The sequence below is a fragment of the Helianthus annuus genome, chromosome 5 (assembly GCF_002127325.2).
Source record: "Helianthus annuus cultivar XRQ/B chromosome 5, HanXRQr2.0-SUNRISE, whole genome shotgun sequence".
In the NCBI taxonomy this organism is placed as follows: domain Eukaryota; kingdom Viridiplantae; phylum Streptophyta; class Magnoliopsida; order Asterales; family Asteraceae; genus Helianthus; species Helianthus annuus.
In genome coordinates this window covers 112,043,788-112,186,804 of record NC_035437.2, presented here as the reverse complement: position 1 = coordinate 112,186,804, position 143,017 = coordinate 112,043,788, and the positions used below count along the sequence as shown (strand labels likewise).

General features: G+C 40.1%; 11 protein-coding genes and 1 long non-coding RNA gene across 19 annotated transcripts; 4 read left to right on the top strand and 8 right to left on the bottom strand.

The window, feature by feature from the left end:
- Nucleotides 1–21,543: 21,543 nt before the first annotated feature.
- Nucleotides 21,544–27,441, top strand: LOC110940988 (nudix hydrolase 26, chloroplastic). The gene is made up of 6 exons (XM_022182568.2): nt 21,544–21,780; nt 21,847–21,897; nt 25,355–25,447; nt 26,191–26,285; nt 26,397–26,511; nt 27,138–27,441. The coding sequence occupies exons 1-6, from the start codon at nt 21,589–21,591 to the stop codon at nt 27,201–27,203; spliced, it is 612 nt and encodes a 203-aa protein (XP_022038260.1). The 5' UTR covers nt 21,544–21,588; the 3' UTR covers nt 27,204–27,441.
- A 1,035-nt stretch (nt 27,442–28,476) lies between these two features.
- LOC110940989 (ferroptosis suppressor protein 1) lies at nt 28,477–31,177 on the top strand. The gene is made up of 4 exons (XM_022182569.2): nt 28,477–28,780; nt 29,769–30,028; nt 30,104–30,549; nt 30,620–31,177. The coding sequence occupies exons 1-4, from the start codon at nt 28,671–28,673 to the stop codon at nt 30,878–30,880; spliced, it is 1,077 nt and encodes a 358-aa protein (XP_022038261.1). The 5' UTR covers nt 28,477–28,670; the 3' UTR covers nt 30,881–31,177.
- An 890-nt stretch (nt 31,178–32,067) lies between these two features.
- Nucleotides 32,068–34,137, bottom strand: LOC110940990. Of its 2 annotated transcripts, XR_002593732.2 has the most exons (3): nt 33,969–34,134; nt 32,732–33,230; nt 32,068–32,273 (listed from the first exon to the last, which is right to left on the bottom strand). It is a non-coding gene; the product is annotated as an uncharacterized LOC110940990 (long non-coding RNA). The 2 variants fall into 2 exon arrangements; XR_004892756.1 differs by having other exon boundaries at nt 32,068–33,230; nt 33,969–34,137.
- Nucleotides 34,138–37,797: 3,660 nt separating this feature from the next.
- LOC110943425 lies at nt 37,798–40,893 on the bottom strand. The gene is made up of 2 exons (XM_022185174.2): nt 38,303–40,893; nt 37,798–38,011 (listed from the first exon to the last, which is right to left on the bottom strand). Exons 1-2 carry the CDS (start codon nt 40,891–40,893, stop codon nt 37,798–37,800), a joined length of 2,805 nt encoding a protein of 934 aa, XP_022040866.2.
- Nucleotides 40,894–41,193: 300 nt separating this feature from the next.
- LOC110943426 lies at nt 41,194–43,083 on the bottom strand. The gene has a single exon (XM_022185175.1). It carries the CDS (start codon nt 43,081–43,083, stop codon nt 41,194–41,196), a length of 1,890 nt encoding a protein of 629 aa, XP_022040867.1.
- A 3,682-nt stretch (nt 43,084–46,765) lies between these two features.
- Nucleotides 46,766–49,861, bottom strand: LOC110943427. The gene is made up of 2 exons (XM_022185176.2): nt 47,271–49,861; nt 46,766–46,979 (listed from the first exon to the last, which is right to left on the bottom strand). The coding sequence occupies exons 1-2, from the start codon at nt 49,859–49,861 to the stop codon at nt 46,766–46,768; spliced, it is 2,805 nt and encodes a 934-aa protein (XP_022040868.2).
- A 300-nt stretch (nt 49,862–50,161) lies between these two features.
- On the bottom strand, nt 50,162–52,051 carry LOC110943428. Its single transcript, XM_022185178.1, has one exon. It carries the CDS (start codon nt 52,049–52,051, stop codon nt 50,162–50,164), a length of 1,890 nt encoding a protein of 629 aa, XP_022040870.1.
- Nucleotides 52,052–53,974: 1,923 nt separating this feature from the next.
- Nucleotides 53,975–59,401, top strand: LOC110940991 (vacuolar protein sorting-associated protein 60.2). Of its 2 annotated transcripts, XM_022182570.2 has the most exons (8): nt 53,975–54,222; nt 56,138–56,289; nt 56,502–56,595; nt 56,883–56,954; nt 57,112–57,183; nt 57,272–57,383; nt 58,830–58,987; nt 59,209–59,401. In XM_022182570.2, the coding sequence occupies exons 1-8, from the start codon at nt 54,154–54,156 to the stop codon at nt 59,260–59,262; spliced, it is 783 nt and encodes a 260-aa protein (XP_022038262.1). In that variant the 5' UTR covers nt 53,975–54,153; the 3' UTR covers nt 59,263–59,401. The 2 variants fall into 2 exon arrangements, with proteins under 2 accessions (XP_022038262.1, XP_022038263.1); XM_022182571.2 differs by lacking the exon at nt 56,883–56,954 and having other exon boundaries at nt 53,993–54,222.
- Nucleotides 59,402–59,949: 548 nt separating this feature from the next.
- Nucleotides 59,950–61,781, bottom strand: LOC110939017 (bidirectional sugar transporter SWEET1). Its single transcript, XM_022180928.2, has 5 exons — nt 61,668–61,781; nt 61,556–61,592; nt 61,107–61,482; nt 60,378–60,497; nt 59,950–60,294 (listed from the first exon to the last, which is right to left on the bottom strand). Exons 1-5 carry the CDS (start codon nt 61,708–61,710, stop codon nt 60,100–60,102), a joined length of 771 nt encoding a protein of 256 aa, XP_022036620.1. The 5' UTR covers nt 61,711–61,781; the 3' UTR covers nt 59,950–60,099.
- Nucleotides 61,782–65,776: 3,995 nt separating this feature from the next.
- On the bottom strand, nt 65,777–71,339 carry LOC110940992 (histidine biosynthesis bifunctional protein hisIE, chloroplastic). Its single transcript, XM_022182572.2, has 6 exons — nt 71,183–71,339; nt 69,935–70,122; nt 68,786–69,031; nt 66,967–67,062; nt 66,700–66,851; nt 65,777–66,152 (listed from the first exon to the last, which is right to left on the bottom strand). The coding sequence occupies exons 2-6, from the start codon at nt 70,100–70,102 to the stop codon at nt 65,942–65,944; spliced, it is 873 nt and encodes a 290-aa protein (XP_022038264.1). The 5' UTR covers nt 70,103–70,122; nt 71,183–71,339; the 3' UTR covers nt 65,777–65,941.
- Nucleotides 71,340–78,499: 7,160 nt separating this feature from the next.
- LOC110939018 lies at nt 78,500–79,188 on the top strand. The gene is made up of 3 exons (XM_022180929.2): nt 78,500–78,611; nt 78,833–78,922; nt 79,035–79,188. The coding sequence occupies exons 1-3, from the start codon at nt 78,549–78,551 to the stop codon at nt 79,185–79,187; spliced, it is 306 nt and encodes a 101-aa protein (XP_022036621.1). The 5' UTR covers nt 78,500–78,548; the 3' UTR covers nt 79,188.
- A 4,728-nt stretch (nt 79,189–83,916) lies between these two features.
- LOC110940993 (calcium-dependent protein kinase 1) lies at nt 83,917–90,657 on the bottom strand. Of its 6 annotated transcripts, none has more exons than XM_022182577.2 (9): nt 90,566–90,657; nt 90,184–90,244; nt 89,244–90,105; nt 88,613–88,756; nt 87,294–87,446; nt 86,976–87,091; nt 86,321–86,488; nt 85,453–85,674; nt 83,925–84,238 (listed from the first exon to the last, which is right to left on the bottom strand). In XM_022182577.2, exons 3-9 carry the CDS (start codon nt 90,070–90,072, stop codon nt 84,107–84,109), a joined length of 1,764 nt encoding a protein of 587 aa, XP_022038269.1. In that variant the 5' UTR covers nt 90,073–90,105; nt 90,184–90,244; nt 90,566–90,657; the 3' UTR covers nt 83,925–84,106. The 6 variants fall into 6 exon arrangements, with proteins under 6 accessions (XP_022038266.1, XP_022038269.1, XP_022038275.1 ...); XM_022182583.2 differs by lacking the exon at nt 90,566–90,657 and adding an exon at nt 90,441–90,555; XM_022182580.2 differs by lacking the exon at nt 90,566–90,657 and adding an exon at nt 90,441–90,546 and having other exon boundaries at nt 90,184–90,260.
- Nucleotides 90,658–143,017: the final 52,360 nt, after the last annotated feature.

The window sequence follows — 143,017 nt, the reverse complement described above, 5'->3', positions numbered from 1 at the left end:
CAAGAAGAAAGAAGAAGCATAACAACAACAGCTCCAGCAACAAGAACTGTGCTGTGACAACGACTGCTGCCCCTCTGCAAGCCGTACCGGCTCAACAGCAATCTCACCACCGACAAGCTCCAGTGATCAATGCGATGCCAGCTAAGCGCGCTTACACAGGTCCCCACCCGCTCTGCCCGACATGCTCATACAATCATCCGGTGGGAATCGCCTGTCGTTTCTGCGCCCACTGCAACCTCTACGGGCATTTCACTGCGAACTGTCGCTATGGTCCCCGTCAAGCCCCAGTTCAAGCCGCCGCTCATCAAGCTCTACTTCCAGCCCCTCAAGGCCAACCTGCAGCTCAAGCACCCGCGGTCAATGCTCGAGTCTGCTTTGCATGTGGTGACCCTAACCACTTTGCAAACATGTGCCCGAACCGGGTTGTGAAACAAGAACCCCAGCAGCAACAGCAGCAGCCTCAGCAGCAACAACAGCAGCCTCAGCAGCAACAGCAAGCAGCCCGTGCTAGAACCTTTAACATCAACGCTCGTCAAGCCCAGGCTGACAACAACGTGGTTAGTGGTACGTTCCTTGTGAATGGTATTTATGCATCATGCTTGTTTGATACTGGAGCCGATAATTGCTTTGTGTCGTTTGAATTCGAGAAGCTCCTTAGTCGTAAGCGTTCTTATCTCCCCTCATCATTCGAAGTCGAAGTTGCTACTGGAAGAACCGTCGCCGTTAACTCTGTTCTTCGTGATTGTAACCTAGAGCTCAACAATCACATCTTCCTAATCGACCTTATCCCCATGCAACTCGGAAGTTTTGACATCATAGTAGGCATGGACTTTCTTCGCGAAAACCATGCCGAAGTTGTGTGCTTTGAAAAGATGATTCGATTCTCGCTCGCGAATGGTGATTTATTGTGTGTGTACGGTGAAACAGCTTCGAAGGGTCTTAAACTTATGTCATGCGTCCAAGCTAGCAAGTATCTCCGCAAGGAATACAGCGCTTTCTTGGCCAACATTGTAGTAGCGAAGAAGGAAAGGAAAAAGAAGGTTGAAGTCAAAGACGTTCCAGTGGTTCGTGAATTTCCTCAGGTGTTCCCTGATGATCTTACTGGACTACCGCCAAGTCGTGATATCAACTTTCGTATCGACCTTATTCCTGGAGCTAACCCTGTTGCTAAAGCCCCTTATCGACTCGCGCCATCCGAAATGAGGGAACTCTCGAACCAACTCCAGGAGTTACTTGAAAAAAGCTTCATTCGCCCGAGCACCTCTCCTTAGGGCGCGCTAGTCCTTTTCGTCAAAAAGAAGGATGGGTCGTTCAGGATGTGCATCAACTATCGGGAATTGAATAAGCTGCCATCAAGAACCGTTTCCCTTTGCCTCGAATCGATGACTTATTTGATCAGCTGCAAGGTGCCAAGTGTTTCTCGAAGATCGATCTACGTTCAGGCTATCATCAGTTGCGCATCCAAGAGGAAGATATACCTAAAACAGCCTTTCGCACTCGATACGGCCACTATGAGTTCGTTGTTATGCCTTTTGGTCTAACCAACGCACCTGCGGTTTTTATGGATCTGATGAATCGCGTGTGTAAACCTTATCTTGACCGTTTCGTCATCGTGTTCATCGACGATGTCTTGATTTATTCCAAATCGAAAGCCGAACACGCGCAACATCTACGTTTGGTTCTCGAATTACTCCAGGGGAACCAACTCTACGCCAAGTTCTCCAAGTGCGAATTCTGGTTGGAGGAGGTTCAATTTCTGGGTCACATCGTGAATAGTCAAGGTATTCATGTCGATCCCGCGAAGATTGAAGCAGTCAAAAGCTGGATTACGCCAAAGAACCCATCTGAAGTTCGTTCTTTTCTTGGATTAGCGGGTTATTATCGACGATTTATCGAAGGATTCTCTAAGATCGCTGTGCCGCTTACCGCTCTTACCCACAAGGACAGTTCTTTTGTTTGGGGAACTGAACAAGAGGCTGCTTTTCAAACCCTTAAGCGCAAGCTCTGCAGTGCTCCCGTTCTCACGTTGCCGGACGGAAACGACGATTTTATTGTCTACTGTGATGCTTCCAACCTTGGTCTTGGCTGTGTTCTCATGCAATGAGACAAGGTTATAGCTTACGCATCTCGCCAGCTCAAAATCCACGAGAAGAACTATACAACCCATGATTTCGAGCTAGGCGCAGTTGTTTTTGCATTGAAGATTTGGCGACACTACCTGTATGGGACCAAGTGTACGATCTTCACCGATCACAGGAGTTTACACCACATCTTCAATCAGAAAGAACTTAACATGCGTCAACGCCGATGGGTAGAACTTCTTAACGATTACGACTGTGAGATTCGTTATCACCCGGGCAAGGCAAACGTTGTAGAAGACGCACTCAGCAGACAAAGTTATTTGCTCGGTATTCGCAATACCCAAGCCCAGCACAATCTCGAAGCTCTCATCCGCGAAGCCCAACATGCCTGTTTTAACGAACGCACTTTGAAGAAGGAGAGAATCTATCACGATGGAGCTTAGCTTCTAAGCAAAGCAGATGGGATTTTCTATTATCTGGACCGAATTTGGATCCCTAAGCGGACCGATTTGCGAAAGATTATAATGAACGAAGCTCACAAATCCCGGTATTCCATTCATCCGGTGCCGATAAAATGTACCAGGATCTTCGTTACAAGTACTGGTTGCCGGGTATGAAACGGGATATCGCCCTCTATGTTGGAAGTTGCCTGACTTGTGCGAGAGTTAAGGCTGAACATCAACGACCTTCCGGCTTACTCGAACAACCTCCACTCCCCATATGGAAGTGGGAGAGTATAGCTATGGATTTCATAACCAAACTTCCGCCCGCGCCATCAGGTCACGACAGCATTTGGGTTATAGTTGATCGACTGACCAAATCAGCTCACTTTTTACCAATATGGGAAGACTACAAGGTAGAAAGACTAGCCCGAATCTACACCGACGAGATCATTTGTAATCATGGTACGCCTCGTGATATCATTTCTGACCGTGATGCTCGGTTTACTTCGCGACTGTGGGAAACGTTTCAAGCGGCTCTTGGTACGTCGCTTAACCTGAGTACTACATTCCGTCCTCAAACCGACGGACAGACTGAAAGAACAATCCGTACTTTTGAAGACATGCTCCACGCGTGCGTCATAGACTTCGGTGGGAGATGGAACAAATACCTACCGTTAGTCGAATTCTCGTACAACAACAGCTATCATGCCAGCATACAAATGGCGCCATTCGAGGCTTTATATGGAAGAAGATGTCGTTCGCCTATTGTATGGCACGAGAGCGGTCATTCGCAATTAACCGGTCCCGAGTTACTACAAGAAACGACTGACAAAATCCTCCAGATTCGAGACAACTTGTCGAAAGCCAGGGATAGACAGAAGAGTTACGCCGATAGAAGACGCAAGCCCCTTGAATTTGACGTTGGCGACTACGTACTCCTAAAGGTATCACCTTGGAAGGGTGTGGTCAGATTCGGCAAGAAAGGAAACTAGCGCCTCGATATGTTGGACCTTTTAAGATTCTGGAAAGGATCGGAAAAGTCGCCTACAAACTCGAACTACCGGAGGAACTCAGTAACGTCCACCCAACTTTCCATGTGTCGAACCTCCGAAAATGCCTTGCTGATCATGATCTGATTGTACCCCTCGACGATCTTCAGGTCAACGAAACGTTACACTTCGTGGAAAAGCCTGTCGAAATCATGGACCGCCAAACCAAGCAACTCAGACGCTCGCGCATCCCTATCGCGAAAGTCCGATGGGAAGGCAAACGAGGCGCGGAGTTCACTTGGGAACTCGAAAGCGACATGAAGGCCAAGTACCCGCAATTGTTCAAATAAAGATCTGAAGCGTCAAATTGGTAAATTCACGGTGCTGTGCAGCTTCGAGCCTAATTTCGGGACGAAATTCCCTAAACAAGGGGAGGCTGTAACACCCCGTGTTTTCGAATGTCAAAGTCAAAGTCAAAGTCCAAGTCAACTTTGGATTCTTTGACTATAATTAGTCGATTTTATGTTTTATTTGTATTATGTGGAGTAAGTGTTGTAATCAAGAAAGAATCAAAGTAATCAAATGTGTAATCGACGCGAACCGATTTACGACTGTGAATAGTAGGAAGTAACAATGCGATAAAGTTAATTAATCAGTAATCAAACCGATCTAACCATCATCGAACTCGAATCTCGAATTAAGCGAACTTCGGTTGTTGTTTATGTGTGTGTGTGCCTTATGTGTTACATGTGCGTGCTTACTTTATGTGTTGTGTGGTGACCAATCGAATCAATCGAAACTCGAATTGAAACTCGAAACTCAAATCGAATGCAATCGAAATCGAGTTATGACAAATGGTAACGTAGGGATAGGGTGAAACATTGGTGATTGTATGTTAGATATAGTAGTTGGGACTGAAAGTAATTTGAATAGGAAACTCTATCGTACTCGTGTCGTCTTCAATCGAAACCGAAATATCAAAAATCGTCGCACCGAACACTCGAACCAGGCTGTGCATCGATCAGGCGGTCAGCCGATCGAACAGCCCAGCCAATCGGACGGACTGTCCGATCGAGCAGGCTGTCCGATCGGGATGCCAGCCGATCGGCCAGCCCTTCCTTCTTTTGGAGCCTATAAATAGGGCTGTCATTGTCACTCTTTACCACTTTTGGAAAGCTCTGACCGACCAGCTCGTGCTCCTCTTCTTTTCTCAGATTTCTTCCGATTCCGGTAAGTTTTCATCCTAAATCTTGTACTTTCTTGATCAAAACATGCTCCTACACCTTTCTATCTTTCAATTTTGATTTCTAACCGTGAAATCACCAAGATCTAGGCATCCTTGGGTGATGTCATCATGGTGTTCTTCAAGAACACCATGTTTTGACTTCAATCCACCATGAATAGCTTGGATCTAACCGATTTCCACATAAACAAGCTAGATCTACCAAAGATCTAAACATATACATGTTGTGAAGGATTGAAAGAAGGATTTCCAACTTTCTTTCAACTCTTTTACACTCAATGCCTTCAAACCGGTAGAAACGGAGCTTGAGTCAACTCACCAAACATTCTAGTGGATGAGTGGTTCAAGATTCGGGTTCTATCTACGAGGTTCACGGACTTCGGGATAAACATCAGGCTACCATTCTGAACAGTTTACCGGCAGGACTTGGGTGGTTCCTGTCCGAGCAGGAGAAACAAGTAAGAATGAAAGTTCCATGGTTTAGCCCATTGTCAAACTACCTCAATATCACGTCAGATAAATTAGAACAGTCAAGTGTTAGACGGACAGGCCGACCAGGTTAGGATGCTGGCCGAATGGTTAGGCTGTTCGAATGAACAGCCCAACCGATCGGACTTGCCAGCCGATCGACCGGGCCAGCCGACCGACTAGCATATGGCCCTACAACTTTGACAATTTCATGAAGTGTAGTATTGAACGAAGATGATGTTCGATCGAACAGCTGTTTGCCAACATTACTCCTCGGATCATGAGATACTATGCTTCAACACTTAGTCGATTTTCAATTCGTTTGTCGTATAGGAATGCCACCCGATCGAGCATGCTATTCGATCGAGTAGGCTGTTCGATTGAGTGACATCCTGATGTGGACTACTACTGAAGTTCCTAACCGATCGGTATGGCCGACCGATCGAACGGACGATCGATCGACCTGAAAGGTAAGAACACTTCAGTGTTCTCAAATACTATAACGAAAACTTCAAAAGTTCAAATCCTCGAAGGAAGAAACAATCCACTCGAACGTTCCAGCCGATCGAGCCTACCGGCCGATCGAACAGACTGTCCGAACGGATTGACTAACCGAACAAGCAATCCCGTCCGATCGAACCTGCTGATCGATCGACCAGACTGTTCGACCCACTTACACTTGTTTTCCATTTTACGTGTATTCATCGTTGTTATGCTATGGAACTGTTCAGGCTAACCCTACTCTCAAGCGCTCCCTTCAATCCATCAATCAATCGCTGTGAGTATACTAGATCCCTTTTTGCTTTAGCACTTTTGGGTGTTACATACGTTACTTATCAAAATCACAAATCAAACACACTACTCAATTACTTGAACGCTAACCAATATGCATGTATTACGTGACTAAATGAATGCTTGTTGATTGTGTTTACACGTGGAATGCTGTATACCTGCCTTAACGACGTAGTACTATAGTTTGGACTCAGCACCCGTTCACACGGGGGTTGTTAAGCACAATTACTTGCATGGATTACGGTGGTAATCATGTATTGTGAACCGTCTTGGACGGTCAACCCGCAATCATTGGTATCGATAGGTCCATGTCGATAATTAACATGCTTCGTTTTCCTCTGTGTACGTGCTGGTTATGCGTAAACTATTCGAACTCTATGTGCTAATATCAAACTTGTATGCTCACCTTTACATTATATGTATTGACTTTATTTTAACGTATGTGACAGGTGTTTAAGATGTTTGTTTGCTAGGAAAGCGAGGCTAGAATAAAGCTCTAGAGGCCCCCAACAAATAGTTGTTTGTCAGGAGAAACCAACTAGAGCATAGTTGTCTGTAGATCTTGTCAGGCTGGGTCTTTAGGAGCATTCGAACAATATTTATTTGTTTAAATCTGAGTTGTCGGAACAGAATACTTGACTGGATGTTATCTGTAATAATTTGTTTGTTATTTGGGACGCGGTATGGGACGTGTTATTTTAAAATGAATAGTAATGATAATTGTTATGGAAACTTCTGGACAATCTGTTTCGCTCAGTGCCATGCCCCGATGATTCCGCCATCGGTTGGGGTGTGACAGATTGGTATCAGAGCCATGACTATAGGGAATTAGGCTAGACACGACCTAGTCCGGGTCGCTGTCTTAGAGACCTAGACTATAGTTAGGAACCAACAGACCAAGCTTATGTGCTATATTCTAATATTCCTCGCTATCACTGCACTCGAATTTTCGGATCTAGTCAAGCGATTTGGTCAAGATTAGGTGTGGAAGCCGCAACTCTCGACTAAATTGTTTAACCGATGAATTCCTCATTATTTCCAATAACAAACGAGGAGAATTATACCAAATCAGGAGTGAAATCCATATTTTGATGAATAAACTCCTCAAATTTTACTAAAACAAGGAAGAAATTGCTAAGCCAGGGGTGAAACCCGAATCTTGGCAACTTATTCCAACTTTTACTCATCTCACCAAAGCCTCGACGGACTCCAACGACCTGAACTCACAAGTATGACCTAGGGAGTACGTGCTGAATGCCCAATAATCGAGGCAGAAACGCGATCCCAAGAGTCAAAAAGTGACGACAAGTCTACTGCGAATAGTCGAATCGCTTTGGGTAGTCGATGTCTAGTAGCCGCAGATAATCTATTTCTCGATTTTACGTGTTTCGATTCTGAGCCCGCAACCGCAGACTCTGATGATTCGTTGATTTTATGTGTTTTATGTGTGATTACCTGTTTATGTGTTTTTATTTTGGATGTTCGCTTGATTTTTGCTACCACTTTGATCGACACACACGATTCGCATTGCTCTTCTATCTCAAAACGATAACAAGTCGTTACAGACCTAGGCGATACTATGCTAGGATATACGCTATACTATGTTGTACTCGACGTGCTATACGATTATGTGATACTATTCGACATACTATACGCGACCGCTACGTACGAACGACACGCGAACCTTGAATGATAGGATCTTGAGGCAGTCAGAATGCTATATGCACTTATAGGAGAACCTCGTGCTTACTGCTTTCGTGATTCTGTGCTCTATGTGCTTCTGTGGATCTATACTCTATGTGCTTCTGTGAATCTGTGCTCTATGTGCTTCTGTGCTTCTGTGATTATGTGAATCTGTGAATCCGTGTTTATATGCTTTTGTGATGCGTGTTCCGACGTGATTCTAAGCTTTAGTAAGTAGTAGACGAGTGAGGTGAGATTCGATTTGTTGCAGACCATGTCGTCATCTGGACACCGAACCCCACTTACTCGCCAAGAGAAGAGAGACAGGCGTCTCGCTACTATAATCGACAAGAGTGTGGCAAATTCTGTGAGCGATGTCTTTGAAAACGCCAGCAAGTCATCTGAGGAGTCGCGAATCGATGCTCCTACGGATACCAGCAAAACTGGGTTCAGCTTTAAACAGTTCAAGGCATGCGGACCAAAGGAATTCACCGGAGAAAATGGCCCAACAGCTATGTTTCAATGGTTCGATTTTATCGAAGTCACTCTGCGCCAAAGAGGCTGTCCAGAAAATCTCCGCACCCTCAATGCTACAGGCGTCTTCCAGTCCCGAGCTCTAGACTGGTGGACGGCCGAACGAAACAAACGCGGGAAAGATGCAGCTTATGAGCTGACATGGAAGGAGCTGAAAGCCATCATGATGGACGAATTCTGCTCTCCCCATGAACGCCAAAAGCTGGAGGACGAGTTTTGGAACATTAAGCAGAAGGATGGAGATAACGCTGCCTTGACTGCACGCTTTAAACAGCTCAGCATCATTTGTCCCGATCAAGTCAAGACGTCAGATATGGCCATCAAGAAGTATATTCGAGCTCTACCCGATTGTGTTGCCGATTTCGTTCATGCTGCCAAGCCAGCATCAATTTAAGAAACCTACCTGCTTGCCGCTAAGATCAATGACAAGCGGGTAAGGTCTGGTTTTCGGGATAAGCATACCAAGTCTCTGCACCAAGCCACCGCCACATCAACCGTCGACACCACCACTGCTCAGCCCTCCAAGTCGTCAAGAAGAAAGAAGAAGCACAACAACAACAGCTCCACCAACAAGAACTGTGCTGTGACAACGACTGCTGCCCCTCTGCAAGCCGTACCGGCTCAACAGCAATCTCACCACCGACAAGCTCCAGTGATCAATGCGACGCCAGCTAAGCGCGCTTACACAGGTCCCCACCCGCTCTGCCCGACATGCTCATACAATCATCCGGTGGGAATCGCCTGTCGTTTCTGTACCCACTGCAACCTCTACGGGCATTTCACTGCGAACTGTCGCTATGGTCCCCGTCAAGCCCCAGTTCAAGCCGCCGCTCATCAAGCTCTACTTCCAGCCCCTCAAGGCCAACCTGCAGCTCAAGCACCCGCGGTCAATGCTCGAGTCTGCTTTGCATGTGGTGACCCTAACCACTTTGCAAACATGTGCCCGAACCGGGTTGTGAAACAAGAACCCCAGTAGCAACAGCAGCAGCCTCAGCAGCAACAACAGCAGCCTCAGCAGCAACAGCAAGCAGCCCGTGCTAGAACCTTTAACATCAACGCCCGTCAAGCCCAGGCTGACAACAACGTGGTTAGTGGTACCTTCCTTGTGAATGGTATTTATGCATCATGCTTGTTTGATACTGGAGCCGATAATTGCTTTGTGTCGTTTGAATTCGAGAAGCTCCTTAGTCGTAAGCGTTCTTATCTCCCCTCATCATTCGAAGTCGAAGTTGCTACTGGAAGAACCGTCGTCGTTAACTCTGTTCTTCGTGGTTGTACCCTAGAGCTCAACAATCACATCTTCCTAATCGACCTTATCCCCATGCAACTCGGAAGTTTTGACATCATAGTAGGCATGGACTTTCTTCGCGAAAACCATGCCGAAGTTGTGTGCTTTGAAAAGATGATTCGATTCTCGCTCGCGAATGGTGATTTATTGTGTGTGTACGGTGAAACAGCTTCGAAGGGTCTTAAACTTATGTCATGCGTCCAAGCTAGCAAGTATCTCCGCAAGGAATACAGCGCTTTCTTGGCCAACATTGTAGTAGCGGAGAAGGAAAGGAAAAAGAAGGTTGAAGTCAAAGACGTTCCAGTGGTTCGTGAATTTCCTCAGGTGTTCCCTGATGATCTTACTGGACTACCGCCAAGTCATGATATCGACTTTCGTATCGACCTTATTCCTGGAGCTAACCCTGTTGCTAAAGCCCCTTATCGACTCGCGCCATCCGAAATGAGGGAACTCTCGAACCAACTCCAGGAGTTACTTGAAAAAGGCTTCATTCGCCCGAGCACCTCTCCTTGGGGCGCGCTAGTCCTTTTCGTCAAAAAGAAGGATGGGTCGTTCAGGATGTGCATCAACTATCGGGAATTGAATAAGCTGCCATCAAGAACCGTTACCCTTTGCCTCGAATCGATGACTTATTTGATCAGCTGCAAGGTGCCAAGTGTTTCTCGAAGATCGATCTACGTTCAGGCTATCATCAGTTGCGCATCCAAGAGGAAGATATACCTAAAACAGCCTTTCGCACTCGATACGGCCACTATGAGTTCGTTGTTATGCCTTTTGGTCTAACCAACGCACCTGCGGTTTTTATGGATCTGATGAATCGCGTGTGTAAACCTTATCTTGACCGTTTCGTCATCGTGTTCATCGACGATGTCTTGATTTATTCCAAATCGAAAGCCGAACACGCGCAACATCTACGTTTGGTTCTCGAATTACTCCAGGGGAACCAACTCTACGCCAAGTTCTCCAAGTGCGAATTCTGGTTGGAGGAGGTTCAATTTCTGGGTCACATCGTGAATAGTCAAGGTATTCGTGTCGATCCCGCGAAGATTGAAGCAGTTAAAAGCTGGATTACGCCAAAGAACCCATCTAAAGTTCGTTCTTTTCTTGGATTAGCGGGTTATTATCGACGATTTATCGAAGGATTCTCTAAGATCGCTGTGCCGCTTACCGCTTTTACCCACAAGGACAGTTCTTTTGTTTGGGGAACTGAACAAGAGGCTGCTTTTCAAACCCTTAAGCGCAAGCACTGCAATGCTCCCGTTCTCACGTTGCCGGACGGAAACGACGATTTTATTGTCTACTGTGATGCTTCCAAACTTGGTCTTGACTGTGTTCTCATGCAATGAGACAAGGTTATAGCTTACGCATCTCGCCAGCTCAAAATCCACGAGAAGAACTATACAACCCATGATTTCGAGCTAGGCGCAGTTGTTTTTGCATTGAAGATTTGGCGACACTACCTGTATGGTACCAAGTGTACGATCTTCACCGATCACAGGAGTTTGCACCACATCTTCAATCAGAAAGAACTTAACATGCGTCAACGCCGATGGGTAGAACTTCTTAACGATTACGACTGTGAGATTCGTTATCACCCGGGCAAGGCAAACGTTGTAGAAGACGCACTCAGCAGACGGAGTTATTTGCTCGGTATTCGCAATACCCAAGCCCAGCACAATCTCGAAGCTCTCATCCACGAAGCCCAACATGCCTGTTTTAACGAACGCACTTTGAAGAAGGAGAGAATCTATCACGATGGAGTTCAGCTTCTAAGCAAAGTAGATGGGATTTTCTATTATCTGGACCGAATTTGGATCCCTAAGCGGACTGATTTGCGAAAGATTATAATGAACGAAGCTTACAAATCTCGGTATTCCATTCATCCGGTGCCGATAAAATGTACCAGGATCTTCGTTACAAGTACTGGTGGCCGGGTATGAAACGGGATATCTCCCTCTATGTTGGAAGTTGCCTAACTTGTGCGAGAGTTAAGGCTGAATATCAACGACCTTCCGGCTTACTCGAACAACCTCCACTCCCCATATGGAAGTGGGAGAGTATAGCTATGGATTTCATAACCAAACTTCCGCCCGCGCCATCAGGTCACGACAACATTTGGGTTATAGTTGATCGACTGACCAAATCAGCTCACTTTTTACCAATACGGGAAGACTACAAGGTAGAAAGACTAGCCCGAATCTACACCGACGAGATCATTTGTAATCATGGTACGCCTCGTGATATCATTTCTGACCGTGATGCTCGGTTTACTTCGCGACTGTGGGAAACGTTTCAAGCGGCTCTTGGTACGTCGCTTAACCTGAGTACTACATTCCGTCCTCAAACCGACAGACAGACTGAAAGAACAATCCGTACTCTTGAAGACATGCTCCACGCGTGTGTCATAGACTTCGGTGGGAGATGGAACAAATACCTACCGTTAGTCGAATTCTCGTACAACAACAGCTATCATGCCAGCATACAAATGGCGCCATTCGAGGCTTTATGTGGAAGAAGATGTCGTTCGCCTATTGTATGGCACGAGAGCGGTCATTCGCAATTAACCGGTCCCGAGTTACTACAAGAAACGACTGACAAAATCCTCCAGATTCGAGACAACTTGTAGAAAGCCAGGGATAGACAGAAGAGTTACGCCGATAGAAGACGTAAGCCCCTTGAATTTGACGTTGGCGACTACGTACTCCTAAAGGTATCACCTTGGAAGGGTGTGGTCAGATTCGGCAAGAAAGGGAAACTAGCGCCTCGATATGTTGGACCTTTTAAGATTCTGGAAAGGATCGGAAAAGTCGCCTACAAACTCGAACTACCGGAGGAACTCAGTAACGTCCACCCAACTTTCCACGTGTCGAACCTCCGAAAATGCCTTGCTGATCATGATCTAATTGTACCCCTCGACGATCTTCAGGTCAACGAAACGTTACACTTCGTGGAAAAGCCTGTCGAAATCATGGACTGCCAAACCAAGCAACTCAGACGCTCGCGCATCCCTATCGCGAAAGTCCGATGGGAAGGCAAACGAGGCGCGGAGTTCACTTGGGAACTCGAAAGCGACATGAAGGCCAAGTACCCGCAATTGTTCAAATAAAGATCTGAAGCGTCAAATTGGTAAATTCACGGTGCTGTGCAGCTTCGAGCCTAATTTCGGGACGAAATTCCCTAAACAAGGGGAGGCTGTAACACCCCGTGTTTTCGAATGTCAAAGTCAAAGTCAAAGTCCAAGTCAACTTTGGATTCTTTGACTATAATTAGTCGATTTTATGTTTTATTTGTATTATGTGGAGTAAGTGTTGTAATCAAGAAAGAATCAAAGTAATCGAATGTTTAATCGACGCGAACCGATTTACGACTGTGAATAGTAGGAAGTAACAATGCGATAAAGTTAACTAATCAGTAATCAAACCGATCTAACCATCATCGAACTCGAATCTCGAATTAAGCGAACTTCGGTTGTTGTTTATGTGTGTGTGTGCCTTATGTGTTACCTGTGCGTGCTTACTTTATGTGTTGTGTGGTGACCAATCGAATCAATCGAAACTCGAATTGAAACTCGAAACTCAAATCGAATGCAATCGAAATCGAGTTATGACAAATGGTAACGTAGGGATAGGGTGAAACATAGGTGATTGTATGTTAGATATAGTAGTTGGGACTGAAAGTAATTTGAAGAGGAAACTCTATCGTACTCGTATCGTCTTCAATCGAAACCAAAATATCAAAAATCGTCGCACCGAACACTCGAACCAGGCTGTGCATCGATCAGGCTGTCAGCCGATCGAACAGCCCAGCCGATCGGACGGACTGTCCGATCGAGCAGGCTGTCCGATCGGGATGCCAGCCGATCGGCCAGCCCTTTCCTCTTTTGGAGCCTATAAATAGGGCTGTCATTGTCACTCTTTACCACTTTTGGAAAGCTCTGACCGACCAGCTCGTGCTGCTCTTCTTTTCTCAGATTTCTTCCGATTCCGGTAAGTTTTCATCCTAAATCTTGTACTTTCTTGATCAAAACATGCTCCTACACCTTTCTATCTTTCAATTTTGATTTCTAACCGTGAAATCACCAAGATCTAGGCATCCTTGGGTGATGTCATCATGGTGTTCTTCAAGAACACCATGTTTTGACTTCAATCCACCATGAATAGCTTGGATCTAACCGATTTCCACATAAACAAGCTAGATCTACCAAAGATCTAAACATATACATGTTGTGAAGGATTGAAAGAAGGATTTCCAACTTTCTTTCAACTCTTTTACACTCAATGCCTTCAAACCGGTAGAAACGGAGCTTGAGTCAACTCACCAAACATTCTAGTGGATGAGTGGTTCAAGATTCGGGTTCTATCTACGAGGTTCACCGACTCCGGGATAAACATCAGGCTACCGTTCTGAACAGTTTACCGGCCGGACTTGGGTGGTTCCTGTCCGAGCAGGAGAAACAAGTAAGAATGAAAGTTCCATGGTTTAGCCCATTGTCAAACTACCTCAATATCACGTCAGATAAATTAGAACAGTCAAGTGTTAGACGGACAGGCCGACCAGGTCAAGATGCTGGCCGAATGGTTAGGCTGTTCGAATGAACAGCCCAACCGATCGGACTTGCCAGCCGATCGACTGGGCCAGCCGACCGACTAGCATATGGCCCTACAACTTTGACAATTTCATGAAGTGTAGTATTGAACGAAGATGATGTTCGATCGAACAGCTGTTTGCCAACATTACTCCTCGGATCATGAGATACTATACTTCAACACTTAGTCGATTTTCAATTCGTTTGTCGTATAGGAATGCCACCCGATCGAGCATGCTATTCGATCGAGTAGGCTGTTCGATTGAGTGACATCCTGATGTGGACTACTACTGAAGTTCCTAACCGATCGGTATGGCCGACCGATCGAACGGACCGTTCGATCGATCGACCTGAAAGGTAAGAACACTTCAGTGTTCTCAAATACTATAACGAAAACTTCAAAAGTTCAAATCCTCGAAGGAAGAAACAATCCACTCGAACGGTCCAGCCGATCGAGCCTACCGGCTGATCGAACAGACTGTCCGAACGGATTGACTAACCGAACAAGCAATCCCGTCCGATCGAACCTGCTGATCGATCGACCAGACTGTTCGACCCACTTACACTTGTTTTCCATTTTACATGTATTCATCGTTATGCTATCGAACTGTTCAGGCTAACCCTACTCTCAAGCGCTCCCTTCAATCCATCAATCAATCGCTGTGAGTATACTCGATCCCTTTTTGCTTTAGCACTTCTGGGTGTTACATACGTTACTTATCAAAATCACAAATCAAACACACTACTCAATTACTTGAACGCTAACCAATATGCATGTATTACGTGACTAAATGAATGCTTGTTGATTGTGTTTACACGTGGAATGTTGTCTACCTGCCTTAACGACGTAGTACTATAGTTTGGACTCAGCACCCGTTCACACGGGGGTTGTTAAGCACAATTACTTGCATGGATTACGGTGGTAATCATGTATTGTGAACCATCTCGGACGGTCAACCCGCAGTCATTGGTATCGATAGGTCCATGTCGATAATTAACATGCTTCGTTTTCCTCTGTGTACGTGCTGGTTATGCGTAAACTATTCGAACTCTATGTGCTAATATCAAACTTGTGTGCTCACCTTTACATTATATGTATTGACTTTATTTTAACGTATGTGACAGGTGTTTAAGATGTTTGTTTGCTAGGAAAGCGAGGCTAGAATAAAGCTCTAGAGGCCCCCAACAAATAGTTGTTTGTTAGGAGAAACCAACTAGAGCATAGTTGTCTGTAGATCTTGTCAGGCTGGGTCTTTAGGAGCATTCGAACAATATTTATTTGTTTAAATCTGAGTTGTCAGAACAGAATACTTGACTGGATGTTATCTGTAATAATTTGTTTGTTATTTGGGACGCGGTATGGGACGTGTTATTTTAAACTGAATAGTAATGATAATTGTTATGGAAACTTCTGGACAATCTGCTTCGCTCAGAGCCATGCCCCGATGATTCCGCCATCGGTTGGGGTGTGACAGGTCCGATGAGGTCACTAAGTGCCAGTTTACGATCCAGCTCCTCCCATTATGGCATTTCCTGGGCTTGCCTGGAATTTTCCCCAATCTCTTTTCCTTTCCCCTTATCCTTCAGGTCCTCAGTCTTTATAACTTTCTGTACCGCTGGTTTCTTCCTACGCATACGCCTCCAGCCTACAAGTCTTCTTCTCTTTTTCGTCTTTGGTTTCTCCTGCGGTTGGGCCTGGAACACCATTGGCTCTTCAGTATCATCCTGGTAACCAGTGAAAGTGCCGGTAGTATCCATATCGGTGCTATGGATAGTAAAGTTTCGGAGTGCCTCTGACAGTTCGTTCATGCTGTTAGCACACATGAAGATACCCACAAATTTAAGTTAAAATTTTATTTATTATAAAGTAAATTTTTACAAAATCACCTAATGGCAATCAGAAAAAATAAGTATTTCTAAATACTTAATTGACTTAAATCAGTGGCTCTGATACCACCTTTTTCTGTCACGACCCTCGTCCCGGTGTTACCCGATTTAGGAGCCGCGGGACAGAAACCCATGGTATTTATTATTTGAGTTGACAGCGGAAGTTTTAACATGATCTTTTAAAACTAGAAAATGCTCAATTATTTTATTTCACAATTTGGGACAAACCCCCATGATTTACAGTAAAGGAAATTTCACAAGGAAATTCCTTATTTTACAAAACATGTTTATTTATTTTATTGAGCCACTACTTCAAGCTTGTTAGTGCTCCGTAGCACTTTCCTGGATTCACAGTAGGTCACTTGAAACATGTTTAAAAATATTTTATCAGCGGGGAAATACTGGCGAGTCACTCAGTTTATAAAACGACACCTTAGTTATGAATTACAGCATAAGAGCGATTACAATGGCTACTATCTTATTTTTATCTGGCGCCGTGTCACACCCTGGTGACGATGGTCATACCACTACTGGGTCCTTTCACCCAAGTAGTGATGATTATCACTGTTAGGTTTGAACCTAACCGTGAGAAATTAGTAATGTGCACAATACCCCACTTGCCAGTGATTCAAGATAACCATGACTTAATCCCTGTAATTATAACTTTTAAATAACTAGAGTATTGCAAAACATTGTTAATAAAAAGAGAATGACTTACATTGCAGGTTTAATTGGGCAGAGTTTAGCCTACTGATTTAGCCGTGTAACCTAGTTTAAATAACAATGCACACGAAACTAGGTCAGTAACTTAATACAACATTTATGATAAACTCACGAAATCAAAACCCTCACGACGAATGACAAAGTATAGCCCTAATTTGGGCAGCACTTAAACATCCATCGAATCGGTTTCAATCGATCGGACATTGTATCGTAGCAGTGATCGAGTTAATACCCTATATCGTGGCAGCGTCTCGACACCCTAATACTCGTTTTTAAGCAGAATATGAGTGATTTGAGTGAAAATTTCGAACACAAAAGTAAGTCCCATGCACATGCAATTTATAGCAAAATTTAAGGACTTACGCCGCCCGCGAGGGCCACCTAGTCTATAACTAGGGCTACCGTGCCAAAGGTAGGGTTGCCACGTGTGCGACACGTGGCCTGGAACGCTTATCCGGTCAACTTTACTTTGACGCGGCCCGCGTAAGCCTAAGCTTATGTTTTACGCGGCCCGTGTGAAACTAAAAATTCTTGTTTTCTTGGTTTTTCATGCACATTAGGGTTTCAGGGGTCCGGGTTTTCACTTACGAGTCGTTTTGGGACATTTTTGCAGGTCCTTACAGTATGAGGTATCAACTTCTTCTTTTGTATTTATGCTGGTTTTTTGCAATTAATATGTTCCTTTTGTACATTTAAGCTCTTTTAATCCTGAAAATCAAAGTATAGAAAGAAACACACTTTTTCCAACATTAGTACTAAAAACGGTTGATTTTATACCTTATCTGATATAATTTATATGTTGCATTTGGTACATATGTCCACCACCACCCACCACCCACCACCTTCCAGCACCACCACCGTTCGTACACCACCACCACCAGTGTATTTTAGAAGTCTATATACGTTAAAAAACAAACAACCTTCTTCTTACAGACTGCAGATGTTTAATCCATCTCTTTTTCTACAGATGTCTGCAGATGTGGTCTGCATACTGCAGACATTTTACCTCTTAAAAAAACAAACAACACCTTAGAGTCAAAGGACGTATCGTGCAAGAATTTGCAAACGTCAAGTATGCTTTTTGTACTTTTTAAAAGTAAAGGATATAATTAGCAGTCTATTGCCAACATTTTTGTAATTTATATATCCTATAACTTTCAACATGAATTGGCAATGTGTGGTTGTACTTTATGGTTAATTGGTAGTATGTGCTTTTTGTGGTTGTACATGTTGCATAGAAGGCATAAAGGTGCTTTTTGTGGTTTGTTTTGGCTACACGTGTCTCCTTTCATAACCTTAGGATTCAGATCAACTTTTTTTTTCACTCTACTTTTTCTTCTTTGCAATTACACTTGATTCTCTATTGGCAATTTGGATAGCGATGGGTGAGTGATTTATATTGTTCTTCAGTTTTCCTATTCTGTGATGGATGATTCTTTTGTCATTGATTCTGCGTTTGAATCTGTATCAGGTTTTCGCGATTGGGCTTGAAGTTGAACTCTCCTTAATTTGGTTTGTGGTTTTGATTTCTGGAGGTAATTTTTTAAGTTCTGTTTGTTTTTTGGCAGTTTATGTTAGGTTTTTTTGTGTTTGACTTTTTGATTTTGTTGCTCCGTGTGTCTTCTAAATCCTCTTTCCCGTCTCAATTAGTTAATTTGTTATGATAATAACATGCTCAGTAGTAGAAGGCAAGCTCCACCTTTTAGAGTAAGGTGATGGACAGACTGAGTTCTATCTTGAACGTAGGTTAAGGAGGTTTATGATTTGGTATAGGAAAGTCAAAGTGCATGTTTATTGGTATAGGTTTATTTTCACTTTAAAAACCCTATTAGTTGAGATTTCCTACTGTAATAGTAAAAAAAGAAGGTGTTTTGTATTTTTTTTTTTTACTAAGTAGCACATTGGGGTAAAAGGTTATACGCATTATATGCATATGCCCATAATGTTATTCCTGGTGCCTGTAGCTTATAGTAAACATGCAGCCTACATAACATAAAGAGGATGGCAATCAAGCGCGTACGAGATATCAGGCCTATGGAAAAGCCACAACTTATAGAAATCAGGGTTGTTAAGAAATGGATTGTGGTTGCTAAGCCAACAATAAAGAAGTAGGATGAGCTTTGCTATCAGTTTGTTGATCAACATGTAAGACATACAAAATAAATGTTATCTTTCTCTAAAGTTTACAAAAACAACAAACAAATTGATGCTTATTCTTATATTATTATACAGTGGGTTTTAATTAACCAAATATCCTTATTGGTAGCCTACCATTGAATCAACATGAAATTTAAAATGATTCTTACATGCTGTCTTTGTACTAACTAACCGTTAAACATGATTATCAATGCAGGGAGATGGTATTGAAGCCACTGATGATGCACTTGAAATTGAGTTCTTTGACTCAATAATTCGCCTCAACTCATGTTATAAGGTTAGTGGGTATGTCTGTACAAAGACAAGCGACAACATGGCTACTGTTAACCACACTGCCTCAATCGTAATTGGACGGAAAACGGAATTTGTGCCTGTTGAGAACCCCAACATACCGAGCATGTGTTTTGGTTTTATATCATATGACCTTCTGTTCAACAGGATCAAAAACAACAAAGTACTAATAGGTACATCTAAACACTAATATATAACTAACACCACACTAATCTATCAATAATCGTTTTTACTGCTTGAAAATTTTCCAGATTCTATTGGTCGTGTCGAGAAGGACTATCCATTTACTACTAGCAAGAACGTAATCCTAACAAAGGTGGTCCTGCGCGATGAGCGGGAGCTTAACAAACATTCCTAAACGATTTGACACCACTGTTGAATCATAATAACAACAACAACAACAAAAAATTCTTTACAATACAGGATGAACGTGGTAGAGATAACTCTTTGGCCAGAGAAAAGGCATCTGATCGGGACAGAGGTTGGACCGGGCAACATTGTGGCAATCACATCAACACAAGTTTCAAAATACTCAAGTAACTAAATTTATTATACATTGGCTAGCAAATATATAGGCTTTCATTACCTAATGTTTGCGTGACCAAAAACAGTGATACAACTTGAGTCCACCCACCTCATAGAAGTTGCCATAAACCCTCATACGCCACAAACTGCAAAATATGTTGCCAAGTAACAAACTAAACCCAAAAATAACCCCTGTTACAAATATATCTCTAAAAAACAAGAAGTAAGTGTTTTTTATCTTCCATTTGATGAATTTAGGCTAAAAGCACTGCCACTAATTCAGCCAGAAGACTTAGAAAATCCAATGCTTACGCTTCTGGAATTAACCTCGCCATAAAGAGCACAAGAGCAGGTTAGAGCATTAAATTACACAATAATTATTTATCTTACCAAGATAATTATGATGTTAGGTCATTCCAATAGCTAATTAACCACCACAATGTAGAATTCTACACGGTTCAGGTGCCATGCGTGGATTGAAAAGTTCATAAAAATCGTAGCTGGTTCTACGTTCACTGCTCAAAATGAAACAAGAAAGTCTACCTAGAGCAAGATGGTTCCTTAAATTACGTCTGTAAAGACCACGCTGATATTTCACCAAAATTCCTGTAAGCTTTTAATTGACTTAGTAATGATAAATTTATACATGCACTGAACCATTTCTAAAGACCTAAGCACGTCTAACAAATCAGGTTCTCCCTTAACGCAATTATCAACGACTCAACAAAACCAGTTGATGTCACATTCTTTGATGAAGGAATGGTCGTCCTGCTGAAAACAACTCGTGCTGAAATGATGAAGAACAATGGCTACACAAATCCTAAAATGCTTCCAAAGGAAATCCATGCCATGATTGGAAAACCAAAAATAAATGAACATATCCATTAGAGGGAAACAATATGTCGTCGCCAGTGTTTCGGATCCTCCTGTTGTGCATACATCAACTGACAACATTCAGCAGCAACACATGGGCGCTCCTCCACCAAAAACACCCAACCCAAGCTTAACCAACAAAAGCGCCCTCTAGACGAATCGCCAAGTAAACATAACAAACTCAACACCACTTGATGTCCATGGATTGCTTAAGAAGTCTGTTAATTTTGGGCTTTTTGTAGCTCAGTAATCTTGCTGAACATATAGACTTTTTGGGCTCTCTTTAGCCCATGGGTTGTATAAGAAGTTTATGCATTTTGTTAGCCCATAGATTGTATAGAAAGTTTGTTATTTTTGGGCTCTCTTTTACCCAGTGACTTTGCTGAACATACCAAGTGACTGCAGTAAAGAGTGAATCATTATCGTTGGTGTTAAATCTACCTTTATATACTATTTTTTTGGACAAATAAGCTTAAAGCAAGTGTATTTATCTTAAGTTAGTGCGTTGGATTTTTTATTGCAATCTTAAGCTAATTAATGCATCGCTAGATTAATACTCACATATCTTATTACACAAACCTTACTAACCGACCTCTTTACCATCCCAGATAACTACAACACTTCAAAGAAGAGACGCATGGGAGGCGGGGAATGATACGGATGTCGAACATCTTTTGTACAGTTGCCAAGTAGGAAAAAAACGCAACTGTAGGCTGTAGTTAAGCAAGCCATGTCCTCAAGGAATATGTCTTTTGTGCAACTTATGTAACTAACATGCTTAATGTTAGCAACCTAAGTTGCAACTATAACACATGTACAAACCTCGACACAATGTAGCTAATCTATCTAATCTAACGGATGTAACTCAATGACAACTGGCTTAATGTAAATATAAATCTAGCCCCCGCCGCCGCATTCCGACTGATTACTCCTCTAGTTTACTATATTAAATAAAATAAAAAAAAAATCCAATTTCATATATCAAAAGGAGGGCATTTTAGGAGCTTGTTGAAAAAGCAAGATTTGATGGCAATATGCCGATATTCCTTGTTCCTGAGTAACCCCCACATTCTCTTCCTCCCAAAACACCCCCATAAACCCATAAAATTTACCCAATTGCCACAGCGTCTAGTTGCAACCGGCGCGTCGGCGATGGAAGCTCCTCCGGCTGGGTACAGAAGAAACGTGGGCATCTGCCTCATGAATTCCTCCAAGAAGGTATTTTTCTCACTCTTCGTTCAAAATCTTGAATGCCCAAATTGATTGGAGTTTGAATTCTTGCAGATTTTTTCAGCGTCAAGGCTTGATATTCCAGACGCCTGGCAGATGCCTCAGGTGATTTCCATAAATTGGTATTCTGGGTCTTGTTGGTTTGGAATGATAGGAGGCACATTTTAATGATTTGTGATATGGGTCCAAGTTCATGGTAGTAGATTCAATTATTAGGATTTTGGATTGAAAGTTCTTACCTAGGGATGACAATGGGCTGGGTATTTTGGTAATTCCAGTCTCATACCCAATTATAAAATATTGCCCCTTCCTTACCTGTCGGGTGACCCACTACTCGTTGCCAGTGTTGTTGATAGTGCTTGCTATAGCCTTTAGCGTGGCGATGCGTCAATAGGACGCAATATGATTTTGGCGCCTCCATAACTTGAACGGGATTATAGGTTTTTTGTGTTTAATATAAATAGCGATAATATATGCCTATAAAATTTTAGGATTTTCGTTTTTGTTAAATATACATACGAAAAGAGAGTAATTTGATAAAAATACGGCGTTGATAGCCGAAAGACAAGGGGGTACATGCACTAATCGGCCTTTGTCTCAATTGCTGAGTGTTATGTGCCTTATGTCCAAGGCTTGATGCAAAACTACTATCGAGCTGGGGGTCTCACCGGAAGCAGCCTCTCTATTCCTATGGGGTAAAGGTAAGGTTGCACGGATACGGGTACGGGACTGGGGTACGAGGACGATATGGGTACGGGGAACGACAAAATTCAAAAATACAAGATACGGGTACGGCAAAAAAAATAATATTAAAAATAAAATTATATTAAACAAAGTCCAAAAATATATTAAACTCCAAAAACACTTCATAAACCATAGGTAATTAATTATCGTTAATCAAATCGTTTTCAAATTCCGGTTCATCTAGCGAAAGATCGGCAACCTCCAAAAACCCAACATCTTCCATTGAATCAAAAGCATCTCCACCCACATCCCACATCTTTACATCATCATTCAGTTTCCTTAACAAAAGTCGGAGATTATTATGGATGTAAACCAAGTCTTCAGCACGACTTGTAGTCAACTTGTTCCTCCTTAGAGAATGAATAAATTCCAATTACGCTCAGCACAGGAAAAAGAACTAGGTTGTCCAAGTAATTTAAAAGCCAAAGTCTGGAGAAAGGAGTTTGAGCACCAAGTTAACCCACCAATTCTTGGGTTCCATAGTAGCCATTTGTTCAATGCTTGTTAGATCCGCAAAAGGACCACTCTTCATTGAAAACATTGCATACTCATCAAGTACTCTCGTATGCTCATCACCATTAGGAAACAACCTTCGAAAACATTTCCGCCTTTCTTGTGAAACTTCTCCATCCCTATGTGGAGCAACTCTTCCAGAATCCTCACGAGACCATGCATCACTATAATATCTACAACATTCAAAAGTCAAAACATAAGTACATAATAGAAATCAAACATATACCTTGGATTTAAAGAGTGAGCTAAACAATGTAGGGGAGTGTTATTTTTCGTCCATCGAGCCTATAAAATATCACATACAACATCATAAAAGACACTTAATTCATGTGCTTGACGTTTTTATTTCTTGTAGATCTTGATCTTCACTTTCTCAATCATCGAATCCCACATCTCATACACCAAGTGTAAACATGGCTTGTCGGTGTCACAAACTCTAATCATCTCATATATAGGTCCAGTAAAACTAAAGAATATATGATACTTTTTCCCACCATTCATCATCCACAATCTTTTCTTGAACTTCATTTGCTTTCACAGTGTCATCTTCTCTATAAGAAGACCATTCCTCGCTTATGACCATAGCTTGAAGACCCCTTTTGATAAGTTTCAATCTCTTAAGCATCACAATGACGGAGGCAAATCGAGTATAGGCAACATAAAGCAGTCTAATAGGAGTAAACTTGGTGAAAATCGAGAGTCTCATGTTATGGCAAATCGAGTATCGGCAACCGAAAGCAGTCTAATAGGAGTAAACTTGGCGAAAATCGAGAGTCTCATGTTATGGTTTATGTTATACCTATGAAGCACGGGGATGCCATTTTACGTCGGGTACCCGTCCCGGGGACGGCTTTCGATTTTCACCAAGTTTACTCCTATTAGACTGCTTTTGGTTGCCGATACTCGATTTTCCTCCGTCATTGTGATGCTTAAGAGATTGAAACTTATCAAAGGGGTCTTCAAGCTATGGTCATAAGCGAGGAATGGTCTTCTTATAGAGAAGATGACACTGTGAAAGCAAATGAAGTTAAAGAAAAGATTGTGGATGATGAATGGTGGGAAATAGTATCATATATTCTTAGTTTTAGTGGACCTATATATAAGATGATTAGAGTTTGCGACACCGACAAGCCATGTTTACACTTGGTGTATGAGATGTGGGATTCAATGATTGAGAAAGTGAAGATCGAGATCTACAAGAAAGAAAAACGTCAAGCACATGAATTAAGTTTCTTTTATGATGTTGTACGTGATATTTTACAGGCTCGATGGACGAAGAATAACACTCCCCTACATTGTTTAGCTTACTCTTTAAATCCAAGGTATATGCTTTTAAACTATATGCTTGATTTCTATTATGTACTTATGTTTTGACTTTTGAATGTTGTAGATATTATAGTGATGCATGGTTACGTGAGGATTCTGAAAGAGTTGCCCCACAGAGGGATGGAGAAGTTTCACAAGAAAGACAGAAATGTTTTCGAAGGTTGTTTCCTAATGGTGATGAGCATACGAGAGTACTTGATGAGTATGCAATGAAGAGTGGTCCTTTTGCGGATTTAACAAACATTGAACAGATGGCTACTATGGAACCCAAGAATTGGTGGGTTAACCTTGGTGCTCAAACTCCTTTTCTCCAGACTTTGGCTTTTAAATTACTTGGACAACCTAGTTCTTCTTCCTGTGCTGAGCGTAATTGGAGTACTTATGCATTTATTCATTCGCTAAGGAGGAACAAGTCGTGCTGAAGACTTGGTTTACATCCATAATAAATAATCTCCGACTTTTGTCAATGAAACCGAATGATTATGTGGGATGTGGGTGGAGATGCTTTTGATTCAATGGAAGATGTTAGGTTTTTGGAGGTTGCCGATCTTTCGCTAGATGAACCGGAATTTGAAAACGATTTCATTAACGATAATGAATTACCTATGGTTATTGTAGTGTTTTTGGAGTTTAATATATTTTTGGACTTTGTTTAATATAATATTATTTTTTTTGCCGTACCCGTATCTTGTATTTTTGAATTTTGCCGTACCCCAGTCCCGTATCCATGCTACATAGCCTAATACCATACCCGTCTTAAACCCTTTAAAACTAATCTCATACCATGCCCCATACAGAAGACCCATCCCAATTCCCAAGTTTTTTCGGGTATCGGGTTTTTCTGTCAGATTTGGGTTCTTTTCCATCCCTATTTTCACCTAATTCTCCAAACCTGTCTTAAAAAACAGAAAATGACAATTATAATAACAATGTACGTATGATGAGATTGAAGGTATACTTTAAATAATATGTGAAACAGGGTGGTGTCGATGAAGGTGAAGATCCAAGAGCTGCAGCTATTCGGGAATTGAAAGAAGAAACAGGTGTTACATCAGCAGAAATTCTTATGGAGGTTAGTATCAACATTACCATTTAGATCATTTTGCTAGTGTCCTGAACGGAAATAATTCCCGAAAGAAAAAACAGTCAAAGGTCAGTCTCAGTTGACTCATGATTTTAGTACAATGTGTGATAATTTATCATATATCTAATCTAAAACGTATTTAGTAAAGATCAACGAAGGAATTATGTGGAATCATATTGACTTATCAATATCATGTTTTTGTTTGTAACCATGATACAAGATATGAAGGTAATTATACCTTAAAGTTTAGAGTAAATTACATTTTTGGCCCCTGTGGTTATATCACTTTTACTATATTAGCCCAAAATAAGAATTTTTAACATATCTGCCCCCATGGTTTCTATAACTAACCATTTTGGCCTCTAAGTCTAGAGATCATGGGGGCCAAAATGGTTAGTTATAGAGACCATGGGGGCTAAAATGGTTAGACTTAGGGGCCAAAATGGTTAGTTATAGAGACCATGGGGGCAGATATGTTAAAAAGTCTTATTTTGGACTAATATAGTAAAAGTGATATAACCACAGGGGCCAAAAACGTAATTTACTCTAAAGTTTAAAATACAAGACCACCTTATCGTGTGATGCGTACACGAGCATCTCAACCGCAAATCAACTAATTCATAAGTAAAGGAGTCAAACTTGGCACCTTTATTCTTTCGAACATTTTCCAATTGCGATTCTTACATTTGTCATTTTGACCAATTGCGATTCTTACATTTGTCATTTTGTAGGCCCCACACTGGTTGACCTATGATTTCCCGCCACATGTCAGGGAAAAGCTTAATCGTCAATGGGGTTCTGACTGGAAAGGTCAAGCACAAAAGTGGTGAGTCAATCATATTTGCACACTTCCTCTTTCGAGTAACCAAAAAAAACTTTTTTTTTTTCTTTTTTGGTTTTTTAGTTTCTTATATAAAATCTTGCCAACACACAACAGGTTCTTGTTTAAGTTCACCGGAAAAGATGAAGAAATTAATCTCTTGGGTGATGGCACCGAGAAACCCGAATTTGGAGAGTGGTCTTGGATGTCACCGGAACAAGTGGTTGATCGCGTGAGTGCACTTTTCTCTTCCTTTCATTTTCATTTTATAGAGGTGGCAAAATGGGCGGGTCAAAATGGGTCGGATCAGGCCAGCCGCCAACACTTTTGTCTTTAATTTTCATACTATCTTCTCTTTCCCTAAACCCTAAACCGTTTAGAGGTGGACAAATCGTATTTCTTTTAAAGCCGGTCCGGTTTTCAACCGAACCAGTTTTTTGGGCAAAGAAAAAACCCGGTTTTACATGGTGCGAACCCGAACTGGTATGGATCGGTTCAAACCGGGTTTAAAACCGGTTTGGGCCAAAACTAACCGTTTTTTACAACCGGTTACAAAGATCGTGAAAATGAACCGGTCTACAAACTGCCGGGTCGGGTTGAGCCCGAACCGGTTTATAAATTACCAATTCCGGTTTTTATCGGTTTCAAATCTAAAACCGTTTTTTTTTTCTATGTGGGATCATAAACAGGTTGACTCGTTTAATTAAACGGGCTGGCACGTTGAGTGGTTGACCTGTTTATTTAAACGGGTTAAACAAATCAACCCATTATAGAACTAGTTAGATACTATAACCAAAAACTTGATTAAGTTGTGTACTTTTACCATTTTACCTGACTGACTATTAGTTTTATGTGTAGGCTGTGGATTTCAAGAAACCTGTTTACAAAGAAGTTATGGATGTTTTCTCTCCTCGTCTTCAGTAAAAAACTTGTTGATCTTGCATGTCGGCTCGATAAGGCACCAAGCTTCCGCCTTTTTGTTAAAAGCAGCAGAAATAAATTCAGTTTGTGCATTTTGGATACTGGGATTGTTTTAACCAGTTCCATGTATGTTCCGATAACATATACAGCCACTGCTTTTATGAGGCAAATATTAAGGGGGGTGTTTGGTTCAGTGGACTCTTAATCTCTTATGAAGATATATTGTTTCTGTTTAGTTACATTTCAAGTCGTGTTTCAGTGTTTGGTTACGTATTCACAAATTTGAGAAATAACATACAACATGAAGTAGATAGTCACAATTATAATCGTATAAAACAGGAAACACAAAATGAAACAAGTACCATAAAGACATACAATAGGAATACGTGTTCACAATCTGATTGGTACATGACCTACGCGTTGAAAGGAAGATCAATACTCAGACCAGCTGGCATTTTGGTCTTTGAATGGATAGGAGGAAAACAAGCGTGGTGATTAACATGGGTTTCCCTCTTATGGGCATGGGGAGCAGTGTTTTCATGGTGGTTAGGCTACTCTAAAAGTTGTTTCATGCAAGGTAACCAAATACAAGGAAGTATGCCTTGACAATCAATATGTGTTTATACCATTTGCATTTGATACTTTTGGTTTCTTTGCGTCTGAGGCTGTGGAGCTACTTAGCTGAGTCCAACGGTTCATATGCATAGTAATGTTATGACTCAAAAATATATGAACATTGTTTTATAATTTTGTGTTCAAAAAGATCCCACGGTGCAACCTGTTATCTGTTTGCATTCTGTTTTGATGTATCAAATAAATTTAACATGTTAAACAAAATTATTATCAGTATTCATTTGTGCATGAATACGTTTCGTTTACGGTATGCACATATAATGTATATATGTGTGAGCTCTTGGGGGGGGGGGGGAGGAGCAAAAGTGAGAGTGCACTAATTTTAATGTTATTTTACTAATCTCGTGAAAATAACAATAAAAACAGGAGATAGTTAATCATGCATCATGTAGTGGCGTTGATAACCGAAAGACAATGGGGGTACATGCACCAATCGACCTTTGTCTCAATTGCTAAGTGTTTTGTGTCTTATGTCCAAGACTTGATACAAAATTACTTTCAAGTCGAGAATCTCACTTAAAACAACCTATCTATTCCTGCGGATTAGGTTAGAGATAAGACTGTCTAGATCTTATCTTACACTTTTTAGACTTTACTTTAACTTTTCTATTTATATGGCTGTCTACATTTTTTATTTTATTTTATAAAGTGAGAAAATAAAAATATATTATTTTATAAATGGCCAATGACGTTATGAGTAGATAGGCAGCGAATCTGTAAGTTCCTTGAATCCAGGGGGACTACTTTTTGGGCAAATCACTGATCTATCTATTTAGGGTTTACAATTGGCAGTTCATCATCTATCTATCTGACTGACGTGTGTAGAGAGAGAGAGTAATGGCGGAGAAGAAGAAGAGAGTGGTGGTGGTTGGTGGCGGCATAGCCGGTTCTCTTCTTTGCAAAACCTTTCATAAACATCACCACGTTGATTTTACCCTTATTGATTCGTATGTTTTTTTTTTCTTATTTCTTCATCTCTTATATGTTTTCTTCATCCATTGCAATCGTTTTTTTTTTTTTAATTTTCATTGTTATTAGTGAATATCAATTAAAAATATGCGTTATTGACCTACAAATTCAACGTGTTTGATCTCTCATACTTTATGCTTGTTCACGAGCCACCATCGGCTTGGCTTAGTTTCAAACCCGACGACTAATATATAGGGATGTTAAATGATCTGAAAATTCGAGCCAGAGCCAAACCCAGCCGAGTTAACGAGCTACCCACCCTTGACTCACGCTAGACTCGTTTACAAACCGAGCCATAGCTTGGCTCGGTTTGAAACCCAATGACATGTGTAGGTTGTTCACTAGCCAAGCCAGGTTTAGCTCAAATTGTAAACCTAGTTGGCTCGGCTTGGCTTTGAAACTAAGCTGAATATTCGACCTCAAGCCAAATCGAGACGAGCTGACGCACAACCCACTTTGTCTTGGGCTCGGCTCGTTTACAAACATAGCCATCTCGGCTTGGCGCGGTTTCAAATCTGCCGACTTATGTGTAGGGTTATTCACGAGCCGAGCCAAGGTGGACTCAGGCTTGGCTCGAATTGTAAACCGAGTTGGCTCGGGCTTGGCTCATTTACAAACCGAGCCATCTCGGCTTGGCTCGGTTTCAAAGCTAACGACTTATGTGTAGAGTTGTTCACGAGCCAAGCCAGGGCGGGCTCGGGATTTGCTAGAGTTGTAAATCGAGTTGAGTTGGCTCAGCTCAGATTTGAAACTGACCTAAATATTCGAGCTTGACCTAACGAGTGAGCCACGGGTTCGGCTCGTTTACAAACCAAGCTGTCTCAGCTTGGCTCGGTTTCAAAATGAGGCAATTTTGAGCGAGCTTGGAGCCACGAGCTAGTTATTTAACTTATTTGGACAGTCTACCTATGTGATATGCATAATATTTGAGATCAATGTTGATATATATTCAATTTGTTTGTTTAGGAAAGAGTATTTTGAGATCACATGGGCAAACTTGAGGTCAATGGTGGAACCATCATTTGCAAAAAGAACACTGATTAACCACCATGAATATCTTCCTGGTGCAAGTATCATTACATCCGACGCCATTGAGATTGACGAACAACATCAAGTTTCAACCACATCCGACCGCCAGATTGCTTTTGATTACCTTGTCATTGCCACTGGTCACATGGGTAACCATCATGTGACTATAAGTGACAGGCTCAGGCAGTTTGAAGCAGGTAAATATACCACATTACCATTAAAAAGTACTTTTCGAAGAGGTACACGTAAAATATATGTGTTTATTTTTGCAGATTATGAAAAGATTCAATCTTCTAATACGATATTGATAGTTGGAGGAGGGCCCACTGGTGTGGAACTCGCGGGTGAAATTGTAGTCGATTTTCCAGCTAAAAAGGTAAAACTGGTTCACCGTGGTTCAAGATTACTGGAGTTTATTAGTGAAACGGCTGGTAAAAAGGTTCTCGATTGGTTAACCGCTAGAAACGTTGAGGTCATTTTAGGTCAGTCCGTTGACTTAGACTCCAGCTCAGATGGTGTTTATTCGACGTCTAGTGGTGAAACTATTACGGCTGATTGTCACTTTAAGTGCACAAGTGAACCGATTGGTTCATCGTGGATCAAAGAGACTATTCTCAAGGATTGTTTGGATGATCATGGACGGTTAATGGTTGATGAACATTTACGGGTCAAGGGTTTTGCCAATATTTTTGCGATTGGAGATGTTACCGATGTTCCTGTAAGTTGGGTCAAAAGTTAATAATATTTATTAACATTTTTATGAAATGATACAATATTTAATTCTGTAGGAACTCAAACAAGGATACTTAGCACAAAAGCATGCTTTAGTGGTTGCCAACAATTTGAAACTACTGATAGAAGGAGGTGACGAGGGTAAAATGGTAAAATACTCTCCCGCCACGTCAGCAATGGCAATCGTGTCATTGGGGAGGCGAGAGGCTTTGGCATATATACGATGTGTGACAATGATCGGGCGGATTCCTGGTCTGATTAAATCTAAAGACTTATTTGTTGGGAAAACAAGAAAGCAATTAGGGCTAAAAGCCTAAGTATGTTCACAATTTACAAGCCATTTATACCAAACGGGTCGATTCGAGTTGAAAGGAAAACATAAACCGGTTAACCATAGTTATTTGTATTGTATTGTGGGGAAGAAGGTGTAGTGTCCGACACCCCATTCATTATTTGTACATGCGGGTCTGTATCGCATTGCATGCCGTATGAAAAACTATTTGTATTGAACTCGTCTTGTATAGATGAGTATTATTGAACTCGGGTTTTCGTACCCCATTGTTGTGTTGTTTCAAACTCTTGCAGTGTCACTACAAGACCTTTTCTGTTTTGCTTCTTCCATTTGTAATTGCATACTAGCCTCATACTGATGCTTTTGGTTCACAAATGACCATCTCAACCCAAATTTTACAGGTTTTGTGTGAATTTCTTAGACGACACGAATCTAATAAAGAATTCACTGGTTTAAGTTTTTTCCAAGACTCTAAATGGCTCTGGGTTAGTTTCGAGGTGAAGCTGAACACGTTTAGCTAAATGGGTCGTCTTCATGTTAGACCTGGTGGGTTTATACGTTGACCTGTCAAAATCACATGCTCATTTTTTTAAATGTGTTTTATGTCATAACTAAAAGACGTAGGGTATTTTACGCCAAAGTTTGAAAGATTAAAGAGAAATGAGTATGGAACATAACTACTTAATATAAGTTTGTATTTTTGGTTTCAAAATTGTAATCTTGAGTACTAATATGCAAAAAAAAAAAAAAAAAAAAAAAGATTGGGTTAAATTGGTTGTGTTCGTGTCAACCCTCTCTACTGGGTAACACTCGGAAAAGATTAAATATGTTCCAAATGGAATAGATATGATGCAAAAGTAACAAGATGACTAAACATGTTCCATATCCGGTAATCACCTCTGAAAAAGTATCACAATAAGCCGATCTTCTCATATCATATTAGGGACCACCAATAACAATATTACCAACTTGACAATGATAGGATAACAATACAAATAATACACATAACTATTTTTCAAGTCTACTTATTTTACTAAACTTTTGAAGATCTAATGATACAATTCCATGTTAAAACAATGGCCCAAACCAAACCGTTTTCGCTTGTCTTGCTACGCAGCCAACCTGAGAGGTTTGATTTCTCCAAAACCCTATTTACTGGTGATGAAACACCGATTAACACAAGTGTGACACCCTAGTTATTTTATATGTAAATACCAACAATTAGATGTGTAGTTAAGACTACACATGCTATATAAATACGGGTTTATTAAAAACTTTTACAAATCATCCGTTATTCTACAAAACGTGATCGAATTCGTTGATTAAAATCTACAACGTTGCAATGCGCGGAAGCGTGTATCTTTATCGTGTTCGGTTCTTCGCTGAGCTTGATCGTCCTCCGGCATCCCAGAAAGCACCTACATTTCATAAACATGAAATGCTTTAGTCATACGGTATTTAAAACGCATCTAAAGGAGTCCGGAAAACAAAACTGATCAAAAATACATTTTTGCACAAGGTCCACCGTAAATTACGGTGGACACCGTAATTTACGGTAGTCCTTGTTTTGATTTGTTTCCATCGTAAATCAGGAGTGTTTCACCGTAAACCATTTCAGGTCCACCGTAAATTACGGTGGCACCGTAATTTACGGTGGCACCTGCATCCCACCTTTCCATTTTATGTCTACAACTTTCATGCGCGTCTAAAGGTTACAAGATCGTAAGATAAGTTCCTAAACAACCTTTATAAGTTGTTTGCTCAATTTACCCTTCAAGGGCATTTTAGTCGACATTAGCCCCTCATTTACTACGAGGGGCTTTCACTACATATTTGACCAAGTTTGTATGTTAACTATAATCGTATGCATACGTACCTGGCTAGGGTCAACATATAGACCCAATTTATACCTCGCTTTTATCATCACACTTAGTGTGGGCGTAATTAACTGAATCGCTAATCGCTCCTGTTAACACAAGACTTGACAATCGCATTAGTCGATATTGTCAAATAGTGTTATCACCACCATTTGACCCGTTCGGCGTATATGCCCAACGTTGCCTATTAAATCAAAAACATGGTTTTTGACTTCTAATTCATACATCCATCCCGTCCCGGATTTCATTACCGAATCCCCTCTTTGCCATAAACCATGGTTTTTATCATCTTTATATGTTCCGACTCGTATCAATCACGTCGGAAATCCATATTTTCAATATTAGCATTATTGCATCTATAACGTATAGAATGAACAAGTAATCTACACAATTATGTAAGTTTCACTTACCTTGCATCCGAGCTACGCTTTTCTTCCATGCTTGACTTGTTTGACCCGCTTTCACTCCAAGCTTCCACCTAGCTTGTTACGCGTCAAACTATCATCATCGTTTTCAAGGTGGTTAGTTTAATCATACTCTAATACGATTATTCCACCTTATGCATTTCATATCAAAATTGCTATTTATCGTATTATAGGTCAGTTTGACCTTTTTAATAGTCAAATGCCCATTAGTATACTAGTTTGCATTTTTGAGTTATCAACTAGTTTTAGCACTCTTTAACTACTCGGTAGGCGTTATCTTTAGACCTCCGTTTTAACCAAAGTTCTAATCGCGTTTAACACATTTAGAACTCTCTTTAATCACTTTTTGCATAATAGTCGAAACATCACAACTAGGTGTTTTAACTACAAAATTCTAGTTTCGAGCCTTCTTTAAGGCATTTCAACGAACACCTTAAGGGCAGAATTTTACATGTTTATTTATCATGTCTCTAGCTTATCTCTTACCCCAAATTTCACATAAATCAACCATCTTACAAAGTGGTTAACTTCTATAATTTCTGAATTCACTTCAAAATCGTCAATTTACACTAGATCAACAATCTATTTCCTAGTGTTCATCATATTAACATAAAACCCACTTAGCTTATCAATGGATCATCATGAATCTCATAGTTTTTCCAACAATCTAACATGTTATTGACTAGGGTTTACTCCTAGACATCATATTACTTCAAGATTCACTCATGCATGACATAATCAAGCTCAATTTCAGTTTCTTACAAATAACCTAGAATTTTGAGATGGATCAAAACGTCACAATTTTACATACCTTGTGATCCTTTCAACTTGGTGTTCATGAATACGAGCTTGGATTTTGATTTGGGACTGATTTGGCCTCTCAATTTCTTGGATTTAGGCAAGTTAGGGTTTGAGTAAGGAACCCTCCCTTGGCTCCTGTGATTGTCACGACCAGAACACACACTTTAAGTGTGTGTTTTGGTGTTTTAACTCTTGTTTTATTAAAACAAGTTTCCCACTTGGCAACATTAGCCCCTCATGTTTTATTTTGATCAAATGAAGCTATAACTCACCATTAGTCAGTTAATTAAATGCTACTAACTAGGTTAATTATTCCTAGTTACTTTAACGTGTTCGGGAAGTTATAACCCGTTATATTTTAAGTCCCGTTAATTTAGGCTTTTTATACACTTTGTTTTCTCAAAGTATTTATTTCCCCTTTTTAATTAATATTAGGTTTATTTATTTAAGTCCTAATATTTACCGGGTACATTTTCACCACTAGCGGTATTTTACCCGTCGTTAATGTTAACGTGGTTTGATTACCAAACCCGTTTTTGGGGTGTTACAACAAGGTCTATCGATGGGGTTATTTCGTCAATGGGGTTCAACCTCTTTTCTTACTCGTAACAATGGCTCGGGACCTGCAAAACAGTAAACACCGTCACTCTCGTTAAGAGGGGGAGAAAGGGGATTTCCCTCTTAACCAGGCTCCGGCGTGAGAATAAGTACTGTTCTGAGAGAAATAAACAGTGTGTGTATAGAGTGAGTATGGAGAGTAAAGATCCTGAACCTGAATGATGAAGGGTCCTATTTATAGCCGGAGGGTAAAGGAGGGAGGAGCAGCTGTGCCGGCTGTGGGTGCGCGCCAGCTGCCCGACCAGGAGGAATATCCTCTTGGTCTGCTCTGTTGTGGCAGGGGTAGTGGTACACGTGGCGCGCTTGTATTTGCCCGTGCTGGAAACCTTGTACTGACGACGTCAGTTCTGCTCCCTGATTTGCTGCAGGCCTACGTGGCGTCCTGCGGTTGGTGACACGTTTTGTCCTTTTTGTCTGGTAGAGCATCTTTGGTGCCACATGCAAATCTTCCAGAAGTTTCTAGAAGCTTCTGGATTGTTTTGCTGACGTGGCTGCCAAGTGTGCTCAGAAAGTGGTGTGGTCCCTGCCATGTAGGCAGGGAATTGGGACCATACCTCTTCAAGTCCCCCCAGTCCAGTGTGCCTTCTAGTTGAGTTGATCGTCTAGGAGGGATTCTGGACTTATGAGAGAAGTGGTTTTTTGGCGCGTGGAGTTTGGTGATTTGGAAGAAAGATTTGAACCAAACGGATGTGCCGCGCATGGGTTTTGACCCTTTGTAAAAAATGAGGCAAACGGACACATGGCGCATGGGTTTTTGCCCTTTATAAAAATTGAGCCAAATGGACGCACCGCGCATGGGTTTTGACCCTTTGTAAAAAGTGAGCCAAATGGACGCATGGCGCATGGGTTTTGGCCCTTTGAAAAAAGTGAGCCAAATGGACGCATGGCGCATGGGTTTTGGCCCTTTATTAAAATGAGCCAAATGGACGCATGGCGCATGGGTTTTGGCCCTTTGTAAAAAGTGAGCCAAATGGACGCATGGCGCATGGGTTTTGGCCCTTTATAAAAATTGAGCCAAATGAACGCACCGCGCATGGGTTTTGACCCTTTATAAAAATGAGCCAAATGGACGCATGGCGCATGGGTTTCGGCCCTTTGTAAAAAATGAGCCAGATGGACGCATGGCGCATGGGTTTTGGCCCTTTATAAAAAATGAGCCAAATGAACGCATGGCGCATGGGTTTTGGCTCCTTTGTTGTTTCCTTCTGATGGAAGCTTGGTGGGCATGGGGAAGTGTTTGGTGTGACTATCTGACATCCCTGTCTTATCGGAGGTGAACAGTTGCTTTTGCAGTTACTTTCTGTCACGTCAGCCGGTTCTGTTGCCCATGTTTCCCAAAAAAAGAGCCGACGTCTTCTCTCTCTTCTGACGTGTCACTTCCTTATTGGTTCTTTTTTCTGTACTCTGACGGTCCACTACCCATCGCATTAAATGCGATGGGTATAAATAGGAGGCGGCTCCTCATTCTTCTTCACTTTTTCAAATTTCAAGTGTGGTTTCCTTCTATCTTCTCCCTTCATTCTTCGTTGTTTCGATAGTTTTCTTTGAGAGGATGTGAACAACTGTCATGAATTTTTTGCTATGTCTCTTCCCCCGGCTGAGAGGATGTTCCAGAAAAACCGTAATCGATTTGCCTTGTTGGACGACCATGTTCGTGCCGGGGTTAATTTCTTTGCCACTTCTCAGGAAATTCTTCGTGAATGGCGATCGATGGGGGAGGAGACACTCGAGTTTGAAGAGTCTAAGAAGTTGTTTGCTGAGGAGAGGGAGAGATTTAATGCGGAGAAGAAAGGTTTGCAGTGGAGGGTATCTGATGCTGAACAGAAGCTTGAAGAGCAAAAACATTTGAATGTTCAGAAACAGAAAGATTGGGAAGCCGCGTGTGAGCGCACGAATGTTGAGATGCAATCTCAGCGTGATGCGATCGTGCGGTTATCTGGCGAAAAAGCAGAACTTGCTGAAGAGGCTCAGCAGGCGCGTGTTGCGTCCGAGAAGAAAGAGAAAGAGTATGTTGATCGGATCGATAAGTTAGAGGTTCTTGTCCAGCAGAAAGTGGCTGAGTGTGAGGCTGCACAGCGCCTTCTTGCTGAAAAGACTGCTGAATGTCAGGCAGCAGAACTCCTTGCTGAGGAAACATCTGCTGACACCAGATGGTTGCTTTCTCGTGGTTTACCCTTGGTAATTTCTTTTGCTCTTTCGTGTTCTTTTATTTTTGTGATCTTTTATTTGGTTGCCTTGTTTTATGCAGCTTGCTGACCGTATTCTGAATTCAACTGAACTTGCCACGTACATGTTCGAATTGGGCCAAGCGGGTTATAATAGCGGTCGTAAGTTTGGATATGCTGAAGGCAAGGCTGCAGCTATCAACAAAGAGAAGGATTACCATTTTGAGTTGTATAAAGAGGATTGTGACGGTGCTTATGCTGCTAAGCGCAAGGTGTTTTCGACCCTTGACTTTGCCGTCGTCCGGGCGGCACAGAAGTTATCTCGGAAACCAGATGGGGTTGCTCTTCTGAAGAAAGCCCTTGGAGATGATGCCGATGCGGCAGGGGGTGCTGGCACCAGTCAAACTTGACGGATGGATTCCGGTCTGTGCGCCGTGTATGGCCTTGAATGGGTCTGTAATGTTGACTTTTTTTTAGACAATTTTATTTTTATTTACCTTTTGTGGGTATGTGCACTTGATCTTCTTTGTTTGATGCCTATTTTATCGCCTGTTTGTGTTTATGCGAATTTGGTTATCGTCATAATATGTGCATGTTTAATTACTTTGATCAGGTGTCACGAATGAATTATGGCGCTGACAGGTGATGTTGTGTTACTATAACGTTTTATTCTGTCGCTTGAATCCGCGCGTTTACATGTGACTTACGAAGTGATCGAGTTGCAGGTTATTGTGTGAGCTCAGCTGTGTTCAGCCTTGGGAGCATTACAATGTGTAGTTACCTCGCTATCGAATTTTTCGTGTTTATGTGGGCACGAAGTTTTATTTTGGCGTTTCGTAGGCTTTGGTTGTGTTTCTGACCCGGCTGTGCACTTGGTTGTGACGAGCCTTAGAGGTCTACAACGTTTCCTATGGTCGAGCCATTGATGTTTTCGTGTACGCCCAAAGTAATAAATGCAGTTGTGACAAAAAATTTGCATGAAATAAAGGTAGCCAAATACTTCTTGTATTATAGTAAATGTGTTGGCAGTACGCCCTTTACGATTACATAGTTGTTTTACATGTAGCACTTTCGGAGTTGCTGAGCGTTCCAGGTTCGTGGAACCTCTTTGTCGTTGATGGTGCGCAGTTTGTAAGCTCCCTTGCCGAGTACTGCATCGATTACGTATGGTCCTTCCCATTTGGGCGCCAGTTTTCCGGGCTTTTCTGCGTTGGAAGCTTCATTGTCCCTTAGGACATAGTCTCCCGGGTTAAAAGTGCAAACTCGGACTCTGGAGTTGTAGTATTTTTCCAGCTTTATTTTGTACTTGGCCTCGTTGATTGCGGCCATCTCTCTCCGTTCTTCTAGGAGGTCTAGGTCGATCCTCCTTTCTTTTTCATTGTTGATTAAGTTCATTGAGAGCATTCGTGGAGATGGTAGTCCGATTTCTGCTGGGATGACTGCCTCAGACCCATAGACTAGGCTGAACGGTGTCTCGCCGTTGCTTGTCTTTGGCATTGTCCTATGGGCCCACAATATGCTGGGCAGTTCGTCTACCCATCCTCTTCTTTTTTCGCCTAACCTTGCTTTGATACCATCAACGATACTTTTGTTGACTGCCTCTACTTGACCATTCCCTTGCGGGTGCGCGACCGAAGAGAAGGTATGCTCGATATGTAGTTCTTTGAACCATCGTTCGAGGTCGTCTGCGGCGAAGTTAGTTCCGTTATCGGTGATGATTCTGAGAGGTAGACCAAATCGACATATGATTTGTTCCCATATGAATCGCTTGACGACTGCCGACGTGGTTGATGCAAGCGCCTTCGCCTCTACCCATTTGGTGAAGTAGTCGACCGCAACTATTATGAACTTGACCGCCCCTGGTGCTTCCGGGAAAGGACCTACCATGTCTATGCCCCATTGTTGAAAAGGCCATGCGGTTGTGACTTGTACTAGTTCATTTTTGGGGCGCATGGTCTTGGGCGCATGTCTCTGACAGCCACTGCACTTCCTCAACTCTTTCACGGCATCTAGATGCATCCCGGGCCAGTAGTATCCGGCATTCATCACTTTTGCCACCACCATTCGAGGCCCGGCATGAATACCACAAATTCCCTCATGCACTTCCCGGATTAGGTAATTTGCGTCGTCGGCGTCAACACATCTCAGCAGCGGGCCGAGATACGACTTTCGGTACAGTATCCCATCTGCCATCTGATAGTGTTCTGATTTGTATTGGATCTTTCGCGCCTCGGCTTTGTTTTCGGGAAGTATCCCTGATTGCAAGTACATGATTATCGGTGTCATCCAGGACGTTGTTCCTGTCTGGATGACACTTATTTCTCTGAGTGGAACGGATGGGTTGCTCAAAACCTCTATGCGCACATCTTTTGCTAGGTGCTGGAAGCTTGTTGATGCGAGCTTACTCAAGGCGTCTGCCGGCTTGTTCTCGCTTCTGTTTATGTGGTGCACTTTGTAAGAGTAGAAGGTTTGTAGCAAGGTTTTTGCTTGGCTGAGGTAGAGTGCCATGACATCCCCTTTGGCTTCGTATTGGCCGTTTATTTGCCCTGCTACCAGCATGGAGTCCACATGCGCTTCGATGTGTCGGACCCCCATTTTGATTGCCAATCGTAAGCCAGCCAGGAAAGCTTCGTACTCTGCTTCGTTGTTTGTGCTTTTAAAATCCAGGCGTATGGCGTAAGTGAATTCGTGTTTATCGGGGCTTACCAGCCTTAGCCCTGCGCCTGCTCCGTCTTTGTTGGACGCTCCGTCGGTGTATAACAACCATGGCTCTTCTGTTTGCTTTTTCTCAGCTTTTTCCATGGCTTTGCACTCTCTTTCCTTGTCATCCGGAACTTCTGTCATAAAGTCTGCCAAGACTTGGCCTTTGATTGATGGTCGTGGTCTGAAAACCACATTGTAACCTCCCAGTTCTATTGCCCATTTGGCTAGCCTTCCTGATACTTCTGGCCTTGCAAGGATGTTGCCGATGTTGTAGTTTGTTAGCACGTGGATGACGTGATTGGCAAAGTATCTGCGCAGCCGCCTTGAAGCATGAATTAGTGCAAGGACTAACTTTTCCATGATTGCGTATCGGGTTTCTGGATCGGTCAAGGTTCGTGACACGTAGTAAACTGGTGTTTGGACACCTTGACGATCGACAAGCAGCACAGCTCCGACTGCCCTATCGGAAGCTGAAAGGTAAAGTACCAAAGGTTCCCCCTTGTTTGGTGCGGTTAGGGTTGGCAGTTTGATGAGGCAATCTTTCATCTCGCGGAACGCATTCTCTGCTTCCGGAGTCCAGTGGAACTGGCTTTTCTTCATACAATTGCACAAGGTTTTGATGATCGGAAAAGATTTTGCGGCATGATTAGCTAGGAAACGATTGAGCGCGGCTAGTCGTCCTGCTAATTTTTGCATGTCTTTGATGTTTGATGGTGAAGGCATCCTTTCTATGGCTTGCACTTTTTCCGGATTTACCTTAAAACCATCTTTTGTGACGATGAAGCCTAAGAACTTTCCTTCTTCCATTCCGAATGAGCACTTTGCTGGGTTCAGCTTGATACTTACGCTGCGTAGCGTGTTGAAGGTCTTTTGGATGTTGATCAGCATCGTGCCTTCTTCTTTGCTCATAATCACCAGGTCATCCATGTACACTTCTATGTACTTGCCAATGGCGTCACTGAATGTTTCGTTCATCAATCTTTGGTAGGTTGCGCCCGCATTCTTCAAGCCAAAAGGCATCTTGGTGTAGCAATACAACCCTGTCGGCGTGCGGAATGCCGTCTTATCTTCATCTTGGACGGCCATTTGAACTTGGTGATACCCCTTGTAGCAATCAAGAAAGCATTTCCACCTGAATGTTGCCAAAGAATCGATTTTCTCGTCTATGTCTGGTAAGGCGTAGCAGTCGCGTGGGCATGCCTTGTTTAAGTCTTTATAGTCGACGCACATTCTCCAGCTGTCGTTTGGTTTCTTTACCATCACTGGGCTTGCTACCCAAGTTTGGTATCTGACTTCTCTGATGATGCCTGCATTTAGTAGTTCTAGTACTTGCTCTTTCATGGCGTCATGCTTTATATCGCCCAGGTGGCGCTTGGCGTGCACTACTGGTTTTGCATCTTCTGAGACGTTCAGACGGTGCTCTGCAACGTGCCGTGGAACACCAACCATGTCAGCTGGTGTCCAGGCGAACACGTCCATATTCTCGTGTAACAACTTCTTGAGCGCTGCGCGTGTTAGGTCGGACATCGCTGGTCCCAGGGTAACTGTTTGTTCTGGGTGAGCGCTGTTCAACACCCATTTTTCTGCCTCTGCGCGTGGCGCTGGTTTACTTGCTTTTGTAGGCCTCATTTCATCTGTTGCTAAGACTTCCTTGTTTGCGTATATCAGTGCGATGCCTGTTTCCGTTAGGAATCCGATGGCCGAGTGTGGTGCAGAGCAAATCATGCTGAAGTCTCCCTGTGATTCTCTTCATAGGAGGATGTCGTGTCGTGAGTGTGCAGGCAGCACCATGAAGGTGACTTCTTCTGTTCTTGAATTTCGTCCGTCCGAGAGTAACACCGGGAATGATATCTGTCCCAGGGGAAAGACGGCCTCGTTGCAGAAACCAGTTAGTGGGTAGTCTACTGGCTCCAAGAGCGCCTTGTCTTCCTGGTCAAATTGATTGAAGCATTGTTCGTATATGATATCCGCGGTGCTCCCCGGATCGATGAAGATGTAGTCTGTCTGGTAATGACCAATCACTCCTGGGATGACTATTGGTCGTTTTTCCCTTGGGCCTCCTCTAACAACTGGGAAGATGACTTGCTTCTCGCGCCACGAATCATCTTGTGTACGCTTGTTGTAATTTTTCTTTGGTCTTCGTGGGCCTCCCTGCACCATGTGGGTCTCTAACTTCCTGAGTTTTTTGTTATCCGGCCCTTCGTCTCTTCTTTGGATTTGGCGGTAGTCGCGCTTTCCGCCTTTGACCAGGTGAGTGAGCTTTCCATCCCTTAGGGCTCTTTCAATTTCTTGCTTCAGGCTGAAACAGTCGTCGGTGAGGTGACCCGTATCCTTATGGAATTCACAGTAGAGATTGGGATCTTGGCCCCTTTTGTTGCGCATCTGTAGGGGTGGTTTAAATTGGTGATTTTCAGTGGCCAAGACCTCCGATGGGGTCTTGGTTAATGGCGTCCACTGTTTCTCTCTGTTTTCTTTCTTTACTTCTTTTCTGTGTGCTATCTGATTGATTGTGTGTCGCGCATCTTCTCTCGGTGGGCTTCTTTCTCTATGACTGGAAGACCTCCATGACTGGCCTCTGCTTTTTCTGCCATGTCGGTCATTAGAGTTATGTGCGCGTTGACGATGGTCATCACCGGTCAACTGTTTGTCTGTCTGTGCTATTGTCTTGGCGGCCTCAATGAAAGTTTCCCAATCTTTGGGTCCTCCGTCTCTACCTTTCACGCGCTTGATCAGATCGTCACACTTGACTGCCCTCATGAAGTGTGCGCGCATCATTTTTTCTCCCACATCTCCAATCTCCAAACATTCTTTGTTATATCTTGTGATAAAATCTTCCACGATTTCGTGGTCTCGACGCCATATGTTTAGACAATCTGCTGGGTCTCTGGCGTGCCTCCGCTGTTGAGAGAAGTGTGCCAGGAACTTCTCTCTGAAGTCAACCCATGATTTAATTTTTCCTGCTGGTAAGCTGTCGAACCAGACGCGCGCTGCGCCCACGAACGTTTGTGCGAACAGGTGGCACCAAGTTGGTAGGTTCCACCCACCTGTTGCTCCTGCGCCTTTGAAGACCTGAAGATGATCGTCTGGATCTGTTAGACCATTGTATTTGCCAACGTTGTGCGGCAGCTTGGTTTTGTCTATAGCAGCTGTGGCAATCTCCCTGATGAATTTCGAATCTTCAGCCATGTCGTCTGGACGATAGCTTAAGGTATAATCATGCTCTGCCTTTGGGTTGTACCCTGCGCGCTTTGCGGGCTTGTATGCTTCATGCTCTGGATGAAGTCTGCTAAACACTGTGGTTTCCCCTTTGTATGTTGGGTCGTCTTCCTCTTCATCCCATTCTGTGTTCATATTACGCGCGCCCAAACGAGCCTGGATCGGTTTTCTTTGCACGTTGGGATTTTGCACAAAGTTGCTTTCTGTTTCGCCGTAGGTATCGCGCGTGTCGTGCGCGCTTGGTCTTCTCACATTTTGAACTGGTCCTCTCTCCGGACGTAGGTTCCACGCGTTAGTCTGCTGAGTTGTATGTGTACTCAGAGACCTTGGTTGTGGAGTTACAAATGCTGACTGGTTAGCTTGTGCCTGGAGTAGAGCTTGCTGTGCGCTGAGTTGCGTATAAACGAGGTTTATGGACGCCATCTGTTCGGCATACCAGGAAGCGAGAGTTTTTCCTTCGGGTAGCCCTAAAAGTGCGGAGTAATTAAGTTGTGCTTGTTCCGATGGAGCTGAGGGGCCAGCTCCATGGCTTGGTGTCAGCATTGATGGTGGTGTCTGTTGCAACACCCCGGTCGGAGTTTGGAATGCGGATCCATTTGTGGTTTGAGTAATGATCCTTGCTGGTGGAGTTTGGAAAGTGGGTCCAGTTGTGGTTTGGCTAACAACCCTGGATACACTCCCAAAGATAGGAGGAAAATCGTTGTTCAGTTGTCCCTCTTGGATGGTTTCGTTCCTTTGACCCCTTTGGACGTGTGCTGTGTCCGAAACGAGTTCGAAGGAAGAAACTTCTCCGTCGACTGGGTGTGAGGGATTTTGTTCGGCCATTTTGACGAGTGTTTTTCAATAAAGAAAAGAGATGAGATTGGTTTTGCAAAAAGCGGATGGCGCCAATGATGAAACACCGATTAACACAAGGTCTATCGATGGGGTTATTTCGTCTATGGGGTTCAACCTCTTTTCTTACTCGTAACAATGGCTCGGGACCTGCAAAACAGTAAACACCGTCACTCTCGTTAAGAGGGGGAGAAAGGGGATTTCCCTCTTAACCAGGCTCCGGCGTGAGAATAAGTACTGTTCTGAGAGAAATAAACAGTGTGTGTATAGAGTGAGTATGGAGAGTAAAGATCCTGAACCTGAATGATGAAGGGTCCTATTTATAGCCGGAGGGTAAAGGAGGGAGGAGCAGCTGTGCCGGCTGTGGGTGCGCGCCAGCTGCCCGACCAGGAGGAATATCCTCTTGGTCTGCTCTGTTGTGGCAGGGGTAGTGGTACACGTGGCGCGCTTGTATTTGCCCGTGCTGGAAACCTTGTACTGACGACGTCAGTTCTGCTCCCTGATTTGCTGCAGGCCTACGTGGCGTCCTGCGGTTGGTGACACGTTTTGTCCTTTTTGTCTGGTAGAGCATCTTTGGTGCCACATGCAAATCTTCCAGAAGTTTCTAGAAGCTTCTGGATTGTTTTGCTGACGTGGCTGCCAAGTGTGCTCAGAAAGTGGTGTGGTCCCTGCCATGTAGGCAGGGAATTGGGACCATACCTCTTCAAGTCCCCCTAGTCCAGTGTGCCTTCTAGTTGAGTTGATCATCTAGGAGGGATTCTGGACTTATGAGAGAAGTGGTTTTTTGGCGCGTGGAGTTTGGTGATTTGGAAGAAAGATTTGAACCAAACGGATGTGCCGCGCATGGGTTTTGACCCTTTGTAAAAAATGAGGCAAACGGACACATGGCGCATGGGTTTTTTCCCTTTATAAAAATTGAGCCAAATGGACGCACCGCGCATGGGTTTTGACCCTTTGTAAAAAGTGAGCCAAATGGACGCATGGCGCATGGGTTTTGGCCCTTTGTAAAAAGTGAGCCAAATGGACACATGGCGCATGGGTTTTGGCCCTTTATAAAAATTGAGCCAAATGAACGCACCGCGCATGGGTTTTGACCCTTTATAAAAATGAGCCAAATGGACGCATGGCGCATGGGTTTTGGCCCTTTGTAAAAAATGAGCCAGATGGACGCATGGCGCATGGGTTTTGGCCCTTTATAAAAAATGAGCCACATGGACGCATGGCGCATGGGTTTTGGCTCCTTTGTTGTTTCCTTCTGATGGAAGCTTGGTGGGCATGGGGAAGTGTTTGGTGTGACTATCTGACATCCCTGTCTTATCCGAGGTGAACAGTTGCTTTTGCAGTTACTTTCTGTCACGTCAGCCGGTTCTGTTGCCCATGTTTCCCAAAAAAAGAGCCGACGTCTTCTCTCTCTTCTGACGTGTCACTTCCTTATTGGTTCTTTTTTCTGTACTCTGACGGTCCACTACCCATCGCATTAAATGCGATGGGTATAAATAGGAGCCGGCTCGTCATTCTTCTTCACTTTTTCAAATTTCAAGTGTGGTTTCCTTCTATCTTCTCCCTTCATTCTTCGTTGTTTCGATAGTTTTCTTTGAGAGGATGTGAACAACTGTCATGAATTTTTTGCTATGTCTCTTCCCCCGGCTGAGAGGATGTTCCAGAAAAACCTTAATCGATTTGCCTTGTTGGACGACCATGTTCGTGCCGGGGTTAATTTCTTTGCCACTTCTCAGGAAATTCTTCGTGAATGGCGATCGATGGGGGAGGAGACACTCGAGTTTGAAGAGTCTAAGAAGTTGTTTGCTGAGGAGAGGGAGAGATTTAATGCGGAGAAGAAAGGTTTGCAGTGGAGGGTATCTGATGCTGAACAGAAGCTTGAAGAGCAAAAACAGTTGAATGTTCAGAAACAGAAAGATTGGGAAGCCGCGTGTGAGCGCACGAATGTTGAGATGCAATCTCAGCGTGATGCGATCGTGCGGTTATCTGGCGAAAAAGCAGAACTTGCTGAAGAGGCTCAGCAGGCGCGTGTTGCGTCCGAGAAGAAAGAGAAAGAGTATGTTGATCGGATCGATAAGTTAGAGGTTCTTGTCCAGCAGAAAGTGGCTGAGTGTGAGGCTGCACAGCGCCTTCTTGCTGAAAAGACTGCTGAATGTCAGGCAGCAGAACTCCTTGCTGAGGAAACATCTGCTGACACCAGATGGTTGCTTTCTCGTGGTTTACCCTTGGTAATTTCTTTTGCTCTTTCGTGTTCTTTTATTTTTGTGATCTTTTATTTGGTTGCCTTGTTTTATGCAGCTTGCTGACCGTATTCTGAATTCAACTGAACTTGCCACGTACATGTTCGAATTGGGCCAAGCGGGTTATAATAGCGGTCGTAAGTTTGGATATGCTGAAGGCAAGGCTGCAGCTATCAACAAAGAGAAGGATTACCATTTTGAGTTGTATAAAGAGGATTGTGACGGTGCTTATGCTGCTAAGCGCAAGGTGTTTTCGACCCTTGACTTTGCCGTCGTCCGGGCGGCACAGAAGTTATCTCGGAAACCAGATGGGGTTGCTCTTCTGAAGAAAGCCCTTGGAGATGATGCCGATGCGGCAGGGGGTGCTGGCACCAGTCAAACTTGACGGATGGATTCCGGTCTGTGCGCCGTGTATGGCCTTGAATGGGTCTGTAATGTTGACTTTTTTTTAGACAATTTTATTTTTATTTACCTTTTGTGGGTATGTGCACTTGATCTTCTTTGTTTGATGCCTATTTTATCGCCTGTTTGTGTTTATGCGAATTTGGTTATCGTCATAATATGTGCATGTTTAATTACTTTGATCAGGTGTCACGAATGAATTATGGCGCTGACAGGTGATGTTGTGTTACTATAACGTTTTATTCTGTCGCTTGAATCCGCGCGTTTACATGTGACTTACGAAGTGATCGAGTTGCAGGTTATTGTGTGAGCTCAGCTGTGTTCAGCCTTGGGAGCATTACAATGTGTAGTTACCTCGCTATCGAATTTTTCGTGTTTATGTGGGCACGAAGTTTTATTTTGGCGTTTCGTAGGCTTTGGTTGTGTTTCTGACCCGGCTGTGCACTTGGTTGTGACGAGCCTTAGAGGTCTACAACGTTTCCTATGCTCGAGCCATTGATGTTTTCGTGTACGCCCAAAGTAATAAATGCAGTTGTGACAAAAAATTTGCATGAAATAAAGGTAGCCAAATACTTCTTGTATTATAGTAAATGTGTTGGCAGTACGCCCTTTACGATTACATAGTTGTTTTACATGTAGCACTTTCGGAGTTGCTGAGCGTTCCAGGTTCGTGGAACCTCTTTGTCGTTGATGGTGCGCAGTTTGTAAGCTCCCTTGCCGAGTACTGCATCGATTACGTATGGTCCTTCCCATTTGGGCGCCAGTTTTCCGGGCTTTTCTGCGTTGGAAGCTTCATTGTCCCTTAGGACATAGTCTCCCGGGTTAAAAGTGCAAACTCGGACTCTGGAGTTGTAGTATTTTTCCAGCTTTATTTTGTACTTGGCCTCGTTGATTGCGGCCATCTCTCTCCGTTCTTCTAGGAGGTCTAGGTCGATCCTCCTTTCTTTTTCATTGTTGATTAAGTTCATTGAGAGCATTCGTGGAGATGGTAGTCCGATTTCTGCTGGGATGACTGCCTCAGACCCATAGACTAGGCTGAACGGTGTCTCGCCGTTGCTTGTCTTTGGCATTGTCCTATGGGCCCACAATATGCTGGGCAGTTCGTCTACCCATCCTCTTCTTTTTTCGCCTAACCTTGCTTTGATACCATCAACGATACTTTTGTTGACTGCCTCTACTTGACCATTCCCTTGCGGGTGCGCGACCGAAGAGAAGGTATGCTCGATATGTAGTTCTTTGAACCATCGTTCGAGGTCGTCTGCGGCGAAGTTAGTTCCGTTATCGGTGATGATTCTGAGAGGTAGACCAAATCGACATATGATTTGTTCCCATATGAATCGCTTGACGACTGCCGACGTGGTTGATGCAAGCGCCTTCGCCTCTACCCATTTGGTGAAGTAGTCGACCACAACTATTATGAACTTGACCGCCCCTGGTGCTTCCGGGAAAGGACCTACCATGTCTATGCCCCATTGTTGAAAAGACCATGCGGTTGTGACTTGTACTAGTTCATTTTTGGGGCGCATGGTCTTGGGCGCATGTCTCTGACAGCCACTGCACTTCCTCAACTCTTTCACGGCATCTAGATGCATCCCGGGCCAGTAGTATCCGGCATTCATCACTTTTGCCACCACCATTCGAGGCCCGGCATGAATACCACAAATTCCCTCATGCACTTCCCGGATTAGGTAATTTGCGTCGTCGGCGTCAACACATCTCAGCAGCGGGCCGAGATACGACTTTCGGTACAGTATCCCATCTGCCATCTGATAGTGTTCTGATTTGTATTGGATCTTTCGCGCCTCGGCTTTGTTTTCGGGAAGTATCCCTGATTGCAAGTACATGATTATCGGTGTCATCCAGGACGTTGTTCCTGTCTGGATGACACTTACTTCTCTGAGTGGAACGGATGGGTTGCTCAAAACCTCTATGCGCACATCTTTTGCTAGGTGCTGGAAGCTTGTTGATGCGAGCTTACTCAAGGCGTCTGCCGGCTTGTTCTCGCTTCTGTTTATGTGGTGCACTTTGTAAGAGTAGAAGGTTTGTAGCAAGGTTTTTGCTTGGCTGAGGTAGAGTGCCATGACATCCCCTTTGGCTTCGTATTGGCCGTTTATTTGCCCTGCTACCAGCATGGAGTCCACATGCGCTTCGATGTGTCGAACCCCCATTTTGATTGCCAATCGTAAGCCAGCCAGGAAAGCTTCGTACTCTGCTTCGTTGTTTGTGCTTTTAAAATCCAGGCGTATGGCGTAAGTGAATTCGTGTTTATCGGGGCTTACCAGCCTTAGCCCTGCGCCTGCTCCGTCTTTGTTGGACGCTCCGTCGGTGTATAACAACCATGGCTCTTCTGTTTGCTTTTTCTCAGCTTTTTCCATGGCTTTGCACTCTCTTTCCTTGTCATCCGGAACTTCTGTCATAAAGTCTGCCAAGACTTGGCCTTTGATTGATGGTCGTGGTCTGAAAACCACATTGTGACCTCCCAGTTCTATTGCCCATTTGGCTAGCCTTCCTGATACTTCTGGCCTTGCAAGGATGTTGCCGATGTTGTAGTTTGTTAGCACGTGGATGACGTGATTGGCAAAGTATCTGCGCAGCCGCCTTGAAGCATGAATTAGTGCAAGGACTAACTTTTCCATGATTGCGTATCGGGTTTCTGGATCGGTCAAGGTTCGTGACACGTAGTAAACTGGTGTTTGGACACCTTGACGATCGACAAGCAGCACAGCTCCGACTGCCCTATCGGAAGCTGAAAGGTAAAGTACCAAAGGTTCCCCCTTGTTTGGTGCGGTTAGGGTTGGCAGTTTGATGAGGCAATCTTTCATCTCGCGGAACGCATTCTCTGCTTCCGGAGTCCAGTGGAACTGGCTTTTCTTCATACAATTGCACAAGGTTTTGATGATCGGAAAAGATTTTGCGGCATGATTAGCTAGGAAACGATTGAGCGCGGCTAGTCGTCCTGCTAATTTTTGCATGTCTTTGATGTTTGATGGTGAAGGCATCCTTTCTATGGCTTGCACTTTTTCCGGATTTACCTTAAAACCATCTTTTGTGACGATGAAGCCTAAGAACTTTCCTTCTTCCATTCCGAATGAGCACTTTGCTGGGTTCAGCTTGATACTTACGCTGCGTAGCGTGTTGAAGGTCTTTTGGATGTTGATCAGCATCGTGCCTTCTTCTTTGCTCATAATCACCAGGTCATCCATGTACACTTCTATGTACTTGCCAATGGCGTCACTGAATGTTTCGTTCATCAATCTTTGGTAGGTTGCGCCCGCATTCTTCAAGCCAAAAGGCATCTTGGTGTAGCAATACAACCCTGTCGGCGTGCGGAATGCCGTCTTATCTTCATCTTGGACGGCCATTTGAACTTGGTGATACCCCTTGTAGCAATCAAGAAAGCATTTCCACCTGAATGTTGCCAAAGAATCGATTTTCTCGTCTATGTCTGGTAAGGCGTAGCAGTCGCGTGGGCATGCCTTGTTTAAGTCTTTATAGTCGACGCACATTCTCCAGCTGTCGTTTGGTTTCTTTACCATCACTGGGCTTGCTACCCAAGTTTGGTATCTGACTTCTCTGATGATGCCTGCATTTAGTAGTTCTAGTACTTGCTCTTTCATGGCGTCATGCTTTATATCGCCCAGGTGGCGCTTGGCGTGCACTACTGGTTTTGCATCTTCTGAGACGTTCAGACGGTGCTCTGCAACGTGCCGTGGAACACCAACCATGTCAGCTGGTGTCCAGGCGAACACGTCCATATTCTCGTGTAACAACTTCTTGAGCGCTGCGCGTGTTAGGTCGGACATCGCTGGTCCCAGGGTAACTGTTTGTTCTGGGTGAGCGCTGTTCAACACCCATTTTTCTGCCTCTGCGCGTGGCGCTGGTTTACTTGCTTTTGTAGGCCTCATTTCATCTGTTGCTAAGACTTCCTTGCTTGCGTATATCAGTGCGATGCCTGTTTCCGTTGGGAATCCGATGGCCGAGTGTGGTGCAGAGCAAATCATGCTGAAGTCTCCCTGTGATTCTCTTCATAGGAGGATGTCGTGTCGTGAGTGTGCAGGCAGCACCATGAAGGTGACTTCTTCTGTTCTTGAATTTCGTCCGTCCGAGAGTAACACCGGGAATGATATCTGTCCCAAGGGAAAGACGGCCTCGTTGCAGAAACCAGTTAGTGGGTAGTCTACTGGCTCCAAGAGCGCCTTGTCCTCCTCGTCAAATTGATTGAAGCATTGTTCGTATATGATATCCGCGGTGCTCCCCGGATCGATGAAGATGTAGTCTGTCTGGTAATGACCAATCACTCCTGGGATGACTATTGGTCGTTTTTCCCTTGGGCCTCCTCTAACAACTGGGAAGATGACTTGCTTCTCGCGCCACGAATCATCTTGTGTACGCTTGTTGTAATTTTTCTTTGGTCTTCGTGGGCCTCCCTGCACCATGTGGGTCTCTAACTTCCTGAGTTTTTTGTTATCCGGCCCTTCGTCTCTTCTTTGGATTTGGCGGTAGTCGCGCTTTCCGCCTTTGACCAGGTGAGTGAGCTTTCCATCCCTTAGGGCTCTTTCAATTTCTTGCTTCAGGCTGAAACAGTCGTCGGTGAGGTGACCCGTATCCTTATGGAATTCACAGTAGAGATTGGGATCTTGGCCCCTTTTGTTGCGCATCTGTAGGGGTGGTTTAAATTGGTGATTTTCAGTGGCCAAGACCTCCGATGGGGTCTTGGTTAATGGCGTCCACTGTTTCTCTCTGTTTTCTTTCTTTACTTCTTTTCTGTGTGCTATCTGATTGATTGTGTGTCGCGCATCTTCTCTCGGTGGGCTTCTTTCTCTATGACTGGAAGACCTCCATGACTGGCCTCTGCTTTTTCTGCCATGTCGGTCATTAGAGTTATGTGCGCGTTGACGATGGTCATCACCGGTCAACTGTTTGTCTGTCTGTGCTATTGTCTTGGCGGCCTCAATGAAAGTTTCCCAATCTTTGGGTCCTCCGTCTCTACCTTTCACGCGCTTGATCAGATCGTCACACTTGACTGCCCTCATGAAGTGTGCGCGCATCATTTTTTCTCCCACATCTCCAATCTCCAAACATTCTTTGTTATATCTTGTGATAAAATCTTCCACGATTTCGTGGTCTCGACGCCATATGTTTAGACAATCTGCTGGGTCTCTGGCGTGCCTCCGCTGTTGAGAGAAGTGTGCCAGGAACTTCTCTCTGAAGTCAACCCATGATTTAATTTTTCCTGCTGGTAAGCTGTCGAACCAGACGCGCGCTGCGCCCACGAACGTTTGTGCGAACAGGTGGCACCAAGTTGGTAGGTTCCACCCACCTGTTGCTCCTGCGCCTTTGAAGACCTGAAGATGATCGTCTGGATCTGTTAGACCATTGTATTTGCCAACGTTGTGCGGCAGCTTGGTTTTGTCTATAGCAGCTGTGGCAATCTCCCTGATGAATTTCGAATCTTCAGCCATGTCGTCTGGACGATAGCTTAAGGTATAATCATGCTCTGCCTTTGGGTTGTACCCTGCGCGCTTTGCGGGCTTGTATGCTTCATGCTCTGGATGAAGTCTGCTAAACACTGTGGTTTCCCCTTTGTATGTTGGGTCGTCTTCCTCTTCATCCCATTCTGTGTTCATATTACGCGCGCCCAAACGAGCCTGGATCGGTTTTCTTTGCACGTTGGGATTTTGCACAAAGTTGCTTTCTGTTTCGCCGTAGGTATCGCGCGTGTCGTGCGCGCTTGGTCTTCTCACATTTTGAACTGGTCCTCTCTCCGGACGTAGGTTCCACGCGTTAGTCTGCTGAGTTGTATGTGTACTCAGAGACCTTGGTTGTGGAGTTACAAATGCTGACTGGTTAGCTTGTGCCTGGAGTAGAGCTTGCTGTGCGCTGAGTTGCGTATAAACGAGGTTTATGGACGCCATCTGTTCGGCATACCAGGAAGCGAGAGTTTTTCCTTCGGGTAGCCCTAAAAGTGCGGAGTAATTAAGTTGTGCTTGTTCCGATGGAGCTGAGGGGCCAGCTCCATGGCTTGGTGTCAGCATTGATGGTGGTGTCTGTTGCAACACCCCGGTCGGAGTTTGGAATGCGGATCCATTTGTGGTTTGAGTGATGATCCTTGCTGGTGGAGTTTGGAAAGTGGGTCCAGTTGTGGTTTGGCTAACAACCCTGGATACACTCCCAAAGATAGGAGGAAAATCGTTGTTCAGTTGTCCCTCTTGGATGGTTTCGTTCCTTTGACCCCTTTGGACGTGTGCTGTGTCCGAAACGAGTTCGAAGGAAGAAACTTCTCCGTCGACTGGGTGTGAGGGATTTTGTTCGGCCATTTTGACGAGTGTTTTTCAATAAAGAAAAGAGATGAGATTGGTTTTGCAAAAAGCGGATGGCGCCAATGATGAAACACCGATTAACACAAGGTCTATCGATGGGGTTATTTCGTCTATGGGGTTCAACCTCTTTTCTTACTCGTAACAATGGCTCGGGACCTGCAAAACAGTAAACACCGTCAGTCTCGTTAAGAGGGGGAGAAAGGGGATTTCCCTCTTAACCAGGCTCCGGCGTGAGAATAAGTACTGTTCTGAGAGAAATAAACAGTGTGTGTATAGAGTGAGTATGGAGAGTAAAGATCCTGAACCTGAATGATGAAGGGTCCTATTTATAGCCGGAGGGTAAAGGAGGGAGGAGCAGCTGTGCCGGCTGTGGGTGCGCGCCAGCTGTCCGACCAGGAGGAATATCCTCTTGGTCTGCTCTGTTGTGGCAGGGGTAGTGGTACACGTGGCGCGCTTGTATTTGCCCGTGCTGGAAACCTTGTACTGACGACGTCAGTTCTGCTCCCTGATTTGCTGCAGGCCTACGTGGCGTCCTGCGGTTGGTGACACGTTTTGTCCTTTTTGTCTGGTAGAGCATCTTTGGTGCCACCTGCAAATCTTCCAGAAGTTTCTAGAAGCTTCTGGATTGTTTTGCTGACGTGGCTGCCAAGTGTGCTCAGAAAGTGGTGTGGTCACTGCCATGTAGGCAGGGAATTGTGACCATACCTCTTCAACTGGTTTCACCCATAAAATATTAGAATTCGAATATGAAATATCATATAGATAGTAAGAGTGATCTATCTTGTTTTCGCGTATTGCAAAGAATAGAAATACAAAGTATATATACAATAAAGTTAACGAAACCCTAATGGAACGTTAGCAGTTACAGTTAAAGTTAAAGTTGGGTAGTACAACTAACATATTCTAAATAAGTAAAAATATATAATACTAATAACTAGCTTAATCAACATGGATATCATGTTTAGTATAAAAGTCGTCAAAGTCGGCCAAACAGAACCGTGAACATCCCGTCACCAGTCACTTAGGTATCATACAGTCAAAAGCTTATTCTCATGCCATAGCCCACACAATTGGGTTGGACAATTAATCCTAGTGCGCGAGGCTAACGATGTTCTCATATGTAGTTCAATTCGAGGAACCCAACCCATTCACAGTGGCGGATCCAAGAATCATTTGTTGGGGGTGCGGATGTGGCGTTCCATCATATTTTCAAGGGGTGCGGTCAGGTTTTTTGCCTAACATATACACTAACTTTTTTCAAAGGGTTCACCCGCCCACCCATGACTATAGGTAGGTCCGCCCCTGCCCAATCACCATCGTTATAGCAACACATATAAAAGTTGGAAGTCTATTAAAACAAATAAGTTTAAAACAGACTATAAGTAAGCAAGCCAAAAACAACAAGGGCTGAAAAACAAAAAAAATAAAATATAAAGGGTGCAGATTGCAATTAACCCAAATTTATCATAGCAACGTTCGAGAAAAAGTTTCAAATTAATTTCCATATAAAACCAATTCCAATTTCACAAACTCAACGGAAATTAGGGTTTCAAAATTCGAATCACTCCTGCAACAAACAGTAGATTTACACGAACCGGATCTAGCTTCATATCATCGTTCTCAGTCATTCTGCATTATCCGTGTGTGAATTTGGAAACAAAACCCTAAAAAACAGCTTGAAATTGGAAGTAAAAGAGATGAAGAAAGTGTTTGGTGTTAAGAAAGACAAAACACCTCCTCCTTCACTCAATGAAGCTTCCGATCGAGTATTGTTTCTCTTTCGTTGATTACTTTTTGTTCTGATTCGTTTAATTTGAATGTATATGTGTTTTACATGCTGTTTGTTGTGGTTAATTGTATGTGTTTATGCTGTGTTATGTATAATACATTCTTGTTTGCTTTTGGCTTTGATCGGTAGGGATGAGATCGGTACAGTACTGGTATCGAAATTATAGAAACCAAACACGAGTAAAAACACAACCTGAATACTTAGATCTGTTATGGAGGTACGGTAACCGGTGTCGATAGTGCGAGTTTACTGAAACCAAAAACCGTAAAAATAAATACTGGTGCTGGCATTGTGTTGTTCAGTAGGTATCGGTATGGTAGTGGTACTTGGTAAAATATGCTCATCCTACTGGTGGAAGATATCTAATGAGTATCTTTGTAGTATCACAATCCAATGTGATATGGAGGAAATTTGCTATTCATGTTTTGACCATAAGTTTTGGGACTGTATTGGTTGAATGTGTGATGAAAGACCAGTGGCGGAGCTTGACCAAAAGTTTCGAGGGGGCGTAAAGTGATGGGACCCAATTTTTTTTCCTATCGTTATGTTTCGGGTCGGGTCGGCTATCGATTCAGGCCAGGTCAAATAATAATAGTTCCATATAAAACTAAAAGAAATGCATTCATTCAAAGGACTCGTTCTTACACATAAAAACTTGCGATTAAGTTTGTTGTGTGGTGGGAAATCTAAGGTTAAACAAATAAGAGTTAAAATATATTTACAAAACTATCCATCACTTATATACAAAGTGGTAACAGACTTTACTTTAATTTATATATTGTATAAATATTTGGGATATACAAAGTGGTAACAAACTTTACTTTAATTTATAGATTGTATAAATATTTAGAAAAATAATTGGGGGAGGCGATACTATATAATTTTTAAAATTTCCGGACGAAAAATCGGAACCTATACACTTCTAACCGAAACATTGGGGTGGGCGGGTGCACCCCCGGCCACCAATTAACCTCCGCCCCTGTGAAAGACTAACGGACACACAAATGAAGGTGAATTAACATCAGTTATAGGATGGAAAGAGAGATTTAGTCGATTAAAATTACCTTCGGAGGTATGATTGATGGTTGAAATAACATGTGTTGTTGGGCAATTGGGTCTCAGTTCTCACTAGTTATTATGGTATATCTAAGGATGTTATGTATATATAGAGGCCGGTTATTGTACAAAATGCCTTAACGTACGAAGCGTACGAGATTCAGTATCAACATGCGAAAATTGGTTTATAACATGCGATTTTGGTATTCTTTAACATCATGCGAATTTGTTTTTTTTTAATAACATGCGAAATGTGTTTTTTTTATAAACATGCGATTTTCATTTTTTTTGAACATGCGATCTTCTGTTTTTACAGCATGCGACTTTTTGTTATAACGTGCGAATTTGACATTGCGTATGCTTCGTACGTTAAGGCATATTATACGATACACTTTCTCTCTCTCTCTCTCTCTCTCTCTCTCTCTATATATATATATATATATATATATATATATATATATATATATATATTGCCTGTGTTTGATTATCATGTGCATTTTTTTTGTAAGGGTTTTTCAGTTTAGACGTAGGATACCATTACCAAAAGCATTGAAGGCATGGGAAACAGTTTCAGTTTCAGTTTCATTTTTTTAAACTTCCTCATCTAGCAAAAGCAAGGTTATATTAGTGGATAACCCTTTCTTTAAAGATGATATATAGTTTGTAAATTCTGCTTCGATAAAATACGTACGCCAGAGTTGTTTTTGGCTTAATTACTCAACAGTCCTACCATTTTTTCAGCTAATTTAAGTTGGCTGTATATTTGTTCCTTATTTTTTAGTAATCTATAATCATCTTTTTTGCCCTAGCTGATTACTTTTTTATTGCTTATTTAGATCAATAAAAGAGGTGAGTCAGTAGAAGAGAAAATCAAACGACTTGATGGGGAACTTGCTAAATATAAAGAGCAGATCAAACGAACCCGCCCTGGTCCAGCTCAAGAAGCTGTGAAAGCTCGGGCAATGAGAATTCTCAAGCAGAAAAGAATGTAAGTTACTAAATGCGCGCATGTGTATGTATTATCATCATTGGTAATAAGTAATAACAAATAATGATGATGAATTTGTAACATGATAACATTGGACAATTGGCGTAAAAGAATACTTGCAGAATTAGAGAATGTTGATTTTTATTATGAATATAAAATGTTCATAGAACATATATGAATAATTTCTTACAACCTTTAATCACTCTTGTCAGGTATGAAGGACAACGAGACATGCTGTACAACCAAACTTTCAATCTAGATCAAGTTGCATTTGCTTCAGAGGGCATAAAAGATGCTCAACAAACAGTATGTTTCATTATTGTTAAGTGAATTGTTATTATCATCACTGGAATTTATCTTCTAATCCTCCTGTTCAGAACTAGGGGGTGTTTGGATGTGCGTACGATAAAAAAGTCGTAATAATCAGTTTTGATGTTTGATAAAGTGATTTTGGTACTTGTGAGTTCTAGCTCTTGTAATCGCATCGAGTCATATCTTAATGTTATAATTAATACATAGGATTAGCGTAATCAAGTTCGTTGTTCTAGGGTTCCGTTTTTCACCTTACTGGTTTTGTTGGTAGCGCCATGTAGGAAATAGTTCAAAGCATGCAGGGTGGAGCTTTTTTTGTCCTCTGGTTGGAAGTTGCTGCCTACCTCCGTGAGGTAGTGGACCCCACCATCTAATTCTAGGGTCCCGTTTTTCTTGAATATGCATGTGAACCATAGCTTTGCATGTTTTATCTTTTAAAAACATATGTCCTTTATTTTAGTTATATGCAAACTTCAAACTGTTGTCGCTGATCGGTTTTGTATCTTTCAGATGTCGGCTTTGAAAACAGCAAACAAAGAATTGAAAGGAATGATGAAGACTGTAAAGATTCAAGAAATCGATGTCCGTACATGTTGTTTCTTTTATTGTTTGTTTTTCTCTACTGTTTGATATTCGCTAAATCTGAACCGTTTGGTTTGTTCATGTGAAGAATTTGCAAGATGACATGATGGACTTGATGGAAGTTAGCAATGAAATACAAGAGTCTCTTGGTAGAAGCTACAATGTGCCTGACGACATTGATGAAGAAGATCTCATGGGTGGTACGTGTAAATAATTTGCCATCGTATTTTCAGTTTCACTTTTCACTACAGTATTATCAATTACATTTTCTTTTTATTTATCAAGTTTCAACCACACTGGATAGAAAGTATGCGTACTTTGATACTTGTATATTATACGCCTTTCTTCAAGGAAAAAATGAACAAAATTCGTCTACCAAATTCAAAGTTTGTCATATTTCAAGTAATTATTAAGATATAAATTCTTAGAAGTTACAAAAATATTATTATTGTCCCAAAGTTAGCTATGAATATTTTGCCTTGTTGTAATTATTTTTAAGTAGAGTTAAATGCCATTTTAGTCCCTGTGGTTTGGGCCATTTTGCCAGTTTAGTCCAAAGGTTTCATTTTTAACCAGTGGGTCCAAAAAGGTTTCCCAGTTGCCATTTTAGTCCACTGGGTTAACTTCATCCATTTTTTCTGTTAACGAGAAGGCCAATTCGGTCATTTTGTATGTAATTCTGTTAACTAAAAGGGCAATTCAGCCATATAAATGACTGAAATTGGCCTTCTCGTTAACAGAAAAAATGGATGAAGTTAACCCAGTGGACTAAAATGGCAACTGTGAAACCTTTTTGGACCCACATGTTAAAAATGAAACCTTTGGACTAAACTGGCAAAATGACCCAAACCACAGGGACTAAAATGGCATTTAACTCTTTTAAGTATTTATTTTTCTTCCTTCCTTATTTTCAAACTTTTTTTTCAAGTTCTGATACTCTAGTTGTTAAAATTAAAGTTAGTGTATTTTTTTTTGTTATTTTAGTTTTTAGATGAAGTTTTTGTGACGACTTGATTTAAAACAAATGAAATATGCATACTTTGTCTCTAATATAATGAAACTATGCCAACTGTTTGGAAATTTGGTTCTAAGTTTCAAATATAATGCTTTTACGCACTATTACATATAATAAAAGAAAACAAATCTGTATTTCTACCAATTTTGAAATAAAAAAGTGGAATTTTTAGAAGAGTGGAAATTATGAGAAAAAAATTAAGAATATAATGCTTTTACGCACTATTACATATAATAAAAGAAAACAAATCTGTATTTCTACCAATTTTGAAATAAAAAAGTGGAATTTTTAGAAGAGTGGAAATTATGAGAAAAAAATTAAGAATATTTGAGATTAATTAAAACAACGGCAAAATAGGTAGAACTAAATACCAATAATCATAAATTTTAACTATCATGTAGATATAAATAGAAAACTTATATACATCTCTTTGCATGAGTCTCTACTTTGTAGAACCCCTGTGTTATCAAAGGCTTGTATTTTTTCGGATATTTTTCGGATATTTTCGGATATTTTGGATTCGGATATCGGATATTTCGGATCAGATTTTCGGATACGGATAGTTTTGAACACCCCTACTTAGATGTTTGTTTTTTTGGATTACGAATAAAAAAATTGTAACAATATGCAGAACTTGATGCTCTTGAGGCAGATATGAGCCTAGAAACAGAAGGTGAAGGGGTACCTTCATATCTTCAGCCCGATAATGAGCCCGATTACAGTGATGAACTCAACCTGCCTTCTGCTCCCATTGGGCATTCAATACCAGCCCGAAAAGTTAACAATCAAGTGAGTCTTACAAACATTGGCATTATAGACCCGTTTATATACATAAACGGGTCAATTTGAGTTACATTGCATCTCCAATTGTCATATAGGCTTTTTAAATCGAATTTATAACCTCAATTTCTTTACAAAGTTCAAGAGAAGAAAAAAGAGTTTGTGGGTCGATGACCCGGCCCGTTTTAACTTGTTATCTAGCCTGGGCTGATACTGATGATCTTTTACAGGTTGAAGATGAATTCGGTTTACCCCAAGTTCCCCGTGCGTCCCTACGAGGTTAGGTGGAGGATTGTAAGTTTGTAACTGCCAGCTGGCGCAACGTGGTTTGTTAATTTCTTAAAAACATTGTAAAAACTAGTGTGCAGAACCTGCACATGCAAATTACTATCTGCATCTATTCAATTAACCGTTTATGAACCACCTTTAGCATTAAGAACTGTGGGTGGGGTTCTAGAGTTAACACTGGTGTATTTGTGAACTGAGCGAACAAATCCTGACCATTGATTTACATCATTAAATCGCAAAATACACTAGTTTATTTTCATCATCAAATCTTGATCAAATCCTAACCATTAATTTACACTTGTGTATTGATAATCAAGGACTAGGATTAGTTCACACAGTTCACTATCAAGGGGGTTGTTCACAAATGAATCTAACCCTAAGAACTGTTGACATAATTGTTCGATCAATGTTTTGAAAGTCATTTCCAGTCAAAAGACCGATAAATGAGTAGCATTAAGAGCTTGTATGTAGTGTTAATCTAATATAGTCAGAAAGATAAAGGGATACATTCCATCACATTTAGAGCAATAGACACAAGTGATTGCCCTTGGTGGTTTGTTCTATATATATAGTCGTTATATGCATGTTAAATTCATCTCAAGAGTTATGGATGGCGAATTGTGTGATACGCTTATACTCTCTTTGGTAAAACGACATTAAACCTTGTTTTCTTAACAACAAAACAACGGTTAAAAGGTTTAGCGGCTTTCATAAATTTCGCTAATATTACAAACGCCAACAAACTTCACCACCAAAGCGCATACTTAAACGTAACAAATACCAACCTAAACGTGATTCTTAACATACGATTTGATTTAAATACAAATAGCCCTCTACACTTTATCATTTTCTGCCGCCGTTAAGTTACCTTCTTCCGCTTGTTTGTTCTCATCAACCACTCCAGTCCCCTTGGCAGATCCGCCCTCCTCAGCCACTTGTTTCTCATCCTTGTTACCTGCGTTGTCTTTGTATATGGCGTATAGAATTAACTGTAGTGCACCCAATAAGCTTCCAAACCCATTGCATACCTTGAATTTGAATTCGAATCGGTTAACACAATAGAAGAGTTTGAGGGTGTATGTTGTAATGAAGTGAAAGATGAAGGACTTACATAGAGAAAAGGGTCATTTCCAAGGAGGCCAAATATAAACCAGGAAGTTCCACACAAGAAAACCATCAGTGACAGAAAAAATGGCATGAATTCCACACTCTTCGTCCTTATCACTGTCATCTACAAATTGCAAAGCCAATCAAAATCAAAATCAAAACCCCATAAAATAATAAAATATTGAAAATGAAATAATAATAATAAATTTCTTTTTTTTTTGGTATAATTTTGTACTTATGTAAACATAAAAATACTTGAAATTACTTCATTTATTTACTTTATTTCATGTTATTATAAATGCTATGGAATATATAAATTAGAACAGTTTTTAGTTTATTTTCATCTTTTTATTCGCGTATCTATTTTATTTTCTTAAAAAGTTGTCTCATGTCTGACTTGTAAATTTCAAGACATTTATGATGATATATATGCATAAAATAGATACTCTAATTATTATTTTTTTTTTGACAAATTTCATGAATAGAGAAATATAATTTGATGTAACATGCTTAGTAAAGTATACCTGTTTCAAAAAAAAAAAAAAAAGAAAAAAAAAACCCTTAATTTTTATGATTTTCTCATTCCAAAACATGAATTACATCCAAAATCTTATTATTCAATGCATTCACTTTATTTCAACTATCTATCTTATTTTTACTAAAACTCATACAAAAATGTTCTTTCTAATCTAAAACCATGAACCAAAAGAGGCACAAGATTATGCAAACTTACCACGATCGATAGCGGCGACGCATACATAATAACCGAAAACACAGCAGCCGCAAACCCACAGAAGCACCTTCGCATATCACCCGCAAGAACCAAGACCGAAACCAAAGCAACCGTAGCAAACGTCACTAAAACAAACACAACCAACCAACCAACAAACCGCTTCTCCTTCTTGGGAGCATACATAACAAACACCATGACATACAACCCCTCTATCAGCGCTCCAACCCCGTTTATAACCGTCACCAGTGCATTATTCTCAGACACAAACGGCAGGCCGTACCATCCCGACAATAGACAGTTGAGCAGTGTCATTGGGTATGGAACACCAGAGAATTGTTCTGTTGAACTGTTGTTGATGATCCTCTGGAATGTGATCCTGCAAACAAAAAACCATTTGTTAGTTTTGTTGGTTATAAGTTGAATTAATAATTGTTGGTTATTTATTCTACGTTGGTGCCAGGAAGAGGAAGAGTCCGGCTGCATTGCCTGTGCAAAAAAAAAAAAAAAAAAGATGAGATTATTGGTGAAGAAATGGGGTTGAAATGAAGATGAAGGCGGTACCGAAGATGCCAAAAAGGGTGTGAAGGATGGAGACTGATGCCATTGTTGATTTGGAATGAAGAAGAAGATGATGTATGTATGGATTGAAGTTGAGGGATTGTTGGTTTGTTTGAATGAAATATGCAAAAACAGATGGTAACTTCTTTTCAACTGCTGTAAAGAGGGAACTATAAATTTGGTGTGTTTTAAAAAAAATATAGACTTGACTAAGTACATGAGGTTTGTTTGTTATTTACGTTTGGTGCTTAAGTTTGAAATGTTGTTTGTTTGATCCCTATGGTTTATTCTTGGGGTATTAACTGATAAAACTGAATCGAAAAAACCCAACAAAATAAAAAATCAGTGGGTCAGTTAATTGTTTTTATGGAAACCGAAAGTAGCGGGTCGGTTATGGTTATCAATGTTTCGATAACCACCATAACCGAACCGACATGTGGTATAATCTTTGTTGGATTTAGGACTTTTCACAATTTTTTAATATTTTATGTTTTTGGTTGAACGTTTTTTGGATTTATGGGTTTTTTACATCGTTTATTGAATGTTTATTTGAATTTATGGAATATATCATATCACTTTTTTGGATATTAGGTAATTATCGGTATTAATATTATAAACTATATGCATCTTTTAATAGTGTGTAATATACTAATATATTGAAAAATGTAATAGCAATATATTTCATATTAAAATGAGCTATTTTTAGGTAGGCCTAAATTCATGGTTAACCACCCATAACAGACAATAATCATAGAAACCTATTAACCAAAACCCCCATAATCGATCGGTTATGATTATCCATTAACCGATATTGCGGTTGTGGTTATGGTTTTGAGCCAAAACCAACCCATGCAGAGGCGGAGGATAGTGGGTGCTCGGGGGTGCACCCGCCCACCCCAATATTTCGGTTAGAAGTGTACAAGTTGCGATTTTTCATCCGAAAATTTTAAAATTATATAGGATCGCCCCCCAGATTATTTTTCCTAAATTGTATATTCCAAATATTTATAAACTTTGTATATAAATGATGGATAGTTTGGTAAATATACACTTTGTTTTATTTGGAACTATTATTATTTGACCCGATTTGAATCGAATAGCCAACCCGACCCGAACCGAAACATAACGATAGGGAAAAAGTTTTTTGGGTCCCGTTACTTTACGCCACCTCGAAACTTTTGGTCAAGCTCCGCCACTGAACCCATGTACACTTTTATTCAATGGTGATATAAATGGTTTTTGAAGTGGATGGGTGTTAACCTTTTTTTACGACTAATTTCTTTTTTGAAATGTTTTCTCGCACTGAAATTGTATATATGATAGGTTGCAGATGTTCGAGCACCACGACTCGTATATTGATACTAGTCGTATAGAGTGTCAATGGTGTTAAGTATATTCTTTTTTTTTTTGAAGATTAACTTTCATTAAACCACCAAACAAAGACAAACTATCTTCAAAACGGAAATAGCAAGCCGAAAACCAAAAATTACAACCAAAATTACATCAAATCAAAATTACACCATCTCTCCCAATCAACCATACCTTCTTTAAATCTATGTTTGTACCATAAAAAAACCCAAAGTCTTGACATCCGCAATCATTTCCACCACGTTCAGCTCCTTACTCGAGAAAACCTTTTCATTCCTTGCCCTCCACAAGCGCCAACACGCAATAATTATAACCCCGTGGAGTACCAACTTCTTGTTCCCCGACACACCGCATGACACGTGCATATCCACCAAGCCCTTAACATGAAACGCGAAAACATCTGGAATCCGACACCATCTAGAAATCCCATTCAATGGTGTCAAGTATCTTTAATGCAAGGCCATACAACTCGTATAAGTGACAAGACAAAAATAACATTTTTTATAAAAAAACATAAGACTTTGTAATAAAACTAAATAAATTAGGGTGATTTTTTTAAAGATAAAAATTTTATCAATAAAATTAACCAACAGTATTAGGGATGAGCATTTGTTATTTGGTACCGGTACCGGTACCCACTTTTTAGCATTTTCGGTATCGGTACTTTTGGTACCGGTTCGGTAGCGTACCGGTAAAATGCCGAAATTTACATTCAAATACCGTACCGTACTGAATATTTCGGTACCGGTACCCAGTTTTGACGAATTTCCGTGCCGGTATTTTCGGTACCGGTACCACGCTCTTCCCTAACTAGCATGATGTTTTGTTTGTGAAATAGTATTTTTTTTTTATTTTATAAAAGTAAACCATTGTAACACTATAATAAAATTGGGTGTCAGAGGAAAATAAGTTGAAAGTTGGAAGTAACGTGGTACAATTTGTAAGTTAGAATTGTCATGGGTCAAATGATGAAAGTTTAACATTCCTAAATTTTAAATACTAGAAATTGTTGATGGAAAAGATTATATTATCTTATATGATATGATTATTGCAAAAATGAAAAGGTACAATATATAATTTAGGTGCAAGAAACCGGGTTTTAAAGCAATGGATACAATATTTTAAAAAGGTTAAAAAACATACTAGTCAAAATAATATTTTCAAGCTTGCCTTGCTTTTTAAACAATAATAACTCGGAGTTAGAATTAATGGAGGGATTAGAGAGTGGATCATTATAGTTATCAAGAATAAAAGAATCATCTATACTCATTTTTGTAGATGTATTTAGTTCACAGTGTTTAGGTTAAATATGATTTTCTCTAAAAATAGGAGTAAATTTCGTGTGCTCAAGTATGATCAGAAATGTCTTTTGATGTAAAAAAATTACCCATTTTCTAATAAAATGAAATTTTGAGTCATGTTTTAAATTGGAGAAAAATGTTCGAATAGTCCTTGTGATTTGTCCAGATTTCACCTATAGTCCTTACAATTTTAAAATTACAGCTATGGTCTTCAACATGCCCTTAGTCTTGAAATATAAACTGAAGTTGGGGACTATAACTGTAATTTTAGAAGTGTATGGACTATAGGTAAAATCTGGGCAAATCACAAAGACTTTCCGGGTACTTTTCTCTTTAAATTGAACATACTTCCAACGATACACAAACACTTTTCTCTTTAAATAGAACATACTTCCAATGATATACAGGCACTTTTCTCTTTAAATTGAACATAGTTCCAATGATACACGAATATAAATTAGATTGATGAAATAATTTCAGCATTTCATGTTTATTTTTGTAAATTTCTTAATCATCTTTTATAAAAGAGTTAATTGTTTTCGTCCCTCTGGTTTGTCAAAAATCACTATTTCAGTCCATTGTTTAAAATTTGCGATTTCAGTCCCTGTGGTTTTACTTTCGTAACCATTTCAATCCATTTATTCTGTAAGTACAAGGACTGAAATGGTTACGAGGTGGACTGAAATGTTTACGAAAGTGAAACCACAGGGACTGAAATCACAATTTTTAAACTAATGGACTGAAATAGTGATTTTTGACAAACCACATGGACGAAAACAGTAATTAACTCTTTATAAAAATATGTCATCTTTTTAAAATGAAATACAACAACCATACTCAGTATTTCCCACAAATAGCAAAGCTACTTATAGGGTCTGGGGAGGGTAGAATGTAGACAGACCTTGCCTCCATCCCTAGGATAGAGAGACTGCTTCCAGAGAGACCCCCGGCTCAATAATTACAGACTTGGTCCTAATGGTTCAATAATTACACACTTGATCCCGATGGTTGTAATTTTTGCACTCGTGTGGTCCGTAGCACTAACATCTGTTAAGTTTTCGCACACATTTAACTGAGAAAGTTAACACAGGTTACTGATAAGGATCACCCGAATGCAAATATTATAACCACCGGAATCAAGTCTAGTACCATATCTGCAATATTTGCAAACAACAGGGACCAACCAGACATTTAACTCTGAAATAAACAAGGTTTTGTCCCAATCAACAAAGGTAACAATTTATTTCATTTTGTTGACGTATGATTTTAAATCTGTCAAAAATAATTTGTTTGAAGCAAATAATCTTGTTTATTGTAAAGTGTAACGACTAATTAATTCTTGGATAATCATATTTCAGCACTTCAAATATCATATACAAGGTTATATTTTTCACATATTATATCATATCACAAAATGAAACAGAATGAAAATTATAGCAAAACTATTATCAAAATTCACCTGCTTTTAATTTTTCCAAAATAACTGTCACATAACTGAAGATTCATTGATACAAAATATCATTAAAACACAACTACAAAACAAAGATTGTTCAATGGAACACAAGTTTAATCAATCAACTTCCAAATACGCGATCAAAACAGCAATATTCACTTGATGCTTTTCGCCTTGCGGCTATTTTTTTCCTCAATACCTGATTGAGTAAATCTGCATCTAAGAACCTCGAGAACATCTTCAAACTTTAATCCTCTGCGGATCAATAAAACCATTTCATGATACAACACGTCTGCCATTTCCGATAAAGTTCTTGATTCGTCTTCACTCTCTTCAAGTGTTCTGCAAAACTCATCTGCTTCTTCACTGAAAGGGAAAAAAATGCATTACCTCACCCGGTTATAGATAATAACATAAGGGAAAATAACGAAAATGGACATTGACCAGTCAATATTACGAAAACAAACATGCTTCGCGTCTGTCAATCCCTGACTATTGCGTCTATGGTAGAGTTTGCGTCTGAGATTGTACCATGGGTTTCTGCGCCTATTTTTTTTTTTGTTTTCCACCATGATTTTTAAAGAACATAAATTTTTCATACGATAGTATTTTCTTATAAAAAATACACCAAATTAAAGATAATAAAATTCTCTTTAATTTGGTGTAACCTTTTAAAAAAAATATTAACATATAAAAAAGTTATGCTTGATTAAAATTCGTGGTGGAAAAGTAAAAAAAAAAAAACTAAGGATGATGACACATGTCAACTTCCTATTTGCTAGGATTCACGAGACCACCATAGACGCGAACCATGTTCATTTTCGTAATTTTGACTGGTCAATGTCCATTTTCTTGATTTTCCCATAACATAACCCAAATCAACGTATTAAAAAATCGCATGACATCAGCATACCGGATCTTTGAGCACAATAACTTGTCATCGAGCAATAAACGTTTTGTCCATGATGGTTTGCCTTGTTCGGGTGCTGACAATTCTTCATTTCTTTTGGCAAGTGTGGATTCCAGCGAGTACAATGTGGTCAACGCAAGATTATTTTCTTCAACCTTATAAAAAAAGAAAATATCAATTATCAAATGGATCCAAGATCAAACGTATACAAAATTACAAACAAAAAAAAAAAAGAAATGAAAAAAAGGCTAAAAAATAAGTAATGCGCACCTCTGGCTTATTTAGAGAATCAAATATAGAAGTGTAATAGCATGTCTCGGATCCAGTGTGACAAGTAGGACCATCAGGTTTTCCGAGGTATATAATCTGAAGAAATGTTATTTCAGTCATATTTTCCCAAAAAAAAAAAAAAAGAATAAAGTACACGGACGGCCCCTGTGGTTGATCAAAATTTTGGATTTAGACCCAAGCTTTCCAAAAGTACACGGATGGTCCCTATGGTTGATCAAAATTTTGGATTTAGACCCTAGCTTTCCAAAAGTACACGGATGGTCCCTGTGGTTTGCATTTTGTAACGCATTTAGTACCCAACGTTTGCCAAAAGTACATGGATGGTGCCTGTGGTTTGCACTTTGTAACGCATTTAGTCCCTAATTTGGAGCTGCTGAAACCTTTAGATTTGTTAGCTGTGGACTAAATGCGTTACAAACCGCATACCACAAGGACCATCCGTGTACTTTTGAAAAGCTAGGGACCAAATCCAAAATTTTGATCAACCATAGGGACCATCTGTGTACTAATGAGCACACGATGGCTGCTAAACAATGTCACAAAAGTATAACATTGTCTCGTGAATGTTTCAATATTTCGCTTGTCCTACTTGCCAATGTCTATAAAACACTTTAACTGAGACTAAAGAGAGAATATTGTAGATCAAAATCGATACAAGAAATGAAAATCTTAACCCGCTTACCTACAAATGGGTCGGTTTTGGGGGTTATGCACTTATGCTTCATCTCTAATGGGTGAAGGGTTGCGATAAAATATACAAATAAAAAAGAACTTGTCACATGGGCCAAATGTTATTCGAGCTATGCAGTTAATATTGGTGATATATCACCGATATATTGGTTATCGGTCCCCATGTAAAATATTAGTACCGATATTATCGGCGATATTGACCCATATTATATCACCGACTTTCCCGACATCCATACCTTTCTTCATGGTTTTAAAAACGCTTGAGGCGTCCGCCTCAAGGCGCGCCTCGAGGCGAAACGGCCAAAAAACGAGTTTGAGGCGCGCCTCATGGGGTTTTTATTGTGTTTGCGCCTCAGAGGGGATGAGGCGCTAAGAAAGGCTGCACCTCAGGGGATTTTGATAGTTGTTTTTGATGTTTTTGACTTTTTGTGTCAATTTCAAGCATTCCATGTCTTTTTTATGTGTGTTTTTGATGATTTTGATGAATCTGATGATGAAATTAGTTAGTATTATTATTTTTATAATATATATAATTTTATATTTATTTATTAATACCGCCTTGGCCTTACGCGTCGTTTCGCCTCGAGGCTTACGCCTCGTGAGGCGAAGGGAAAACGCCTCGAAACTCATTCCCATTCTCTTAAACCTTGCCTTTCTTCTGAGTTCTACCACTCGTCTTTCTTCTTATTGCTGCTATGAGTAAGTCTTAATTATTAATTGTTAGTGTTAAATATTAGTGTTTTGCAAGTTGCAAAAGGTTGATTTGTTAATGGTAGGAGAGTATACTGAATTGTTAGTGTTAAATTGCTATATATATAAATTCTACATATATTAAAATTATCGATATCCCACTGCGATAACCTATATCTCAAATATCGGTCCTTGACCGATATCCGATTTTTACTGCATTAATTGCATAGAAGGGTTGCGATAAAAAGTACAAATAAAAAAGAAACTGTCACACAGGGTGAATGTCATCCAAGATGTATTCAAATGCATACAAACTAATACTAATATTTTAAGAAAACTTCATTAAGAAAAGGACAAACGTAGCATTTTTCATGGGGTGGACTCGGTAATTTACTGGTTTAAGCGTGAAAGGACTTACAGAATCACGATCACAATCGAGGAAAATATCATGAACATTGATGAAGTTAAGAGAGGTTTCGCCTTTTGTCCACAACGTCGATCTTGATCTACTATAAAAAGTTGCTTTTTTGGAAGTGATTGTCGTTGCAAGGGCATCCCTGTTGGCAAATCCTTGCATAAGTATTGCTCCCGAGTCGACGTTTTGAGCTATAGCCACAGCCAAACCCTTTTCATCCCATTTCACACTCTCCAATACTGAGTTTATCTGATTTTTTTTTAAATTTCGATAAATACCAAGTAAATGCAAATGTCAAGATGTTATCGCTAGTTAGTCGTCATGCATCATATAAGAAGAAAAACAAAAGTTTAATACCTTCGGCTTGGTCCCGTTTGTTTTTAAGAGTTAATTGTCATTTTCGTCCCACTGGTTTGTCCAATTATGCCAGTCCAGACTAAATTTGTACCATTTCTGTCCCTGACATTCTTGAAACATGCCAGTTCCGTCCAAAAAAACTAACGTCTTTTAAAACGTGTTGCTTAATGAAGGGTAAAAACGTCATTTTCCTTTTTCTTAAAGGGGGTGGGATTTTAATAGGGTTTAAAAAAGGGAAAATAAAAGAAAAATGGAAAATGACATTTTTACCCTTCATTAAACAACAGGCTTTAACATACGTTAGTATTTTGGGATGAACTGGCATGTTTCAAGAATGTTAGGGACGCAAATGGTACAAATTTGAAATCTGGCCTGACATAATTGGACAAACCACAGGGACGAAAAAAAGGGAAAATAAAAGAAAAATGGAGTTTTTTACCCCTCACTAATTTTTATACCTTGCATTTTTATGTTATAGTTACAAAAGTAGTCTGCTTGAAAAGTTGTAGTTACCAAAATGGATAAAAATGTTAAAATTACGGAAACGAGTTAATTACATAGTTAGTCCTTGTGGTTTACACAAAGTAACAATCTAAGGTACTAATAGTTTAAAATCACATCCTGGCGTGAATCTAGTATTATTTACTTATAGTCACTTGAATCGTAATCAAATATGAGGTTGTAAATCTGCCGTCTGAATGCATGATTGTTCACAAAGTGGTTATGTTTTTATTTGAATTTTCGAAGAAATTAATGAAAACATGAACATGAAGTACAAGGTTTATAATATGTTACCTTAGATTCAAGATGAATATCGTGATCTGGTTTCTTAATGCAAGCTTTGATAGAAGAACATCTATTGTTGGATGTATTACTTCGAGTGGACCCACTGACGGGGTTGAAGATGCATTCCCATGAAGAAATTCGCAGAGATTGAAGTCCGTGAAAGTTTGCAAACGCCATATGGAATCAAGAAAATTATCCTATAAACGAAAAGGTTGATTTGAAGATACCATGAGTAAAATACTGCAAAATATAGTTTAACACTTTAACTATATCAATAGCGGTTGATTAGAACAATGAACATTAATCAAATGCAAGCGACTTACCCTGCATTTGATTCAAAGTGCAAAGTTTATAGAACCGAGACACAAAGAAATGATATCATCTAAATTAAAGTATTAAACTTTACATACTTCATCCTGAGAAAGTCAATGTTTTGACTTTTGAGAGCCTTCCAAATGCAAAAATGAAATGATTATTTGTAGCTAGAAAAAAGATTAATGCATGATTAAACTATAAATGAAGCCATGTTAACACAAACTCTTCTTTAAACAAAACCAACAATTTTTTTTCCATGTTCAACTTTTAAAAGAGAATTTTGGCCATCGTTGTAAAAATCCCGACTAGTCGCTGATTAATCACTAATCGGAGGTTCACTAATTAATGGACGATTAATCGCTAGGCAGTCAATGGCGGCCCTATTCTGGCCAAATTTCGACCAAACCTTATAAATTCTGCCAATAACTTAAAAAATGGGTCAATGAGGGATTAAAACATGTCTACTTTAAAAAGTTACACATAAAAATCCCAATCCGATTAATCACTAGTCGTCCGTACCCTACCGACCGACTAGCGTCTAACGATTCTTACAACAGTGATTTTGGCACAAGTGTAGTAACATGCAAATCTGGCAAACTAGCGAAGCGGGGTTCGACTGCCTTGCTTTGCTGTTTGCTCTCCTTTTTTTTTTATAGTTTCATAATAAATAAGCAAGAGCAAAAATCTACAAAATACCAAGAGTTTGTGAACAAACACGTATCAGGAAATAAATGAGTAGGTAAATGTAGCAATCTGAAAGCACAAGTATCTAAAAAATGTTTAAATCGCTTCTGATAACACATGCAAACTAGTTCAATCGATTTTCTTAATCTAAATTTGACCAGTCATAATAATAATTTAAGGAATTATCGCAAAATGGAGCCCTAATCTAAGAAATGATCGCAAACTAAATGTTTAAGAGTAAAGTTATGTTGATGATACCTTCACCGGAATCGAAGATTATGCCGTCGCCTTGGAGCTACTCTTCACTATTTTGGGGTTTCCGGCTCAATAACTTTTCAATATTATACACACATTTTAAATGGTTTAAAAATAGAGTAAATTACAATTTTGGCCCCTGTGTTATATCACTTTTACCCTATTAGTCTAAAATATAATTTTTTAACATTTGTACTCTCATGGTCTCTATAACTAACAATTTTGGCCACTGAGTCTAACTCAACCCATTACCCTGGTTAATTAATTGTCACATGCAACTCACATGATGGGTAAATTAGTAAATTCACCTCCCCACTTTACTGATTTTATTAACAAAACCCTAGCCTTTTCTGTGTTCCAGAGTTTACTAATGGAAGGAAAGGAAAAGAAACAAAAAGAAAGTAAAAATATTTTGTGTTCCAGAGTTTTATTTAAGGAAGTAAAAGAAAGGAAAATAAAACATGTCATGTTCCCAAGTTTCATTTAAGAAAGGAAATGAAAGGAAAACTAGGGTAAATTTTTTAGTTTTTCTTTCCTTCCGATTTGGGAGGAAATGGGGGAAAGACATCTTTTTTTCCTTACTCACTTTTACTTTCTTTTCTTTTCTCTCGTTAAAGTTAACTCGGGAACAGAGCGATCTTCTTCACCATTCCCTCTCAAACCACCCGATTTGGTTTGTTTCTTCCTTGTTGCCACGAAACAACCATCTACTGCCATGGGACCACCACCATCGCTGACCGCCTCCACCACAAACCACCTTGAAAACTAACATCGTCGGATTTGTGCTTAGAGCTCACACTTGTCACCGGAGAGGCTCACCGACTAACCATTTGTTCGACAAATCGATTTACCTCCGAAAAACCACCAGATCTAAGCCTGTACACCACTTCAAACACCGTATTCTCCGTCGACGGTACCTTTCATGTTGAAGCTTTTTAGAAAAGAAATGGGGTCGGTGATTGGGTTTTTGCCGGCGGTGCCTTTCATCGTGATCTTTGTCCGTCATCAAATGTGGAAAAAAAAAGGCAGTGCACTATGTAGGCTAGAAAAACAAAAGAAAATTTTGGTTTTACATGACTAGCAGGCAACTACAATGAAATCCTCTTTTATCTTTGCTCAATTTGAAGTACTGAACCACCGATGGGTTTGTCAGATGGCCTATTTGCCGCTCAAAAATATTTTTTTATTCACGCACCCACCACAGGGTTAGCACCATTGTTGTCCTGTTTGATTGTCAGTGTTATTCTTGTGGTTTGGTATCAGAATTCGAATCGCAGATTAAGGGTTTTGGTTGGAGAAGATGATTAATCTGAGAACAATTAAGGGGTTTTGTTGTGATAAGTGGGTATTAAATTGTCTTCAATAGGTAAGTGGGGATGTGAATTTACTAATATACCCAGTTGCATGTGACAATTAATTAACTAGGGTAATGGGTTGAGTTAGACTCAGGGGTCAAAATAGTTAGTTATAGAGACCATGTGGGCATAGATGTTAAAAAATTCTATTTTAGTCTAATAGGGTAAAAGTGATATAACCACAGGGGCCAAAATCGTAATTTACTCTGAAAAATATAATCTACTTTATATAATAAAGAGTAAATTAAAAAATCGTCCTTTATGTATGTCACTTATTGCAAACTGTAACCTTTATCTTCAATAATTACAGAAAACGTACTCGATGTTTGCAAACCCTTGCAAGTTATGTCATTTAGCCCTAACTCAGTTAATTTTTGTGGTTAAACGAGGTGAAGTTACCCCGCGTGTTGCGGCGGGATGCTGATTACAAAAGTTTTAGCGATTCACATTAAATCTCACAACACATCAAAAGAGAGAATGAATTATTCAAATCGAAAGATATTAGGATTTTAACCCAATGAATTATTCTAAGCAAAAGATATTAGGGCTTCTAACATGTAGATATTTTAGTATTCAACAAACAAATAAAGGGTTTTCCATCAATAAAAATGTTTAGTTTTGTAGGTTGCAAAAGAGAAAAGAAACAAAACAACATTATTTTCTTTATAAAATTTAAGTATGCAGATTAGTAGTTAAATTAGAAGCCCTATACAAAATCAAGAATACACAATTACCCGACTCCCTCTAGATGGTGGTGATGATGATTGGTAAAGGTGGGTGATGTTTTATTCAAGAAAAATGAGGAATCGATGATATTATTCAAGAAAATGGTGACGGTGATGATTACCAATATTTGATTTGTTGCTTGTTAGAAATAATTTTCATAGAGTAAAAAAATAAATATTTTAAGTATTTCCATAGATTAATCAATCAAGTTGAGTTCGACTGACTGACTGTAAAGGTAAATTCTCAATTGATTGTAAAAAGTAAATTCAACGTATGGATTTTTGGGTTTCAAATTCTACAAATGACTACTGATAAATAGAATACTAAAATTTTTTAACATATGGATTTTGGAGTTTCAAATTCTACAAATATGGCTACTGATAAACGGTGGAACGCACCAAATTTTAAGGACATTATAGTTTTTTTTTTTTTTTCATTTTTGATATGGCATATTTCATTGTGAACAGGTGTTTAAACTTTAAACGGTGTAATGTCTACTCCTTCATTTGGCGGTTACTAATTCAAGTCCCAATTGAATAATCAAACACAAGAACAAGAACAAATGGAATAACTCTTTAAGAACTTTTATTATAACCAAGAAAATATAACTCAAAAAACTTGATTACAATAACTCATAAAACCATAACTCGGTTTTATCTTCTCTTGACTCTTAATAATGTCTACCCTACCTTGGTTCAGAGCCGTCCCCGAAAACTCTTGAAAAAATTTAGGCCTCGGGCGACGAAAAGAATTGGGCCCAAAATTAAGGCTAAAGGTAAATGAGTTACAAAAATAAAAATCTTAGTGATGGAACAAAGACTCGAACTTGAGACCTTTACATTATTTTGAGATAGTTTTTGCCATTACACCACCAATACTTTTGTGGATAATAAACGAATAAATATACTAAATATATAATTTAATAAATATATAAAAGCTTATAAAGACTTTTCGGGCCCTTAGAAATTTTGGGCCTCGGGCGCCGGCACGGGTTTGCCGGGCCCAGAGCCGGCCCTGCCTTGGTTTATATAGGCTACCCCTAACTTGGTGACCAAAACATTACCATATAACCCTAACTTGGTGACCAAGACATTACCAAATATAATTATAATATAATTAGGAAACTTAACCAATTATGACCAACTTGTCAACATTGATCCCTCAAGTTCACCGACTTGTGACTTGAACTCCTTTGTCACCCTTTTTCCCATCACCGACTTGTGACGAGTCGGGAATTACTACCAACAATCACCCCCTTAATTTCCGACTAGAAATAAGTAGGCTCTAACATGTCTTCTTTGTCTTGATTCTCATAGAACACATCTTGATCTCTAGCTGTGTTTTTCGGCTCCTTCCTAGCTCGAACATTCTTGCGACCTTGTACTCGACTAGTCCTTTGAACATGACTCGTCCTTTGGCCATAAGAACTCGCACCACCATTGACTCGGCTGCGATCTTGAGCAAACACCCGCTTTCTTGGATCATTAAATGTACCTCCTTGGGTTTGAATCTCTTGCTTAACATTTTCTTTGAATTCTTGAAAATTTTTCTTTGGACTTTGAATTTTGGGTTTCTTCATTAAACTTGGATCTTTGAGAAGATTCTGACTCGTACTTGCCGTATCATCTTTCAGTTCACCTCTTTGTAGATCCCTACCCGCAAAATTCTTTATTCTAGTCATGTTATCTTGTGTACCGGAACTTGCTATCTTGAGGTTGATCTTGTACAAACGGTTTTTGGTCCTTGTCACCTTCATCATAAGGTTTCCTATATCATCATGAATGGTTAGCAAATCACGTTTCATGTGAACGTCGCATCCACCTTCCGTTGCTTGACCAAGACTAATGATATTGCTTTGCAAACTCGGTATGTAGTAAACATCGGTTAACAGACGCTTCTCCCCCGTTTTCCCTTCAAGTAATACCGATCCCTTTCCCCGTATATCAATACAAGATCCATCTCCAAACTTCACCTTTCACGTGACACGTTCATTAAGTTCAAAGAAATAAGCTCGATTACCCGTCATGTGATTCGATGCCCCGTTATCGAGATACCAAGTGTCTTTCTCCATTGGCTCGGTCTCGAAACGCTTTGGATTCACCCATTCTTCATTTAGAAAAACCGTCTCCTGATCACATCTCATCATGAATAATGATGGATCAAAATCATCGTTTTTAGCTAAGTTAGCTTCATCTTGTTTCTTCATACGATCCGGACATCCTGACGCGAAGTGACCCAATTTATCACAACGGTAACACTGAATCCGTGATCTATCTTTCCTTCCTTTTTGACGATCATTGGTTCTTCTTTGACCCATTTGCTTTGACCCATGATCTTGACCATCTCGGATTCGACTTCCATCTTGGTCCTCATCATCCCAGTCCTGACGTCTACCTCGGTAACTTGAACCGCCTCGCCCACGCCCTCGCGTATTTTCATAGGATTTGGATTTCGAGGATGACTCACCATTGGCAAACATTAGATTACCTTGATTTTCTGCTAAAGACTCGATACCCTTAATCTTGTCTTCGAACGTCTTCAGTCTACCAATCGCTTCCTGAAACGTCATAGTCTTCAAATCTGCGAATTGTTCAATTGAAACTACAATTGGAACATACTTTGCTGGAATAGAGCCTAATAACTTTCTGGTAAGCTTTCTGTTTTCATAGGTGGTTCCCAAACTTGCTGCCTTGGTAACCAACTGACTTATTATGCCCGCGAAAGAATCAACTGTCTCTGTTTCTTTCATCTTCAAGGATTCGAACTCATTTTCCAGTTGCTCAAGCTTTGCCTCTCGAACCCGTTCCACCCCAACATACCGTGTCTTCAACGCTTCCCAGATTTCCTTTGCAGTCTGAAACTGAGCTACTTGAAACACGAGCTCTTCGGGTATTGCTTGAAGTAGAAGTGCAACCGCCATGTCATCCTTTCTGGCTTCTACCTCTTCTTCACCTGGTTCTAAAGCTTTCTGTATTCCATAAACTTTGAATATCGCTTTGATACGAATCGCCCAGATGTTGTAATTTGTTTCAGTTAACATTGGACACTGTAAAGTTGTGGTGCTTTGATCCTTAACCACAACCGGTGGTGGTCTGTTCCCGTCCGTCATTGATTTCTGAACAACTTTTCAAAATCGAACGCGTTTGCTCGCAGAAACCCGGTCACGAATAACTCTCGAAAAACCCGGATAAAAAAAACCTGAATTGAACCCGCTTGTTCAACTCAAATAACGTTTAATGGTTAAACTCAAACTTAGTTTAAACCAAAAAAAATAAATAAATAATAAACCAACTTTTTATTAATTTTTTTCCTCTTCGAACGTTGTTTAAAAATCCTTTTAATGGCCTTATCTTGATTTTTTAAATTGCAAAAATAAATCGTTTTGTTGTTTGTGCAAAGCCCTTTTGTGATCTATTGTATTCTTTAGTCACAAAACAAAACCATAAAAAACGACAAAAGGAAAAATCCAATGCTTCTCGCTTCTACTGCAATAAAATATTATTAAAGAACCCCTTGTCCTTTGATCGTTCTCGCTTCTCGCCGTCTGTGAACTATTGATTGCCTTCGGTCGTTGGAAACGATGACTCCGCTCCGTCGATAGAATCTTGCAATCCAATCACGGACTGTTAACTTCTTAGCCGCCGATCAAGAACCTGAGTACCCGTTTGATATCGACGATTGAACTTGGCTCTGATACCAATTCAAGTCCCAATCGAATAATCAAACACAAGAACAAGAACAAATGGAATAACTCTCCAAGAACTTTTATTATAACCAAGAAAATATAACTCAAAAAACTTGATTACAATAACTCATAAAACCATAACTCGGTTTTATCTTCTCTTGACTCTTAATAATGTCTACCCTACCTTGGTTTATATAGGCTACCCCTAACTTGGTGACCAAGACATTACCATATAACACTAACTTGGTGACCAAGACATTACCAAATATAATTATAATATAATTAGGAAACTTAACCAATTATGACCAACTTGTCAACATTGATCCCTCAAGTTCACCGACTTGTGACTTGAACTCCTTTGTCACCCTTTTTCCCATCACCGACTTGTGACGAGTCGGGAATTACTGCCAACACTAATAACAAAACACATAAAGCAACTCAATATATTACGAACCAATGCATCATAGAAAACCTTTGATTTAAACAGGAAAATACATTAAGAATAATATATTAATAAGTGCGTTAAAATCCTCAAGACCAAATCAATTCTTGTTACTCATAATAAAATTCATAAAGCGACACAATATATTTTGAGCGTTTTTTTACATGTGGTTTGGTTATGTGATTGCTAAGATATGATGGTTAAACACAACCTTTCGTAGAACCGTGACTATTTCTTAAAAGGTTACGTTTGAAATCATATTGAAATGTACCGAAATGATGGTTCCGTGATGACTGGCCATGTCATTTCATTTCACAAACCACATACACGTGATATGAAGGGATTTCTATTATAAATCCAACAAAATTTTATTACTCAAGCACAATTTTGATTAGAATTGATCATCTTTTTCTCATTTAATCTATACTATATTATAATACATGAGGGAAGGATTCCCAAAAGTTAAGAACTTCTTCCCCCATTATTTATAAATAAACCCTTAGAATGTGGGTAAAGTGGTCTTTTAAACCATAATTATTTTTTAGTCCTTCAATCTATTACATTTAAATCCTTGACATTTAACATAATTATGGGTAATTAGTTACACTCCTCCCCCCCTCTTTAATTCTTTAATGTATTCCTGCGATATCTTACAACCCGTAATGTTTTAAAAAAATCCGAAGGTACCATGACGATCGGCACATTTTTTTAAACGTTTCGATAGTTGTCTTTTTTAGTTTCGCCGTGCGTTCATAAAGTACAAATAGCCGATGCGTAAATGTACAATTGATTAAAGCCAACATTTGTTTTTTACCCAAGCCAGCTTTGACCATTACCTAACTACCGTACATTAACATTTGTATTTTACCCAAGTTTTTTATTTTGAACGGCATTAATAAACTAAAATAATCCCTATATTTACTTGTACAGAGTCAGTTTGTTGTGGCATGTTTAATATAGTAAGTATAGATAAAACTCACAACAAACTTCCTATTAAACATGCCACAACAAACTAAACAGGATATGTGGTAAAACTTAAAACTCACAACAAACTTCCTAAATAAATGGATGACCAATCTAAAACTAAACTCTAATGGACTACTATAAATACATAGCAAACACTCACAATTCTACATTTCTATTGCTAAACAGATTTAAAATATGGAGCCAGTTCTGAATTCACTTGATGCGAAAAAACAAGCATGCGATATTGAAAAATCTAAGGTCGGTTCTATGATAAGTTTTGTTATATCGCAATAATGAATAATTGTTTTCTTTTATTTACTTTTATGTGAATACTAACTTATTTGATTTTTCAGATTCAACACACCAATTTAAACACCCCAGTTGTCGAACAAGCTTTTGTTAGTTTTTAAGTAATATTTTCGCTTATAATCTTTCATATTAACAAGTTCGTTATGTTATTATTTGGTGTTTTATTGTAGGATGATGGTGATAATAGTGTTGAAATTATTTCTTATGGTGCAATGTTCAGTCCATACAAGTCTAAGCTTCAACGTCAATTTAGTGAAGAGGTAATTTTAAAATTTATTTAATTTTTTTTATATTTTTTTATTCAATATTTGTTCTTTTTTTAAATTTATTTAATCATTTTTTAACTTTTTTATTAAATTTTTGTTTTTTAAGGATCGGAAGTATGAGAATCAAAAGAAAAGATCTAAGAGACTCTCTGAATGGAAATGGGTCGAGGTTATAAATTTAGATGATTCTGAGGACGATGAGAAAGAAGATGAATTAGATGATACTGCTGATTCGAGCACAAACAAGAAAAACGGATAAAAAAAAGTAGAGATTTTAGATGAAATATATCAAGTGTTTTTATGTTTTTTTCATTTTCAGTTGTTTTTGTTTGATATAGACTATCCCATGAATAATAAAGTTTATTTTGTATTTGAAGTTTATGTTTTGTGTTATTTTATTGCACTTATAATTTACATCTCGATTGAACTAATATACTTTAGTACTTAATCATGTTCGTATTATATAATTTACATGTTCGTACTTGATCATTTCCAAAGAGATAAATTCGATTACCAAGAATGGCCAAAACATGAAAACTACCTCTTGGTTTGGAGTAAATTCAAGATTGTATTTACAAAGCACACTAAACTTATTCAATTTAACAATCATGTTTCACGAGGATTTCGTATATATCCATTAGTGCCTTCTATAAAAAAAACTGTTGGACGACACGAGATATGAAAAAATAATTATATAATATTATAGATTTTTCGAATAATTTGTATTTCTTAAATAAAAAGATAAAGTTAATAAAGATATAAACTTTTACATCCTATTTTTTTATAAAAACTGTTTTATAAAAATATGATTTTTTAAATATTTATAAAAATGAAATTTAACATTAGTTAAAGGTCTTTAAAACGTACCTACAAGTCACCTACTATTTTTTACTTTTTACTTTTTCAAAAATGAAAATTTTAAAATTAAAGTTTATTGGATGAGTATGATGTGGATATTTAAAAAAGTTATGGACTTTAAACAATAAAATTATAAACTTTAACATTTCACCAACAAAATAAACTTACTTTATAACGATAGCAACTTATTTTTTATTTTTTGTCATTTGTTTAGTATTTTTTATTAACAAATGAATCTTTACATGTTTAAAACATTGTTTCTATACTTTATTTATTGTTAATTTTTATAACAAAACAAAACTTTGATATTTAGTAGATAGAAGATAAACTATGTTCCAAAATTTTAGGAATTATTTAATACTAATTTACGGATTAGTAGATAGATAGTAAACTATATCCCAAAATTTTAGGAATTATTTAATACTAACTTACGATATTTAGTAGATAAATAGTAAACTATGTCCCAAAATTTTAGGAATTATAAGTCAACTAATAAAAAAAATAATTATTGCAGTTATTCTTGGATATTAATCTAATAATTTGCATTTTTTAATTAAAAAGTAACAAAGTAATAAACTTTAAAGCTAAACTAAAAAACTGAACTTACTATGATATAAAGTTAATAAAAAATAATTATTTTATAAACATTTTTATAACAAGTAATATAAATAAAATACTCCAGAAATTTACAATCTTTACTAGATAAATTCTAAACTGGGTTCCAAACTTTTAGGAATTATAAGTTCAACTATATTGTTATAGATAATATTAGTCAGTTCTAAAATAATTATTTACCAACTTGACTAGATACATAGTAGTAGATTGTGTTGCATATTTTTAGGTATTATTAGTTAAAAGTAGACTCATATAGATAAGATTAGTTAGGAACTAAAAATTTGAACTTAGTATGATATAAAGTTAATAAAGATATAAACTCTTATCATCCTATTTTTTATAAAAACAATTTATGAAATCTTATAAAAATATAAATTTTTTATATTTGTAAAAACCCGAAATTTAACAATTTAAGTTAAAGCTCTAAAACGTACTTACAAGTCAAATACTATTTTTTATTTTTATAAAAAAAGAAAATTTTAAACTTAAAGCTTATTGGATGAGTACTGTGTGGATATTTATAAAAAGTTATGAACTTTAAAGAATAAAATTATACTTTATAATTTAACCAATAAAATAAACAAACTTTACAATTATAACAACTTATCTTTTATTTTTTGTCTTTTGATTATTAATTTTTATACAAAAAAAATATTTTTTGTCTTTTGGTTATTATATTTTATAAAAGAACAAAACTTTTACATATGTGTAAACTTATGACATATATCCACCACAATAATGTTATCATAAATATTATACGAATAAGAAAACTAGCAGAAACGAGTTTTGCAATGCAAAGTGTCGCACCCGCCGCATCGCGCGGGCACCCTACTAGTTATTATATAACACAAACAAAGACACACACCACCAAAAGTGTGTGTACATATAAAATATTGTTAAAAACCAGCGCAAATCCCATGTCGTAAATTGTTGATCATCATAATAATCATCGTCCACATATATAATCCCCCGACACTCGGCTCTCAGACGACATCCTCGAATACGATTGGGATTTGGCAAGGGTCGTAACCGTCGTGTGAGTGTTGGTTGATGATTTGCAATCGTGCAAGTCACATGAAGGGGCTCCGGACAATGTAATCACATTTTGGAGATGATGTGGATGTTGATGTGCAAGCATTTCAACTGTTTGAGTCGATATCTGATTGCACTTTTTGTTTGTTTGGAGAAAATAAGGGGTTCATGTGATTCTAGTGGAATACAAACAAAGTACAAATAAGTTAAAAAAAATTGAAGAAATCACAATTGCAGGAATATAAAATGTTGGGAGAACATACCCGAATTGAAACGTTAGAAGGAAAATCGTAAGTGATATGACGATCTGGTGCCGGTGGTAAATGTCCGCGAGAGAGAATCGGCGATAGCAAAATACGAAGACAACTGAAAAGGTTGACGGCTACATGCGGAAGTATATAGCGGGGGGGTGGGGGGGGGGGAGAGGGCGTTGATGGGTGTGCTGTGACGATTATGAATTGTCCAAGGGATTGAACAGTGGTTTTGGCTTTCCCAAACCGGAGACGAAGAGGCCACGGTTGTGAATCACTGGAGACGAAAAACCGTGGTTACAACTCGTCGGAGAGGAAGAGACGGTGGTAGGACTCGCTGGAGACGAAGAGGCTTGTTTTTCAAATTCATGCAGCCTTTGACCTTCTGAAATCGCAACCATTCTATTGAAGATCAAATTTGAGATAAAAAAAGGTTGTGCAGCGAAGACAATCTTTGTGATGTAATCAACAAACCTCTTCAAAAGGTGGTTGCTTAACTTTCTTTTTTAACAGAACGTCGGTTCGGTCATGAACCGTTATGTAATTTTCCAAGTATTTTGTTATGTATAATATATAGTAATATACGTACACACCTTTTCATAAGGTGCTTCACTTTCTTTTTTAACAGTACGATCGGTTAGTTGAGGGAGGTGTCCAATGTTGGTAATCATAATTATATAAAAGGGTGTATCTTAATGCATTAGTTTGAAGGGTTGTTACTTTTTGAAGAGTTGTGATCTAAATCATGGTACCCCAAGTTACTTTTTGTAAATGGTGTGTCTTAATGCATGAAAGGGTGCGTAAAAGAGTGTGTCTTAATACATTAGTTTGAAGGGTTGTGACTTATTGAAGAGTTGTGATTTAAATCATGGTACCCCAAGTTACTTTTTGTAGGGTTATATAATATGACCAAATAGATCCCATATGAGGGTATTTTTGTGGTTAAATCTGACCAAATGGACCCCACATGAGAGTAAAATGACCAAAATACCCCCATGTGGGGTCCATTTGGTCTGATTTAACCACAAAAAAATTAACCGAGTTAGGGCTAAAGGACATAACTTGCAAGGGTTTGCAAATATCAAGTACGTTTTCTGTAATTACTGAAGACAAAGAACACAGTTTGCAATAAGTGACATACATAAAGGATGATTTTTGTAATTTACTCTATAATAAATAAATTCTTATGTATAATATAACTAAATGTAGGGTCCTAATATGAGTACACAACACCATGGTGGGGAAAGACAAAAGAACTTGATACGGATAATATGACTTGTCACGTTAGTCAATTTTTTGTTGTTCTACTGTCATATGGCCCCTAGGATGTGGGCGAAACACTCTCGCACTGGTCGTATAGTCAACTTAACCCTCTCATAAAGCCCATACGACACATGACTTTTTTTATACGGTCGCTATAAGATCGTATCAGTGGTGTACAGATATCGGCTGCTTTAAACGTAACTTGTGTATCTTGCATGTGTAACTCGTTTTTTCATTTTTACTTTTTATTTTAAATATTTTATTTTACCATGAAGATGATCTTCCATTTGTGGTATACATATCAGAATTTACATCTAGTTTTGCTCAAAACACATTATGATTTATAGTGTTTCATATGTTTATGTTTTGTGTGTAACTTATTAGATTTTCAAAATGTTTACATTGAGATTTGTTTACATTCAAGTTCATCCTGTTTTTATAGGATTTCTGTGCGAGAAGGTAACTGCATTTTTTTAGAAACTAAACAAAACCGGTCAGGTTGGCTAGGTCTTGGAACAACCAAAATGGTTCGGTTTAGGTTGGGTATTTTTCTAAAGACGGGATCTTACCATTAGATCTTCGAAGGCATGGTTTAGAAAAGACGGGACATTTTACCTTGTATGTTTCAAAGGTGTTACGAAGAAAAGCGTGAAAAGAAAAACTATATATTTTAACTTTTTATTAAAACTAGTCTTAACCCCCCACGTTGCGGGGGCATAAAACCATGCTACCAGCGTTGCAGGGAGGCAGAGGTTTTTGTGCCAACGATCATCTCTTGTAGATATCAAGGGCTTTTACCCGTAACAAAGTGCTTGTATTTAACCTTAATTCGTCATACTTCAATTATTTTATTAAGCCTACCAAACATAAAACCTGTTTTCTAAACCAGGGATCCTGACATTCATTCCAGGATCCTCGACGGCTAACTTATTATTTTCTAAAGCACCCTACCTCACTTTCTCAATCTGATTGTTAAATTGATCTCATCAGATCAAAGCACTCTCTTTAACATTAACATGTAACATAATACATATAGAGTTTAATACAATTTGCAGAACAAGTTCAAACTCAAAACTTGAAACACAAATTCAATAAAAAGTATAGTTCTATTACATGAAAAGAAAAGAAAATATAAAAAAGATAAAAACTTGATATATGTTCAAAGTTTGAATGCTTCTCTGAACTTGATACTGAAACTATTGTCTAGGCTCTTTTTTGGTGCTTTTTTTGGTGCTGAACCAGTATTTCCTTGCATCATGGCCACAAACTCATTGTAATCTATGCGTCCATCCTGAAAATTATTAACAAAATAAAATAAACATGAATATGAACATGGTTACTATCAAGAAGATGATGACTATGAAGTCAACAGAGGCCTTAGCTGCTCGAGATAGGCTTCCTAAAAGCTCGAAACAGGACAAGCTTGAGCCCGAACTCGAACTTAAATAGTTAAATTGAAGCTTGTTTAATAAACGAGCCCAAGCTGCAAATATAGAGCTTGACTAGACTCACAAGCCTATTATTCATATAATAAATTAATAATAGTAAGTTTTTTACTTAATATATAAACATATATTATATAATAAAAATAACCAAGTAATATATATTATGTTATATATCATCATCATAATCAGTAAATCCCACCAATAGCAAAGCAAAGGTAGGGTCTGAGGAGGGTAAGATGTAGACAGCCTTACCTCTACCCCGTAGGAATAGAGAGGCTGCTTCCAGTGAGACCCCCGACTCAATAGTAGTTTTGCATAATGCCTTGGACATAAGACACATAACACTCAGCAATAGGGATAAAGACCGATTAGTGCATGTACCCTTTTGTCTTTCAGCTATCAACGCCACCACATGATGCATGATTAACTGTCCTCAGCTTTTAACGTTATTTTCACGAAATTAGTAAAATAATGTTAAAATTAGTGCACTTTCACTTTTGCCCCCCGATGGCCCACACATATATACATTATATGCGCATACCGCAGGCAGGGTGTCTTATGTTATATATATATAAAATTATATTATATTTACAATTATATACAAAAATAATTATGCATATAAATCAATTAACAAATAATAAACACCCAGGCAGAGCCGAGCTCAAGCTTGAAAATTTTCTTACGAGTTGAGCTCGAGCTTAGGCAGTTCAGCTCGGCTCGGCTCGTGTACTCCCCTAGTCGGGTCAAACACGTCTGTTGACTCACAAACTCTTCTTTATCAATCCTTTTAATTTATTTAAAGATGATTAAGGTGTTCAATATGATTATAAAAGCTATATTACTATGATAATGGTGTGAATAAAACAGCTTGAGATTACGGATGCATCGAAAAATATTTTTATGGCTTCGGACCATTACTTTTTGGATCCATTAAAGAAAACAAAACCCAAATCAAACCATTCGTAAGTATACAGGTCGGAATTACCACCGCTACTTACCTCCATGCAAAACCGTAAAATCTCCATAGCAAAAAATATGGAATTAATGTAGAATAACTTACATTATCTTGGTCAACGTCTTGAATTAATTCTTCAAAGCGAGCATCTACGCCAAATTCATCACATGCTTGTTGAAGTTCATCAGCAGTTATATAACCGCTTCCGTCTTTATCAAAGTACGAAAATGCAGCAAATAAATGATCTTGTTTTTCAATTTTATTCAGATGCAACGTTGCAGCGACAAATTCACCGTAATCAATTGTTCCACTGTTGTCAACATCTGCCTGAATTCAGATATTAAGCATTGGATTAGACAACATGATATAGATTAAATGTTTGACTTTAAAGTCAAACTAAACTACTTTCCAACTTTAAATTCGTACGATGTACTTAAAGTTTCTACACATGATTGGTAAAAAAAAAGTAGAGTGAATTTCAAGTTTTGTCCTTTATCTTTAGGCCACTTTGCAAGTTTTGTCCTTTATGTTTAAATTTGACGAGTTTTGTCCTTTATGTTTAAAAATCAAGCACGTTTTGTCCTTTATGCTTGATTTTTAAGGACAAAACGTGCTTGATTTTTTAAACATAAAGGACAAAACGTGTTTGATTTTTAAACATAAAGGGTAAAACATGCTTGATTTTTAAACATAAAGGACAAAACTCGTCAAATTTAAACATAAAGGACAAAACTTGCAAAGTGGCCTAAACATAAAGGACAAAACTTGAAATTCACTCAAAAAAGTAAAAAAAACTTACAAAATCGAGTCAGAAAAATACTTACGGTTGAATTAGAGAAATTAATTTAAATGTATTTTATGGTTCTTCTAAACAAAATACACACAATTTCAAAAAATATTATTCAGATTAGAAAACATTTCAAACTCGTTTGATTAACGAAACCCGAAACCAGGTGTTTGATTTAGTGCTTACTGCTTGCATGAGATCATAAATTTCTGATTCCTTAAGGTTAGCACCAACTCTTTTTAATCCGGTCTTAAGTTCTTCAAAAGTAATCTGACCACTGTTGTCTGTATCAATCATTTGAAACATCTGCTTTAGCCCAGCTATTTCTTCTTCAGATAAGCTCTCTGCTATAACCTGCATAAAACAAATTCCCATGTCATATATTATAGTTATATAGTTACGAAGCACGGCATGATAAAAAAGAAGAGTAAAGTACACGGTTGGTCCCTGTGGTTAACCAAAATTTTGGATTTAGTCCCGAGCTTTCCAAAAGTATACGGATGGTCCCAGTGGTTTGCACTTTGTAACGCATTTAGTCCCCAACTTCTGCCAAAAGTACGTGGATGGTCCCTGTGGTTTGCACTTCGTGACGCATTTAGTCCCTAACTTGGACCTCGTGAAACCTTTAGATTTGTTAGCTGGGGACTAAATGTGTTACTAAGTGCAAACCACCTGGACCATCCGTGTACTTTTGGAAAGCTAGGGACCATATCCAAAATTTTAGAAAACCACAAGGACTATTCATGTACTTTACTCAAAAATAATTAACACCCTTGATTATTTGCCAATTTTAAAAGGTAAACTTAGCCGGGTTGACCTCAAAGTCAAAGGTCAAACTTACTCTAAGAGCCATTTTCTTTAGCTTGTTCATGGCCGAAAATTGCTTCATTCGACTTAAAACCGCAGAATCAAGAGGCTTGTCGGGGGCCACGCCGTCAACTTGAACCCACGGATGGCCTATAGAAATGTTAATATCGCGTTAATATTATTTTTAATAATAAAGAGTTTTTTATAGTGAAAAAAATAGAAAGAATACACATATGTAAGCAATATAAAAATGATTAAAATCATATCACACTATAAAGAGCCATTGGTGGTTTTTCTTACACCAACGGTGTATGAAATTTATCTTTATTTTATATTATAAACTGAAACTCACATAAAACTTCATGAGCGGTTAATCTTTTCTTCGGGTCCCGCACAAGCATTCTTCTCACAAGATCTTTTGCTCCTTCGGAAATACTTGGCCATGGATCGGATGAGAAATCAAGATCACCTTGTAGGACTTGCTCAAATATTCCTTGCTCCGTTTCTATATATATACGTAACCAAATATTTAGTAATAACTCTTTAAGGAAATGAATATTGAGAATAGGTACCGTACAATTAATAACAACAATTATATCAACAAGTAGCCATAAAGATAGCCCGTTGGTCCATTACATATTACTTTCGCCCCAATTATCGTCCACAAAAAAAGAGTAAAGTACACAGATTGTCCCTGTGGTTTATCAAAATTTTGGATTTGGTCCCTAGCTTTCCAAAAGTACACGGATGGTCCCTATGGTTTGCACTTTGTAACGCATTTGGTCCCCAACCAAAAAATCTAACGGTTTTAGCATGTCCAAGTTAAGGACTAAATGAGTAACAAAGTGCAAGCCACAGGGACCATCCATGTACTTTTGGAAAAAGATTAAATACATTACAAAGTGCAAACCACAGGGACCATCTGTGTACTTTTGAAAAGCTAGGGACCAAATCTAAATTTTTGGTAAACCACACGGACTATCCGTGTACTCTACTCAATTCAAATTATGTGCATTTAATGCAATATTTCATTAGAAGAATGTGTATACTCTTGCAGTTAATACACATTCGACAAGGAAAACTTCTATTTACGATAAGGTAATTTGGGGTAAAATGAGAAAAGTGGTAAATTTCGACTACCCATTTTTAAAAGTGGATTTTTCTTTTTTGGGAAAACTATAATAGTAACGGGTGACGGGGACAATGATTTTGGGACGGAGTGAGTACAAAAGTTTCCCTTTTCGCTAAATATTCAAAGTTAAAATACCTATTTGTGCAATGTCACGATTAAAGTTTACCAACAATGTTCTCCTTAATGGTCATTATTGAAGGGTATTTTAGACATGTAATCAACATACCAACGTTGCAGTCTCTAGACTCTTAACTACAATCAAAAGTTATAATTTTGACCGGAACGAGGTACAGGTGACAATTTCAACCCATTTACTTATAAAAGGGTTGACTTGGCATGAGTTTTATCTCAAACGGGTCAAACGAGAAAAAAAAATTAACCTAAAAGAAGAGCGGGTCAAACGGGTAGAAAGTCACCTAAGACCTATTTTTACTGAATACAGCTTTAACCAAAGTAGATTAAATAAATTGTTGCAATTATTTATGAGCCAAGAGGTGAAAGGGTATATATGTAATTTCACAAAACTGAATACTACTGACCAGCCCAAAACGGAGGTACTCCACTTAATAGAATGTAAACAATAACCCCAGCACTCCAAACATCGGCTTCAGGACCGTAACGTTTTTTCAAGACTTCTGGTGCAACGTAATACGGGCTGCCAACCACATCAGTAAATATTTCACCTACAAAAACAAAATTGTTAATCGAAAGCTAAAAGTTACGCAGAAAATTTAGAACTAAACAATTAAGGGGCAATGTTAAATAAAATAACAATTAGATTTAAATTTAATCAATTATGGAACATCTGGCCATGTATATATCGAACATTTTAACAAAATAACAATTAAATTTAATCAATTATGAAGCATAATAAATTAAGGCGAAAAAAGGTACGGCTAGAAGCCAATAAAATATGCACTGAAAATTCTCAAATGCCAATATAATAAATTAATAATTAAGTGTTTAGATGTGCATTTAAACTAGTTAGCAATTTAAAGTTGCGATATTCAGTTCTAGGTGTTTGGGTCAACTAAGAGGTAGGATCCTTTTACTTAAAAAGGGTCGATTTGGGTTATGTTTTATCTAACTGGTTGAACGGTGTGAAAAAAACGAACTAAATAATCACATCACCGAATAATACATTCCAACAAAAATAACTCGAATATATACCTGGCTTAAAGAAAACCGATAATCCAAAATCAATAGTTTTCAAAAGCGCATCTTCTTTCTTATCCACAAGCAAGAAATTCTCAGGCTTTAAATCCCGATGCATAACTCCTAACGAATGACAAGTTTCCACAACACCAACAATCGTTCGTGTAAGCTCAGACGCCTTTTTTTCAGTATAATGTCCAACTTGAATAATCCTATCGAAAAGCTCTCCGCCTGCACATAATTCCATAACAACATGAACCGCAACCGCATCTTCGTAAGCCCCTTTTATTGATATAACATTCGGGTGCCCCACCAAATGATGCATTATTTGAATCTCCCGTCTCACGTCTTCTACATCTTCGTCTGTCAACAGTTTCCGTTTCGCAATCGATTTGCAAGCGTAATGTTGACCCGTTGACTTTTCTATACAAAGAAAAGTTGTACCGAATTGTCCTTGGCCTAACTTTTTCCCCAAAGTGAAAAACTCCTTCAAACTCCCGGTATTTCTTTGTAAAACGGATTCGACCCGAAGCCCAGCGCTTGATACCCGTTTCATATGCGGACCTTTTTTGTGTTTCGCAGGTTGTTCTTGTTTCTTTTCGGGTTTCACGGGCTGTTGTTCTTCTTGTTTCTTTTCATTCTTTTCGGGTTTAGGAATGGTTATTTGTTCGGGTGGTTTGTTTTGAACGGGTAACGGTGATTCGGGTTGTTTGCTATGAGTCGAAGATTGTTCTCCGTTAGGGGTAGGTGGCGTTTCATCGGTTGGTGTTCGCCACATTGCGGCAGAAACCGATTGAATGAATCCATTTTTCGTAATATTCGGTCCGACACAAGTATTCCCCATTGAGCTTTCAATTACTTCTCAATGAAACAAGATCTAAACATTACCAACAAGAATAAAGTCAAACCCACTTCAGTTGACTCCAAGATTGGCAAAACAAGATCATAAATTTACCTTTGAAGAAACCCTTTTCGGCTTTTAGCATAAAGATCCGATCTTTCACTTGAATTTTCTGCTGAATGAATCAAGATCTAAACTTTATTAACAACCAACAAGAATAAAGTCAAACCCACTTACAAAATAGTCAAAATTAGATCGTAATCTTAATCAAAAACAGCTGAACTACAATTTGCAAGATCAATTAGCAAATAATCACATGAAGAAGTAAAGAAGTAGAAGCATTTTATGAAGAAAAATGGAAGATAAAAGACCTAAAATTGTGAGATGAAAGAGTAATGAAAAGTCAAACAAGCGAATGCTAGAATCATGGGAAATGGTCAGAGCGTGTAAAAAGGGTTGAGAGATTTTGAGAAGAACAAGACAAATGAATACTAACCAGATAGACAGCCGGAAGAAGTGGGGCAAAGGTGCTCAATTTAGTTAAGGTTTCCAACCCTATGATGATGATAATTGATATTTGATTGATTTTGTTAAGAGTTAACATCGCTATTAGGATTAGTATAAGTATTTATCAAACATGTTTTTTTTTTTAATAATAAAATGAACATGACAAATTACATAAGGATAGCAGGTAGACGACCAACAAACTACGCCACCATCCCCTTCTAAATAGAAAACCCTAATCTGCTAAAAACAAAGTCTCGCCCCTGAGGGGTCGAAAAGTTGTTGTGAACCACACGCTGAACTCTAGCCAAGAACCGAACCGCCTCTGGCGCCAAGAAGCCGAACATGTCAAACACCAGGGAGATAAAGGCATGTTGATTATCCTCACAAGCTTTTGCGTGCTTTTCCATCTCTTTTAACATATGTTACAAGTTAAAAGAGAAATGAAAATTAAGTTTTAAAATAAGTATATAAATAATAATAATAATAATAATAATAATAATAATAATAATAATAATAATAATAATAATAATAATAATAATAATAATAATAATAATAACAACAACAACAACGACGACTTAGTATAAGTATTAATCAAACATATGTTAAAAGAGAAATGAAAATTAAGTTTTAAAATAAGTATAGTAATAGTAATAGTAATAGTAACAGTAATAGTAATAATAATAATAATAATAACGACAAAAGCAAAACACGTAGAGTTAATGGTAATAGATTAAGAGCTATTTTTATTGATTCTACAATATTCTTAGATGTAGTTGATCATGATGAAATTGATGATGTATATTTTTTTGATCAACATAATCCATGTTTGTTTAAAAAGTATTTGGAAGTGAGTAAAAGTGGTTGTTCCTTAGAAAATGATTACCTTGGAAGAGTGTTATTGTATGTTTATATGTAGTGGGAAAAGATCAAATATGAAGTTAATTTTCGTTAGGAAGGATAGAAAGCCATAGGATTATGACATGTGGCAAATTTTAAAATAAAGAGAAAGTGTATTTTAGTCAATCCAACTCCTTCTTCTTCCTTTTTTCAAAACCCAGTAAATTCAAAAACCCACCATTTTCAAAACCCACCATCTTCAACTATTTCTTCACTTTCTATCTCAATAATCACTACATTATAGTGCGATTTCCATCACCAATCAACGATTCAGAACCCGATCAACGTGTTCTTCAGTTTTTTTTTGAAGAAAACCCAGTTTAATTTCATAAAAAAAATCTCGTTTTTCCGGTGATTTTGGAGATAATCACTCGATTCGTTCGATTCGAGTGTTGATAAGTGTTTCTATCATTCAAATTTCGTCAATTGATGAACAAATCGGCTTCAATCCATGTAAGAAATTCTTTAATTTCATTTTCATGATCTGGGTTTTGATTTATTCATTGCGTTTTACGATCTTTGCGGGGGTCCGGGGGCGGCAGGCCCCGGTAGCGGGGTCCCAGGGGCGGCAGCCCCTGGCGGGGTCTAAGGGACAGAGCCCCTGGCTAAAAACGAAGACAGTAATTCGTAGACAATTCAGACAGTTCACAGTGACAGACAGTTTTATGTGTCTATTGCGTTTTAGAAATAAGAGAGTTTTATGTGGTTTCTGGCTATTGCGTTTTAGAAAAAAACACATTTTTAAGTGTTTTTAGTCATTGCGTTTTAGGTAAAACACATTTTTAGGTGTTTTCAGTCCATTGCGTTTTAGAATGAGTCATTTTTAAGTGTTTTCTGGCCATTGCGTTTTACATATAAGACATTTATTTGTGTTTTTGGTGCATTGCGTTTTAGGTAAAACTGTTGATGCACTTGTGTCTGTACTTTGTCTGTATTCGGTCTGTATGTAAACGATGTCCTTGGTAGCCTGTAAGTTGACCAAGTCAACCATCCTCCGGATTGACTTGGCCAACAGTTAGTATATGTTTGTTGTTTGTCTGACTCGAAGGATGAGTGATCGAAGGATGATGCAGATCCTTCGATCACCTCGAAAGATATGCTTCGATTGATGGACCTCGAAAGACAATCCTTCGAGGTCCTTGCTGATCCTTCGAAAGCATTATATCCGAAAGATGATCCTTCGGACCATCTATCGGATCCTTCGGACCAGACATCATGGGCTGGGTATAAATACCCATGCAGTGTGTTGTGTTTCACAGAGATGCACACAGACAAGAGACTTGAGAGCTGAGAGCATTCTGTCCGAAACACACACACACATAGTGAGAGTTTGCAAGTTAGATTTGTAAACATTGTGCTTGTAACTGGATCCTTCATATGTATTAATACAGTGGTGTTAATCGGTGAACTCTTGTGTGTTTGTTTCTCTACTTGCTTCATCCCGGTTTGCTTACTAGCTTGGATTCCGCACTCGCTAGTAGGTTTGTATAACAAGGTTTAGGTTCGTCATCCTCCGTGAAAGGGACCTACAAGTGGTATCAGAGCCTTGGCTCTTTACCTTGTTTAAAACCGGGTTTGTTCAAGTTCTTGGTGTGTTTGGACACTAGGTTTAGCACCCGTTTTGGTGGTTTTTCTTGCTTTTCTAAACTGAAAAACGGCTTCTAAACCTTCGGGAGTGTTCAAGGTTGGGTTGGGTAACTTAAAATTGGTTTTTAAGAAACTTTGTGTTTTCCGGCCAATTTTCCGGTCTTATCTCCGGTGACTGATTTAGGATAAGGGTTGCTTATTTGGGTAAACTTTTTGAAAGTCCAAAAAGTTGGTGAAAAGTTGTTGGCAGACCATATCCTTTCTGCCGAAAGTACTTCACCAACCCATCACCTTTTTCACCTACCTGTCAACCTTTGGTCGTTGTGTCAGAGCAATCGAAAGACATCCTTCGACATCGAAAGATAATCTTTCGAATCAAGGAGGCTCGACAGATACCCATCCTTCGAATATCCTTCGAAGCCTGTGTTCTATCTTTCGAGCCAAGGAATCGTGTCGTAGGATACATCTTTCGAGCTACTGTTTCTCTACGAAAGATAAGGATCCTTCGTATTGGTGAATCTTTCGAGATCTGTGTTCGAAATATAAGGAGAATCTTTCGAAATCATCTTTCGAAAGATAAGGATCTTTCGTGTGGTAAATCTTTCGAAGTCAATCCTTCGAAATCATTGTTCGAAACTCAACAGGGATCTTTCGAACCTTGTTGATCGTTCGAACAAGTGTTGATCCTTCGAACAAGTCTTGTATCTTTCGATTTGTGTCTGTGTACACTTAACAGTTTGTGCTTGTGTAGATTCTCAATTAATATTTGATCAAAATGAGCTGTACAAGTCCATGGGATTGGAGTTTAGACTCACGATCCAATCAAGAGTTAGTCACTGCTGCAGATTGGGCAAAGAGTATGATACCTTCTCCATCAATCAGTCCAAGTCAATGGGCTTTGGTATCCAATCAAAGTCAAAGCATTCAAAACCTTTTGATCAGTGAAAGCGAAACGGGCAGTAACAATCGTCCACCAAAGCTAAATCATATGAATGAGTTTCCATCATGGAAAAACCGGTTTCACACGTATGTCCAAGGGCAAAGCACCGATCTTTGGACGTGTTTCATCAATGCATTCAATGAAAATCTGGAGACTGCTGCGTCCACTTCTGAGGGTTATGCCAATATGCTTGAAAAAGACAAGAAGGCTTATGAATTGGAGAAAAAGGCCTTTGCCACACTTACTCAAGCACTCAACAAAGACATCTACCATCAGTTCTCATACTGCAAGTCTACAAAAGCATTGTGGGATTGTTTAGTTGCTAGAGGAGAAGGCAATGCAGCGGCTCGAAAGTCTCGACATGATTTGTTGAAGAAAGAGTTTGAATCTTTTCAGTTTTTGGAAAACGAGACTCTGAATGATATGACCACACGTTTCTATCATTTGATTAGTGAAATGTGTGCTTATGGAGTGGTCTCTACTCAACAAGACATGGTGAGTAGGTTTGCTGACGCCTTACCTCCAAAGTGGAGCTCTTTCATTGAGTTGTTGAAGCATACTGGAACTCTAGATCAAGTCAACATCTATGAGTTCATTCAGAAACTGGAACACAAAAATGATGAAGAAATCAGGAAAGCCAGGAGAGCTCCCGCCCCTCAAAATACAGAAATGTATCTTCCGGGTTTCGATGCTCTAGCAAGAGCAGCTGCAGCCCAGCAACCTAAACTGCAGACTGCATTTGTCTCCAACACAAGTTCCTTTCCTTTTCCTCAGTCAACAGCTGCTCCACCACAACCTCAATTTGATCCGAGGTCTTACATTCCTGTCCCAACACAGCCACAACCACAACCTCAACAACAACAACAACAGCAAGCTCATTATGCAAGCAATCCTAAACCTCAACCCCAAAATCCTAACACAATCCGAGTCGACAACTCAAATCTTTCACACCTTAGCATTGAAGTTGCTAAGGAGCATATGGAAATTATCAACACCATGGTCAGTGCTTACTGTGGTTTGGTAGCAGGTCAGCTTGGAAACATCAATATGACCAATGAAGACTACCAACAGATCGACAAGGAAGAAATGGAGTTGATGGATATTAAGTGGGCTTTTGCAAGTGCGGTTAGAAGGGCCAAAGACTTCATGGCTCGTACTGGTAGAACTTCGTTAGAAGGAAAGAAAGATACGAAGTATGGGTTTGATATCAATGTCGTTACATGCTTCAACTGTGGTAATAAAGGGCACTTCAAACGTGAGTGCACTCTACCAACAAAACACGGCAATCACAACCCTTTCAGAAACCAGACGAATGTGAATGCCCAACAAGAAAACCGTGAACGGAGGATGGTGGCAGTGAATGACAATCAGGGACAGCCTGGAACTACAAATCACAATCGGGCTTTGGCTGTTCAAGCTGATGAAGGATGTGACTGGTCAGTGCAGTTTGGTGAAGGTGATCAGGGAAGTGGAACAACTTTGTATGCTAAGGTCATCGAGCAGGTTCATAAAGAAGAATCTTCTGGGAGTGATGACAGTTCTGGTTATTCTGGAAGTTCGGATGAAGAAGGCTCTGTTTCTGGGGATAATCACTCAGAGCCTGATGTGAAGGAAGAAGGAGATGATGATATTCAGGATATACTGAATGAAGCTGATGAGCTTAAATGTCAGAAATCAATTCTGATTAGGAAGGCTGCTGCTACATCAAAGGAAATGGAAAAGCTATTCTCTGAAGATGGAGCTTTTTCTTTTCAAACTGCCTTTATGGCAAACGGTTCAGCCTCTTCTAGTCAGGTAAATTCTGAACCTCCTGCTCCTAGTATTTGTAAATCATGTGTTGAGATGAAGCTTGAATCAGAAAAGCTTCATAGTCATAACCAGAATTTGGTTATTGAACTGTCGAAATGCAAAGAGGCAAACATGGCTTTAACTCGGAATGAAAAAGAATTTAAATCTGTAATTGAAACATTAAAGAAAGATGTGTCCGAGGTTAACAAAGTAGTTTACCACAAGCAAGTGAGTATAAATGAATATATTAACATTGTGGAAGAAACTAAAAAGCAATTAGCCATTGCCCAATGCGAACATGATGCGATCAAACAGAAATTGGATAGTTATTCTAACTCCCAATTTGTGCTTGATCACATCATCGATGTTCAACAACTAAAGGGAAATCAGAAAGGCATAGGGTATAATAAATGTCCGCCCCCCTTGATGAACAACTATACCAAGATGCCTGATGAGGAGGAAATGCCTCGGTATGAACCCAGTGTGCCTCTTGATGTTGAGGAGTTTGCTACTGGCCTTGGGTTCAAACCGGACAATTCTTCAAACACAGCCTCTAAGGAACAAGAAACTTCACCATCCATGAAGCAAAGTCCTCCAATTATCGAGGACTATGAGACATCGGATGATGAATCAGAAGTGGCTGTAAGTGATCAGGATAAATCTCTTAGCAAGATGAAAGGAGTAGATATTCCACGAGAGAATCACATCCTTTGTGATCCTGATACTCCTGAGGTTCCATCTGTTAAGAAGTAAGTGATTGATCCTGTCAAAGTTGATAAGACAGGTGTGACTACTGTTAAAAGCAGTAATGTGTTGTATACTTTGGTTGGAGATAATAAAATCTACTCAGATCATGTTTTCCCAATTAAAAATGTAAATAAATCTTTGATTGACAAAGTCTTTGAAGACAACACAAACAAATTTTTGGGAAAAACACTTCCGGGAATTGTGGTAACACAATGTGATCCAATTCCTAAGGCTGAGATTAGAAAACAGTTTGGTAATCAAAAATCTCCAACCACTCAACAACCTACTGCTTCTAAGGGTAAACAACAACAGCGAGCTCCAAAGCCAAAGGCTAAGGTTGAATCAAAAGGAGCTCGTTACATGAAGAAAGGAAAAGATGTTAAATTTGTAGCATCAAAAGGTACAGATAAAATTGAGACTTTTGAAAACAAATCAAACACTGATTTTGTACAACAAGTCAAGATTTTGAAACGTAACAGTGATAACAATTACACCCAACACACAAACGGGTGTGATGAAAGAGCAAGTACCTCAGGTTCTACAGGTTCAACATCTGGTAGTCGATCAAGTTCTCCTAAGTCTGTTGAAAGGAGAACTTGTTTCAAATGTGGAGAAATTGGGCACATTATCAGAAACTGCCCAAATGCTCCGAAGAAGAAATTTGTTGAGAAAGCTCCACCTGAAACAGTTCACCCTCAACGTCGGTCAGTTTCACCTAAACATGATAAACGAGCTGTAAAAGAACAAGAAACTAAACAACGACGTAAGAACATGAAAACTGTTGAAAAAGCTTTAAAATCTGAAGTTAAAACAGTTCAAAAGGAACCAAGTGTTTCACAACTTGTAAAACCAGAATCTTCAAAAACTGGTAGGCAAAAACGAACTTGGTTACCTAAGGTGGGTGACAATTCAGGGGGAGCAGTTGTTCTTGAAAACCATCAAGAGATCGAGCTCACGTTTCGTGATGCTAAGGGACGACCCAAGACCACTAAGGCTTGGGTCCCCATTCTCAACTGATGTGTTTAATTGACATGTGCAGGATGTTCTAGGAGGAACTATTAATAGTCATTGGATTGTTGATAGTGGGGCATCCAGGCACATGACTGGCGACTTACGGCTCCTATACGACGTGAGAAATATTAGAGGAGGGTATGTTGCTTTTGCGGGTGACAAAGGCGGTTTTATCACTGGAGAGGGAAGTATCTCCAATGGCATCGTGTGCTTTGATAAGATCAATTATGTGAAGCAAATTGATCACAATCTTCTCAGTGTGTCGCAAATCTGCGATAAGAAATTCACCGTGCATTTCGATGATGCCGGCTGCTATGTGCTGAAACCTGGATTCAAAATTCCACAAGAATGGATTCTCTTATCGGCTCCGAGAGTTAATGATCTTTATATTCTCGACATGAGCCAAGCGATTACAACTTCTGCACAAGTCACTTGCTTTGTCTCAAAAGCCACGGAAAAGGAGTCTATATCTTGGCACAGAAGGATGGGACACATTCACTTGAGAAAAATGAACCATTTGGTGAAAAATAATCTTGTGAATGGTGTGCCTGTGAGAAGTTTTCATCTACAAGATATCTGTGTCTCGTGCCAAAAGGGGAAGCAAACAAAGAAGTCTCACCCTTTGAAGAAAATCAACACTGTCAGCATGCCTCTCGAACGTCTTCATATGGACCTTTTTGGACCTATGAAGCACAAGACAACGTTTGGTGATGCCTATTGTCTAGTAGTTACTGATGACTACTCTAGATTTTCTTGGGTATCCTTCATGGCACACAAGAGTCAAACTCCTGGAATCCTCAAGGATCTTCTTACAATGTTGGAGAATCTCTATTCGTTGAAAGTGAAGAGGATCCGAAGCGACAATGGTACCGAATTCAAGAATCAAGTTATGGATGAGTTTTGTACTTCTAAAGGCATTCTTCATGAGTACAGTTCTCGTTATACTCCACAACAAAATGGTGTCGCTGAGAGGAAGAATCGAACGATTATTGAAACTGCAAGAACAATGTTAGTAGAGTCGGAACTCCCTATTCAATTCTGGGGGGAGGCTGTATCGGCTGCATGCTACACGTTAAACAGAGTTCTTACAGTAAAGAGGCATGGCAAGACTTGCTTCGAACTCCTTCAGAAAAGGAAACCGGATCTTTCTTACCTTGAACCGTTTGGTGCTCCATGTACTATGATTGAACCGGATGGAAAGTTTGGTGCAAGAGCTATCGAGGGTTTCTTCCTTGGATATGCTACTCCGAATTTTCGTGTTTGGAATCTAGCTACCAAAAAGATTGAGCTTTGGAGCGAAGTTAGGGTTCAAAGGTACACGAGTCCTGTTAGGGCTCCGGGTGATCCGTGGATGTTCGATTATGATGGGCTATTTGACTCCTTCAATCTGCCAACCTTTGACGAAGAATCAGCAGCGGCTAGGATGTTGTTGGAAAGTGACAACGCTGCTGTCTCGCCATTGGTTAGACCTATTGTTGTTGACCCTCAAGCTTCTTCGTCAGTCAACAATATGGTTCAAAATGAGGTTTTTGAAGATGCTGCTGATTATAATGACTCTTCTGAAGATGATGAATATCATGATGCAGCCGAAGGATCTTCAGCTCCAGCTGCTCCTGTTCAAGGTGCCTCTGGTGATACACCTCATACGCAGAATGTAGACACTGCTGAAGGGAATGCATCCACCTCTACCCACATTCCTGGTGTGGAGTTGGTTGTTGATCTTAATCTTACCAATTTGGGTATCAATGCACGTGTGCCAGATAATCCTGAAATGAGGATTCACGATACCCATCCCCAGCAGAACATAATAGGAGATGTCCATCGCGGTGTGCAGACGCGTAATCAGCTGAGAAACAACCGGAATGCTGGTTTATATTCAGCTATAAGAGAATCTGGTCAACAAAATGACTGGTCCTTCGCGTGTTACGTGTCACAAGAAGAACCAAAGTCGTGGAAAGAAGCGTTGAAAGATAGTGCTTGGGTTGAAGCCATGCAGGAAGAATTGCAGCAATTTCACAAGCTTGGTGTTTGGAAGCTTGTTGAAAAGCCTGAGAACTACAAGAAGATTGGCACTCGATGGGTCTTCAAATGCAAGAAAGACGACCGTGGAGTGGTTATTCGAAACAAAGCTCGTTTAGTCGTTCAAAGGTTTTCGTCAGATAGAAGGGATCGACTACAACGAAGTCTATGCACCAGTTGCACGTCTGGAAGCTATTCGGATCTTTCTGGCTTATGCTTCATTCAAAGGATTCAAGGTTTACCAGATGGACGTCAAAAGTGCATTTCTACATGGTGTGGTTGAAGAAGAGGTATATGTCGAACAGCCTCCAGGTTTTGAAGATCTTGTCCATCCCGATCGGGTTTGGTTGCTAAACAAAGCTCTCTATGGTCTTCATCAAGCGCCACGAGCTTGGTATGCAACCTTATCTACATATCTGCTGGAGAACGGTTTTCGAAGAGGTCTTATCGATTGTACTCTCTTCATCAAAGAACAAGATGGAGATCTTCTTCTGGTACAGGTATATGTTGATGATATTATTTTTGGTTCTACTAATGATGTTTTGTGTAGGAATTTCGAGCGCATCATGCAGGATAAGTTCGAGATGAGTGCTATGGGGGAAATGAATTTCTTCTTGGGCCTACAAGTGCAACAAACGGAGTCTGGGATATTCATCCATCAGACTAAATATGTTGGTGACATCTTGAGCCGGTTCCAGATGTCCGATGCAACGCCCATTGGTACCCCACTGCCAACTAATCACGGAATTACTCCTGACTTGAAGGGTGAACCTGTTAGCCCTTCATACTATCGCGCGATGATCGGATCCCTTATGTACCTCACAGCATCAAGGCCAGATATAATGTACCCAACGTGCCTGCTTGCCAGATATCAAGTTAACCCGAAGGCCTCACATCTTGCAGCTGTCAAAAGGATTTTTCGTTATTTGAAGGCTTACCCCGACACCGGTCTGTGGTATCCTAGGGATAATAACTTCGAATTGGTGGCTTTCAGTGATTCTGATTTTGGCGGATGTAAAATCGACGGCAAATCCACAACGGCTGGATGTCAGTTTTTAGGAAATCGCCTAGTCACATGGCAGTGCAAGAAGCAGACATGCGTCGCTACATCAACATGCGAAGCTGAATACATTGCTGCCTCAAGTTGTTGCTCCCAAGTTCTTTGGATCCAACAACAATTGCGGGACTACGGTTTTGAATTCCTAACTACTCCTATTTACGTTGATAATTCTGCTGCTTTAGATATCACTAAAAATCCTGTGCAGCATTCAAAGACCAAACACATCGAAATCAAATATCACTTCATACGTGATTGCTTTGAGAAAAGGCTAATCGATGTTGTTAAGGTCCACACCGATGACCAACGTGCCGACTTATTTACCAAAGCTTTTGACAAATCTAGATTTGACTTCTTATTATTGGTAAACGGCATTAAGGTCAAGCAAGAGTAAAACCAACATCGGAAAATCATTTTTGTAAATATCTTTGTGTGTTTTAAATTTGTCTTAGTTTATTGATTTTAGGGGGAATAATTCCAAAAATCTGAAAATCCAAAAACATCGAAAAATTTCAAAAACACAAAAACAATAGAAAAACAAAAATGAGTTTCCTGGCGAGCAAAAGAGAAAATGATAGTACATCAGTGGTCTATCCAAACCTCTTTAAACCTTAAATGAAAAACGATAAGCAGCTCTATATAAGATGTATCGGTAGGCTCACAATCATTTTAAAGTGTGCAGGGTGATATAAACCTTAAATCGACTGAAGACCAGGTGGGAACCATTCATTGGCATATGGTCTTAGTACCGAAATTTCGTTTGAGAGATTGCCGAGGTTCTGAGATATTCGGTCTTTATGCTGCTTATCATCTGGGTATCATGGTTGTATCTTTTACCGAAAAATAACGGGGACGCAAGTCTAGATCTTCCATGATACTATACATACGTGTACATACTGCATTCGACCTCAATAAGTGATAAACAATCACATGTCCAAATCAAATAAGTGATAAAATATCACATTTTTCCGGGTGTCAAGTTCGTCTCTCTGCTGTACGGAAGTACTGACCTGTTCACGGACTTGCTCCTGTGCCCTCATGCATATGAAAATCAAGTTCCTCATCAATAAGTGATTATATCACATAGGACTTGTTTTCAAATCAAAATAAGTGAGTATCTCACAATTTATACGGTCAAACAGATGATAATCGGTATACTCACCGGTAAGATGAACTCTCGTGCATACCTTGATACGGGAATGTGTCGTGATGTGGATGAACACCGGTCGGTAAGTATAAATCATACCTCAACGTATCCTCTCGCCATGATTACATCTGATAAGTTGAGCTTAAGTGGACAACAATACCGATAATTGTTATAGGATGCTTATTCTAATGTTAACTAACTGAACAACAAGAGTGTTTTGGCATGACCGTACACTGATATGATTCTCTTACCCTCGAAACTCGCAAAAAGATTGTTTGTATATATTTATCTGTTTACTGCTTAACTTTTATTGTTTTCTTTTAAACAGTTTCGTCGTTTGGTGCATATCAGCACGACATTAGCGGTGATGTCGTTTGATAACACTCAAAGGATTTTAAATTGTTGTCTTTTAAGTTCAAAAATACCAAAAAGATTTTATTTCTACTTTATTTTCGATCGTACGATGTTGGAGCTCGAGTCTTCATTGCCTGAAACCTGAACGAAAACCGAATTGACTAAATCTTCATAAACGGTCGAAATTTGCATGTTTTGAAAGTTAAAGACTAAAATTGACAAATTTTATTAAACTTTCAAACTGTCGGACGGTGGTTGATTGTGACATGGTCATTCGTGTGTCATTTGTTTATGCTAACTATTCCAAGCAGTTGTACTCATTACGCGTTTAGATTTCTTGCATGTGCAGATTCTAAAGGCTAGGAGAACATGGTCGAAGACAAAGCTTTGGAATGAAGACACGACGAGAAGGCGCTCAAAAGATGAAGATGATCGAGTTGCCGCTGGCCATCATCAACACCACAAGGATCTCACTTCATAAAGATCAAGTCATTCACGAGCATAACTCAAGGGGGAGCTTATGTTAAGGGGGAGTTTGTCAACACACTTCCTACATGATACGGGTAGTTTGTTGATACACTCTCTGCTTTCAAGACGTGAAGACTTTAAAGATCCTCCGACATTGAAGACTTGAAAGGACATCAGAGTTTTGAGAACTCGAAGACCAAAGACCGTCGAAGTTCGAGACGAGTCTACAACTATAGAAGATAAAGACAAAGCTACAGCCAAGGGGGAGTTTGTTGATGCACTTGTGTCTGTACTTTGTCTGTATTCGGTCTGTATGTAAACGATGTCCTTGGTAGCCTGTAAGTTGACCAAGTCAACCATCCTCCGGATTGACTTGGCCAACAGTTAGTATATGTTTGTTGTTTGTCTGACTCGAAGGATGAGTGATCGAAGGATGATGCAGATCCTTCGATCACCTCGAAAGATATGCTTCGATTGATGGACCTCGAAAGACAATCCTTCGAGGTCCTTGCTGATCCTTCGAAAGCATTATATCCGAAAGATGATCCTTCGGACCATCTATCGGATCCTTCAGACCAGACATCATGGGCTGGGTATAAATACCCATGCAGTGTGTTGTGTTTCACAGAGATGCACACAGACAAGAGACTTGAGAGCTGAGAGCATTCTGTCCGAAACACACACACACATAGTGAGAGTTTGCAAGTTAGATTTGTAAACATTGTGCTTGTAACTGGATCCTTCATACGTATTAATACAGTGGTGTTAATCGGTGAACTCTTGTGTGTTTGTTTCTCTACTTGCTTCATCCCGGTTTGCTTACTAGCTTGGATTCCGCACTCGCTAGTAGGTTTGTATAACAAGGTTTAGGTTCGTCATCCTCCGTGAAAGGGACCTACAAAAACACTTTTTTATGTGTTTTCAGTCCATTGCGTTTTAGAAAACAGACATTTTAAGTGTATTCTGGCCATTGCGTTTTACAAATAAGTCATTTCTTTGTGTTTTTGGTGCATTGCGTTTTAGGTAAAACACCTTTTTATGTGTTTTCTGGCCATTGCGTTTTACAAATAAGTCATTTCTTTGTGTTTTGGTGCATTGCGTTTTAGAAAAATGTCATTTTTAGGTTTTTTTTTCATTGCGTTTTACGTGGTCTTTCTATTGCGTTTTACGCAACTGGGTTTAAATTTTTTTTTTAAATATAGAAATAGTATACTCGTTTTAAAGATAAAAAAACGCTCGTTTTTTTGGTGCAACGAGTGTTGGGTTTTATGTTTTTCTCCTAAATCTTCAAGTTTCCTTCATCAAAAATCGTTTACGAAGTGTTTTCATAAATCTGCAAATTTTACACAGTAGCTGTGTTCTTGAAGTTCTTGATATCTTCAAACTTCGAAGGACATCTTCATACTTCGAAGGACCAGTTATCTGTTCGAAGGGTCATCTCAACAACAATCGATAGATCATCTACAATTTCGAAAGGTCATCCTTCATTGTTCGAAAGATCAAAGTGATTTTGAAAGATCATGTTGAGATTTTCGAAGGATCATCTATTCTGTTTTGAAAGATCCCTCACCTCACGGCAACAACTTCGAAAGATGAAAAAGGTCAGGTTACTGCTTTGAAAGATCAACTGTTTCGAAGGGTCAACCCAATTTCTTCTCGAAGGGTCACCTTGATAAACTTCGAAAGATCAGATATTTTCTTTGATAGATCATCTTTCTCAAACATTTTCGAAGGATAAAGTTTTTCGAAGGATCTGAACTTTCTGTGGATCATCAAACGAAATCGAAAGATCAGAATCGAAAGATCATTCTTTGTTTTGTTTGTTTCGAAAGATCATCATGTTGTTATCGAAGAGAGAGAGAAAGAACGGCTGCTGCTACTGTTGTTGATTAAATAAAAAAAAAGGGTCAAACCTAAATGATAATGTTAGCGGCAGTTTTTGTCTTATTTCTGATCGATGAAGTTTTATGGGACTTGGGATTGATGGGATAATTAATGCTCACATGGGTTAACTCTTGGGCCCATTAAGTTATCGGCTGTTTATGTATCAAAGAAGAAGACGACAACGTTGAACAATGGATAAGAGAAAGTGAAATTGTCGGCTGAATCTTGGAGTTAGGGTTGTTGACTATTGGGCCTTTTGTATAAAGAATTCAATTGGGCCGCATGGAATTTGGGTGGTGGACAGTTTGTTTATATAATTGATTTGCATTTCAATGTTTAATGGTTTTAGGCAAACTGCTCATTGATTGGGCCTACATGAATTAAAAGGTAACAAGTTGGGCCCCATTGGATTGAATTTTTATTATGAGATCAGTTAGATTGTTACTGATTGCTCATTTAATTCACTTGGAGTGGGGTCGGGTATTTGCGGAGTTGATCTGAATCGCGCTTCTAATATCAAGGTCAAAATTCGTATGGGTTTTGGGAGCGCGCGGGATGATTCGGAACGATGAAAACAGAAGATGATGAAAACTTGATGTTTGAAAAATTGTGGGGTAGTCACGGTTACCGATGCAATGGCAAAAATGGTGACGCGACTATTATGGGCCAAAAACAACACGATATGTTCGCTTCCGCGCATCAGTATTTATGAGTATTACCGGTTATTCGGAAATGTTCGAAAGGATTTTGTTTATTGTCATATTCTCGCATTTGAAGACGAACGTATGAACCTGGAACGTCTATACCGGTCCTAACGAGTTCACAAAGTCTTTGGTCTTTGGGGGGATACAAGTCAGATCCTACGGGGTACCAGGGGACGTTCTTATTCAACTAGATTATGCAAAGAAGAAAGTCATGTTCGTGAATTTTCGGAACCGAGAACATTCAATGAAGATTGATGACAGTTCCGCTCAGTGGAGGGAATTGGTGAACATTTGACGACAGTTTCTTTGAAGTGGAAAGAATCTGTTAAGGTTTAGAGATCTTACCAAAGAAATGGGGGGATAAAAATTTTCATTTGTTGAATTTCTTCGGTAAATTTCTAAACGCAATCATAGGTATGCTTAAAGATCAAGACTTGATGCAGTTGTTATAGAATGGAACCCTTATCAAATGCCGGTTGGAGTATTGGAAGATCAGCGGAAGATCGGTCAATTGAGCCTTTTGAGGAAATTGCACAACACTCGACTTGGATACGCGTACTTTGAGGGGGAAGTTTTATACAATGAGCATCAAGATACTACTTACCTGGATCATCGGTCAAGGGGGAATTTGTTTACACAGAGAAGATGATTACTTGACTGAAGATCGATGATTGCAGTTGCATTTTCAGCATTCGACAGCAACGGACAAGGGGGAATTTGTTGATGCAGATTTTGTGTCCGATGCTTGTCGAATAGATTAGTTATTATTTTACGCTGAATTTGTAATAGTTAGTGAAACGGTCTATCGAACGTGTATAGACCCGCTCGTTTGAAGTGGTCAAACGAGAGGGTTATTCGGTTGACCGTGTGTGTTTGCTAGACAAATTATGGTTGTATATGTTGGTGTCGAAGGATAAGGCATCGAAGGATTGTGTATCCTTCGATGAGCTCGAAAGATATCCATCGAAGGTTGAAGATGGACCTCGAAGGATATGGCATCCTTCGAGGTATGTGTGTATCTTTCGAAAGCTGGATGGTCGACAGATGATCTATCGACCAGTCAGTTTAATCCTTCGACCGTGCAACCTGTGTTTGGTATAAATACCAACACCTTGTCATTTGCAACACAAGAGTGAGAGCACAAGTGTGTGCAAGAGAGTGAGTGGAGGTTTGAGACCTCACCGGGAGAAATCACCACTTGGTTTCTCCCCGGATGTATACTTCTTTGGTATTAGTTCGGTTATCATGTAATCGGGCCGACTTGTAATGTTTACTACCGGATTAATACAAAGTTTGTTTGTTTATCATCTCTCTATCTTCTTCCATCTATGAACATAATCATGAAAATCACGGAATCGATCCCGAAACCCGGACCTACAATTTTTATAAAAAAATAATGTCGTATGAAAGAGTTATTAACGTTTAAAAAATGGGGGGGGGGGGAAATTGGAGGAGAGAGAAACTATTGGCTTGGATTGACTAGAATGCCCTTGAACAAACCCACGCGCCTATTTTCTTCCTTTCAATTTCCCTGATTTAATCTTACTCCTTGATTAACTTAATGGATGGTCAAGATCACTTCCTATCCTTCCTAGCCAAATAAACTTCCTATTATATCTCCACCCTATATGTAGTTCATAAAAAACGCCGTACTACCCCATATGGTTAAAAGATAATAATCATAACCTAGTGGTTGTATAAAGATAAATATTCCTATCGAAATATAAAGTCTAGCCTAATCTGCATGTCTTCACTTACGGTAACTCAAGATTTGAAGTCTAGCCTGTTTGCGGGATTATATACTTGATTCAAAACTTCTTTTATAAAACATCTTGTGATTGTACATTTGTTCAATAAGAAAAACTTCCCAAATAAAAGTTTCTTCTTTTGAAAGTATAGTTTTAACTTGTCATGTTATTTCTTTGAAAGGTGTTACTATATGTTTATTTCTTACTTTGATCAAGTTTGTATTGAAAAGTATCGCTATATATTATTTCTCATTGTACAAAGGTTCGGTGGCAGAATGGTTTGAAGGCTATCATAAAAAAAATTATGTGGGGAAACCAACACATTAAAAAGTCATATCGGGTTGCTTGGGACCGGTGGCACTTCCCAAAGAAGCTGGAGGTAGGGTCGGCCCATTGGGCTTATGACCTTCGGTAAAGGACTAGGGCCTCTAAATTTTATATTCTGTTTCGTATAGTACATTGGTTTTGGGCCAATTATTAACAACTCCAGTTAAAAAAAACACGTGAAAGTGTGAATCTTTTCTGCGAATCGTGACCTCTAAACCTCTGTCACGGGATTCCAGAATCCATATATTAATTGATTGGCGTCTATTGAGTTATCTATCGATGAACATTAGGGTAATTAGCTAATCAGCGCTTCAATGTCTTAACCATCTATCTCAATTGCAGATTCCCACTTCTCAAAACAGGTAATGGCTATTGTTTTGCAACATCTACTAATCTTGCATTCTTGTGTTGTGTAAAAGTGTATATATATTGCTGCTTGCTCAACCTTAAAAAGTTCTTCAGTTTTTGCGATTTGAATCTTTAGTGTATGTGATTTTGATTTGCTATTGGGTATTGGCTATTCGAATGATAAATTTTGAGGGTTGTCAAGTTCAAGTATTCAAGAGTCAAAAAAAAAAAAAAAAAAAAAAAAAAGGATTGGACGATTGGTATTACATATTTGTTGGCTTGTAAGAAACTACTCAGGTTGGTAATCGAAATTGCGAAAAGGGTAGATTTGCTGATTTCAGTTGTTGTTTAGGGATGATTTCAGTTTTCTATTACATATTTGTAGGCTTGTAATGATTTTCTGTTTCTGATTTTTGGCTACCAAATTCATATGTACACATCGGAGTTGTTTAAGTGATTTCAAATTGCTATTAGCTGATTTCAATTGTTGTTTGGGGCTGATTATTCTAACTATTATATGTTTCTGAGTTTTGGCCACAAATTCATATGTACACTCCAAATTTTTTAAACAATTTACGAAAAACACTTTTGATAATATACGATAAAATTGCATATACACATACAATATAGTTTTTAAGTATGTTATAATTAAGATTTAAGTGCTCAAATGAATGTGAACCAGTGTTGTTTTTGGGGAACCGATGTCATACAATTCAATATTTAGAAAAATATACACAGGCAATATTAGTATATGATTCTTTTATGGAACTTGGCAAGCAAACATGACAAATGACACAAACCAATCTAGGAGTTATAAAACTACATGGCGTTATTGTAGGCGTTCACGACGTTCTGTGGTCTCCAAAAACCTTAGGGTCTCCACCTCGTAGTTCGCTTAGGGTCTTCAAAAACCTTGGAACGGCCCTGGCTGGAGGTATTGAAATTCGGAAGTTAAATGACATAAACAACGCCCTTCTTTTAAAGTGGACATGGAGGTTTAAAGTTGAGGAGGTGAGTTTACAGGGCCGTCTCCGAGAATGATAAAAAACTTTTGGGCCTCGTGCGAGACAAAATATTTGGGCCCCATTCTTATAATATACCCTCATCAATCATATAAAAGACCATAATACGGCGATAATTGTTGTAAACTAAAGTGTAGCAAAATGAACAAAATTACTTACTAAAGTGAACCGTGAGGATTTTTTTAGCATTTTTGAAAGTAAAGCTCTTGATCAAGTATTTATAATCCATGCCGATTATTCATTATATTTTAATGTATCATAATTATCCATGTTGATAGAGTGAATGCTAGCATTGATTAAAAACAATAAATCCTAGTTTTATGTTACAAATAAATTAATATACCTAACATTAGTTTCAATACTCTCCATACAAGCAAAAATAACTAACACTTAAATCCTTTATATGTTTAACTTGTAGGTTTTTTATTTCTTACTTAACCATCTATAATATAAACATAGAAGAACTCAATATAAACATAAACGAGAGTAAAAAAATTGAAAGAACTTAAAAATTTATTGAGACCTAAATTTAAATAAGAAAGACAAAAACTAAAAAATTGCAAAGTTGCAATTTTAGTGACTATATGGGCCTTGGCCTTCCCCTTATCTAATAATAATCAGCAGCAACTACTAAGGCCAAAGAATTAGGTAGAAAAATGATTAGCAAGGGATTCGAACCCAGCATGGCAAATTCAATAGGGAGTCGCTGCATCCACTAGACCACAATGTGACGTTGTGTATACTTTTCTACACTATTGTATATATACTTATATATTTTAAACAATTCTGGGCCTCTAGATGTTTTGGGCCCTGTGCGGTGGCACCTCCCGCACAGGCCCAAAGCCGGCCTTGTGAGTTTATGAAAAAGAGTCATTGAAGCAATACATTAGATGAAAAACAGTTGTTTATTGCTTCCATGCAATAAATATATCCCGTGCGTTTGGAATAAAATAAAAAATGTGGTTAACAAGATTGATTTTGCAAGTGTAAAAATGCAGAATATGTTGAAAGGGATTGTCATAAGTGGTGAAAAGATTTGGCTTTGGATTGATTGTGGGTGGGTAATCAACCTCCTCAAGAAGTGCTACCTGTCACACCCCAACCGATGGCGGAATCATCGAGGCGCGACACTAGGCGAATCAGATTGCTCAAGAGAATCCATAACAACTAAATTGCGATAGTATTTAATATGTTCATTATCCCATACTAATAAACAATACATTCACATAAGTTATCACAGATTTCTTGTCCTCTCGAACAATACAAATCCGACAACATAGAGTTTAGGTGAGTTTTTAGACTTCCTAGCTTGATTTGATGTAGACTGCGGCTAAACCTGCAACATACGTTAAAACAACGTTAATACAAAAGTATTGGCGAGTATACAAGTTTTGATAGATTAGCGTAAATAGTTAAAAGTGCTGCGAATTACCAAATACATAAACGAGATACCTCGACATACATGCATATAAGACAGATACTACCAGCTAAGTCACTCGATCTGCGATTGCGATTGCTATTCATCCTAACTAGACCCCATCGGGTGCTATAGTACTATACTAGTTAAGGCGGGACCTCGCGAGTATAAGTCCTAACACATATGTAACTAGCATCACGTGTAAATATGCATAACAGTTATTCGCAAGTGATAAACAGTTTGATTGATTAATTCGTTTGATAAATTTGATTGATAGGAACGTATGTTACACCCAAAATGCGATAAAAAGGGTTTGAATACACTCACAGTCGGTGTTCAGCAAGTCAACACAACTTGGATGGATTGAAGGGAGTGCGTCTGAGATTAGCCTGATTACAGATTGATAGCGTAAGCGTTGAATAGTGCGTTGAACAGTGTTGGTGAACCAAGTGTCGGATGGTAATCCGATCGGATGGCCAGTCGATCGGGTGGCAATCCGTTTGGATGGTCATCTGATCGAACGACTATTCGATTGGATTGTCACCTCGTTTGGTAAGGATGCTTTTGTGTATGATGGTTTGCCATTTGAAGTTTTTGTTGTAGCATTTTGAAAACAGAGAAGTATCTCTACCTTTCAGGTCGATCGATCGGACGGCGGTCCGATCAGGCGACAATCCGATTGGTAGGACACTTTAGTGAGAACAAGCTCACAGCAGTTTGTCACTCGATCGGATTGCAATTCGATCGGGTGACAATTCCGTACTGAACATGTTTAAGTCCCAAACGTCACACGATCGGTCGGTCACTCGATCGGATGGCAATCCAATCGGGTGGTAATCCTTTTCAACGTTCAGATCCTTTGAGTAGTTTGAGAAATAGTTTAAGTATGGAACCAAGTGCAGCCCGATCGGACAGCTGGTCGATTGGGTGGCAATCCGATCGGGTGGTAACCCTATCGGACGACAATCCGTTCCGACGGTCTGATCGTTGATATTCGCTAATTTACACATATTTTAGTCCTCCATTTTATCCCCATTTTATGCGTTTTCGGCCGTAAAATCGTCATTCGGATACTTAATTATGTATACTTTTGTTTACAGGCCTAAAACAGCATACCGGACAAGATGATAGTGAAAACGAGGACTTTCCGGACGAAACGACGAAGCTGCGAACATTCTGTTAGAAAACTGACCTGGGCAAGTGGAACGGTCGTGCGGTCTGAGGAACGACCGTGCATCTCCAACATATCAAGACCAGCCCGGCAATGAATGAGGGTGCAACACGGCGTGCAAGGCAATCCCGGTGACGCACGGACGTGCCATACATTGCACCCCGTGCGGATCCGATGTTCAGCCAAATCCCAGTGATGAACGACCAGTGCATCAGTCCGTGCAACAAGATCCCGGAAACGCACGGTCGTGCCATATGAAGAACGGTCGTGCGAGGCCGAAGACCAGTCAACTCTGCTGATGTCATGAACAGTAACTCCAATAATTCAAAAAGTGAACGGTCGTGCGATCGGTGCACGACCGTGCGACATCGAAAATATATAAAAAACGAACAGAAACATTTTGTTCGTAACTCTGGAATTTTGGAGAGCAATTCAGGCGATTTTCAGGCTCCGGAGGCATTAGCTTTCGCTCGGATTCAAGCCACATTGTCCCGTTTAGCTCGATTACTATCCGGATTCTCATTCTTATGCTTGTTTATGGTTTGGTTTCTTAAATCTTTCCATGTTTTTGTTAAGTTTCAAGCATTTAGATTGATTATTATGTATTAATGTAAGCCTTTGGGCAAAAACACAACAATCCCTTGCTTGATTATCGCCATCAGTATGTTAATCTTTGTTTGTAATGACATTTGGAAGTATTTTCTATGTTAATCTTTGATGATTAGTTTGCAACCTTGTTATTGATATTGATTTCTTTATTATAAGTTATTGTGTTGGATGATTGGTACTTGGTTAGTTGAGATAGTTGAAAAATGAAGCTTAATTAATCATGTATTAGTAAACTTTAAACTTGGTTAACTAGTTTAGCTTGGTTAAAATGTGGGCATCATGATACTAGAAATGGTTAGTGGTTTAATAAAATGTAATTATTTTTAATCAAGAAAGCTTGCCGTCACGTAAGGACCTTAACGGGTTAAATGGTGTCGTTATGAATTCTTAATATAAATTGTTAACTTAGTTAGTAGTTTCGGCCAAAATTGCTTACTTGGTGGATTTATATTCTAGATTTGTAAAATGAACTCGGTTGTGATTTAATCTAGTTTATGCTTGTCTTGGTGGTTGCATTGTGTTTATCGGTGTCGCTTTCCTTGTTTAAGTGAGGTTAGAAAACTCCTAACGGATGACTAACTTATTTTTAGGAGATTTTCATAGACATTTATCAATTGCACGTTAAAGAACAATTTTAGGTGGTTAAAGTGTGTCTATCGTTTTAGCTTTCCGAATGATTGTCATGTTAGGATTCCCGAAAGGGATACTAATTGTCTTAAAATGGAAAATTGACAGAATGCTTCTAGTGCCAAAACTGACTTAGTTGACATGCTTTGGTTGTGTATTAAGCAAGGTTATTTATCTATTTTAGTATTTGAAATCTACTATGTTTTATAACTATTTATTTATGCTTACCTTAGTTTATTAAAATCAAACAACTTATGTTTTTACCGGTAGTTTAGTGACAAAGGTCTAGTATTATTTCTCCACCCATTTCCTTGGATCGATACTTGGTTCTTACCGATACTTTACTACATATATGACGGGGTATACTTGCCTCTTTCGTGTGTGTTTTGATGTAAAAGTAATAATCACTTTTATAAATTTAAAACCAAATCGTGTGTAATTTCATTGTAAAAATATGTGTAGTCGCGCACACGTCAAGTTTTTGGCGCCGTTGCCCTAGGAAATGGCGAGCTTTAGGAACGACCCGAGTCATTGTGTTATCGGTGTATATACTTGTTAGTATTTGTGAATATTTTCTTGATTATTCATTTGTTTATTTATTTGTTAATATTTCATGCTTTTAATTCAATTTATTCGTTTTTGTGATTCTTTTGTACACTTGTGAATTTTTATTCCATTTAGTTGTTCTAATCCGGATTTATTTATTCATTTATTCTTTGAGTTTTCGATTCCGAAAAATCATTTTTATACTAGCCGATTCGATTATTTTCATTGCTTGAATTTTTATAAAATTTCGGGCCCATTTTCGGATTTTTACGGATTTTTATAAAATTTTCAGCTCATTTAAAATAATATTCTGTTTCTTTTCAGCAAAAAAAACAGCATTATTATATTAATAAAATATTCATTGTGTCAAATTTTCGTTTGCAGGTTGATGCCCTCAACTCCCGTGCCCGCTGTTGCTGAGTCGACTGACGAACCAGCACATAATCTTAGGAGAAGTAAGAGGCTGCGAGAAAGGTCACTTGTCATTGCACAACGCATTGCAAACGCAATTGACGAGCCGATGATAATTTCTGAAGACGAAAGCTCGGGGGACGAGGAAAGAGTCGTCATGGCGGATGATGAGCGACCTTTGAATGAAACAAACCAGTACCTTATCTAGGCAGGCTGAAGAAACATAAGAACGAAGAGCAATACGGTAAGTTCCTTGAGTTGTTTAAGCAACTACACATTAATATACCGTTTGTTGAAGCCTTGGCCCAGATGCCAAAGTATGCGAAATTCCTAAAGGATATCCTCTCGAATAAACAGAAGCTCGAGGATATATCATGTGTGGTGATGAATGAAACTTGTTCCGTCGTTCTGCAAAACCGCCTGCCCACAAAAATGGGAGATCCGGGTAGTTTTACGCTCCCGTGTTTGATAGGAAACATGTCTGTTAGCCATGCATTGGCTGACTTGGGAGCGAGTATCAACCTTATGCCATATAAGGTTTTTACTAAGCTGGATCTGGGTGAGCCGTCACCCACTAGAATGAGCATTCGGTTGGCAGACCGCTCAATAAAGTATCCGCGTGGATTTGTGGAAAACATGGTTGTAAAAATCGATAAATTTGTTTTCCCCGTGGAATTTGTTATCCTTGACATGGACGAAGATTCAAGAGTGCCTTTAATACTTGGACGCCCGTTCCTCAATACAGCGAGGACGATTGTTGATGTGGCAGCTGGCCAAATCACGCTCCGAGTAAATGACGAGCACGTGACATTTGATATTAAAAGATAAATGCAGCATCCGCAAAGTCAAGATGACATGCTTTACTATGTCGACATTGTCGACGCATGTGTGTGCTCTCATTTTCAAGGCACTATTGACGAGATTGATTCGGACACACGTCTGTCGTGTGGGGACCTGATTGGCATTACGCAGGAGGGCCACGATTTCGAGCAGCCAGTCTATCAGATTGGTGACGATGGTTCCCAGAGTCCGGAGAGGTTTCTAGAAATTGACTATGTAAAAGAAGAGGAAGCAAAACCTTCGGTTGAAGATCCGACGCCTTTGGAGTTGAAAGAACTCCCACCATATCTCGAGTATGCATTTCTGGACGAGGAGCGTCGCTTACAGGTCATAATTTCGGCATCATTGGAAAAGGATGAGAAAAATCAGCTTCTCGAGGTTCTGAGACTTCATAAGAGAGCCATTGCATGGAAAATCATGGATATCAAGGGCATCAATCCTTCTTTTTGGACTCACAAGATTCTGATGGAAGACGAGTACAAACCCTGTGCACAACATCAGAGGTGTTTAAATCCGAATATGCAAGACGTGGTGAAGAAGGAAGTGATTAAGTTGTTGGATGCCGGAATGATTTATCCCATTTCTGACTCTGTGTGGGTGAGTCCGGTGCAGGTTGTACCTAAGAAAGGTGGTATGACTGTAGTTTCAAATGATAGGAATGAGCTAATTCCTACCCGTACCGTCACTGGGTGGCAAGTTTGCATTGATTACCGCAAGCTCAATGATGCTACTAGCAAGGATCACTTCCCGCTTCCATTCATCGACCAGATGTTGGAACGTCTGTCGGGGAAGTTGTATTACTGTTTCTTGGACGGGTTCTCTGGATACTTCCAAGTTCCTATTGCTCCTGAGGATCAAGAGAAGACTACCTTTACCTGCCCCTTCGGCACATTCGCCTACCGGCGGATGCCTTTTGGGCTGTGTAATGCACCAGCGACCTTCCAGAGATGCATGGTTGCAATTTTTCATGATATGATCGAGGATTCTATGGAGGTTTTCATGGATGACTTTTCGGTGTTTGGGGACTCCTTCGATCATTGTTTGGAAAATTTGAAGAAAATGTTGAAAAGGTGCGAGGAGACGAATCTGGTCCTGAATTGGGAAAAGTGCCACTTCATGGTGAAAGAGGGCATAGTTTTGGGACATAAGATTTCTCATGCTGGTATGGAGGTCGATCCAGCTAAAGTTGACATTATTTCACAACTTCCGCCTCCCACCTCTGTGAGAGCGATACGGAGCTTTCTTGGTCATGCGGGGTTCTATAGGCGATTTATCAAGGATTTTTCAAAGATCGCTAGGCCCATGACCCGGTTGTTGGAGAAAGACGCTCCGTTCATATTTGGAGATGATTGCTTGAGAGCCTTTGACCTTCTCAAGCAAAAGTTGATTGAGGCCCCTATTTTAGTTGCACCAGACTGGAGTCTGTCGTTTGAAATTATGTGCGACGTGAGTGATTACGCTATAGGGGCCGTTCTTGGACAAAAGAGAGAAAAGCACTTTCACCCGATCTATTATGCGAGCAAGACTCTTCACGACGCTCAGGAGCCTTATACCACGACAGAAAAAGAGCTCTTGGCGGTCGTTTTCGCATTTGACAAATTTAGATCGTACTTGGTGCTTTCGAAAACCGTTGTGTATACTGATCACACAGCCATCCAATATCTCTTCAGCAAACAGGACGCTAAACCACGTCTGATCAGGTGGATCTTGTTGCTGCAGGAGTTTGATATTGAAATTCAAGATAAAAAGGGTGTGTTGAATGTAGCGGCTGACCATCTATCTCAGTTAGAGCATGAAGACATCGTGGACGCGCGTTGGGATTCCATAAATGACAACTTCCCACACGAGTCTTTGATGAGTGTTGAGATATGCGATGAGTTACCATGGTTCGCTGACTTTGCGAACTACCTTGCTTGCGAGATTCTGCTTAAAGGGTTGACTCACCAGCAAAAGAGGAAATTCTTTTCGGATGTCAAGCACTACATTTGGGATGACCCTTACTTGTTTCGGGTTGGTGCTGATCAGGTGATCAAGAGATGTGTTTCTGGGAAAGAGGCGACATATATTTTGCGCCATTGTCACGAGGGACCTATCGGAGGCCACCATGGAGCCAACTTTACCGCCAAGAAGGTGTTGGATTCCGGGTTTTATTGGCCGACTATATTTCATGATGCGCAGAGTTGGGTTAGAGCGTGCGATGCCTGCCAGAGGGCAGCAAACATATCCGCACGTGATGAAATGCCTCAGAACTGGTGTGACACTCTAGGTTTTCCTGAGTAACCCTTTTGTATTAACATCGTGTGTATATACGTTATTAAATGAAAGTGCGTGTTATCTTGATGTTCTGTGTGATCCTTTTGCTAAGTATGTATATGGAGTATATATATATAGATGTATAAATACTAGTGGGCCGAGACCATGACTCGAGACCACTCGGTCTCGAGTGAACCGTAGATAGTTGGGGCCGGTTGGGCCGCAAACTCCCTTAGCCCACTCGGAACCTTAGTAGGGTGCACCACCCAAACCGAGTATAAAATCCATGTCCAAGCCAACTTTCCCTCACTTCCATCATTCTCCCACACTCACTCCCACACACACACTCCTTCACTCTCTCTCACTTAAACCACAACAAGCAAGCTCATATCTCTCTCTCTCTCGGATTCAATCGGCGGCAACAAGGAGCCTCGGTCAAGCTCATCATCATCACTCGGACACTCCATTTCTCACTTTCTTCCTTGACTTGGTGCTTTCTCACAACCGGTTAGCATTTTTGATATTCACTAGGTGTTTATGTGTATAATAGTGCTATTTGCTTTGAATGATTGAAATGATGGATGAAATATGTGAGCTCTTGATATTTGAATAATGAATGATTGATAGTGTAGGGTGTTTATGATCATCCGATTTATGTTAATGTTATAGGTCAAATGTGTCATAGTGTTTAGAATAAATGTTACATGATTGTTGCTTGTGAAATGCATGTTTGGGTGTGTTGAAGGTTTATTGATTTGCTTCTAAGTCCACATGAATAAATCGGTGAATCATAGTGAATGTGTTAGTTGAATAATCAAGTTATGAAAACCCTAAAATGATGAACATATGATGAATATGTGTTGAATGTGTTTGAATGTTGTTACAAATATTTGAAAAACTTGTTGTTTGATCCATTTTGGTTAATTGTTAGACAAGGGAACATGTTTGTGAAACCTCATTGGATAGTACATAAAATCATGAAATCAGAATTCTGTTGGATAGTACAATTCGGGCAGATGTATCAGAATTCAGCAGGCAAACGAGTCGAGACCACTGGTTTCGACTCGAGACCATGAAGCTACAACTCGAGACCGCAACGGTTGCGACTCGAGACCTAGACCAAGCAACTCAAAACAGACTTCAGGGACTCGAGACCATCAAGGTCTCGACTCGAGACCACATCGTGACAACTCGAGACGGGACTCGAAACCTCTGAGGTTGCGAGTCATGCCTGCACCACTCGAGACCAGTCATTACAACTCGAGACCTCATGGTTGCGACTCGAGACCGCATGTTCTCGAGTCGAGACCACCTTGTCTCGACTGGGATGCTCACTTTAGTTATTGGGCCATAACGTGATTTGTTTGGGCTGCCTGTTTAACTGAACTATGTGTTAGTTGTTACTGTTGACTGATCCAATAGTAGAGCAGGCCCAATAACTCAACATGTAACTGTATGAATGCTATGTGTTAGATTATGTGCAAATACGTGACATTCTCTGTACCCAAACCTGACCTATACTGGTAACCATGTTAGGACGTGGTGACCAGCGTGCTTGACAAGTAACCTAATCTGCCGAGCAACCCAAGGTGAGTTCACACACTAAAAGCATGCGTCCCAAAGAGGGACACGGACAAACTGCCAACTTTGGGGAAAATACTTTTGAACTATTATTTCCGGGGGAAATCCGAATGGGTATTTACTATCTCCGGGGGCGATACGTTTGGATATTATTTATAAATCACAACTAGCCAAGCTAAACGAAACTCTATCACCTTAAGTCCCTGCTTACAGTACCGATTAATCGCCGGGGGCGAACGGGTTATTAGTTGATAGCGCTATTAGGTTTGACAACCTCACACCGTGACCGGGGGAGATCGGGCGTGAACTAGTAGACCTTGCATATTGGTCAATGACGATAGACATTGACTCGGGGCACAACAACATTCCGTCAATAGTTTCGGTATCTACAGTTTAGTGAGCTTACAGATGGGGTAGCTCCCCACAACGTGATTATAAATGCTTTATCTAAACAACTTACGTTTTCAAAAACTAAAACTTGACACCTTGTGGACTCGCCAACATTATGTTGATACCCTACTGCATGCTTTGCAGGTACCCAGTGATTCAGGAGCTTGCAGCTTGCGGATGTGTAGTGGTCGTCTAACCCGTGTGTTGGGTTCTAAACAAACTTGAACTAAGAATCTTGTTCTAAACTATTTTGTCTATGCTTCCGCTACTTATCTGAACTATTACTTAAACTTAAATACTTTTGAACTTTGACTATGATATTTGCCAACCTTGTGGTTGGTGAGTATTACTTATGTTATTAATTAAATTGCTCAGTATAATTGGTGGCTGGATCCTGGCCAGTCACGCCTCCAAGCGGTGGTACTCCGCATGTGGATTTTGGGGGTGTGACAGGTTGGTATCAGAGCCATTGGTTATAGTGAACTTGGTTTTAAAAAGGGGAAATCTTTTGAGAAAAACCAGACTATAACCCGTGACTCGTGACGACACTACACTCCAAGTGCAAGACTCAACACATTAGACCTCATAGCTCGGACTAGTGTTTACTTGCTTGCTTGCTTTATGTTTTCCGTTTTGCTATACGTACTAGTATGCCTAGTTAGATAGATACACCTCCCTCTTCTATCTCATTCTCGCTACATTACGACATCACACTCATACTATTTTTCTGATTATGAAGACAATGAGTGGAGACGGAAGAGGAAACATTAACATGACTCAGGCTCAATTCACTAACCTGCTTAACACGGTGGCTGCAGCTTTCGCAGCTCACCCTGGAGGTAAACTCGTTATCCTAGGATGTTTAGATCCTACCGCCGCATCGTCTTTTTACCCCTAAACCTATTCGCTTCGCTTCTCACAACAGGTCAGCATGCACTTGCGCAACCACATGTGTGTACTTTCAAAACCTTCATGGATTGCAAACCTCTCCCTTTCAATGGCACAGAGGGTGCCATAGGTCTTCTACACTAGATTGAGAAAGTTGAAGCCATCTTTGCTGTATGCGAGTGTCCCCCTGCGAATTGGGTGAAGTTTGCTACTGGTACGCTTGAAGGAAACGCGCTTTCCTGGTGGAAGGCGCAAATTCAGATGTTTGGTTTGGAAACTGCTAATGCTACTGCGTGGGAAGATTTCAAGGACATGATTAAGGAAGAGTATTGTCACAGGGATGACATCCACAAGCTCGAAAACGAGTACTATGAGCTCAAGATGGTTGGATCAGAGATCGAGGCATACACCAAACAGTCCAACGACTATGCTGCTCTTTGCCTAAACATGTCTCGACCCATGTACCGAAGAATCGAATTGTACATCAAGGGTTTGGCTCCAGAAATCCGAAGCCATGTAACTGCAGCCAACCTCAATACCATTCAGCCGATCATTCGTCTTGCTCACAAACTCACTGATCAGGCCGTGGAACAGGGCAAGCTACCCAAAAGGATCAGTGCTACTGCTGGAACTTCTAGTGACAACAAGCGTAAGTGGGAAGGAAATCAAAGCAAGGATGCTAATCCCACTCAGGCCCCAACCCAGCAAAGGAAAACTGACAACAACAAGGGCCCTCAACAACAGGGTGGCTATCGCGGGAACCACCCCAAGTGCAACAAGTGCAATCGACACCACAGTGGGCCTTGTGGGAAAAGTCAGTGTCAGCGATGTAACAAGATGGGGCATGAGGCCAAGGACTGTAGGAGTCCACGTCCCGCCGGGCAGAACCAGCAGCAGCAACAGCAACATCATGGGAATGTCAAGGGTTGTTTCCAGCGTGGAGCTGAGGGGCAATTTAAGAAGAATTGCCCTGAGCTGAACCAGAACCGCAACAACAATCAGGGAGCTGGAAACAACGATCAAAACAACAATGCTGGGAATGGTGCAAGGGGAAGGGCTTTTGTGATTGGAGCTGGAGAAGCAAGGAATGACCCCAACGTCATGGCGGGTAAGTTCCTACTCGATGATCGTTATGTGTCTGTATTATTTGATTCTGGAGCTGATGCTAGTTATGTGTCCCTACGTATTAGTAAGAAGCTTAAGCACCCGCCTTCGTTACTAAGTTCTAAACATATCGTCGAGTTAGCTAATGGTAGAAACATCGAGGCCTCACATGTTATCAACGACTGCAAACTAGAACTGTCTGGTCAGACCTATAGCATCGATCTTTTCCCTATTGCTCTTGGAAGCTTCGACGTCGTTATCGGTATGGATTGGTTATCCAAACACCGCGCGGAAATCCTCTGTCAAGAGAAAATGGTTCGCATTCCCTGCCGTTCTGGCAAACCCCTCATCGTACAAGGTGACAAAGGCGGAGAAGTCACAGGCATCATCTCGTTCTTGAAGGCCCAGAAATGTTTACGAAAGGGGCACACCGCTATCTTAGCACTTGTCACCAACACACAGGAAAAGGAAAAGAGGATTAAAGATTTTCCAGTGGTACGCGACTACCCCGAGGTGTTCCCTGAATAACTACCTGGACTCCCTCCCCACCGTCAGGTCGAATTCCAAATCGAGCTAGCTCCCGGAGCAGCGCCTATAGCTCGTGCGCCGTATCGACTAGCCCCCGCAGAACTTATGGAACTCTCTACGCAACTACAGGAACTATTGGATAAAGGATTTATCCGCCCTAGTTCATCACCCTGGGGAGCACCAGTACTCTTTGTTAAGAAGAAGGATGGCACCTACCGAATGTGCATCGACTATCGTGAGCTGAACAAGGTTACCATCAAGAATCGCTACCCTCTCCCGCGTATCGACGATCTGTTCGATCAGTTGCAAGGATCGAGCTACTACTCTAAGATCGACCTACGGTCGGGCTACCATCAGCTAAGGGTCCGTAATGAAGACATCTCCAAAACTGCATTCAGAACTCGTTATGGTCATTACGAATTCCTTGTCATGCCCTTTGGAATGACTAACGCGCCTGCGGTTTTCATGGACCTCATGAACCGAGTGTGCAAGCCTTACTTCGACAAATTCGTGATTGTGTTTATCGACGACATCCTGATCTACTCGAAAAGCCAAGAAGAGCATGAACAACACCTATGCCTTATCCTCGAACTTCTTCGCAATGAGCAGCTGTACGCCAAGTTCTCAAAATGCGACTTCTGGCTTCGAGAAGTCCATTTCCTTGGGCACGTGGTCAATAAGGACGGATTCACGTCGACCCAGCTAAGATCGACTCTATAAAGAATTGGCCTACCCCTAAGACTCCGACCGAAGTTCGTCAATTCTTGGGATTGGCAGGATACTATCGTAGATTTATCAAGGGATTCTCGAAGATTGCTCAGCCTCTCACGACTCTCACTCAGAAGGGTATTGCTTACAAATGGAATGAAGCTCAGGAGTCCGCATTTCAGAAGCTAAAGGATAACCTATGTAGTGCTCCTATTCTCTCGTTACCTGAAGGTACCGACGACTTTGTGGTTTACTGCGATGCGTCTATTCACGGGCTCGGTTGCGTGTTAATGCAACGCGAGAAAGTTATTGCCTACGCCTCTCGACAACTTAAGACTCACGAAAGGAACTACACTACGCACGACTTGGAACTGGGAGCAGTGGTTTTTGCTCTTAAAATATGGAGACATTACCTGTACGGTACCAGATGCACTATTTACACCGATCACAGGAGTCTCAAGCATATCTTCAAGCAAAAGGAATTAAACATGCGACAACGTCGATGGGTCGAACTCTTGAATGATTATGAATGCGCAATCAAGTACCATCTGGGCAAGGACAATGTCGTGGCAGACGCCCTCAGCCGAAAAGACACTACGCCCAAGCGCGTGCGAGCGCTACAACTTACCATCCAGTCTAACCTCCCAACTCAGATTCGAAATGCTCAAGTTGAAGCTCTGAAACCGGAGAACATCAGGGCTGAGTCCTTGCGAGGATCGAGGCAGCGATTAGAACAAAAAGAAGATGGCGCATACTATGTGACAGGGCGCATTTGGGTTCCACTCTATGGAGACCTACGTGAACTGGTGATGGACGAAGCCCATAAGTCCCGTTACTCAGTGCATCCTGGTTCGGATAAGATGTACCACGACTTAAGGACTACATATTGGTGGCCTGGCATGAAAGCCCACATAGCAACATATGTCAGCAAATGTTTGACCTGCGCAAGAGTCAAGACTGAGTATCAGAAACCAGCGGTCCAACTCCAACAACCAGAAATCCCGAAATGGAAATGGGAGCAAATTTCCATGGATTTCGTCACCGGCCTACCTAGATCCCAACGCGGGAATGACACTATTTGGGTGATAGTAGATCGATTGACCAAGTCTGCACACTTTTTGGCCATTAAGGAAACAGACAAGTTTTCTACCTTGGCAGAGGTTTACTTAAAGGAAGTGGTTTCGAGGCACGGGGTGCCAACTTCCATTATTTCCGACCGAGACGCTCATTTTACTTCGGAGTTGTGGCAAGCTATGCACAAATCCTTTGGCTCACGTTTGGACATGAGCACCGCTTATCACCCACAAACGGATGGGCAGTCTGAACGCACCATCCAAACCCTGGAAGACATGCTTAGGGCATGTGTGATCGATTTTGGCAAGAATTGGGAGAAGCATCTACCGCTAGTGGAATTCTCCTACAATAACAGCTACCACACCAGCATTCAGGCAGCACCCTTCGAGGCATTGTACGGTCGTAAATGCCGATCACCTCTTTGCTGGGCGGAAGTTGGTGACAACGAGGTCACAGGCCCAGAACTGGTGGTAGACACAACGGAGAAGATTGCCCAGATCAGACAACGCATGGCGGCAGCTCGTGACCGTCATAAAAGCTACGCTGATAAGCGTAGGAAACCGCTAGAATTCCAGGTCGGGGACCGGGTTCTACTTAAAGTCTCACCCTGGAAGGGTGTGGTTCATTTTGGTAAACGGGGCAAGCTGAATCCGCGATATGTTGGACCATTCGAAATTACCGAGAAAATCGGTAAGGTTGCTTATAGATTGAATCTGCCTGAAGAGCTGAGTGCGGTGCACAATGTTTTTCACGTGTCTAATCTGAAGAAGTGTCTGTCAGATGAAACACTCATAATCCCCTTCAAGGAACTCACTATTGATGAACAGCTACACTTTACTGAGGAACCGATTGAGATCACGGATCGAGAAATCAAAACCCTCAAACGTAGCCAGATACCTCTCGTGCGAGTTCGTTGGAACTCGCGACGTGGCAAGTATCCCCAGTTGTTCCCAAACGAAACCCCCAGCACTGAAGCTACGACCGAATTTCGGGACGAAATTCCAAACTAACGGGGGGATGATGTGACACCCCGTTGAAACACTCTCACACGTACTAGCTTGACAGTGGCTGCCTTAACTTTGGGGACAAAAGTTCTTAAAACTTGGGGATAATGTGACACTCTAGGTTTTCCCGAGTAACCCTTTTGTATTAACATCGTGTGTATATACGTTATTAAATGAAAGTGCGTGTTATCTTGATGTTCTGTGTGATCCTTTTGCTAAGTATGTATATGGAGTATATATATATAAATTTATAAATACTAGTGGGCCGAGACCATGACTCGAGACCACTCGGTCTCGAGTGAACCGTAGATAGTTGGGGCCGGTTGGGCCGCAAACTCCCTTAGCCCACTCGGAACCTTAGTAGGGTGCACCACCCAAACCGAGTATAAAATCCATGTCCAAGCCAACTTTCCCTCACTTCCATCATTCTCCCACACTCACTCCCACACACATACTCCTTCACTCTCTCTCACTTAAACCACAACAAGCTATCTCTCTCTCTCTCGGATTCAATTGGCGGCAACAAGGAGCCCCGGTCAAGCTCATCATCATCACTCGGACACTTCATTTCTCACTTTCTTCCTTGACTTGGTGCTTTCTCACAACCGGTTAGCATTTTTGATATTCACTAGGTGTTTATGTGTATAATAGTGCTATTTGCTTTGAATGATTGAAATGATGGATGAAATATGTGAGCTCTTGATATTTGAATAATGAATGATTGATAGTGTAGGGTGTTTATGATCATCCGATTTATGTTAATGTTATAGGTCAAATGTGTCATAGTGTTTAGAATAAATGTTACATGATTGTTACTTGTGAAATGCATGTTTGGGTGTGTTGAAGGTTTATTGATTTGCTTCTAAGTCCACATGAATAAATCGGTGAATCATAGTGAATGTGTTAGTTGAATAATCAAGTTATGAAAACCCTAAAATGATGAACATATGATGAATATGTGTTGAATATGTTTGAATGTTGTTACAAATATTTGAAAAACTTGTTGTTTGATCCATTTTGGTTAATTGTTAGACAAGGGAACATGTTTGTGAAACCTCATTGGATAGTACATAAAATCATGAAATCAGAATTCTGTTAGATAGTACAATTCGGGCAGACGTATCAGAATTCAGCAGGCAAACGAGTCGAGACCACTGGTTTCGACTCGAGACCATGAAGCTACAACTCGAGACCGCAACGGTTGCGACTCGAGACCTAGACCAAGCAACTCAAAACAGACTTCAGGGACTCGAGACCATCAAGGTCTCGACTCGAGACCACACCGTGACAACTCGAGACGGGACTCGAAACCTCTGAGGTTGCGAGTCATGCCTGCACCACTCGAGACCAGTCATTACAACTCGAGACCTCATGGTTGCGACTCGAGACCGCATGTTCTCGAGTCGAGACCACCTTGTCTCGACTGGGCTGCTCACTTTAGTTATTGGGCCATAACGTGGTTTGTTTGGGCTGCCTGTTTAACTGAACTATGTGTTAGTTGTTACTGTTGACTGATCCAAAGAGCAGGCCCAATAACTCAACATGTAACTGTATGAATGCTATGTGTTAGATTATGTGCAAATACGTGACATTCTCTGTACCCAAACCTGACCTATACTGGTAACCATGTTAGGACGTGGTGACCAGCGTGCTTGACAAGTAACCTAATCTGCCGAGCAACCCAAGGTGAGTTCACACACTAAAAGCATGCGTCCCAAAGAGGGACACGGACAAACTGCCAACTTTGGGGAAAATACTTTTGAACTATTATTTCCGGGGGAAATCCGAATGGGTATTTACTATCTCCGGGGGAGATACGTTTGGATATTATTTATAAATCACAACTAGCCAAGCTAAACGAAACTCTATCACCTTAAGTCCCTGCTTACAGTACCGATTAATCGCCGGGGGCGAACGGGTTATTAGTTGATAGCGCTATTAGGTTTGACAACCTCACACCGTGACCGGGGGAGATCGGGTGTGAACTAGTAGACCTTGCATCTTGGTCAATGACGATAGACATTGACTCGGGGCACAACAACATTCCGTCAACAGTTTCGGTATCTACAGTTTAGTGAGCTTACAGATGGGGTAGCTCCCCACAACGTGATTATAAATGCTTTATCTAAACAACTTACGTTTTCAAAAACTAAAACTTGACACCTTGTGGACTCGCCAACATTATGTTGATACCCTACTGCATGCTTTGCAGGTACCCAGTGATTCAGGAGCTTGCAACTTGCGGATGTGTAGTGGTCGTCTAACCCGTGTGTTGGGTTCTAAACAAACTTGAACTAAGAATCTTGTTCTAAACTATTTTGTCTATGCTTCCGCTACTTATCTGAACTATTACTTAAACTTAAATACTTTTGAACTTTGACTATGATATTTGCCAACCTTGTGGTTGGTGAGTATTACTTATGTTATTAATTAAATTGCTCAGTATAATTGGTGGCTGGATCCTGGTCAGTCACGCCTCCAAGCGGTGGTACTCCGCATGTGGATTTTGGGGGTGTGACAACTGGATTCAAGTTTGTGAAGTCTTTGATATCTGGGGGATAGACTTCATGGGACCATTTCCCCCCTCACGAGGTAATAAGTACATCCTGGTCGTAGTTGACTATGTATCCAAGTGGGCGGAGGCACAGGCCTTGCCCACCAATGATGTCAGGGTGGTCGTGAGATTCTTAAAAAGCTTATTTGCCTGGTTCGGCGCTCCGAAAGCGCTTATTAGTGACAGAGGGACGCATTTTTGCAATACTCAGCTCGAGAGAGCTTTGTCCCGTTACGGTGTGCATCACCGTTTATCCACGCCCTATCATCCACAGACAAGCGGGCAGGTGGAAGTCACAAACCGGGGGCTGAAGAGAATCCTTGAGCGGTCAGTAGGTTCAAACCGCAAGGATTGGTCAGATAAGCTTGATGAAGCGTTGTGGGCTTTCTATACGGCTTACAAGACACCTATTGGGACTACTCCCTTTAGGCTTGTTTACGGAAAGGCGTGTCATTTACCGGTGGAGCTGGAGCATAAAGCGATGTGGGCTCTTAAAACCGCAAATCTGGACCTAAAAACCGGAGGTGAAGCCGGGTTTCTCCAGATTCATGAATTGGATGAGCTACAACAACACGCTTATGAAAGCTCCGTGTTGTACAAAGAGCGCACGAAGAGATTGCACGATAAACGCTTGAAGGACCACAAAGAATTCCAAGTAGGCGATCTTGTTCTTCTTTACAACTCACGGTTGCGTTTATTTCTCGGGAAGCTTCATTCACGTTGGACATGACCATACACAGTTAAAGAGGTATTTCCGTATGGGACTGTTGCAATAGAGAACGCGGACGACGTTATTTTCAAGGTAAATGGGCATCGCTTGAAGTTGTACGTTGCCGGGCTGATAGAGTCGGCGGTGGAGGTCATCGAGCTCCAAACCCCGCACAAATCATAAGTGTGGGGAGGAGAGAGTCTACGCTACTGACTCGCGGATCAAAAATGTAGCAAGAGCGTCGAAAGCGCTTTAGAGGTAGTATCGTCTTTTTATGTGCTTTTCTAGTTTTAGCGTAATTTAGGAGTGTTTGGTAGTTTCCCTTAGTTTGTACAGTTTTTATACGTGCCGAGTGAAGGGTCTACGTGGGAATATTGTTAAAACATGTCGCGGATGGTAAAAATGGTGAAAAATGGCGAAAACAGCATTCTGCAGTAAACAGACACATCTGCAGCTGTTGCACGGACGTGCCATGCATCGCACGACCGTGCGTTTGCGGGCTGGCCGGAACGATGAGTCGCACCCCCGGTGCATCTCCGACAACAGCACGCAGGGTTTGAAAATTGTCGCTATCGCACGCCCGTGCGAGCTGCCGCACAACCGTGTGACACATCAAGGGCAGTTTGGTCATTTGGCGATATAAATACCCCTATCTGCAGCCATTCCCCTCATTCGCGAACCCTAATTGCTGCCGACCGTTCCAGAGCGATTTCGCCTCAAATCGCACGGTTTCTTCGCACGATTTCACACATCTCTTCGCACGGTACGTTCCTTCTGGTAGATTTTCCATTTCTTCGCTTTCTAGGTTAGATTCATCCGATTCTTCAAGGATTCTCTAGGGTTCTCTTCATATACAAATCGAAACCGTAGCCCTTGTAAGAATCTTGTATATCGTGAACATCCGGTGGATTTTCTGACCCCTGTCTGTGTAAAAATTTGTTGATTTTCGGAGAAATCTGACTGTTCAAAGATCAGGGGTCGGGTTCTGCAAAAACGCTGTCGCACAGTTGTTCCTTGGATGGAACGGTCGTGCCATTTCGGCTGTTCATGATATTTGTTGTTGGTCTCGGTAATGCACGGTTGTGCCGTTGGTCGCACGCCGTGCAGATCCGACATATTTGGGCCATTTCTGCTTGTTCTCGGCGACGCACGACCGTGCGTCTCGTCGCACGTCCGTGCCACAGGCCCAGATCAGAAAGACAGAATCTTCATAATTAGGTGTTCTGCTGTTTTTGAGTGAAATTTTTCCTGTTCCCTCTATTCTAATGATATTCCTCATGCAGATGAATCATCCCTTCTTGCTGTTTGACCCCAATGATAAGCGAGAGGCTCTTTGTATCCCAAGACGTGACGCCTTATGGAGAAGGCGAGGGCAATTTGGCGTCCCCCGGAGGTTGGATTGGGACGTTATGAGGGATCTAAATCAGTTTGAAAGACTTGAAAACATGATCAGTATCCCACTTGCGTGCTTAGTAACTATCAACCGACCCATATATCTTGAGCTTACAATAGAGTTTTTCTCCACATATGCCTACGAAAAACCAATTGCTCATTGAAGGCCAAAATTCCGCTACAAGGAGCGAATAACTTTTAGGTTGGGTGGACGTTGGCACACTGGGTCAGTAGGTCAATTGGGTAGGAGGCTTGGTATCTACACAACTGAAGACATGGATTCCAAGTTCTTCACGGAGCAGTTTACCTTTCCGTCTGATGAAGCACGAGCTGCATTCTGGCTGAAAATGCTATTGGTGACCCTTACGACCCGAGAATGTCTAAGGCTTCACGGTTGAAAGACCCTTTGGTTCGAGTGATGCATCATATATTCAGCCACACCATCTGCGGCCGCATGGATAGTTTAGGGAACTGTCCAACACCGGATTTGATATTTCTTTATGCGCTGGTTGATGGAGTACACATCAACCTAGCCACAAGAATGGCTGAATATTTTGTGAAAAGCTCAGGGAGAACGCCCAACAGTCAGATTCATGGCGGTCAATATGTGACCGAAATTGCTTACAACCTAGGGTTGATGACTGATGAGGTGCTTGAGAGTCTCACTCATGTGACCGATGGTGTTTATGTTGATATTCGGTCATTGAAGGCATTGATTGTTGAGTTGGATCGGGGGGATAGATTGAGGGGTCTAAACAACGAGGTCTGGGACCCGTTACCTCCACCTGAGGAGGAAGATGAGGACGTAGAAATGGGGGGCAGCATGCAGTTCAGCAGCACGAGCAGCACCAACCACACACACCACCACATTCACCACAGCACCATGATTACCACCAGCATCAGGAGTGGCCAGAGTTTTACCAGCAGTTCCAACAGATGCGAGTTACACAGGAGCAACATGGGACTTATATCGACCAGATTAGGACTAGTCAGGACCAGATCAGGGCTAGTCAGGATCAGCTCAGGGCCACTCAGGATCAGCTCAGGGCCACTCAGGATCAGCTTAGGCATAACCAGGACAGTTTGTACCAGGGGGTGAGTGCTGGATTTTCATACTTATTCGGGGAGATGCATCATGCATATCCCGACTACTTTCAGCACCCCCACAGTTCCCACCGTGGAACCCACCTGGTTATGGTGATGCGGGCCCGTCCTTCACAAGAGATGATGATGGTGATGACGAGTAGGAGATGGTGGTGTTGTTCGTTGATGGTTTTTATTATTTCAGTACTTTATATTTCGGGTGTTCATTTTGTTGGTGTACGGAATGTCTGTTGACTTCATGTGCATTAAGTCTTAGGTCATGATTAGGTCAAAATAGCTTGAAATTCAAAATTAGTGTTTAATGTATAGGTTTCGCTTATATGAACATCTAGATTAGATGGTTTCGCTTATAGGGTAGTTAGGGTTTCGCTCATAGGGTTTCCCAGGGGGTTTCGCTCATGTGGCATGGCATTGGAGCGAAACCACAGGAAATATATATAGTCTTCATGAGCAAAACCAGGTCATTCATTCGTGTACGTTGGAGCGAAACCTAGTCATTGCTTTGTAACGAAACTCTGTCAAAATCATTCCAGAAAGCATAAAAAGAGAAGGAATTGAAAGGAATAACTGTGTTACTTCATCTACATTGATTCCGCCTTTGTATTTGGAGATGAACTGCCTTATACTGACTGTTTAGGGTCGCAAACCGGTCCAACAAGTGGTATCAGAGCTCAGGACGAGGAGTTCATACTACTACAGCTTGATTCTACCGAATTCTCTTACTTCTACTCACTTTCTTTCATACTTTTTCGATTTGAACTGGTTCCTACAGTTGAAATGGCCTGATTTTCGAATATAACGTGTGAAACATAGTAATAACAAATCCTAGAAAGAATCAGATTAAAATACGGCTTAAAAATGGTAAAAACAGGTTAAAAACTAGGTTTCGCTTATTCGGACATCGAAGGTTTCGCTCGAAATACCTAGTTTCGCTCGAAATACCTAGTTTCGCTCGAAGGTTTCGCTCGAAATTACCCTGGTTTCGCTCATACGGACATTGGTATTTCGCTCGTACGAACATTGATATTTCGCTCATACGTACATTACCTATTTCGCTTATCTGTCAACTAGGGTTTCGCTCAAAGGAACATCACTGATATTTCGCTTATTTGTCAAGTGTGATTTCGCTTATTTAACACTTAGCTATTTCGCTTATCAGTCACTCAGACTGATTCCGCTCATTTGTCACAGTTTTCAAAAATTTCGAAAATTTTTCTAATTTGCTGATTTTGCAGGAATACTCAAGATGGATGACAAATTCTTGAACCCGTTTAGCGACATGTACGCATTCTCGGGAAATTCTGGAAATAATGATACTTCGTCAAGCAATACGAATGAGAATCCGCCGAATGCGAAGAAAAAGTTAACGGAAGCTTGGGAATCTGAAAGTGCCTTCGGAACCTTCAATAAACCTCCAAAGCTAATGGCTATCGAGGAATACAGTCGGTGGTCAAGAAAGTTTGAAGATTGGTTGATGGCATTTGCATTTCCTAGCTGGAAGAGTCTGGAAAACGGTTATGAACATGGAAACAAAAATGGTGAAACTCTAACATCAGTTGAGGAGATCGAATCATTTGTGGCTGAGCAAAAATGTGTAGCATTATTATTTCAGTCCGTCCGGGAAGACATAATCTCATTGATCGATTATTCAAATGCAAAAGATCTCTGGAAGAAACTAGAAACAAAATATTTAGGAAGTTCAGAAATTGTGAAAAACAAAAGAAAACTTCTTAGAAAAGAGTTTGATCTTTTTGGATGTTTAAAGAACGAGTCAGTTTGTGAAATGATAGAAAGGTTTGGTCATCTGAAGCTGGAATTAGCAAGACATGATATCAGATATCCTGAGGATGAGCTTATCGACAAATTGTTCGATTCGTTACCAGACGAGATGGATTGGAGATATTATGCACTGATGCTAAAGAATACTATCAAGGCACCAGAAAAGTTGACATTAGATTTGTTGATTGAGAAACTCGAGAGTCACGAGTTGGAACTGAAGAAGAAATTCAAAGTTAATCACTCATCTTATCAACAGAATTTGGATTTATATTATCCGAAGAGCATGATGCCAAAAGCAACTTCTCCCAAGACGGCGTTTTCTGCTGAGAATGTGTCCACAGCAAGCAAAGAAAGTCAAAGTGGTCAAAGCAGTGGAAATCACAGTGGATCTTCATCATCTGCAAGTCATTCTGATGCAAAGTTTCAATGCAACATCGCAATAGACTTAAAGAATGCTCAGAATTTTGATGAGGAGTCGGCTAAACAGCAGATGATCTTTCTAGCATCTGTGTTGGAGTCGTATGAAGGGTTAGTAGCAGGGAAGATAGGCAACACCAATCTGACGAAAGAAGATTATGATCAGATAGATCCTGAAGAAATGGAGCTGATCGATATTCGTTGGTGTATGGCCAGTGCTGTTCGTCGAGCATAGCGTTTCATGGAAATTACCGGCAGGAAAACAATTGGTGGTCCATCTACCAAGCTGGGATTTGATAAGTCCAAGGTGACGTGCTTTAAGTGTAAGCAGAAGGGTCACTTCAAGCGAGAATGCAGAAACACATATGCTGATGAATCGGAGAACCCATTCAGAGAAGATTACTACAAGAAGGCAATTTATCACCAGAATAAATCTGAGCCGCCTAGATTGACGCAGGTTGAAGACAACAAAGAAAAATCTAGAGCTCTTACAATAATTTATGATGATGAGGGATATGATTGGAGTAAAGAGGTTCTACCGGAGGAAGATGCGGTTGGTTATGCGTTCATGGCGAAAAATGAACCTATTCCTTGGAAAGATAACCGAACTGAAGAGCAGAAGTATAGATACAGAAAAATGTTGGATGAAAACAGAATAATTAGAATTTTTGGTATCTATCTGGAAGCGAAGAGAGCGAGAAGATGGGATCCGGACAGGGAATGTTATCTTAACCCATATGGAAATATTGCAGTTGATGACAAAACTCTTGATCTGGAAGCAATAATCAAGGAGTTCAAAGATGAGGATGAGTATTGGCAGAATAAATGGTGGGGAACTGGAGACGGGAAAGAGAAAGAAGAGAAAGAGAAGAAGGAGAAGAAGAGAAAGAGAAAAAGGAGAAAGAAGAGATAGAGGAGTCAAAGAAAACTGATACTGGGGTTATTGACACAACGCAGGAGTTGACTGCTGAAAACCTCAGAAAAATGGCTGACAAAGTGCTGGCTGCTAAGGCACTTGAGGTAGACTCTAATTCCGTGTCTGAGTCAAAAAGCCTGGTCAGTTCAAACTTGTCAACAAATGTGTCAGGTAAGAAGATTGATGGAAATGCTGATTGCAAAAATTGCATCAAAGAATGCAAATTTTGTAACACAGTCCGTATCTCAACGGTAAGAAAGTTGAAAATCTGACAGTAAAAGTCAGAAGTGTTGAGAATCAAATTCTTGATCGTGACAAAAGAGTTAAAGCTTCAACTGAACGGATAAAAGAATTAACTAACCAAATTGAAAATGATAAAATTGATCATGAAAGAGTTAAACAAGAAAATGAAAAGTTAATTCTTGAAAGCCGTCAGATCTCTGAGAAGTTTGAAAAACTCAAAAGCACAATGAAAGATAATGATGATCGAAATGGTAAAACTTACAAAGAAAATGTTCAATTAAAAGAAGTGCTTAGAGTAAAAGAAGAATCAATCAACCAACAACTGGATGAAATCGCTAAATTGAAACTTAAAGTTCAAGAGGTTGTAATCGAAAACGAGCGAATCCAGTTGAAGCTTAATAGTTACAGCTCCGCAAGCTTTGTTTTGCAACACATTGTTCCCAAACCCATCGGGAAAAACAAAGCTGGCGAAGATGTTTATTCTGATGGAACCGGGGTGGGTTTTCATAGAGTTCCACCGCCGATTTTGGATAATTACACGAAAAAGCAATATGGGTTGGTTGAAATCGAAGAAGAAAGTGAGATGAATCTTCCTGATTCAATTGATGTCACGTTCACATCTTCCAATGACGATAGTGTCCAGAATGATATTGTAAAAGGAGTTGTTGAAAATGTGCTAAAAACGGATAGTGACACTACTGAGGAAGATGGGTGTTTCTTAGATAAATACATTCCGAAACAAAAGTCCAAGAACAACTCAAATGATGAACCTACTTTTGTCATGTACAAGATGTCGGGATCTGATAAGTTGTTTTCGGATTCTGAGTTTCCAATTGAGAATGTAAACATGAACAAATTGTCAAATGTTTTCAAGTTGGTTGAGGTTGAGTTGTCAGAAGTGAACAATCTGAGTCAAACAAAGGGACAAATGAAAGATAAAGCTTGCTACAAGAAATCTGTAGTTCCACCGCGTTTTTACAATAACAACAGAAACAATAGGTCGGGTGGTTATCAGGGGGTAAACCTTAGCAGAAAAGGAATGTTCCAAACAAGAGGTTTGTTGAGAAGAAAAAGTTTGTGAACAGTTCGAGTTCACTTGCTGATGAAGAGAAAGAATTTTTTTTTCAAAATCGAATAAAGAGTTCTTTGAGAAGAGAGCTTCACAGGCTCAGTCTGAAGGCACGAGTCGGGCAACTGATACTCGAACATGCTTCAGATGTAATCAAGTTGGTCACATTGCACGAAAGTGTACCAACGTGAAGCCTAAGACTGAAACTGTGAAGACTCAACAGAAGAAAGTTGATGTAAAGGGTAAAGCACCAATCGTTGTTGAGAAAAAGAGTGTGAAAAATGACAACACCAAAGTGAAAAATGAACCCGTAAAGAAGTCGGTAACTAAAAATGACAAATTTTACAAAAGGGTTGCATTATCTCAACAAGTTTGGAAACCTAAATCTGAGAAAAAGGTTTCATCTTCTGAGGAGTCAATTCAAATTGATTATGATGCGAATTTTCCACCTCTGAAGGCTGAAAACTTTAAAATTCAAGTTGCGAGAGTTAAAACTGTCAAGGTTAAACCCAAGGCTGATGAGGCCTGGGTGGACTCAATGTTTGACTAAGTAGTTTGAATTGCCGGAGCTTCCTTGATCGCGAAGCATGAATCGGCATCCTTATTGAAGTTTTAAATCATGATTGTTATATGTGCAGGATCTTCCGAGATTAGTTTCACGATGGATTATGGACAGTGGAGCGTCTCGACATATGACAGGGAAGACTGCATTATTGTATGATGTGAAGAATATCAATGGAGGGTATGTTGGTTTTGCGGGTAATCAAGGAGGAAGGATTATTGGTGAAGGAACGTTATCCAGCGGAATTGTGACGTTTGAGAGAGTTAACTACATTGCTGAGCTGGAGAACAATCTGCTGAGTATCTCGCAGATCTGTGACAGGATGTATACCACTCACTTCACTGATAAAGAATGTTTGATTTTGAAACCAGGATTTGTTATCCCTGAGGAATGGATTATCATGAGGGCACCTAGAGTTAATGATCTGTACGTGTTGGATATGAGCGTAGCTACTACAACCACGGGTCAGGGTCATTGTTTCGTGTCCAGAGCAACTGAAAAAGAATCGAGATTGTGGCACCGGAAGATGGGGCATATACATCTTAGAAAAATAAATCATTCGGTGCATAATGATTTGGTTACAGGAGTTCATGTCAAAGGTTTTCATCTGGAAGGGGAGTGCATTAGCTGTGTCAAAGGCAAGCAGAAGAAAAAGTCACACCCTGCAAAGCAAGTCAATTCAGTCTCAAGACCTCTGGAGAGACTTCACATGGATTTGTTTGGTCCTGTGAATGTCAAGAGTATTACGGGAGATAAATATGTCTTGTGGTTACTGATGATTATTCCAGATTTTCGTGGGTTTCTTTCTTGAAGACTAAAGACGAAACGGTTGACAGTTTGATGGCGTTGTTCAAGAAGATTGAGAATTTGTACCAATGGCGTATCAAAAGAATTCGAAGTGATAATGGTACTGAATTCAAGAACAGCAAGATGGAAGAATTTTGTGATGAAAGAGGTATATTGCATGAGTTTAGTGCTCCGTACACTCCGCAGCAAAATGGAGTCGCAGAACGCAAAAATCGGACGCTAATCGAGACGGCTAGAACGATGCCCGCAGATTCAAAGTTACCAATTAATTTCTGGGCTGAAGCTGTTTCTGCCGCATGCTATACGCTCAACAGGGTTCTTACTGTCAAAAAGTTCAACAAAACATGCTTTGAGCTGATCAATAATCGCAAACCGAATTTGAAGTATCTAGAACCGTTCGGGTCACCCTGTATAGTTATAGAGCCTTATGGAAAGTTTGGTCCGAAGTGCGTTGAGGGAATATTTGTTGGGTATTCAAGTCCTACACGACGTGTCTTCGTTCCAAGTGAGAAGCGGATTATTGAAGCTGCAAATGTTGAATGTCAAGGTTATACTATGCCGCCACAAAGTCCAGGAGATTCATGGCGATATCATTACGACAAGTTGTGGGAATCATTTGACATGATGGAAGAAGAAGAAGATTTCTTTGATGAGTTGGATATTTTGCGCGAATACGAGTCACAGCAAAGGTTCCCAGCTGAGTATTCAAGACGACCACGGGAAACTTCGAATGACGATGAAGCAGGTCCGAGTAATGCTGGTGAACACAATGATGTCCAACAGAATGAAGTTGCTCAAGATAATCAGATGGTTGAGAATGATAATCAAGAAGCTGAAAACATGCCGATCTTTGATCATGGAGATTCAGATTCTGAGGGGGAGCAGATTCAGGATTCAAGTCAAATAAACCAAGTTGGTGAACAAAGTGCAAATCAAAATGTTACTAATCTGGAAGGTGATGTGGATGTTCCAAGCGAAGTGATGCCGCGAACTCTTTCATATCATCCAGAGGAGTTGATCATAGGAGAATTGCATTCAGGCGTTCGCACGAGACGTCAAATAGACCAGGGCTTAACATGTTTTTATTCTACAGTAGCACCTTTACAAACTGAATTTTCATTAAGTTGTTTTATCTCGCAGATCGAACCGAGAACGTATAAAGAGGCGCTTACTGAAGACTCTTGGGTCATTGCGATGCAAGAAGAGTTAAGTCAGTTTGAAAAGTTGGGAGTGTGGAAGTTAGTGGATTTACCGGATGGTCAAAGGAAAATCAATACGAAATGGGTATTCAAGTGTAAGAGAGACGATAGAGGAGTTGTTGTAAGGAACAAATCTCGACTCGTTGTTCAGGGCTTTAGTCAACAGGAAGGGATTGATTTTACAGAAGTCTATGCTCCTGTGGCACGACTAGAGGCAATTAGAATTTTCCTTGCATTTGCGTCTTGGAAGAACTTCAAAGTATATCAGTTGGATGTAAAATCGGCATTTCTTTATGGGAAGGTCAAAGAGGAGGTTTATGTCGGTCAGCCGCCGGGCTTTTCTGACCCAATCCACAAAAACAAGGTCTATTTATTGGACAAAGCGCTGTATGGTTTATACCAGGCCCTGAGAGCCTGGTACGAGACTTTGTCTCAACACTTACTAGCCAACAAGTTCATTCGTGGAAAAGTGGATGCCACTCTCTTCACTAAAGAGGTCGACGGACATCTTCTGATAGTTCAGATTTATGTGGACGATATAATCTTTGGGTCGACAAATGAGAAATTATGCAAAGATTTCGAACAGGTGATGAAGCAAAAATTCGAAATGTCATCAATGGGGGAAATGAAATTCTTTCTGGGACTACAAGTTGAACAACTACCTGAGGGAATTTTCATTCACAGACGAAGTACGTGCATGATATTCTTGAGAAATTTGGAATGTCAAGTTCTACTCCAGCTGCTACCCCACTTGCAACAAATCATGGGATTCACCCAGATCTCACCGGAGACAGGGCTGATGAAACATTCTACCGTTCCATGATAGGTTCTTTGATGTACCTAACTGCTTCACGTCCTGATATCATGTACCCAACGTGCCTCGCAGCAAGATATCAATCTAACCCGAGAGCTTCGCACATGATTATTGTGAAGAGGATATTACGCTACCTGAAAGGAACTCCTACATTGGGGTTGTGGTATCCTAGAAAAGGCGACTTTACGCTCGAAGGGTATTATGATTCGGATTTCGGATGCTGCAAAGTCAATATAAAAGCAACAACTGCAGGATGCCAGTTCTTTGGACCTAGATTGGTTACCTGGCAGTGTAAGAAACAAACGTCTGTGGCATTATCTATATGTGAAGCGGAGTATGTTTCTGCTAGCAGTTGCTGCTCTCAGATCATGTGGATACAGCAACAGATGCACGACTACGGTTTGCAGTTTCTTAACACACCTCTTTTTGTTGATAATGAGGCCGCAATAAATATAACAAAGAATCCAGTACATCACGCTAAGACTAAACATATAGAAATTCGACATCACTTTATTCGCGATTGCTTCGAGAAAAAGCTGATACGAATTGAGAAAATTCACACTGACGAACAGAAAGCTGATTACATACCAAATCTTTTGATAAAAATCGGTTTAAATATTTGTTAAAACTGAATGGTATGAAGCTTCTTTCGGTGCCGGATGGCATAATTGGCGTTGATGAGAGTACTGTTGCGGATGAAGATGAGAAACAATCTGCAATGGTTTGTCGATTTTTTACTTGTTTTGGTATTTAGGGGGAGTAGATGTATATAGTTTATTTTCAGAAAATACAAAAACAGTAAAAAATGCAAAAATACAAAAACATGATAAAATTTTCAAAATACAAAAACAATAGAAAATTTGAAAAAGAGCTTGTGTATAAAGGGAAAATGATAGTACGTTGGCTAGACAATTATAGTATGCTAAAGAATTGTAAAGATTAAAAGAATTAAACAGTCTCACTAATGATGTGTCGATAGGTTTTCGCACATTTAGTAGATTTATTCGGGATATAAACCTAAAATTTCAAACTTGTGAAATTCGTGGGGAACACTACTTGGATATATAGGTAACCCCTGAAATCTTGTTTGAAAGGTCCCATATTCTGAGATACTAGGTCTTTATACTCAGTGATATCTGGGGTATTATTCCGGGACTTCTGCTGAATGGAAGTTCTGACCTAGTCCCCGAATAATACTTTCTGCAAATGCTTGAAACATAGCATCGCCCTCAGCAAGCTGATGAAACAATAAAATTGATAGTCGCTGCTGTTGTAACTAAAAGATCCTCTAAAGGGGACACACTAGAAAGTCGAAGCCGTCATCTCTCTGCGTATACGGAAGTATCGACCTGAGCTCTCACGGCCCTCGCATTTAACCTCTGACAGATATCATCTGTGGTATACTCACCTGTAAGACTGAATATCTGGGATTCTGGATACGGGAGTATATTCAAGAGGTGGGACACATGAATGAGCTAAGTTCATAAGTCATCTAAATCGTATCCTGAGTAGATTGAAATTTGTGTGAGAATTTAAGATGGATCAGTATATCGACAATTGAGGTGAATTGTTTAAGTCTGAGTATGAAATGAAGCTTAATGGTACTAGTAATTTGTCTGAAAAGCTGATATGATTCCCTGACACGCTCGCCAAAAATAAGTTTGTATATAGTTTAATTTCTTTATTTTCTGCAATTTAAGTTTCTGTTTTTCATTTCTTAGTTTAAAACACTTTATTAAAGTCCAAAAAGATTTTATTTCTGCTTTATTTTTTACAAACCAAAGTGGAGAGTTAATCGTTGGATTCTCGAAGGATGAAGCTGATGCAGGAAAAGTTCTGAGCTAAAGAATGAGGAGAGCTTACTTTTTCGGAATTTGAGATGTTTTCAAAGTTAAAACAAGTTCATTAATTTGATGCTTGTTACATGTTTCAGAAAATGTTTGAAAATGTTTTTACAAAATCAGTCTGTATCGTCAAAAGATCAACCAAGGTCATTAAATTGGACTTGGTAGATTAATTGATTAATCAGGGTCATTAACTTGGACCTGAATACTTGAGTGGATTTCTAGTACTAATTGATTGTGTGATTTTGTGAAAAAGAAAAGTTTGTAATGTTTGATGTTTGAGACACAGGTTTTGGACTTCATTATTCCCACGGAAGCTAATTGTCAAAGCTTGAACCAGATTAAGACCTCAGATTCTAGCATATTGAGAGGGGGAGTCTGTGAAAGGGGGACTCTGGATCAACAGTCAAAGGGAAGTCTGAAGATGAAGTCAGGACAAGATTGTGAACCTGTGTAGTTTAAGTGTTTTCGAAGAAAAGACAGAGTTGGAGAAAAGACCAAGACTGAAGACTCGGAGCTGAAGACTTCGTCAACATCCAAGGGGGAGTCTGTTGGTGTACGGAATGTCTGTTGACTTCGTGTGCATTAAGTCTTAGGTCATGATTAGGTCAAAATAGGAGCTTGAAAGTCAAAATTAGTGTTTAATGTATAGGTTTCACTTATATGAACATCTAGATTAGATGGTTTCGCTTATAGGGTAGTTAGGGTTTCGCTCATAGGGTTTCCCAGGGGGTTTCGCTCATGTGGCATGACATTGGAGTGAAACCACAGGCAATATATATAGTCTTCATGAGCGAAACCAGGTCATTCATTCGTGTACGTTGGAGCGAAACCTAGTCATTGCTTTGTAAAGAAACTCTATCAAAATCATTCCAGAAAGCATAAAAAGAGAAGGAATTGAAAGGAATAGCTGTGTTACTTCATCTACATTGATTCCACCTTTGTATTTGGAGATGAACTGCCTTATACTGACTGTTTAGGGTCGCAAACCAGTCCAACACATTTTTCAATCCGATCGGGTGACAATTCCGTACTGAACATGTTTAAGTCCCAAATGTCACACGATCGGTCGGTCACTCGATCGGATGGCAATCCAATCGGGTGGTAATCCTTTTCAACGTTCAGATCCTTTGAGTAGTTTGAGAAATAGTTTAAGTATGGAACTAAGTGCAGCCCGATCGGACGGCTGGTCAATTGGGTGGCAATCCGATCGGGTGGTAACCCGATCGGACGACAATCCGTTCCGACGGTCTGATCGTTGATATTCGCTAATTTACACATACTTTAGTCCCCCATTTTATCCCCATTTTATGCGTTTTCCGCCGTAAAATCGTCATTCGGATACTTAATTATGTATACTTTTGTTTACAGGCCTAAAACAGCATACCGAACAAGATGATAGTGAAAACGAGGACTTTCCGGACAAAACGACAAAGCTGCGAACATTCTGTTAGAAAACTGACCTGGGCAAGTGGAACGGTCGTGCGGTCTGAGGAACGACCGTGCATCTCTGACATATCAAGACCAGCCCGGCAATGAATGAGGGTGTAACACGGCGTGCAAGGCAATCCCGGTGACTCACGGACGTGCCATACATTGCACCCCGTGCGGATCCGATGTTCAGCCAAATCCCAGTGATGAATGACCACTGCATCAGTCCGTGCAACAAGATCCCAGAAACGCACGGTCATGCCACATGAAGAACGGTCGTGCGAGGCTGAAGACCAGTCAACTCTATTGATGTCATGAACAGTAACTCCAATAATTCAAAAAGTGAACGGTCGTGCGATCGGTGCACGACCGTGCGACATCGAAAATATATAAAAAACGAACAGAAACATTCTGTTCGTAACTCTGGAATTTTGGAGAGCAATTCAGGCGATTTTCAGGCTCCGGAGGCATTAGCTTTCGCCCGGATTCAAGCCACATTGTCCCGTTTAGCTCAATTACTATCCGGATTCTCATTCTTATGCTTGTTTATGGTTTGGTTTCTTAAATCTTTCCATGTTTTTGTTAAGTTTCAAGCATTTAGATTGATTATTATGTAATAATGTAAGCCTTTGGGCAAAAACACAACAATCCCTTGCTTGATTATCGCCATTAGTATGTTAATCTTTGTTTGTAATGACATTTGGAAGTATTTTCTATGTTAATCTTTGATGATTAGTTTGCAACCTTGTTTTTGATATTGATTTCTTGATTATAAGTAATTGTGTTGGATGATTGGTACTTGGTTAGTTGAGATAGTTGAAAAATGAAGCTTAATTAATCATGTATTAGTAAACTTTAAACTTGGTTAACTAGTTTAGCTTGGTTAAAATGTGGGCATCATGATACTAGAAATGGTTAGTGGTTTAATAAAATGTAATTATTGTTAATCAAGAAAGCTTGCCGTCACGTAAGGACCTTAACGGGTTAAATGGTGTCGTTATGAATTCTTAATATAAATTGTTAACTTAGTTAGTAGTTTCGGCCAAAATTGCTTACTTGGTGGATTTATATTCTAGATTTGTAAAATGAACTCGGTTGTGATTTAATCTAGTTTATGCTTGTCTCGGTGGTTGCATTGTGTTTATCGGTGTCGCTTTCCTTGTTTAAGTGAGGTTAGAAAACTCATAACGGATGACTAACTTATTTTTAGGAGATTTTCATAGACATTTATCAATTGCACGTTAAAGAACAATTTTAGGTGGTTAAAGAGTGTATATCGTTTTAGCTTTCCGAATGATTGTCATGTTAGGATTCCCGAAAGGGATACTAATTGTCTTAAAATGGAAAATTGACCGAATGCAAGGTTATTTATCTATTTTAGTAGTTGAAATCTACTATGTTTTATAAGTATTTATTTATGCTTACCTTAGTTTATTAAAATTAAACAACTTATGTTTTTACCGGTAGTTTAGTGATAAAGGTCTAGTATTATTTCTCCGCCCATTTCCTTGGATCGATACTTGGTTCTTACCGATACTTTACTACATATATGACGGGGTACACTTGCCTCTTTCGTGTGTGTTTTGATGTAAAAGTAATAATCACTTTTATAAATTTAAAACCAAATCGTGTGTAATTTCATTGTAAAAATATGTGTAGTCGCGCACACGTCAATCGTTCTATCACTTGTTTCTGTTTGAAGTGTTGTAGCTTTGAATGAGACGTTTTGATAACTTGTTTGAACAACAGGACCCGTATCTCGTCCCAGGTGACCCGGCCGAACATGAATCACCTTAGTCCGAACAGTTCACGGTTCAAGTCGGTTGTCCATGTTCAAACCCGAAACCAATATCTCTCCCAGATAGAATTCAGATCTGGAACTAATGCTTCACTAAGAATGAGTAGAAGATTAGAACAAGCTCCGATTCTATCGGGTTTGAGTGCATTGAGTGTAAAAGAGTTGGAAAACCATCTTTCAATCATTTTCACCACGAATATGTTCAGATCTATGCAAGATCTTTGTTTATTTATGTGGAAATCGTTCAGATCTAAGTTGTTTTTGGTGGATTGAAGCCAAAACAAGAAGTTCATAAGAACTCCATGATGACATCATCCTAGAACACCTCAAATCCGGTGATTTCTCGGTTAAAAGTTAAGATTCAAAAGATAGAAAGGTGAAGGAGGGCGTGTAGATCATGAAAGTACAAGATTTGTTGTAGAAACTTACAAGAATCGCGAGAAATCGAGAGGAAATAGCCCCAAAGCGTGCTGGTCGAGTGAGAGCTGTCACATCACCGTTCAAGTGATGTGACAAGTGCTATTTATAGGTGAAATGGAGCGAAGGAGATGGGGTGCCATGGGTCGGGTGACCACTCGATCGATCAGTCACTCGATCGGTGGTC

Bases quoted from the DNA above. Each gene is read 5' to 3' on its own strand.
- LOC110939017 (XM_022180928.2), bottom strand. From the start codon at position 61,710: ATGGCATCAGTCTCCATCCTTCACACCCTTTTTGGCATCTTCG. The intron at 61,593-61,667 runs GTACCGCCTTCA...TTTTTTGCACAG, and splicing joins CACCCTTTTTGGCATCTTCG to GCAATGCAGCCGGACTCTTC. The intron at 60,295-60,377 runs GTAAGTCCTTCA...TTCAAATTCAAG, and splicing joins GAAATGACCCTTTTCTCTAT to GTATGCAATGGGTTTGGAAG.
- LOC110940992 (XM_022182572.2), bottom strand. From the start codon at position 70,102: ATGGCGTTTGCAAACTTTCACGGACTTCAATCTCTGCGAATTTCTTCA. The intron at 67,063-68,785 runs GTAAGTCCTTTC...ACATTTCTTCAG, and splicing joins TCGATTGTGATCGTGATTCT to ATTATATACCTCGGAAAACC. The intron at 66,153-66,699 runs GTATGCTGATGT...TTTCCCTTTCAG, and splicing joins TTATTGTGCTCAAAGATCCG to TGAAGAAGCAGATGAGTTTT.
- LOC110939018 (XM_022180929.2), top strand. From the start codon at position 78,549: ATGGAGCCAGTTCTGAATTCACTTGATGCGAAAAAACAAGCATGCGAT. The intron at 78,612-78,832 runs GTCGGTTCTATG...GTTTTATTGTAG, and splicing joins GCGATATTGAAAAATCTAAG to GATGATGGTGATAATAGTGT. The intron at 78,923-79,034 runs GTAATTTTAAAA...TTGTTTTTTAAG, and splicing joins AACGTCAATTTAGTGAAGAG to GATCGGAAGTATGAGAATCA.
- LOC110943426 (XM_022185175.1), bottom strand. From the start codon at position 43,083: ATGGCGTCCATAAACCTCGTTTATACGCAACTCAGCGCACAGCAAGCT.
- LOC110943427 (XM_022185176.2), bottom strand. From the start codon at position 49,861: ATGGTTGGTGTTCCACGGCACGTTGCAGAGCACCGTCTGAACGTCTCA. The intron at 46,980-47,270 runs GTTAGGCGAAAA...CTACAACTCCAG, and splicing joins GTTGATGGTATCAAAGCAAG to AGTCCGAGTTTGCACTTTTA.
- LOC110943428 (XM_022185178.1), bottom strand. From the start codon at position 52,051: ATGGCGTCCATAAACCTCGTTTATACGCAACTCAGCGCACAGCAAGCT.
- LOC110940991 (XM_022182570.2), top strand. From the start codon at position 54,154: ATGAAGAAAGTGTTTGGTGTTAAGAAAGACAAAACACCTCCTCCTTCA. The intron at 56,955-57,111 runs GTAGTGGACCCC...TGTATCTTTCAG, and splicing joins TTGCTGCCTACCTCCGTGAG to ATGTCGGCTTTGAAAACAGC. The intron at 57,384-58,829 runs GTACGTGTAAAT...AACAATATGCAG, and splicing joins TGAAGAAGATCTCATGGGTG to AACTTGATGCTCTTGAGGCA.
- LOC110940988 (XM_022182568.2), top strand. From the start codon at position 21,589: ATGGCAATATGCCGATATTCCTTGTTCCTGAGTAACCCCCACATTCTC. The intron at 21,781-21,846 runs GTATTTTTCTCA...GAATTCTTGCAG, and splicing joins TCATGAATTCCTCCAAGAAG to ATTTTTTCAGCGTCAAGGCT. The intron at 25,448-26,190 runs GTTAGTATCAAC...GTCATTTTGTAG, and splicing joins CAGCAGAAATTCTTATGGAG to GCCCCACACTGGTTGACCTA.
- LOC110940989 (XM_022182569.2), top strand. From the start codon at position 28,671: ATGGCGGAGAAGAAGAAGAGAGTGGTGGTGGTTGGTGGCGGCATAGCC. The intron at 28,781-29,768 runs GTATGTTTTTTT...TTGTTTGTTTAG, and splicing joins GATTTTACCCTTATTGATTC to GAAAGAGTATTTTGAGATCA. The intron at 30,550-30,619 runs GTAAGTTGGGTC...TTAATTCTGTAG, and splicing joins GAGATGTTACCGATGTTCCT to GAACTCAAACAAGGATACTT.
- LOC110940993 (XM_022182577.2), bottom strand. From the start codon at position 90,072: ATGGGGAATACTTGTGTCGGACCGAATATTACGAAAAATGGATTCATT. The intron at 85,675-86,320 runs GTAAGCACTAAA...ATCTGAATTCAG, and splicing joins TTTATGATCTCATGCAAGCA to GCAGATGTTGACAACAGTGG. The intron at 84,239-85,452 runs GTAAGTTATTCT...AATAATTTTCAG, and splicing joins AAGACGTTGACCAAGATAAT to GATGGACGCATAGATTACAA.
- LOC110943425 (XM_022185174.2), bottom strand. From the start codon at position 40,893: ATGGTTGGTGTTCCACGGCACGTTGCAGAGCACCGTCTGAACGTCTCA. The intron at 38,012-38,302 runs GTTAGGCGAAAA...CTACAACTCCAG, and splicing joins GTTGATGGTATCAAAGCAAG to AGTCCGAGTTTGCACTTTTA.